Source organism: Rhamphochromis sp. 'chilingali', assembly GCF_963969265.1.
Source record: "Rhamphochromis sp. 'chilingali' genome assembly, chromosome: 19".
NCBI lineage: Eukaryota > Metazoa > Chordata > Actinopteri > Cichliformes > Cichlidae > Rhamphochromis > Rhamphochromis sp. 'chilingali'.
The window spans coordinates 14,481,531-14,621,160 of record NC_137946.1 but is presented as its reverse complement, the minus strand read 5'-3'; the positions used below and the strand labels follow the sequence as shown (position 1 = coordinate 14,621,160).

At 40.5% G+C, this 139,630-nt stretch overlaps 12 protein-coding genes across 20 annotated transcripts in view; 3 read left to right on the top strand and 9 right to left on the bottom strand.

Moving 5' to 3' along the window:
• The window catches only part of sms (spermine synthase), an 8,060-nt gene extending 6,607 nt beyond the window's left edge, over positions 1 to 1,453 (top strand). Inside the window, exon 11 of the mRNA XM_080866209.1 lies at positions 407 to 1,453. Coding sequence (XP_080722335.1) covers positions 407 to 437 — 31 coding nt within the window. The 3' untranslated portion in view covers positions 438 to 1,453. The remainder of the gene's footprint in view (positions 1 to 406) is intronic.
• Positions 1,454 to 3,403: 1,950 nt separating this feature from the next.
• On the bottom strand, positions 3,404 to 18,149 carry LOC308387130 (uncharacterized protein). Its single transcript, XM_080867028.1, has 30 exons — positions 17,971 to 18,149; positions 17,048 to 17,127; positions 16,405 to 16,479; positions 14,089 to 14,159; positions 12,842 to 14,001; positions 11,446 to 11,485; positions 11,326 to 11,363; positions 11,115 to 11,245; positions 10,950 to 11,028; positions 10,752 to 10,810; positions 10,060 to 10,110; positions 9,887 to 9,954; positions 9,725 to 9,768; positions 9,584 to 9,623; positions 9,064 to 9,098; positions 8,815 to 8,942; positions 8,574 to 8,688; positions 8,043 to 8,464; positions 7,751 to 7,955; positions 7,295 to 7,451; positions 6,444 to 6,608; positions 6,179 to 6,301; positions 5,814 to 5,859; positions 5,624 to 5,727; positions 5,402 to 5,526; positions 4,891 to 5,262; positions 4,504 to 4,787; positions 4,148 to 4,249; positions 3,637 to 3,783; positions 3,404 to 3,537 (listed from the first exon to the last, which is right to left on the bottom strand). The coding sequence occupies exons 1-30, from the start codon at positions 18,060 to 18,062 to the stop codon at positions 3,434 to 3,436; spliced, it is 4,662 nt and encodes a 1,553-aa protein (XP_080723154.1). The 5' UTR covers positions 18,063 to 18,149; the 3' UTR covers positions 3,404 to 3,433.
• Positions 18,150 to 23,893: 5,744 nt separating this feature from the next.
• Positions 23,894 to 36,745, bottom strand: gabrr3a (gamma-aminobutyric acid type A receptor subunit rho3a; the record flags this gene model as incomplete). The annotated part of the gene is made up of 9 exons (XM_080867465.1): positions 23,894 to 24,518; positions 24,630 to 24,823; positions 25,996 to 26,148; positions 26,947 to 27,084; positions 27,725 to 27,807; positions 29,027 to 29,250; positions 29,349 to 29,416; positions 35,915 to 36,027; positions 36,603 to 36,745. The coding sequence occupies 9 exons, from the start codon at positions 36,743 to 36,745 to the stop codon at positions 24,222 to 24,224; spliced, it is 1,413 nt and encodes a 470-aa protein (XP_080723591.1). The 3' UTR covers positions 23,894 to 24,221.
• Positions 36,746 to 50,493: 13,748 nt separating this feature from the next.
• On the top strand, positions 50,494 to 66,238 carry phldb2a (pleckstrin homology-like domain, family B, member 2a). Of its 4 annotated transcripts, none has more exons than XM_080867464.1 (17): positions 50,494 to 50,631; positions 53,098 to 53,172; positions 54,016 to 54,965; positions 55,099 to 55,431; positions 59,071 to 59,205; positions 59,830 to 59,967; positions 60,189 to 60,335; positions 61,122 to 61,232; positions 61,312 to 61,401; positions 61,491 to 61,628; positions 62,314 to 62,413; positions 63,355 to 63,550; positions 63,653 to 63,743; positions 63,830 to 63,976; positions 64,097 to 64,316; positions 64,455 to 64,540; positions 64,702 to 66,238. In XM_080867464.1, exons 2-17 carry the CDS (start codon positions 53,118 to 53,120, stop codon positions 64,840 to 64,842), a joined length of 3,078 nt encoding a protein of 1,025 aa, XP_080723590.1. In that variant the 5' UTR covers positions 50,494 to 50,631; positions 53,098 to 53,117; the 3' UTR covers positions 64,843 to 66,238. The 4 variants fall into 4 exon arrangements, with proteins under 4 accessions (XP_080723590.1, XP_080723588.1, XP_080723589.1 ...); XM_080867462.1 differs by having other exon boundaries at positions 63,653 to 63,745; positions 63,826 to 63,976; XM_080867463.1 differs by having other exon boundaries at positions 63,352 to 63,550.
• Positions 66,239 to 66,455: 217 nt separating this feature from the next.
• On the bottom strand, positions 66,456 to 72,886 carry LOC308387400 (uncharacterized protein). The gene has a single exon (XM_080867409.1). It carries the CDS (start codon positions 72,317 to 72,319, stop codon positions 69,188 to 69,190), a length of 3,132 nt encoding a protein of 1,043 aa, XP_080723535.1. The 5' UTR covers positions 72,320 to 72,886; the 3' UTR covers positions 66,456 to 69,187.
• A 987-nt stretch (positions 72,887 to 73,873) lies between these two features.
• Positions 73,874 to 78,092, bottom strand: LOC308387386 (organic solute transporter subunit alpha-like). Its single transcript, XM_080867396.1, has 8 exons — positions 77,915 to 78,092; positions 77,665 to 77,816; positions 77,403 to 77,476; positions 75,980 to 76,138; positions 75,715 to 75,826; positions 75,453 to 75,599; positions 74,816 to 74,921; positions 73,874 to 74,705 (listed from the first exon to the last, which is right to left on the bottom strand). Exons 1-8 carry the CDS (start codon positions 77,985 to 77,987, stop codon positions 74,551 to 74,553), a joined length of 978 nt encoding a protein of 325 aa, XP_080723522.1. The 5' UTR covers positions 77,988 to 78,092; the 3' UTR covers positions 73,874 to 74,550.
• A 6,348-nt stretch (positions 78,093 to 84,440) lies between these two features.
• Positions 84,441 to 91,634, bottom strand: LOC308387210 (palmitoyltransferase ZDHHC20-B-like). The gene is made up of 12 exons (XM_080867121.1): positions 91,432 to 91,634; positions 90,343 to 90,369; positions 90,126 to 90,220; positions 89,920 to 90,040; positions 89,444 to 89,513; positions 89,120 to 89,152; positions 87,328 to 87,448; positions 86,900 to 87,032; positions 86,665 to 86,791; positions 86,247 to 86,333; positions 86,079 to 86,158; positions 84,441 to 85,962 (listed from the first exon to the last, which is right to left on the bottom strand). The coding sequence occupies exons 1-12, from the start codon at positions 91,622 to 91,624 to the stop codon at positions 85,919 to 85,921; spliced, it is 1,131 nt and encodes a 376-aa protein (XP_080723247.1). The 5' UTR covers positions 91,625 to 91,634; the 3' UTR covers positions 84,441 to 85,918.
• Positions 91,635 to 92,966: 1,332 nt separating this feature from the next.
• On the bottom strand, positions 92,967 to 98,855 carry LOC308387211 (choline-phosphate cytidylyltransferase B-like). The gene is made up of 8 exons (XM_080867122.1): positions 98,723 to 98,855; positions 97,545 to 97,644; positions 97,078 to 97,194; positions 94,120 to 94,271; positions 93,935 to 94,013; positions 93,700 to 93,842; positions 93,420 to 93,608; positions 92,967 to 93,213 (listed from the first exon to the last, which is right to left on the bottom strand). Exons 1-8 carry the CDS (start codon positions 98,807 to 98,809, stop codon positions 92,977 to 92,979), a joined length of 1,104 nt encoding a protein of 367 aa, XP_080723248.1. The 5' UTR covers positions 98,810 to 98,855; the 3' UTR covers positions 92,967 to 92,976.
• Positions 98,856 to 100,789: 1,934 nt separating this feature from the next.
• Positions 100,790 to 106,320, top strand: lipia (lipase, member Ia). 2 transcript variants are annotated; one of them, XM_080867119.1, is made up of 11 exons: positions 100,790 to 100,919; positions 101,225 to 101,303; positions 102,494 to 102,864; positions 102,938 to 103,046; positions 103,765 to 103,866; positions 103,971 to 104,060; positions 104,142 to 104,306; positions 104,460 to 104,549; positions 105,678 to 105,786; positions 105,877 to 106,062; positions 106,182 to 106,320. In XM_080867119.1, exons 2-11 carry the CDS (start codon positions 101,246 to 101,248, stop codon positions 106,264 to 106,266), a joined length of 1,365 nt encoding a protein of 454 aa, XP_080723245.1. In that variant the 5' UTR covers positions 100,790 to 100,919; positions 101,225 to 101,245; the 3' UTR covers positions 106,267 to 106,320. The 2 variants fall into 2 exon arrangements, with proteins under 2 accessions (XP_080723245.1, XP_080723246.1); XM_080867120.1 differs by lacking the exon at positions 101,225 to 101,303 and having other exon boundaries at positions 100,827 to 100,919.
• Positions 106,321 to 107,747: 1,427 nt separating this feature from the next.
• On the bottom strand, positions 107,748 to 112,423 carry LOC308387212 (uncharacterized protein). Of its 4 annotated transcripts, XM_080867125.1 has the most exons (7): positions 110,863 to 111,479; positions 110,435 to 110,525; positions 110,141 to 110,240; positions 109,661 to 109,766; positions 108,257 to 108,465; positions 108,009 to 108,072; positions 107,748 to 107,886 (listed from the first exon to the last, which is right to left on the bottom strand). In XM_080867125.1, exons 2-7 carry the CDS (start codon positions 110,463 to 110,465, stop codon positions 107,848 to 107,850), a joined length of 549 nt encoding a protein of 182 aa, XP_080723251.1. In that variant the 5' UTR covers positions 110,466 to 110,525; positions 110,863 to 111,479; the 3' UTR covers positions 107,748 to 107,847. The 4 variants fall into 4 exon arrangements, with proteins under 4 accessions (XP_080723251.1, XP_080723252.1, XP_080723249.1 ...); XM_080867126.1 differs by lacking the exon at positions 110,141 to 110,240 and having other exon boundaries at positions 108,257 to 108,411; positions 109,661 to 109,765; positions 110,863 to 112,423; XM_080867123.1 differs by lacking the exon at positions 110,141 to 110,240 and having other exon boundaries at positions 109,661 to 109,765; positions 110,863 to 111,483.
• A 570-nt stretch (positions 112,424 to 112,993) lies between these two features.
• On the bottom strand, positions 112,994 to 121,600 carry LOC308387062 (uncharacterized protein). 2 transcript variants are annotated; one of them, XM_080866940.1, is made up of 10 exons: positions 121,499 to 121,600; positions 120,214 to 120,275; positions 119,333 to 120,049; positions 118,404 to 119,042; positions 115,257 to 115,369; positions 115,023 to 115,134; positions 114,761 to 114,836; positions 113,807 to 113,878; positions 113,566 to 113,715; positions 112,994 to 113,465 (listed from the first exon to the last, which is right to left on the bottom strand). In XM_080866940.1, the coding sequence occupies exons 2-9, from the start codon at positions 120,252 to 120,254 to the stop codon at positions 113,575 to 113,577; spliced, it is 1,911 nt and encodes a 636-aa protein (XP_080723066.1). In that variant the 5' UTR covers positions 120,255 to 120,275; positions 121,499 to 121,600; the 3' UTR covers positions 112,994 to 113,465; positions 113,566 to 113,574. The 2 variants fall into 2 exon arrangements, with proteins under 2 accessions (XP_080723066.1, XP_080723067.1); XM_080866941.1 differs by having other exon boundaries at positions 119,363 to 120,049.
• Positions 121,601 to 122,417: 817 nt separating this feature from the next.
• map7d2a (MAP7 domain containing 2a) lies at positions 122,418 to 134,334 on the bottom strand. Its single transcript, XM_080866707.1, has 17 exons — positions 133,936 to 134,334; positions 131,615 to 131,707; positions 131,085 to 131,180; positions 130,921 to 130,998; positions 130,334 to 130,497; positions 130,146 to 130,242; positions 129,083 to 129,172; positions 127,528 to 127,634; positions 127,330 to 127,445; positions 126,852 to 127,213; positions 126,617 to 126,761; positions 126,357 to 126,528; positions 126,103 to 126,207; positions 125,934 to 125,984; positions 125,683 to 125,722; positions 123,950 to 124,604; positions 122,418 to 123,836 (listed from the first exon to the last, which is right to left on the bottom strand). The coding sequence occupies exons 1-17, from the start codon at positions 133,970 to 133,972 to the stop codon at positions 123,578 to 123,580; spliced, it is 2,667 nt and encodes an 888-aa protein (XP_080722833.1). The 5' UTR covers positions 133,973 to 134,334; the 3' UTR covers positions 122,418 to 123,577.
• Between the last annotated feature and the right edge of the window lie 5,296 nt (positions 134,335 to 139,630).

The window sequence follows — 139,630 nt, the reverse complement described above, 5'->3', positions numbered from 1 at the left end:
AGAAATTCAAAGTGTCTGCTTTAAAAAAAACAAAAACAACCAAACAAAACCCCAGACATTCAGGCACTGTCAAAGGTCACCTTTGCATATGGACTGATTATTAAAATTGGGATATTTGCTTGCTGTGGTCACCTGATCCTGCCAGTGTAGTTTAGTTAGCAGGCACATTAGGACCATCTGATTTTAATAATCCAGTCTAAGCGTCTGTCTGCAGGTGCCGCTTGCACGCACTGCAGCACTATGCACTCTAAACACCACTGATCTAATTGAAAAACAGTCTACTAACACACCAAAGCCACATGCAGGTGAATAAAGATGGTCTTCCCCATCAATCTAGCTCAGTTTCAATCCAGTCTAACATTTATTTGTTTTTGTGTACATGTGTAGTCCTTAACTCAACTATCAGATGGGTTTTTTACACCGCTTGGAAAAAGTAAACAAGTTATCTCCTGAAATTCTCAGCAGCTGGAATGTGAAGGCTCCTAATTTCTTCTGTACCCCCTCATTTGTACGCAAATTGAATGCAGCCTGAAAATTGGAGGCCACACAAAATTCAGTTTAGTTTTAAATGTTAGGAACTATTCAGATATTTCCAAAGTCTGAATTGTTCACACACCTCTGTGCACATTGGTGAGCTTCTGCTGACTAAGACAAGTAATTTAATTTGCTGTTTTCAGTTAACAAACACTGACTGAAAAACACTCCAGCTTAAACCAGTCAAGTTGGTGTGGTTAAGTTATGAGAGTATATGTGTATATATATTTTTTTCTTTTTCTATAGCTGACTCAGTTCTCCTCGAGGCATAATTGCAGTTTTATCATCCCCATTCTTTTAATTTTACAACTTGTCAGTTGTATTGTTTGTTACTTGAGGTTTTTTTTTTTTTCTCCTTATAAATGTCCACTTGCATGTGCTCTGAAGGAGCTGTTGGAACACTGATTTTTATACACTGATAATGTGGAGTAACTCATTTCCCATACATATGTACTCATTTTCTGTAATCTTGAGTTATGAAGTTGAATGAACGTGCCTCTGCGTGAGCCAGTGCACAGGTGCAGCATACCCAAAGTGTCACTTTTATGCTTCATTTTTGTTGCTGCCTTTCAAATGTGATTTCTTTCAGGTTGTATTAAGGTGGTCACACCCAGCGGGACTGAGGGGCTTAAATCAAAGTGTTTTAAAAGGGAAACTATTTCTCCAAAGTTACTGCCACCTCTGCTTGTGCTGTTTTGTCATGTTTTATCGGCACCTTTTTGTTTTTGCCTGATAAAGTTTTTGTTAAGACTGTATTAGGTGCACGTAAAGGACGGTGAATGTAGCTTGCATATACAGTACAATGCACATTTGATCTACCCTGTGGGACATTTATTTATTCGTTATTTCATTAAATGCTGTCCTTTCCTGCTTGAGATGATTTTGACCATCTATGATTAAACTGTTTTTGGGGGGAACATACCTGTGGTGTTTGACTCATTCCTCTTGATCACTGTTATCTTAAGAAAAATGCAAGAGACGGGAAACGTGACTGTTTTCCTCGTAAGAACTAATATTTGTCCAAAACTTAAAGTACCAGTTTGTCAGCCAAAATCTTAAAGCTTAACTAATCAAATCTAAAAAATAAGGCAGAGGTTAAAAATGTCAAACTGCTGCAGCAGCTTTTGCATTTGCTTAGAATGTATTGGGTTTCTCATTCTGTGACATGTTTACACAGATGCCATACTAGTGACGCTGTGTGGTGTGTTATGAAAACTCTGGTAAACTACCAACTGGTTTAATTTAATTGGTGTACCATTTAACCCAGTAGTTAACTAGTGACGTTTATCAGTTTGACTCCAGAGTACTCTGGTACTGTATACAGAATTGTTATTCCAGAACTCTTATTACTCATTCAAATGCAACTTTGCAAACCTAACATGTGCTGCTATATTCTTTTTACGGAGAAAGTTTTCTGCTAGCAATGTTTCCAAACAAGCCATACTTCAGTCTTTACAGGCCTCAGCCTGTTAAATGCTAGAGTCCGTTTTGTTAAGTTTCTCACAGTTTGAGTATTGCATGGTCTGACATTGGGAGGAATTTGCTGGGAGGTCCCTCCAGGGAACTTTTACTTCTACCATCATCTTTGCTGTTGGTGAATACTTCCTTAGATTAGATTTCAATTCATTATTCTGCTGTATTCTATTGTCCTGAACATATGCAGAGGATATCCTAGTTGATTCAACGGTACTGTGGCTGCAAAACAAGCCCAAATCATCACCCTTCCACCACCGTACTTGACAATGGTATGAGGTATTTGGCCATAACACACGGTGCCATCTCTGGTGAAAACCAAACACGGCGTATTAGCACCAAAGGACATATCTTGTGGGTTTTTTTTTTTTTTTTTCCCCCAGATGCAACTTTGCAAACCTAAGCTGTGTTGCTGTATTCTTTTTCTAGAGATCACACTTCCTCTCAGGAACTCTTCCAAACAAGTCAGAAAAAAGTCTGAACCAGTATGACTGTACTGTCATTACCTGAACATACCAACGCCTGTAGAGTCGAGTGTTTTTGCCCCACCAGCAAAGAGACCTAGCTTCTGCTTTAATGGAGGTGCTCAAACTTTCTGATGACCAGTTAATCAAGTGCATTTGGCTGATATTTGCCCTATTAGTTTCTTTGGAAGCAGTAAGGTTGGACTTTTTACAGCACTGCAATAGAGACCAGTGAAAACTTTAATTTCACTTGAATGTAAAAGACAGTATGTGTGCCACCAAATGTCCGATCAGTGGAGGAATCGAAAGTCTTGTATCAAGGGTAAACGCTCCAATGGCTTTTCCAGACATCCTGCTTAAGTGCATGCTGTTTACATTGTCACGGCTCTCTTGGACACTAACTGGAAATGCAGCATGATTAATACAGCTATGCTTCCCCTGCTGTGACACATCAAAACATCTTACTTTACTTTAGGTACTTTTAAATTTGTTTGTTAGACCATTAGAGCAATTATGTAAGCATGCATACATTTCAACACTGTTTTAAAAGTGAAATCTTTGTTATTAACTTAATTTTTTTTATTAGAAATGTAGGTCTGTGTGAAAGATTTAGTGGGTTACATTAGTGAAATTAATTTACTTTGAATATTAATAATATATAATACTTTAGTGTTCAGAATATCTGTAAGAATACAATAGGGGAAATAAGATGTTAAAACAGTAAGTTTCGTTTATAAAGTCATTTAGCTAATACATATGGCCTGCAGATAGCTTGTACATAAATTACTCTGTTCAGTTACATTATATTATATATATATATAAATATATATATATATATATATATAAAAATAAATATATATATATAAAAAAATATATATATATATATATATATATATATATATATATATATATATAAAAATATATATAAGAGCGCTGAGAGAGGCGGCTTTGTCCCTCCACTATCAAGAAGTTTGTGAGTGTCTGTGCCGCATGTTGATCTCGTTGAGGACCACATCCATATTTGAGTCTTCATCTGCTGTGATTACTCTGTCTGCATATGGGCTACCTGTAAAACAGTGCTACTGTCATTATTTCAAAAAGGGAAATTGATATATTCTAAGAGTTGCAGCAATGACAGAAGAAACGCAAAAATGTCAGTTCGTACCGATCCCATCACTCTGTTCTGAAATGTCACTGTTGAGGAAAGAGGAGCTGGAAGAGTTATTGCCACGTGAGGTACTGGAATGAAGAGATGTGTTGTTGGTCAGCGATGACTTCTTTGCCGTCTTCTGTGTTGCAGTGCGACTCCATTCTGTTAAAAAAAAGACCCACATGATGAAGGTAAACGTGATTGTGAATTGCAATTATCGCACAGTCCATCCATTCTCTTCCGCTGGAGCCTATCCCAGCTGTCTTAGGGCAGGAGGCAGGGTACGGACAGGTCACCAGTCTGTTGCATGACTAACACATAGAGACAGGCAACCATTTGAACTCACATTCACCTATGGACAAGTTAGAATTACCAATTCAGCTAACCCCACTAACTGCATGTCTACGTGTACTCGGATAGAACCCACGCAATCCCACAGTCGATAAACTTATTTCTTAAATGAAACCAAATAAAGGAGTAACCTTCACCAGTTTGAGGCACACAGTATAAAACGAACACCGCTAACCTGAGTTCTCAGATAGTCTCATTTTGCCGCAGCACAGATAGATCCTCCACTGCCTCCTCACGGTTTCCTTCACTGCACAGTGGAACACGAATATAAAGAAACCTACAAAACAAGCGTGTTTGTTAATGCCACGTTTCACAGTGCAGTAGTTACTTAGAGGAGCATTTAAAAACCAATTAGAGAAAAAGATGCGATTGTATTTTTGTTGTTAAAATAAGAGAAGAGGATGACGTCAATAAAAACTGGTTAAAATTGAGGACAAAAGAAAGGAAAACAGCAGAATTACTATGTAAACTGACCAGATTTGAGTGAAATCACCATTATTTCACAAACCAGCTCAGAAAATGTCAGCTCACCTTGCAGGGAGTTACAGATGGCAAAGAGGTACATGAACGCCAGGTTAACGGGCCCCCAGGCAAAAAAGGCAAAGCCCCACGTGAGGCCTAGCAGGATGGTTATCCCCAACACACTGCGCACATCCTGCAGTGTGCTGCGGTGCTGGAGATTTTGAGGGTTTTGTTTTTTTATCCGGCACAGCTGGACCATAACTACAATAAACATGATGAAGTTAAATATAAAAATGACGCAGAAATAGGCCACCACTGCCACGTAGAAGGCGATGTCATTTTTCAGCCAGCAGCTGTGGGAGAGTCGGAGGAGAATTAAAGGTTGTTCTGAGGTTTTATATCATGGATTTTATGTAGGATAATGTGCAATAATGAGATTACAAATAAAGTACTCACAACTCATCAGTAGTGCCATCACTAAACCTTCCATAGGAAACGAGACCGTAGTTGTTTTTGTCAATTGCAATGACAATAATGACCACGATCATCGGGATACCCCATCCAGCCAGCGAGAACTTCAGCATGTAGTGCGATACATTGACGTTGAAGACTTTCACAAGTGCCACGTACATGTGGACGGCCTCGAGACCCATCCATGTGAAGGCAGCTAACAAGAAGTAGTGAAGGAACCAGGCAGTGGAAATGCAAAGGCCCACGGCGTCTGGGTAGAGCGCCAGCCAGGTGTCCACCAGGAAGACCAGATTCAGCAGGAGCAGCGCAAAGCACAGCTGGATCAGGATTTTGGATGGGATGTCTTTGCGCAACTTGCTGTGGAGGTGAAATTATGAAGACAACATGTAAAAAATACCTCAGCGAGCAAAAAAAAAGAAAAAAAATTCATAGAGCTTTAGCAATAAGTAATGAATAACAGATCTAGATCATCTATTTTCTGGATTTCTATACGTACCCAAAGGCCAAGTAGGTGAGGATGGTGACAGCCAGGAAGATAGCAGAGATTCCACAGCCAATGTATGTGATAAAGGTAAGGATGGTGCTCTGGACACGACTGGTTATAGGCTGCCTGGAGAGGTCCTTTATGAAGGAGATGCCCCCCAAAAGTGTTATTATTCTAATGAATAATAACCAAACATGACAACATACATGACAAAATGTATTTTGGTGATCTTACCAGAAGGATGGCAAAACTGGTTAAATGGTTGCAGCCACAAATTGTCTCACTGTCCGTGCTATTTTGGACAGAACAGCCATTTGAGCTCCAGCCACCCGATCCATCTGTGGGCAGAAAACAAACATGACTCGTGTTTTTACACGTCTGTTTGTGTTCACTGAAGCTCTTAACTCATGGCTGGACAACTTACCATTTAATGCAAAGTCCCAGAAAACACACGTTGCCACAAAATTTGCCTGTAATTTGAGAAAAAGAGTTTATCATCTTTAATTGCACATGATAGTTTTCTCTCTATCTCCCTCTCTCTGTTAAGGATGTGTTGCTTTTACAGCATGTTTGTGGCCTATTGCTGCTACATTTAACCACACACACATGTGTAGCTCGGTCGTATAGCTCCGGCATGTGTGCGCTGCTACAAACTGGCTTGGTTTGTCTGGTTATACCTGTAGCCGAAGCCCTTAGGCAATGCTTCCTCCAGAAGTAAATTTCTCTATGAGGACACAACCATTTCCTTTTAATTTGCCTTTAAATGACAGTTGGTGAAACCAGGCTTACCGGAATAGGCTCTTGGTTTTTTAGGGTGATTATAACATTGTCTCGGAGTCCTGTGATTGACAGGTTGGCGACACTTGCTCCTAGGATCCCGCTGTTAAGCCTGCGTACTCCCAGGGATTTGTCCTGTGTAGCCATTTAGAGACAACAAAACAAGTTTGTAAAGAGTGTGTAAGTATCAGATTTAAAACACTACATTAAAAATAATGTAAGTTGGCGTTTTTGTTAGTGGTGAATAAGAAGGGGACTGCTGGTTGAACTGTCAGACCTGGAATACGGTGCTCTTCTGGTAGAAATTGAACTGAACTCTGGAGACCTGCTGCTGTTCCTGAGATGTGAGATTCTGAGTGAGAGAGGCAGGCAGCGTGACGGAGCCCTGAGGGATCGAGGAGTTTGTTGTCACGCTCCTTCTCAGTCTGGGATTCCCACGGACCTGTAACACATATGGGCCTCAAGCTTAACAGACTCGATCATCCGAGAGTTGTTTTTTTTTGTTTGTTTGTTTTTTTTTTTACCCTGTTTTCTATTTGGGGCAACTGGCGTCTCTCTACTAGAGATCACTATTTGGAGGAGCAGCTTTGTTCTTCCAAATAGTGGCAAAATGGCTGCTTATTCGTCAAAACATTTAGTATTACACCCACATTCACAAGTGTAATCCAGGGATTTACTGACAAATCATGTCATGTCATTGTGAGGAAAAGAAACCGTCAGAATTTCTGACCTAGATCACCTGGTTGTGTTTTTAAAAGCAAAAACAAGTCACACGATTAAACCAATTTGTTGTATTTTATGAATTGATCCTGTTTTTGACTGAACCACTTTACTCTGAAAAGCTGAAATAAATAAATGTAGTTTTAAATTTAGTTTAATCTGAACTACACATGCAAATACACAAAATACACAAAATCTGAGTTAGTATATTCTTCTTCTTCTTTTAAATATGCCAATTACAACCTAAAACAATTACTCCAACCTCCCTGTTAAAATAATCATAAAAAATTAAATCGACAGTAAAAAGGCACTAAATATCTTCTACAGGCTTCTCTAGACAAAGCTGGAAATGCTGTGTTATATGAGACACAAAGCACTTGTACAAAAGTGAAAGTTATTCTTCCCTACCTCCACATTGGTGGGGCTTGAGATGGAAAAAGTTGTTTTCTGAAAGTTGGCGCCATCTGCTGGTTTCACTGACAGAGCAACAGCCGGGGACAAAATGGTCTGAGCCGTCCCTCCAACAACCAGCTTGAGCCCCACTGTATCAACGATCCCTATTATCCTGGTGAGAATAAATGAATAAATAATAGTACGTGTCATTTCTTTAATTACAACAAGAAGCAATATTACTGGTTAAAAAAAGATGAAAATAAGAGTTGGAATTGAGGTGTTTTGTCCTCCTATGGATGGAAGAGGAAAACTGGGGTTTTGTTGGTGTTCTTTAGAGCCCATATCTGGTTATTGTTGTGAGTAAAATAAAAATAAAAACAGTATGGGTCAAATGCATTGTCCACCCCATGAAATATTAATGTAAAAAGACCACAATAAATAAATAAATAAATAAATAAATAAATCTGTAACCTGTTGGAGGACTGTGACAGCACAGATGGAGAAGCACCCAGGAGATTGCTGACAATGTTGACTGATGTGTTCCCCAGCCCTATGCTGACATTTGGGCCTGATAACAGAGCCTCCAGCTTAGACACCAGCTGATTCACCTGGCTGGAGTTCAGTTTGGACACGTCTTTCGTCTCGTCAAGCAGTGCGTTGGCTTGGGCCTCAGCTGCTGTCAACACAATTTGACGAGACAGTGACGCTATGATAAGGAAAGCATTGCCACAGAGTTGTGCACGCAACTGAAGTGATCACAAACCTGACGAATTTGTTGTTGTACTTCCAGTTGTCGTCACAGAAGTGTTCGGATTTGTGGTGGCTGTAGTAACGGTGAGTGTAGGAGACTTGGTTGTAGTTGTGTTACCCGTACTTGAGTTATTAGCGGTAGTGATAGCTGTAGTTGTAGTAGTGTTGACTGTTGCTGGCACTGAGACATTAGCAGCACTGGTGGTGGTGGTTAGATTCACTCCTTGTGTTGTATTCAGCGGCATTGAAGTTGCATTTACAGCAATTGTAGTGCTATTAGCAGAGCTGGTGGTAGTGGCAGTGCTGTTGTTGGTGGTGCTGGTGGCAGTGCTGTTTGGTTGCACGGTTGTCACATTTGGGCTGGTTGTGGTGGTAGACACGTTTTGAAGATCACAACTGTCCTGCAGCTGCATAACCACATTGTTTTGTTTTTGACTATTAAAAAGAAATAAAGAAGTAACATTTTACTTTGGATCCTTTTGATCTGTTGCAGCACATTTTGTATAAATGTGGTTAGTGTGCAGGATATTAAGGTCATACAAACCAAGTGAGGCTGCTAGACTTTGCTGCAGCACAGAAATCTGCAGGCTTTATGTCCGTGCTGACCCATGTGAACTCAGACTGCAGGCTGACATTGGCTTGTAAATTTCCACAAATTGCTGTGGAAACACAAAAGCACCAATGAGAAGCTTTGCACAAGCTTTGCACAAGTCGTCACTTATTTTTTGACTGCTTGAGCTGATATTTCAGTCCTCATCTTGTTTTATTTTGGTTAGTATACACACCCGCTCGGATCACATGCCCGCTGAAACTGATTTGTTCCTTAGACTGAAGCAGATACACCACAGCATTTGCTACATCACAGACGGGGACCTCACGGGCAAAGGCCAGAATCACGCTACAGCTTTGAAGGCTATAACGGAAAAAACAAAAAGACAACAACAACAATTTTAGCCTAGTGTTCAAATGCAACAGATGCAGCAGTGAGATTTAATGTGAGTTTTAGACAAATGTTCTAACATAGCTGGACTCACTTTGTTGACGTGCTTGCACATGCCACGTTTGCGTCCTGTGTAGAAATGTCAGTTTTAGAAAAATAACTTTAAATGAACGTAATAAAGGAAACTACTAAAACATTTTTAACGTGTTAATATAATAATAACACATGAAATGCAAATTCCTTTGGACATAAACTATATTTTTCCTGTGAGATTCCATTACATGGTGAGTTTCTTGTCATGTGAAACTGGAGTATTTTTGGGGTAAAAGTCAGTAATGTTCAAAAAGACATTACTGACAAAATGACATCTCTACAGCTGATATCTTCAAAAATGAACAACTCAAAAGATGTTAATCTAGATGAATAGATTGAATCTCCTTTAAGTCAAATAAAGAAATTAAATTCAGTTTAATTGATTTTTTTAAGGTTATCTTTTTCCCTAATGCAACCTAAATGCCTTACTTACATTTTGAAAACTTGCTTTGGCCCTAAATCATCATAACAGAGATAGAAAAACATGAAGGCAATAATATCATAATTTGGTGGTTGAATACCTTGTACTCAGATGCATTAATGGACACTGGACATAGACCTCTGCAAGGGAATATTACAAGATTGTTATTATTTTTTGTATTTTACATGTGATAAAAAGGTATTTATTTATTTAAAAACTGGTGACAAAAAACAAAACTTACTCTACACTTGGAGAGCAAGGTGGAAGCTGTCGCAGCTGAGAAATCTGTTACAGTTGAAGATATTAATGATTCATTGATGCTCCAAGAATTTATTCATATGATTTTTACATTAATGATTTGTTTATTTATATGTATTTGTGTTCTGTGTGAATGGAAGATTACCAGGTTGGTGACATTTAAATAGTTTATATTGGGATCTTGTATGGAAATATTAAAAGTGTAGTATGCATCTAAAAAACAAAGAAACAAAAAAAAGGAAAGATAATCAAGTCACCAAGCTTTCAGACTGTGTGATTTACATCATAATGCAAATGGTTTTGATAGGTGACACTAACCTGATCCACTGCAGTAGTCAGAGCAGTTGCAGTTGCTTGTGGTGATGTTGCCTGAAACAAAGTCAAAGCATGATGGTTTACAGTGTGGATCGAATCAAGGCACCTTCAAGACTCTACTTTTACACTTTAAGGGAAAAATACATTTAGCAAAAATATTTAGAAGAATCTTGTGCATTTTGCTTTTTTACAATCTTATTTGTTCAGTTTTTAATTGTCTGTGTTGCAAGTATGAAGCAACCCCGAGCTGCTGGCTAACCTGGCATGCAATCAAAAGCTTAATGAGTTTCCTTATGTTTCCAGTTATTATGATAAGCTAAATTAACCAGATGCTTTGTACAGAACAGGGTTTTTAACCATTTTCTATTTTTAGGCATCTGCTAAAACACTCACAGAACAATTAATCCTATATAATCCGCAAATGCTCTGTAGCGTGTCCACACGATTTGGTATCCAGGTATAATGTTAACTGTAACTGAGACTTAATTAATATTATTCTTTTGAAATGTGTGTTTCCTGACATGCCCTGAAGTACTTCCTGGTGTCTTTTAACACAAGTGTGTTGCTTCATCAGGTTTCAGTAGCAGTAACAGTCTAATTCATGTATTGATGCAATGATGTTGTTTGTTTGTTTTCATGGTTGGTCCATTTAAACTGAGCTTAACTATGCTTACATTGAATAGTTTGGAGCTCACCTGCACTGCAGTTAGTTGAATTACTTGGTGGAACCACATATGCAGCTGCAGACTCATTACTGTAAAAAACAAACAAACAAACAAACATGGAATTTCACAAAACTAAAGTATGAATTTAAAAAGTATAATTTATCTTTGATTAATCAGTTAACATTTAGCACTTGGGAAAGCACAGACTGCCCGTACTGAGGATCTTACCATGCTGCGTTGTCTTGACCAGTGTAAATGCAGCTGTTTTCTACTGTGCTGCTGTTATTGCACACATTTTGAAGCTGACCTGTTAAGCGACACAGAGGATTTATTACATTGTTACTTTTATAACATCCTGCAAACGTATCAGGTAGGTAACTATGCATCACTCACCCACTCTATCTGCCTTTTTCCCCAGCACGTAAAAATCAGATGAAGTGTTAGTGGCTGCGCAGAGAGTGCGGAGGATACAACATGAAGACACCGCCTGACTCAGCTTCAGCGTCACAGAGCACGTGGTGTTTCTGCAGCATAAGATCAGTGTTAATGTAGGGATCATGAGATAAGCTTATTTCAATGACTTGAATGTCTTTACTTCACTTACCTTATTTCAGTTTTTGTCACGCATGACACTTCCATTCCCTGGTAAAACACAAATCAGGCTAAATTCAAGTGATCTTTTTCATTTACAGAAACCTACAGACACAATTATGTGCTCACTCACTTGAAATAGGCCCGTTGTATTTATGACATTAGTGTTCAAACTGAAAAGTAAATGGAGATAAGGTTAATGGGTGTCAGGACTAACTGATATGATTCGTCATCTCAGTGGAATTAGGACTGATTGTGCAACTGCTCATATGATCTCCAGCTTTATGAAAAAGTCAAACAAGCGTTGCTTATTTTGCTTAATGCTTATTCAAGGGGATACAAGAGGGGGGAAATATTGGAAATTCAGTGTGCAGGCATCTCATTAGCTGCAACTTTTGGCTGCTGTCAGCAAAGGAAATAATCAAAGTTAAAACTAAACTAAAACTAAAGTAAAAGCAGATGTGAAAAAAAACTTTTTGTTAACAATAATAAACTATAACATGACTAGAATAAAAGTAAAAAATGTGAAAAAATGAAAAACTAGCTGAAAAGATTTTGTTAACTTGGAAATCGAACTAAAATTAAAAAAAATTCTTAGTTTGAGCTTTTTTTTAGTTTGGTAAAAATGTTAAACTAAGAATGAAATCAATAAAAACTAAACTAAAACAAAATATTTTTACAAAAACTAAACTGAAATGAAAAAACAAAGAAACTAAGTGAAACTAAACTGATTTAAAACAAAAAGTCGAAAATGAAATAACAAAAAAACCACATTTTAAAAATACAAAACTACAATAACTCTGAATGTGTCACGGCTGCACGGCAGTCGTGTGGTGAATTGAGTAAAGGATCCAAGATGCAGGCACTGACTGGGGTGCGAGTGAATATTTATTTGCAGAGGTGATAAGGGGACAAAAACAGGAGGAGCAGAGCGGGGAGTAAACCAACCTAAACTGGGGAAAACTAAAGAACTCAACTTAAACCAAACACGCACAGGGGGAGGAACAAAATACACAATGAAAGATGGCGGAGAGACGCAGACTAAACACCAGGTTACACAGAATGATGCAGACGGACACGGCGTTAAACAGACGACGCGACAGAGAGCACAGGAAAACACAGGGCTTAAATACACGGGGAGTAATCAGGGAATGGGCCACAGGAGGGAGACACAGCTGGGAGCAATAAGGCTAACGAGACAGGGGAGAGGTAAAACTGAACACACTGACATGAGACATGAACTTTCAGAATAAAACAGGAAACTAACAGACACAGAGAATCAGACAGGACACTGAACATGACAGGCAGACTCATGAGCAGACACAATAACACCATGGACAGACAGAGGGAACACAGAGAAGTGGGAGCAGGCAGGCAAAGAACAGAAACCTAACAAATGGCAAAATCACAACAGAATACACACTCGGAATGAACAAAAGCATAAGGAAACACAAAACACTGAGTCCTCAGACTCAGGACCATGACAGAATGTAATCTCACCTTAAATGATAAACGTAACAAATCTTCACAGTGTGGGTTCGACAACACAGTTGCCACAATATATTACAGAAAGTGCTCCATGAAAATTCATAATCTCATTTTCCATCTGTTCATTTATTTGATAGAAATAGTTGCACTCATACCTGCTTTGTGTCCCATTGCCACTAATGTCCCGAGCTACACGTATCAAGCTTCTTTTCCGTTTTCTTTTTCTTGTTAATGGTGTTGTAGTGGTTGTGAAGTTGCCTCCTGTTGGTGTTGCTGCTGTAGTTGTCCCGTTGCCTTGTAATGTTGTTGCAGTGGTTGTGAAGTTGCCTCCTGTTGGTGTTGCTGTTGTAGTTGTCCCGTTGCCTTGTAATGTTGTTGCAGTGGTTGTGAAGTTGCCTCCTGTTGGTGTTGCTGTTGTAGTTGTCCCGTTGCCTTGTAATGTTGTTGCAGTGGTTGTGAAGTTGCCTCCTGTTGGTGTTGCTGTTGTAGTTGTCCCGTTGCCTTGTAATGTTGTTGCAGTGGTTGTGAAGTTGCCTCCTGTTGGTGTTGCTGTTGTAGTTGTCCCGTTGCCTTGTAATGTTGTTGCAGTGGTTGTGAAGTTGCCTCCTGTTGGTGTTGCTGTTGTAGTTGTCCCGTTGCCTTGTAATGTTGTTGCAGTGGTTGTGAAGTTGCCTCCTGTTGGTGTTGCTGTTGTAGTTGTCCCGTTGCCTTGTAATGTTGTTGCAGTGGTTGTGAAGTTGCCTCCTGTTGGTATTGCTGTTGTAGTTGTCCCGTTGCCTTGTAATGTTGTTGCAGTGGTTGTGAAGTTGCCTCCTGTTGGTGTTGCTGTTGTAGTTGTCCCGTTGCCTTGTAATGTTGTTGCAGTGGTTGTGAAGTTGCCTCCTGTTGGTGTTGCTGTTGTAGTCGTCCCGTTGCCTTGTAATGTTGTTGCAGTGGTTGTGAAGTTGTTGCCTCCCGTGGGTGTTGCTGCTGTAGTGCTGTTGCCTTCTAAGGCCGTGGATGTTGCACCTGTACTATTGCTCTGTAATGTGGTTACTGCAGTTGTTGTGCTGTTGTAAGTGTTCAGTGTTGATGAGGCCACTTGTGTTGTCTTACTGACAGTACTTGCAGGTGTAGTTTGTGGGGAGGTCGGTGTGGCAGTAGTTTCTGGAGGGTTTGGAGGCACGCAGTTCTCCAGCTTGGTGCTGAAAACCTGCTTGAGCTGAGGAAAAGAGCATATGGTTTGCTGACAGGATTTAAGCATTACATCTGGTGTTTTAATAAGCCTGCTGTCGTACATGTTACATACCCAGGCAATGATTTCAGATTCGTTCTTGATCTGTCCAGTGACATCCACCGTAATGTCAACAAAGTAGTATACTGCATTACAAAGCAAAGAGAATCATTGGCAAAAGTTGCTAAACTCTATAACGGAGGACAACATACCAGCTGCTTGTAACAAAGAGGCAATCTAAGGGCTGAGAAAGGGAGCCAAAAATAGAAATACCAAAAATGAAGTGACTCACAGTCACCTGATGTGTTGCAACTGAAGCTGGCTGCTCATTTTAAATGTCAAACTATATTTAATTTCCATGGCAAATATTGTGCTCTGTGGTAATTTTAACAGGGGTGGAGTTTTAGATAGTTAGCTTGTTTGTGTTGTTCTTGCCATTTGGAGCACTTTTGTTCTGTTACATTCCAAATTATATGGCTTTCATGGTGGTTAATGTTAACAGGCCATTCAAAAATGTGCCCCAGTTTTGAGAATTTTTTGTATTTTTATTTAGCCTAATTTACTTAAATACTATTACCTGTACAAGTCAACTACAGTGGGGGAAATAATTATTTGATCCCCTGCTGGAAGTGGAAGTGCTCACTTGCAAAAAAATGAACAGCCTCTAATTTTCAAATAAATAAATACATTTAAAAATAACATAAAAGTTATGAATTCATTTGTATGTCATTTAAAGAAATAAACATTATTTCTACCCAACCAGAAATCCGGCTCCTGCAGACTGACTGCGTTCCCATGTGACACACAGATTTCAATACATCGATCAATCAAGAGCAGATTCACCTGCTCTCAATTCATTATGTGTATAAAGCACACAGAATCAGTTTCTTTCATTTAAACCTCTCCGCCATCATGAGCACAACCAAAGAACGGTCAAAGGATGTCAGGGACAAGATTGTAGACCTACATGATCATCCTGGGGGAGGAGAAGCCTTGGGAGAAAGTGCTGTGGTCAGATGACGCCAAAAGGGAAGAGAAATGCTGAGTATGACCCAAAGAAAATCTCCCCACAGTCAAGCACGGAGGTGGAAACATCATGCTTTGGGCTAGGTACAGGGGACTTCGCTGCATTGAGCGGCTATTGACAGGGTCATGTACCATAAAACCTAGGATGAGAACCTTCTTCCCTGAGCCAGAATACTGAAGACGGGTCATGGATGGAACTTCCAACATGACAGTGGCTTAAAATATGCTGCAGAGGAACAAAGGTGTGGCTAAAGAAGCATATTAAGGTCATGGAGTGGCATAGATGGGCTCCACACCCTCGGGCTGCGCCATCTCCTACACACCTGCATCCCATTCGAGACAATCGCCGGGGGACTACTTCACCCGGCGCAGATGGCTGCTCCTCGCCAGTCCGTTAGTCACCCCTCGGTGGTAACTAGGCTCTTCGTAAGTTCTGTATTTACTGGAGAACTTCGGAATTCATCTTCATCTTGTGTCTATGTACTTAGGGAACGACGTTCGGCGCTGGAATCCTGCCACCTGCCTGTCCCCATGCCTGTTCACCTCCCATCCTCGTTCCTGCCTCCTCAGACTCCCTCCATGGACTCTTCCCCCTCTGAGTTTCATGGTCCGGCTCTAATCATAAGCCCTGACGTTTAACTTTTTCTGGCTGTTACGTGCCATTCCTCAGTACTCTAGTAATTGTGTTTCTCCTCTCTGTTGCAGTTTTCCCTCAGTCCAGATTACGGGCGCTCCAGGGTTTTCTGTTCCCAGTTTTTCCCTGGCTTGAGTTTGTAGTTTTGGTTCCCTTGTTTTCATCAAGTTGCTTTGTTTATTAATAAACCTGTACATAGTTCTGAGTGGCTGCACATTAATCTGCTTCCAGGGTCCTTATCGTAAGTGTACACTGAGGTTCTTGACAGTGTGAGTTTTCCCCTGACCTTTGTCGTCGCGTCTGCTTTACCCCCGTGGCTCTTCTGTGTTCTGTTTCCCCAGTTCAGGCATACCTCTGTTTAGTTGCTTTCCCCCCGTTTGGTGTATCTGCCTTAATAAATGGCACACTTTTAGTTAATTCCCATTTTCGTCTCACTGTGGTCTGCATATGGGTCCTCACATAAAAGAATCCACCCAATCTGCCTCCGCATATCGTGCGGAGTCGCCCCAAATCCTTCCTGAGGTGTGTGCAAACCTTGTGACCAGCTATCAGTAAACTTGTTATCTCTGTGCTTGTTTCTCAACCAAATACTAAGTCAACCAAGTATTAAAGTTTTGCTTGAAGATCAAACACTTATATCACTGAGTGACATACAAATCAGTAACACAGATTAAACAAACGTTTTTCCTACAAAGCCAAGGGGTGAGCAGATTTTATCAGGGTTCATTTACCTGATATTTGTGGAGCTGTAGTAGAAACAGTAAAAGGGGAAGGAGTTGTAGTGGTCTGGTTGCAGGAGGCTTGCCCTGATTGGAAAAGAAAAAAGTTCTCAGTTACCACTGTTGGCAACTTCATGGAGAGTTTTGGGACCAAAAGCCAATCGTGTGTATTGAACACTAGACACCACGTTGATGGACATTAACATGATCCAGTTTCAGTGTACAAAGTTCCTAATGTGGTTTTTAAATCCTACACGCTGGAAAATGGGAATTCTGAATTTTTTCAGCACATAAACTCTGTTTTTAAAAAAACAGAAAGTGCAAATTAATGCACTTTGTGGTAGTTGCACAAAGTCATTGAAATGCATTTCCATTCCCTCACTTCCTGTTCTCTGTGTGGTCTTTTTTAGTCTTCTCCATTTGTGCCTTTCTCAGAATAGCAGTACGACTAATAAACAAAACTAGACTAACTGGTTACAGTATATTATGAAAGAGTTCAAGGTATTTGTGTGCGTACTGTATGTGTGTGCGTGTGCATGCCATGCATTGCAGGTTATAATTAGAGGTTCAAAGCTGTTGGTCCACTAAACAGCCGCCTCCGCTCAATTGTCTTCGTGTTTTTCATCTCTTTTGTGTCACAGCTGATGTCAGATACCTGCTAAGAGGACAACGATGACCACCAGGTGTGTCTGCAGCAAGTGGAAACATCTGATAAGCGAGCCTGGCTTCTTCACCCTGTTAAGTTGAAGAAGTTTAAGTTTAGTAAATAAACACAGGGGGCTAAAGCTTTATTATATTTATTCTGACATATGACAGAAGAAAGAGTCAGACTGAGTCATACTAATCTAGAAAAGCCCTACCATCACACCCATGCTAACAAATGCTGAAAGGCTGTAATTAAAATGTGTCTTAAAGGTTTTATCTCCAGTTCTGGTTGTTAACAGATGAGTAATGCCAAATGAAACACTTGAACGATTTCAGGATAGTGAGCGCGGTCTAATAGAACAAATTCATTACCTTCAAAGTGCACATGATGTATGGAGTACATACACCATGAATCAATAGTTATTTTTTCATGTTCATTTGAATCTCTTATTATTAGGCAGCAAATAATTTGCATGTACAATTCTCCAAACTTTGCCTCCTATTTTTTTTAAATAACAAGCAGAATAACAGTGAGTAAGTGGACTGACTGTATAACTAAATGTCTTCTTTCACATCCATGGAAAGCGTCATTGTTATTGGCACATAGGGTGCATCCTCTCCTATATTCTTATATAACCAGTAACATCAGTCCTTAAAAAATGCGTGACTACTTTGCAAATACAAAATAACAACAAATAAAAAATGTAAATAATTCGATTCTGTGACTTAAAAAATGACTTTAATGTTATTTGATGCCGCATAAGGAAGTGATTTATAGATATGAGCGCATCTGTATGAACCATCTGGATTAATAATCCTGACTGAAAACCGATCCAGCTGCTGTTTCTGAGTTAAGATGTGTTTCCCTCCACATTAAGGAAAAGGAGAGACACCGCCACCAACACCACCTCCACCGCCACCATCTCGCTTTACCTGACTAAAGGAGCAGATATTTGCTGGCAAGGAAGTCTGCCTGAAGAAATCCTTGGATCCTTCATGACTCTGTCTTCATTTTTGTGGAACATAGCTTCCGATGGGCGAAGTAAAACGTTCAACAACAAACATTAACAGTCATAAATCTAGCCAGTGCTCTCGGCTGTGTGCTTTGTCAATTCTCCACCACTTTCTCATGCACAATCAATAGCTGACACATGTGGCACGCCCATGAGACGTCAAGGTGAGCGGGTGGACGTCACATACATTCTCTTCAGCTCTGGCACCTTTGGTTTAACATTTCAACACCACCCAAAGAGGAAGCTGTCTGATTGTAAAACTAGACCCAAAAATAATAACACAGTCCGATCGTCTGCCTTTAAAGTTCCCTGTAGGTTTTTGGAAGGAAGAGATTTGTGTGTTTCTTTTTCTTTTTTGTTTGTCAGTACAGGTGTGCCTCAGGGTGTGTCATAAACCTGTGTTTTCAGTAATAGACACAACTGAAAGTGTTTCCAGGACAACACTGCAGGGCTCTAACATTGTGGCCCGACTGCTACGAAAAAAAAAAGAAGTCACGCACCATTACTCTGTAAGTGCCTGTTTTTCAGGACTGTGAGCAGTCTGTCAGAGTCTGTCTGTCACACACCACCACATGAGCACGCTCTCTTATTTCCTTCTCTGTTCTGCCTCTTATGCTTGTGTTTACAGTTTTTCTCAGTCCCTTTGGTGCTTTTCTCAGATCAGAATAATAATTCTCAAAACCATTAGTGCAACCTCCATAACATTTAGTCATTTCTGCACATTATGGTACCAATTTCTCCTTCCCCTGAACAAATTGCAAATGCTCTTGGACATGTATCAGTTGCTTTCATACAATTCTCTGCGGTCGACAACATTATCATTTTCTTATGTCATGTCAGTCAAAATGAACTATACCTTTGGATGCTGAAAGACTATTAGTTCCCAATAAAACTAATAGTCTTCATTTCATTGCTTGAGTCATTACATACAAAATTGGTGAAATGCTGTCAAGCAAATTTTATACCTTTTTTAAATGATTTTTTCCTGGAAATGTCCCCAAAATTGAACAATTTCTCTCAGGTGAACTTCAGCTTTCACTGATGAGGAGGTGTGTGAAGTATTAGTTGTAACCACTGACAAGCCTCTTGTTCACAGTCACTCATGGATCAATCCCATGAACCCTCAATTGGCAAGCAAATATGAACCGAGCAGGACATAGTTTGTACCATCCATTCACGTCCGCTTATCCTTTTCAGGGTCGCGGGGGGCGCTGGAGCCTATCCCAGCTGTCATGGGGCGAGAGGCGGGGTACACCCTGGACAGGTCGCCCGTCTGTCGCAGGGCCAACACACAGGGACAAACAACCATTTGCACTCACATTCGCTCGCACATTCACACCTATGGGAAATTTGGATTAACCAATTAACCTATCCCCACTAAGTGCATGTCTTTGGACGGTGGGAGGAAGCCGGACTACCCGGAGAGAACCCACGCAAACACGGGGAGAACATGCAAACTCCGTTTGTACCATTTTTTACAATTCTGTGACACAGAAATGGGAGGTCAGCATGGTGGAAGAGGGGTAAGGATGTGTGTGTGTGTGGGGGGGGGGGGGGGGGGGGGGGGGGTTGTCAATCACAGTCTCACAATGGATGAGGGCGGTCGGAAGATGCAACCAAATGTTGGAAGAACCACTGTGAACAACCTCGCAGAGGTGGAAGAAGGCCTGTTTTTACCCAGCAGCAAGAGGAAGCCATTTGTGCAAGGGTGATTGCATACAATGCAATAAAGTTGAAAGAATTCAAAGTGCTGTCATAGAGGATAACGGTGTATTTGGCCACATTGGATCTGTGTCTGACACATGATAGAATGCTGGTTGAATATCTCCCTCCCTACTCCCCATTCCTTAATCCGATAGAGGAGTTTTTCTCTGTCTGGAGGTGGAAGGTTTTTGACCGGCATTCACATGCGCAAATGGCACTGCTAGCAGCCGTGGATGCAGCATGTGACGACATCACAGCAGAGTCATGCAGAGGGTGGATTCGTCACTCCAGGAGATACTTTCCTCATTGCATTGCAAGGGATGATATCCGTTGTGATGTAGATGAGAATATGTGGTCAGACAGACAGGAACGTCTGGATGTGCCAGCAGGATTTACGTATGTTCAGTTACAATATGTACCGTTATATTGTTCACATTTGTGCACAGCTCTACCAAAAGGGTGTTTCTTATGTTTATTCTAAATAGGTGACTGTAGAGTATTTTTCTTTTGCACAGTGTTGTAGAATTACAAACAGCCCACACAGTAAAAATGTGAAACATACATATTCAGTGTCTTGTACTCACTTACTTCCCTAACTACAGGAATGTCTAACTTTTCTGTAGATTTTCCTGTAAATGGCTGTACAAAAAGTGTATAGTGCTGTCTTGAGCATTTTTAGGTAGCGTCACCGAGTTCTGACCTTTTTTGGATTGGAAAACACTGAGAGAATACTGTGAACTGTCATAATGAAAACATGACAAAGCCATTTGACTATCTTGTTCATAAAGATGGTGTCAAGACTTCTCACTTTGATGACACCGGCAGTTTCATTGACATGAATACTTGCTTTTGAGGAATGGATTATCGATTTTGAGCAAGTGACCTGCTTTTGCAGGTTATCCACTAGGTTTTGCAGTTTGCACCAAATGTTTTGAGAAATACACTAACTGCTGTGCAAATGTTAATAGTGATTTGAGAAAAGCACCAAAGCGACTGAGAAAAACTGTAATTAAGGAAATGCACCGCAAAATACAGTTACAACCTCAAAATGTGGGTGAAAGCACTGCACAATATTCATGGTATAGCTTTAAAATGCTGACATTGTCAGAGCTTCTGTTTCTGATCTGAATAACATAAGACATCAAGCAAGAGGGATGAAAAGCTGAGTGATTTTGATATTCATGGAGCTCAGGTGTAGTGTGTTTCAGTAGGTTGTGAGGACTGTAGATAGATAGATAGATAGATAGATAGATAGATAGATAGATAGATAGATAGATAGATAGATAGATAGATAGATAGATAGATAGATAGATGTAAAACTATTGCGGTAAAACTTTGATCAGGAAAGAATTAACTGAGAATGCAACAATGTGTGTATTACCGTAAATGTCGGGCTATAAGCCGCTACTTTTTGCACAAGCTTTGAACCCTGCGGCTTTTAGTCAGGTGCGGCTTTTCTATGGATTGTCCGTGATTTTTGTCATATCGTAAGACGATTTGTTTTGTTTGTTCCGCTGTTGTACGGCACTAAGTTGCCTGGCGGAAGGATCGGGGTTCAAGAGTGGTATGTTAGTCACATGTCCGTCCGCCAGGCAACGTAGTGCCGTACGAAGTAGCGCGAAAAACAAACTTCAAAGTAGCGCTACGCGTTCAGCGGGAGTCGTGGATGATGAGCGGCGATAAACTTGCAAGTTATGCCCAAAAAGCAAGTTATGCCCAACTCCACCGGTGGATTCTGACAGCGTGGAAAAGTGTGAAAACATCCACGATCACCAACGGATTTTGAAGGGCTGGACTGCTGCATGATGGAGAGGAGGACACCGCCACGGCCCTTCTGAGGGTGTTCGACTCTGACACTGACAACGAGGATTTCTTTGGTTTTGAAAGTGACAACGAAGGAGAGAAGAAGAGTGGATGACGAAGCCATCCTGAGCCTGTTTGTATCCGACACTGGAGAAGAGGACTTTGGTGGTTTTAGTGCGCAGGAAGAAGAGAAAGATGGTGGTGAATGACTGACTTTTCTTCTTGTTAAAGCTGTGTCACTGCACCTGAGCCTAAAAGGTAGGCCGAATCTATTGTTCTGGTGTGCTGTAGGTTATTGTTATGTACTACATGTGCAAATATGTACCCATAACTTGTTTTTCAAAATATTAATAAAAGTGATGTCTCCAAACAGCCATCTCTTTCCTGACAATTCCCTTTGTGCATATTCTCTTACATATGATAAGTCAACATTGAAACACCTGCGGCTTTTGGTCAGGTGCGGCTAATGTATGTACAAAACAGGATTTTCCCCTGATTTTAGCTTGTGCGGCTAATATTTAGGTGCGCTTTGTAGTCCGGGAAATACGGTATTTATTAAAGTAGATGCCCAGTGATAATAGTTGGATAACCTTGTAAGAGAGTAGCTATATGATTAGAGATGTTGCTAGCCCGATTTTTTTGTATCCTTTAGCTACTTCCCCTGTTTTTAATGGCTTTGCTTAGCTAGGTAATCATTTCCTAGCTGCGGTATCGTGCTAAAGATATAGAAATGAGCAGTATCTATGTTGCTCCTCACCAAAAGAGGAAATTAGTGCATATTTCTCAAGATGTTCAACTGTAAAAAAACAAAGGGCTTTTTTTTTTTGTAAAGCTTTAATATCTAATGGTCACATTTAGACCTAATTTGAATTAAGATGCCTCCCGCTGAGCTCTTCCATTGCAGGTATTATCAGTCTGGTGTCCTGCTGGCTTTCTGTTCCACAGCACACTGTTATGCAACTGAGTGAACCTTTTCCATTTCCCCCTCACATTCTACATCCACTAATAAATTTAACATATTTCCATGCGATTGCCTTGGAGGCTCAAAGCCCTTTGGGGTTACATCAGGTAGTCAGGTAAAATGCACCAAAATAAACATGCGGCATGGCTTGCTGTTGTGACCCCTTGTGAATAAGGGAGTGGCTGAAAATGTCTTTCTTTTATTTCCATGCAGTTATTGTGCACCGGATATTACCCAAGATATTTCATTTCGTATAGAAAAACCTGTGTTGCTTTCAGGACTGTGTGCAGCCTGCAACTTAGTCCTTATTTGGATGTAAGGTCAGATGTGTCTATTTTATAATTTGTGTCAACCTGTGAAGACCATTAAGTTTCCCATTGTGGTCATGAGAAGGTGTAGGTATGATTGCATGATTTTAATACCGAGTCACTAACACAGGGCACACATTTGACACCTGAAGAGCCAGGAGTTCTGAGGAAAAACAAAAGCTGTGTTCTCCTGAACATGCTTAGTGTTTTTGGTTTGATCTGCAGAGAGTGTTCAAGATATTCACAGAGGTCAGTAAAAGAACACACTACTGTCAAATAGATATGGATCTATAGCAGGATGTCAAATTTATACAGCCCAGTTTGATAAGTGGGGCAGATTGGAAAAACCCAGGTTGGGGTTTAACAACATATTTAATTCTTCAGATATCTTAATATAACAAAAAGAATGCTGCTGTAGTAAATGAAAGAAACCTGTCAGCATGAGTCTTTGGGCTTAAATTTTAGGACGTAATTGTGTAAAATTAAAGAAAACGTTTTTTTAACTCATTGCTAAGACTGTAATTATACAACAGTTAATTCACAGAAAATATCCCTTTTTCCCACTGTGAGTCCACAGAAAAAACAAAGTTCTACAGTAGATACTGCAAAAGGGGAAATTTTCTTTCATTGTACTGTTTATCTATTACTTCATTTCTTTGGTGTGGTATGAATGGCCCTGGGGGAAATGCAATTACAAGTCCAAAATTTATGCCCTTTTTCACATTTTCCCATTGGGTTAGATTGGGGTGTTAGCCAGGCTGATGAAGGCCCCCGAGTCTTATCTTTGAAACCATTTAAATGAAATGTTTTTGAAATTCAACACATTCAGCAAATTTTTTAAGTTTTTGCAAATTTTACACACAATTTTCTGTCTGGTGAGGATGATATTAAACATGAACTTGTTTATAAGTGCTCCACTGGGCCCCTTCAGTTGAAAGTGTGATGCACTAAATATCAATAAAGTTCAAGGCAAAGAGAATGTGAAGCCCGAGTCAGACATTTAAGAGCATACACATATTTATTTTCTATATGTACTGTATTTAATGTACGTATGGATGTATCTGATCCAGCAATAAAACAAAATCCTACAAATGTTTATGCATTTTGGATAAAAACTCTTTCTGTTATAAAATCAAGCATGCCAGAAACACACGTAAACATTCATTAAACTATCAGCCGTTCACTTCCACGGCCGCTCTCAGGTTTTCTTCAAGTTACAGCCGAACACTTTTTCATTAGACATCAAGAAGGACATCTATACTCAGCAGACTTGAATTCATGTCATCAATTAATTATTATTATTATTATCCGTCTGTTTTTGTTCATTTGTGCAGTTGTGACAAGAGTCAAAAAAGGAACAGTTCTTTTGTTTTTTTCAGCTGCTTACTCAATGTGCTATGCATACATGCTCCAGTAAATGATGTTGAAGAGCAGGTAAGCCAGCGGGAATAATACCCTGGAGTATGAGTCGATCATGTAGCTGTTGCTCATGATGAAGCTGAGGTTTCGTTTTAAAGGGTGCTTGCGATGTAGCCTGGTGCCTTCTGTGGGTGCGGAGACAGTCGAGTTTCGAGACTGGATGTTCCTCTCTGTATTTGGGGTGCTGGCAGGGAGGGAGGCCAGGTCAATTTCATTGTCGTGGAAACACCCATCAAAGGCCATAGCCTCAGCAGCATTGTAAGAGGTGGGCATCTGCAGAGAGAGGAGAGCAGATCACTGTTAGTTTCTGGAGATTGCCTTATGGCTGCATACCGTAGCCTAAATAGGACAGGAGATTTGAGAAGATTTTAGAAAGAACTTGACCTTTGCTCTCTTCAGCTTCTTCATCTCCTCCACTGTGGTGAAATAGTTGACCGCAGCGTACTCGATGACTGACAGAAAGACAAACAGGAAGCTCGCCCATAGATAGATGTCTACAGCTTTTACGTAAGACACCTGTGGCATAGAGGCCGACACACCGGTGATGATGGTGGACATTGTCAGTACGGTGGTGATGCCTGAATACAGAAAAACCAGTTGTGACTGTTGCTGCAGAAACATTGCAGAGAATAATGTTATTGTAGCTACAAACAAGTAATAACAAGAAATTATCCTTTGAAGACCTTTTATGTACCAATGTGAATTCAGTGTATGAACAATTGTGCCATAAAAATCACAGCAAATGTGATAATGTAATCGAAATACTTTAGTCGTGGTAAAGGGCAGTGGGCTTGAAAGGGCATATCCTTTATCATCATCCTCAGGGTTTTGACAAGCATATAACCATGCAAGTGTATTTATGTTCATTAATTACAGAAGGCAAAGTCATTATTACATCATTGCTGGATGCAAACTAGCTTAACTCTGATTTAGTGCTCTTTTGCTCGTAAAGCTTTTAGAATTGGAATTTGGAGTCTGTCTGATTCCAAAAATAGCCCAGCCTTAATGATGGCATCTCCTTGCGTAAGCTAACTGTGTAGGAGGGGGAAAACATATATGGTGAACCAGCAGACACCGTTGGATATGCTTATTTGCTTTCTTGCTGAGCGGCAGATTAGAACAGTAACACTCATCTCTCCTGTCCATAAGCCAGGAAATATCTACTATTTGGCTGCTGGGAACTTCACTATCATTGTCATTGTAGGTCATTGCACCTAAGTGAGAACCTATTGTAAAACAATGATGTGAGTTAGTGAGTTTCACTAACTTATAACATAAGAATCTTGTGAACAGGATATTTTAATCCAAACCCCACTACTTTCCTGAACTTTAACCAAATAGCAGTTGGAAAGAGAAAGAAAATAACAAGTGAAATCATAACAAAATGCGCAAAGCACGAAGCTATCAAAATACCAAGCAAACTGGGGTCTCCTGGTTGACAAACTTCCTCCACTCCTTCCTCCTTATGGGGAATTTCTCACAGTTTAAATACGGGCAATTAGATCTCAAAAACAAGGTGTAATTATTTGATGAGACGATGTGCTTCCTGACTGATTTACGCCTAATCTCTCCAGTATTTGGCAAACAAGGGAGTGAAATCAATCTTACCATTTCACTCTCAAAAAGTTAATCAATGGAAAGATGAATTTAAAGTAAAAACTAGGCATGGTGATATTTTTTTATCGGTCCAGATGAAAATACAATTTCGGTAATTATTTATGTTGGTCGTATTGGCTCAACGGCTTAGTACCCAGGGAGACACGGGCAGGTACGGCTCTCCTGTCTATCCAGAAAGACACCCAGGACAGCATCACCATCAGCATGGTGGGAAAGTACGTCTGAAGCATGAAGAAGAAGATATGCCGCCTTAGAATGAAGTTTATGTAGAGCCGATTGTACCAACCTGAAACAGATAAATGGACACAGTGGAGTGCAGGCAGGTGCAAAGCAGGGTGATATCAGTAACTGACAGGAGAAAATAAAGTTGTCCTTATTAAAAATAAAAGTCTAACATGAACCTACGGGGAGAACCTAGAACTCAAATGAGAGAGCAAATCTCTTTAATGCCGGAGTTACATAACATCTTCGTAGATTGGATACTGTAGGTTCCCCCACAAAAAATTTTAAAACTGAGATGAAAATCTCTCTTTCTCCAATTCTAGTGTTTCTTTCTACACAGACAACAATAAAAGGAAACTGGGTTTGAAAAAGTAGACCATACAACTCTAAAACACCTTGCATAATCAATACCCTTCTGCTTTGCAGAGAGGGATTGATTCCCATGTCATCATTTTGGAAAATGTGGTTATTTTCTTTCTCACAGAGAACCTAAACAATCAATAGCACTCAGTCATGTCTGTGTACATATAAAAGCTTTCGCCCATACACAGTTACTGTAGCAAAGCATTATGACTGGAAATGGGAATAATGTGTTCATTGGTAAACTGTACAGATGCTGGTTATTGGATTTTGTAGCCTTTGCCGGTTAAGCTGTTTTCACAAGCTTGGACAAGTTAATCAACTGCTGGCTGCATCTCCATAGAAAACGATTGTAAGAGTGGTGTCAAATCTTTTTATGTAATGCGTATTTTCCAAAATGTTAAACTGTTCCTATTTAGAAAAACTGTAGGGGTCTGGAGCACTCTGGCTGTTTTCAAAATGAATACATCTCAGAGTGTCCCCAGACTCCTGCCGGACATACCAGTGCTGCTGTAGAAGGCTAGCCCAAAGGAAGGCTGGAAGTCTTCAATAAAAAACTGAGAGAGCACAATCTCGTCAGTCCTTAATGAATCGTTCCCGTTCTTCCAGTAGAGCATTAGGTCGTTCTCATTGTAAGCATCTTCAAGAGAGGAGAGAAAGAGGGTGGGCGTTTGGGGTTGGACACCTTCGCGTATTGCCTCTCTTAGAAGTTTCATGGATGTTTCTCTCAGAGGAGAGGAGAGAGCTGCCAAAAATGGGACTACCAACTCTCCCCTGAGATCAGGATCCATGATTGAGACACACAGAGTGAGAGAGAGCGGTAAAGACCAAAGAATTCACAAACATTGCAGTAAATCCTGCATCATGAGGATAGACAAGCATAATGCACAGAGGCTGACTTGAATGACCCGAGGATTATAAATAATTTGTGCAAAAGGGGGATGGTGATGCTTACTACTGTGAGTATGAAGTAAGGTAATGCACTCTGAGCTGTCTCTGTCCCAACTGTATAACATTCAAGCATATCCAATTGCGTTTTTGTGCAGAAAATAGATAGTGTTTGAAAATTTAACAAGCTCAAAGCTTTCTCTAGCCCAAATTTTTTAAATTACATAATAGTGCATCAAATGTTGTGTAACATGTTTACCAGCAAAACATGTCAGCACAAGAACAAGTACATTTAATGTAGGAATTAACATTATTACTCTGCAAACAACACTGGATATCCTATTAGGTATTTGCAAGCAACCACGATGTCCCGACTGCAGCTTAATACTCACAGCTCTCCAGCTCCAGAGAGCAGTTCTGTGTGTCCAGAGGGAAACTGCTGAAGTCCATTGAGCAAAGAGCCGTCACAGTGATCCTGAAACACAGCTTTCAGTTAAATAAATACCTACATAAATATTGCAGTAATCTCAGTGAAACAGTGTAAAATAAAACTACTGGACTGAATTGATTCATTCAGTAACAGCATCTGTGCCTGACACAGTTTGTGGCTGCTGTTGGCCATTTGGGAATTTGTGCCATATTGTCATCGTCTGTGACTGAAATGGATATGTTGAATGCCGTCTGGGAGCTTACGTTCCACCTTCTCATATTCACTTCATACCCTGCCCACTAAACTGGGCTGTGGTGATGTTCATGCTCATCAAACAGTCTTAGTAAAATTTAAGCCATAACTCATTGTATCAGGACATGTAAGCTTAAAATTTGATGGTTTAACAACCCTTGCTAATTTGTATATACTGTACAAGGGGTTTTGGTGCAAATGCCTTCATTGGTCTGATTTTTGGCAAACCGCACCTCAGGGCTGAAAACTGAAACCAGCTGGAGCAAACACCAATACAGTTTCTCTAATGGCCATTTGAGCCTGGCCCCGAAAGTAAATCGATAACACAGGCTGTGCGTAAAACACAGATGTAGCCACTGTGACGTCACCGATTGGTGGTCTCATTTTGAAACTGTGTTTGTGTCGTGTTTTGAAGCCTGATGCTTCAGTTTGACAGAGAAATCAATACACTGTGCTCACAAGGTAACAATATGCCAATCACAACCCCACCCTAAAACATAAGTTCATCCTCCTTTTTGACTTCAGACCATAATTCACAAAGGCAATATTTAGAGGAAGCAGTAGGCTCCTTTTCCTATAGACTTCACACGAATTCATTAAAGAGTTGCCCCCTGCTGGCCACTAGTAAGAAAGCTGAATTAATGCATGTCTGCATTATCTATATTGGCTCATCTTCATGTGCAGGTAATTGTCCTAACACTTATCCAAAAAAGAATGAAATCCTTTAAAAATGAATGTTAATGTTAATCAGTGTTAATGTTAACATTTTTTATTTTAATGTTGACACTATTTATCAGAGCCTGGAGTCTGTAGATCCACCTTACCAGATAGTGTTAGCTAATACTTTAGCATCCCAATCAATTTCATCAAATTTAGGCCCTTCTAATTTCAAAAAGACAAGATAATGACAGCCAGTATTAGCCATTATTTTGGCTACTGGTTAATGACAGAAAATGCAATTATAGTGATCTCTCTATGAATACAATGAGACATATATCATTATTTTTTTTACCTAACACTGTAGAGAATATTTCCATCAGGATAAACCCTCAGCATGATGTTCTCCATGGTTGTATCATGGATAAAAGAACGCTTAGAGTGGACAAAAAACACATCTGGAACCCAGATTTTCTTCACCAGACGTGCATCGAAGGTCCGACTCTTGTTGCTGCTGGAGGGGAAGGCCAGGCGATCATCTTGCCAGTAATGCCGCAGGTAGAGAGTCATGGTGAAGTCCTGCAAAAAAAACCAAAAAAAACCCAGTCATTTTCAACAGAGAAAGCAAGTCAGTTTCTTTTGATTAGATTAACTACTGAAATCTAAAAGGTGCGTACCATGTTTACTTCAGAAATGCTGTCAATGCTCTCCACCTGGACATCGATACCAACAGGCAGGGCTGAACCTGGACAGATGTTGCAATGGATCAGTTGGATAACATCTGCTTGCACATCTGTCAGAGATTACCAATGTGTAAATCCCACTTCTGAGCTATATGCAGAGACAACCCTAGTTTATACAGTCATGATACACAGTACAGTATAAACATCTGTGACTGAAGCAAAAAATCTTATGTTCACATTCTACATTTTTGAATGTCAAAGGAACCATTACCTTACACTGGAAATCTTTGTAAATGCACAACCTCACCTTTTATTTATTTATTTTTTTGGTTCACAGTAAAAATCAACTCCTCAAAATGTCGCTTTACTTGAAATGCATGTTTCAGTGACCTTTCTTTACAGTATTTGATTTAGACAAATGAACGCTGCTGCTCAGTTAAGAAGATAAATGTAAAAAAAAATTGTTTAATTATTTATATATCTTCACTACTTTCTTGGTTAAGCTGTTAATACTGTAACAGAAATATGTAATACTTAGCTCTCTACTGATTCTGAGAAATTACATCAACTACATCAACTCGTGTGACCTCATACGTTACATTTAGTACTGGGAAAATAAGCGAATCCTTTCTAATCTAATCTGGCCTATGGGAGAGGTAGCTCACTACCTACATGCCTATAAATTTCCCTGAGGTTACACAGTCAACATGCATGTGTGGACATTCAACAACACTCACTAATTCATTATGTTATCTTAAAGGATCCATTAATTGAAAATCTGCCACATTGTATTATTACATAAATATCCAGGGTAGTGTATAGTAAGAAGAATGGTTCTTGTCATTATCCAGCGGCACAATACGGTTAATGTTTGATTTGAACTGTAAACACCGACTGATGTTGTTGGAGTTTTTTTCTGTGCCATTGTTTAATGAAGGTAAGCACTCAAAAGCATGTGTTTGCAATCACAATGGAGTAATGAAGGTGGAGGGATTTTACTGGGATGCTGACATCCTGGAATAGGGTCAAACAGAGTTAGCTCACTTAAACTCGTTAATGAGCTTCAAAACTCTCTATTACCAACAAAAAAAAAATAAGGAAAGGAGGAAAAAAATGAAGAAAAAATCTTCGCGGGCCACAGGACACCACACATAGCAGACAAATGTAACAATCCAGCAAATGTGTTTGGAGCTAACAGAGTTAACTCACACTATCAGCTCAGTGATAATGTCAAGTTTAGGAAGAAAAGGTTTGAAGTAAATAAGAAACAAAAAAATGGGTCTCGAACTCAACTCTATTTTAAATAAATATGTTTTATTAGTATCATAGTCACAAAGTGAATTAACGAAACAGAACAAAGAAACAGAAAACAGAAAGATAAAGTGTTTTCCAATTCGTAACCACCACCGATTTGCTTGACCCAGTAGCTGAATAACAATGATTTAATGACAATGTTCCAGTCGTGCAAACTGATCAAGTGACGGGTAATCTTACTTTTAATACTAATTTGTTACATAACAAGATTCTTGCTATTAAAAAAATAACCTGTCACACTACCCAGGGAGAAAAGTAACTCATCAGACAACCAAAATCCCCTCTGCAGTTAGCTTTGTGGTTATACATTCAGAAATTCTACATCCTAATATGTTTACTATAGTCAGTTGATTTTACCTCAGCAGGTTAGCACTGGCAGAATACCCTCAACCATCTCACCAGCAATCGGCTTGTTAGTTTCCTACAGAGTGGCAGCTTTAGTTGTGGCAGACATTCATTATCACCTGACAACAAATGATACAACTACTTAATGCCCTCTTTGCCTGAATGCTTTATGACCTGACTGACTTGGATACAGTCTTTGAAAATATTTTTTATTGAAAAAAAGAACAGTACTTGCAGTTACCAAAATACAATCAACCTTTCTTCATTTTCCTAAGTAAATAAACACACATATATATGAAAAAAAAAAAACACAACACCCCCCCCTCCCCCCAGTCCCACACAGATCAACACAACCATCAAACATATTAGAGGAATATAACAGTAACAAAAGTAGATTTAAACAGGCAATACCTCTAGACTAGCAAAATAAGAGATAAAGGGTTGCCACTTGTGAAAAAATTTGGCTGTGCAACCTCTCAACGTATATTTAATTTTTTCAAGTTTTAAAAAAAACATGACATCTTTAAGCCACCGGGAAATAGTAGGACACCTAACAGACTTCCAATGCAACAATATTAGACGTCTCGCTAGTAGGGATGTGAAGGCTATAATGTCCTTTTGTGTGGAATCAAGTGTAAGTGAGCGAACAGGAATCCCAAATACAGCAATCAGAGGACAAGGATGAAGAGTTACCCCAAGAACAGTTGACATAATAGCAAAATACCCTGTCCAGAAACCTTGTAGCTCAGGACACAGAAAAAACATGTGGCCGAGGTGACAAGGAGAACCGTGGCATTTATCACATTTATTTTCCACTTCTGGATACAATTCAGAAAGTCTAGATTTAGAAAAATGCACCCTGTGTATGACCTTAAATTGAATAAGTCCAAGACGAGCACAGGAGGTGGAAGATCGTACTCTCGCTATAGCCTGTTCCCAAGACTCCTCATGTATTCGAATTCCCAATTCTTCTTCCCATGTACACTTAAGCTTAACATTAGAGTGGTTACTAAAAGACAGAATAGCATCATAGAGTTTCGAAATGGTTCCTCTGTGATGAGGAATAAATGATAACGTAGTTTCCCACTGCTGTTCTGGAGGTAAAGAGGGGAAATTTGGGAAACACTTGGCAACAAAATTTCGAATTTGAAAATAGCGAAACAAATGGGTAATAGGGAGATTATAACGAGAAGACAAGTTGGGAAAACTATCGAAAACACCATCCACATATAAATGTTTGAACTGTTTTATACCCTTGTCACACCACACTGAAAATGTCGAGTCCAAAAGTGAAGGGGGAAACAAATGGTTGTCGCTTAGAGGACCCGAGGAAGACGGCATTACAAAATTAAAGTGACGTCTAAACTGAAACCAGATTTTGAGTGTGTTAAGAACCACTTGATTATCAGTGTACAGAGAGGGTCTCACAGGTAAAGAGGAATAGAGCAAAGCCGGTAAAGAAGAGCCCTTACATGATGATAGCTCCAATTTACACCACGAAGAACCAGAAGATTTTAGCCAGTAGCAAAGTTTATGGATGTGAGCGGCCCAGTAGTAGACTAAAAAATTAGGTAATGCAAGTCCTCCACTAAATCTGCATCGCTGCAGCAAAGTTTTAGAGACCCTAGGTGGCTTCCCTCCCCAAATGAAAGAACCAATAATCTTGTCCAGTGAAACAAAAAAGTGTTTCGGCAAAAATAAGGGAATTGACTGAAATAAAAATAAAAGTTTTGGTAAGATGTTCATTTTAACAACATTAATCTTACCGATTAAAGAAAGGGGGAGATTACCCCATCTTTGAATATCAGATGTGATCCTTGATATAAGAGGAGACAAATTTGCTGATTTAAGGCCAGCTAAAGAGCGAGTCACGTTAATCCCTAAGTACTTAAACCCAGATGGACTGAGACGAAAGGGCAGATCAGACTGTTGAAGTTGACGTGCTGCCGTATTAACAGGAAAACACTCACTTTTCCCCAAATTTAATTTATAACCTGAAAACGAACTGAAGTTCTCCAGAATACTTAAAACAGCAGGGATGGAGCATGCCGGGTCAGTCATATATAATAACAAGTCATCCGCATACAATGATACTTTATGTGTAATTCCATTATGGAGGATTCCCCTGAATACAGAAGAAGATCTCAATGTAATAGACAGAGGCTCGATGGCAATGGCAAAGAGTAAGGGAAACAAAGGGCAACCTTGACGACAACCACCACCCAGCGCAAAATAATCAGAGTAAACATCATTAGTATGAACACTGGCTTTAGGGGACAAATAAAGAAGCCGAATCCAGGAAATAAATTTATAGCCAAAACCAAATTTCTCTAAAACAGCAAACAAGTACTCCCACTCCACCCTATCGAAAGCCTTTTCAGCATCTAAAGAGATCACAAGTTCAGGAAGTTCAGATAGACGCTTTGAGTAAATAACATTGAAGAGTGTACGGGTATTAAAAAACAATTGCCGTCCCTTTATAAAGCCATTCTGCTCTTCAGATATAATTCGAGGAAGCACATCCTCAAGGCGACTTGGATACAGTCTTGAAATATGCAGCTGATTTCCTGTCAGAGGAACATCAGTAGTGATCTAATCACTCTGACACTCAACAAACCCATGGTGCATGCCTGCAGATGCCTTAGGGAATGGCATTGCTGTTCAGAGGCTCTCTATCACCAGATAAAATCTTCCAAGAACTCTTATTAGGCCGACGTAAACATCTGTGTAATCATCCACTGAAAAGACTGAGACAGACACTAAGCAACTTGTTTTGCCTTCTGACTGGAAAGAAAATGAATTCAGACATTACAAAAGAGGATGACCACTGTGAACATGCAGTAGAGAAAGTGATTACTGTGCAGGGTTTCTTTAAGGTAATGACAAAAAAGATGCAAAAGATAAAAAAATCCAGACCTGTGATTGGAAGCACACACACACACACACACACACACACACACACACACACACACACACACACACAGGGAGAATTAGGAACACAGTTCAGATTATTTTATCCGTGCTACCGCAGTCATTGTCTCTCAAAGCAGACAATCTAGGTCACAAAGGGCTTTTTGGGCAGCATAATACCAAAAACAGCACAGTAACCTAAATCAACCTGCTGTGTTACCATTAAAGCACACTTAAAAAAATACTAGGAAAAATATTTGGAGTGAGAAAAAGTTAAAATAAATGTATAATAAATACAAATTTATTAACCTTTATTTAACCAGGAAGATCCCATTGAGATTAAAAACCTCTTTTTCAAGGGAGACTTGGCCAAGATAGGCAGCAGCAGATGTCTCACAGTTACAGAAATTACTCAAACACAGGCAGCAACAACCCACATGCAGCAATAAGTGAAAGAATACAAATAAAATAAAAAATAAAATTCAATAAAATTCAAATAAAATAAAAAAGTCAGTTAAAATGATAATCAATCTAATTGAAACAGTTGCATGTTATGGACTTGACCTCAAGGATTCGTAGTTTAGATTTAAAATCACTTAATGAAATGAATTCAGTCATTTTCCATTCCTTCTGCAGTTTGTTCCAGGCCAAGGGTGCTAAATGGACAAAAGCTCTTTTACCAAGTTCAGTTCGGGCAAATGGAACAGAAAGCAACAAGTAACCATGCGGACGAAGAGAATACCGACCAGCATGTTTCATTACAAGCAGGGAACATATATAAGAAGGGAGCAACCCAAGTATCGCCTTATATATAAAACTGTATAAATGACAGTTCCTCCGACTTACCAAAGCAGGCCATCCGGCTGAGAGTATAACTCACAGTGGTGAGTCTGAAATTTACGGTTAGTGATGAACCTCAGAGAAGCATGATACACAGAATCAACCATTCGAAGACATTGAGCAGAAGCATTCATGTATAGAATATCACCATAATCCAGCACAGGCAAGAATGTTGCAGCAACAAGCCGCTTCTTTGTATTAAAAGAGAAACACAACTTATTTTGAAAATAAAATCTCAGTTTTAACTTCAGGTTTTTCACAAGATTCTCTACATGTGGTTTGAAGGTAAGCGAGTCATCAATTAAGATTCCCAGATATTTATAGGTGTGAACCAACTCTATTTTATGACCTTCAAGAGTGGTTACTGATGGGATTGTTTGGGCTCGTCTCCTTGATTTAGAAAACAACATGAGCTTTGTTTTGTCTGCGCTGAGAACAAGTTTAAGCTGATGTAATGAGTGCTGGACAGCAGAAAAGGCTTTCTGCAAGGAGTCGATGGCTTGGACAAGAGTTGAACCACAGCTGTAAATAACTGTATCATCAGCATAGAAGTGCAAGTTTGAATCTGGCACATGTAGACTAAGATTGTTTACGTAAATGATAAATAGAAGGGGACCTAATACAGAACCCTGTGGCACTCCGTTGTGCACTGTAACAAAGTCAGAACATAGACCGTCAGATTTAATGCACTGAGTCCTGTTACTGAGGTAGTTTGAGAACCATGCCACTGCTCTCTCAGAGAGTCCTGACTGGAAGAGTCTAAGTTTTAAAATACAATGATCAACAGTGTCAAATGCTTTTGACAAATCAATAAAAAGGGATGCACAGTGTTGTTTTTTATCAAGTGCAATAGTAATATCATTTACCACTCTAATTGCAGCTGTGATAGTACTGTGATTCTTCCTAAAGCCTGATTGATATTCAGATAAAATGGCATTGGTGTGCAAAAACTCCTTTAACTGCTCACACACAAGAGCTTCAAGAACTTTGGCCAGCACAGATAGATTAGATATTGGTCTGTAATTAGTTAACACTGCTGGGTCGCCCCCTTTTAATAGAGGAACAACAAAAGCTGATTTCCATACTGAGGAAATAAATAAATCCATAATAAATACAATGACCAAGTGTGTGCGTGTGTGTGTGTGTGTTACCTCCAAAGCCAGGGCGCATTGCAAAGTCATGGTCTTCAATCCGAAGCAGCTGCTCAGACTTAATTAGCAGAGACTTGGTGCTGTCCAACTTCTTCATCTTAAGATCCACCCGTCTGGAACGCAAAGAGAAGACATAACAGCTTAAGTAAAATCGTTCTCTCTGTCTAGATTTCTTTCTAACAAACACTTAAAACAGCACTGACAGATGGTGTTAGTGATGGCTAAATGGACTCTAGCACTCTGATTAAAAGCAAAGGCCGTAGCCAAAGGGAGATGAGTACTTTTGCTTTCCACTGCATTCTAGCACATGTGTAACTCAGCTTGATATTGTGGAGCCTCTTTCATTTATATCTGACTCCTGAATGACTTTAGTCACTGAGAGGATGTCATAGTTATCCTAAAACCAAACCAAAGTTCACATCGTTTTATGTTTTAGATTCAGCAACAATCAACACTAATTTTCTGAGCAATGCACATAATCTATGACCTTTCTCTGACACTGATCTACCATCAGTGGACGTAAACGCAAAAAGATGTAGTTATTCATATTTACATGTGAAAGCTCTACAAAGTAGGACATGGAAATGATGTCCATAAAATCACCCATGAAGGTTAGTTTCCACATAAGAAGAAGCTCTACAATTATAGTAAATCAAAGATTCATCTAAGAAACGCCACTTTTGCTCACCCTCCGTGCTTTTGTCTAGCGTTCTCTCCGACGTACAGCTCCTTGTTTCTTCTCTTGTTCGGGAAGTGGCTGCTGTTGAGCTGAGTGACAGGCCACAACCAGGCCAAGCACATCAGTCTTAAGGCCAGGAAGGCCACTCTCATGGTTAAGCAGGGGCTTCAAAGACAAGAGGAACCCAGATGTCCCTCCCACTTCGTCAGGGTCTCTCCCAGTCAATGTCACAGTTGTCCCCGTCCTCTACTGACGCCGTCCATGTCCCAGCAGCTCTCATTCTGTCCCGTCACGCGTGCGCCCGGCTGCTTCTGCGTTATCCCGCTCTCTCATCTCCTGTAACATGGTGAACATCAGTTGAGATATCCAGCAGACTGGCATCCCCCTGGCTCTGAGTTTGTTTGTCACTGTGCCATCCCTCTGCTTACGTCTCCTGACACATCATGTTGCTCCAACTCCAGACTGTCCCCACCCCCGTCAAATATCAATTTGTTCCTATAATGACAAAGGAATACCATTAATTCCTCTCTAATCTTCTTTTCTGTGGTTGGTGAAATCTTTCAGTAACCTACAAACTGGAGGAAGCAGAGGGCGGGGATGGGGGGATAATACCAACAACAGTTTCATCATCATTTCTGACCAGATAAAAATAAAAAGGCTGCAGCCTACTTTTATACATTGTAGGATTCTCCTCCTCCCCCCCCACACACACACACACACACACACACACAATTCTCAACCCAGTAGCACTCCTGGGTGGTGGGAGGACGCAAGTGAGCCCATCAAGAGCAGACAGATTCAAACATATGTCAGGAGTGACGTCTGCAAACATGACGTGTGTTACTTATGGCTTCTGAGTGTGTCGCATTCAAGGCACATGATGACTCCTTTAATCCTCTCAAATACTTAATAAATTGAGTACAGTTAATACTACTACTGACATTAGACATTTCAGACAAAGGCTTCTGGCAAAAGCAGAACCCTCCCTGCCAGCAAACATACCTTTGGAATCCAATGCAAGTGAAAAAACATGACAATGCACTAAAAAGGAAAAAAATATAGAGCAAGAATAAAATTAATTGCAGCTTTCAATTTCTTAAACATGACATCTAAACAAAGACAGTGTAGACCAGCACAGTGCTGTGGATGCATTTTTGAACAGGACATGTCCTTTAACATGCACATTAAACAAATATGGAAGATAAAATGACAAAAATCCGTGTCTCAGAGGGATGCTGAAAAACTAGTTCATGCATTGATTATTTCTAGGTTGGATTGTTGTAATTCATTATTATTAGTCTGTGGTAAAAGTTCCCCCCGAAAAGCCCTGATTTAATCCAGAATGCTGCAGCAAGAGTACAAAAGCGACTAAAAAAACAAGAGATTATATTTCACCCATGTTAGCTTCTCTTCTTTTTCTCCCTGTTAAATCTAGAATTTAAAATAGTTCTTATCACATAGAAGGTCTTGAATATTTATCATATCTTAAAGACGTCAGCACTGTTATTACTGGCGCAGCTGGCAGCCAAAGACAACATACCTGCAATGACTCACTCTTCAGTATAAGACCGACCTTTGACCAAAGCCTGCAGTAGTCTTGTAACAATAAGATCACTACAGACTTCAGTCAAAGGCCTTAAATTAATCACACATCAGTTATAAAGGTTAAGGCCTAATAATGCACATTTAACCCTACTGTATGGTGCCCAAGCATGTAAATCTAATTACCTAATTCTTGTAGTCCAAATGAGATATAGCTTGATGTTGTCATCTCGCTTGCTGTCAAGCATTTGAGCTTCTCAGTTGTTTATTGTGACTATGTGCTTATGTTTCATCTTTCTGATGTATTATTAATTCTCTTCTGCAAATGTATTTTCATGTCTTGCTGTGGCCTACTGAAAAAGCCTGGCGAGCACACTGTGGTCAGAGATGTGGCTCACCCTGAGCAACAATCACTACCGAGTGCTTAATTAAATGGAAGCGTCATTACAATGTGAAAAAAATCATTTATATTTAGTCATTTTTATACAGTATTTGTACTTTCACATGCAAGTCACCTATGATCCACCAGGAGGTGCTGTAGCACTCAAATCAACCCAACCCGTGCCTATTTATTCCAGGAAGACCGAAAGGTGTATCATAGTTCAAGTAAGCATGACACACCCTTTTGTGTAAACTATGTCCCAAACTGAGAAATACATTATACTCCCTGAAGTCACCTGAGAGTAGTGATTACGGACATGGAAGTGGTCCAAGTTTCACTGTAGAAGCCCCAGATTTATCATCTTAATGAGCCACAGGTCAACGTTGATTCTCAAAAGAGGGTTAGTATTAGCAATATCTCAATCACAAAAGTCAGCCAGTCCATGAATATAGTTTTGTGGTCGACGAGGGATTTTCACACTAGTGATGGGATTTCCGGCTCTTTTTAGAGAACCGGCTCTTTCGGCTTGGCTCACTAAAAAGAGCTCTTTCGGCTCCGAACCGGCCCTTCAGGTTGTTTTGTTGCTTTAATTAATTTATTATTAACAATAATATAAAATTAAGCACAAAAGGAATTACTAATGTAAAAACAGTGGTTTTATTTATATATGTTTATATATAAATATATGCAGTGGCCCCTAGAGACAAAACACATACAAACTCCAAAACACATTTCTAGCGTTAACTGAACTTCCTTAACAGAGCTACCTAGATCACTTAAATTACACAATTGAAAGCATATGTGTATTGTTTGTGTATTTATACACAAGCACTCATATATATTCAAATAATTAAAAAAAAAAGTTCATTTACCTGTTACTACCACACACCAAATCCGGTCGTTGGTACTTGCTAGCTTGCGTAGCCACCAGAGACGGGCAGTAACGCGTTACTTGTGATTGTGATTGTTGCTTAGAGTGAGCCACATCTCTGACCACAGTGTGCTCGCCAGGTTTTTTCAGTAGGCCACAGCAAGACATGAAAATACATTTGCAGAAGAGAATTAATAATACATCAGAAAGATGAAACATAAGCACATAGTCACAATAAACAACTGAGAAGCTCAAATGCTTGACAGCAAGCGAGATGACAACATCAAGCTATATCTCATTTGGACTACAAGAATTAGGTAATTAGATTTACATGCTTGGGCACCATACAGTAGCGTTACTTGTAACGCGTTACTGTAATCTGATTACTTTTTTAGGGTAACGAGTAAAGTAAGGGATTACTATCGCAAAAACGGTAATTAGATTACCGTTACTTTCCTGTAGGAACACTGCCTTACTGCCGTACTAAAACCGTGATTTTTTTGCAAGAATGTCTCATGACAGTGAGGTAAGCAAGCGCAACTTTCCTGACAACAGCTGTGTGCAGATCAACAATGGATAATATATCAAGTATGGGAGAGAGTATGAGCGTGCAGCGTTTAAAGCGTGGAAGTACTGACCTTACTTTGAGTTTGATTCCATAAAAAGTGACAAAAACATTAGTGTCCGTTGTGCGTGGGAAGAAAACTTCTTTTTACAGCGAAAAAAAACAACAACCCCTAAACAAGCTCTGAGTGCGTAACAATGTAATGGGAAATTCACAGAGAAACTTGCGGATTCTTCCACTGACCGCTGCAGCACACCTGCACCAGGGTAAACCTCCGCCTATGCTTTACAGGTGAAAATAGAGCAAAAGGACTGCTAGTCTTTGACTTCTTTATTTTCTGCTGTGTTTTACTTGCATCTATTTGAAAGACTGAGTGTAAACACAAAGAATATTTTATTTTATGTGCTGGAATGTGTAGAAAATAGGTTTAAATGTTAAACTAATTTCTTCAAGTCAGAGAATGTTGCATATAATTAAATCTTTACTTGATGCATAAAGTTAAAAGATTAAAACTGATAAAACAAGTTAAAAAAAAGAGACTTTTCCATTTGATTACATTTTGTATGATAGATTATGCAGAAAAAGTAGAATTGGGCTGAAAGATCTATCGCTTTATCACCTATTCAGGTTGTAAATCGTGTTTTTAAAAACAAAAATTAACTAAGTAATCAATTACTTTTGAAAATAAGTAATCAGTAAAGTAACGGGATTACTTTTTGGGGGAAGTAATCAGTAATTAGTTACTGATTACTTTTTTCAAGTAACTTGACCAACACTGGTAGCCACTAGGTAACAAAAGCTCAACACTGTGCCTAGCATCCTGGAGCACTTCTGTTGTCTTTTGTACGTGATTTGTCTCTATGGGCCACCGTAAATATACTTTTATTTATTCACGCCACATGAAATGTAATAAATAAATCATATAATACTAAAACCAACTATTCACATTTCAACTTTTAACTATTTAATTTTTTTTTTTAATTTTAAATTGAAGCGGAAAAAAAGTGCGAGAGAGAGGGCGAGAGAAAGGTAAAGAAAACCCAATGGCTCCCGTCGTTCACGTCAAAGTCCCGGCTCTAAGAGCCATTTCGTTCGCGACCGACACATCACTACTGCACACATATGAAAATTAGACCACTGAGAAGCCACACAATGACTTTCTGTTGTATGGGTGTTTCTTTCTCAGTCTGTTTTGCAGTGGTGATTATGTGGAACACACACGAAACACTGAAGTGAGGAGGGTTTTTTTTCTCTCATTTTCATTGGTCAGAATACTTTTTATAAAATAAAAGTAATAGCTTTGATTTAAGTCAGTTTTTCATTAGAAGGCTAAAGCCATGTGGTAGCTAGCTTAAAATGCTTGTCAAGTGGTTAGTTGGATGCTTGTCTCACTGGTCCCGGATAAGAAAAGGAGAAAATGGGTCGCTGATGCTAAAAAGACAATTCAGGATACCACAGATTTTTCCCAAGGAAGGAACAAGGAAGGAAGACTAAGAAGACGAGAGAGAACAGTCCTCTGATGATGAGGAGTGTTTTTGCCTGGTTTGTGTTGGGCTATACACCAACAGCTGGCCCAAGGAGGCATTGCTTCCATGTGTTGTCTGCCAAAACTGGGCTTGTGAAGATTCATGTTTTTGTCACTGGTTATATTAACTATGACAGTTTTATCACTTTATGATGATGACAAGCTTGAACTTATTCCTGTACACCTAGGTTTTTAAGTTGGGACTTTCTTTATTAAAGATTTTTTGGTTTGCTTCTTTTTTATTTTTGTGTTTTGTGTCTTCACTTTACTGGGACAGCTTCTGTTTCTACTTGTGACTCTAATTATACATCAGGGTTTTGATTTCTTTTTAATGTTCCTGTCCCTTCTATCCCTTTCCCCCTGATTTGCCTTAGTGTTAAATAGCCCAGTCTCTCTTTATCCTTTGTTGTGGTGTCTGCGTTTGTGCCTTGCTCCTGGTTATGTTCCTTTTATCACCCTGGTGCGCTCCATGCCACTTTGTTGTTTACTTGTTGTATTTTTGGATACCTCTTCATCCTGCAATAAAGCTTTGCTATATTTTATTTCTGCACATTGGAGTCTGTGGAGTCTGTGTTTAGGTCCTCAACCTGCAAAATATGACGACTTTTCCTCAGCCTGTGATTTTGAGACTCAGCTACATCACTAGCATTTCAGTCCTTACCACTCTCAAGACTGTACATTGAAACTTTGTATTTTGAACAACCAGACTGAACATTGAATATTTATCATGTCCGTTCATTGGTCCAGCCCACCTAAGGTCAAAGTGGGCAGTATTTGGCCCACACACAGTAAAATGAGTTTGACATCCCTGTTTTATAAATTGAAAACAATTGGCAACATTTTTGCTGTTTCAAATATGTATTTGTGTCTCCACATGAGATTAAATTTGCTGAAGGTGCTTTTAATCAAGAAATTAAGGCCTGGGATTGAGAAGTAGAAACTAAGACAAAATTAATAATATAATCAAAACATGGACAGCATGGCCCTAGTAGCATGCTTCCTTTAATCTGGGATTAAAGTTGATTTAGGGCAGACATGAGCAATGACATCTTAAAGAATCGTGCACGTGCAGCTCGGTTCACTCACATGTGATCCCACAGCTGTTAGACAGCTGGGCAGAAACATCTCGCCTGTGCCCTCTAGAGGTCATCATCTTCCAAAATATGAGAAAAGCCAGCAAGTGAGCTATCTGCAACTGTTTATGTTGGATATTTTGCATTTATGGAAAAGCAACAAAATAACATTAATATACTTTGAACCTTAGACTTATCCTGTTTGGGATAAGGTGCATAAAAACCTTCTGCATGCGACACGGCTGAGTTGCTTGACAAAAGTATGTGGAAAAACATGCTGACAGTATAATTATTATGTGTGATTTCATGATTCTCATTATGTTTGAAGAAAAAGACAGCCATGCTTTAAGGTTAAAAAAGTGTTGTCTCAATTTATTCACACTCCATCACACACAAAACATGTTTCCCCTTCCTTTTTACCTTTATACCTACACATCCTTACATAAAATCATGTTGATATATGTATTTGTGTGTGTGTGTGTGTGTGTGTGTGTGTGTGTTTAGACTACATGGAGTTATTTGTTAGGATGGAAAGAGAGAGAGCTGTTTGATGTGAGGTGTTCAGATTAAGGTGTTGTGTTGTGGAGCATTCACGGGGAGGCTGGTTAAACTTTTACCTGCACGGTTAACTAATCAGAGTTTCATTTGTGTCAGGTCAGGAAGGGTGTAAAGTGGAGTCACACAGAAACAGCTCACCGCACACCAATGTGCTTTCATGCGCACGCAAGTCAAATAGTGTTACAGGTTCACCATCCTGACGCAGGTCATCTGACATGGCGGTCACGAGTGGACTTGTGTTTATGCTGATCATGTTTTTGGATAAGCTGCCATCGACAAACTCAAAAGGTACTGTGATATTTGACGTCTCTTTATACAACATATGCTTATGTGTAATTTATTCTAATAATTGAAAAATAAGAAAGTCAAAGCCACAGGAAGAGCAGTGTGTGAATTTAACGTGAGGTTAATGTAATTTAAAGGTGACTCTGCAGTGTGTTGGTAATCAGTGCGAAGGAAATAAGCAATGCACTGTAGCGGCCGACTTGTTAAAATTATACCACTACGTCATGTGTCACTGGTGTTGTGTTTGTGCAGCAACAGTGCTTTGAACAATGGGCAGCTTTTGCAGATAGCATCATTTTTGCCTTTAAGTTTCCACAGCAGCTGTAAACACAGCTGTGTGCGTCCCTGATACCCTGAAAGTGTTACTGTGACAGCTGCACACATCTCAGGGTTACTCATTAGGCAGAGGGGATGTGAAAATGTTAGCAAAAAAATCTTGATTCCAGTCAAACACACAGCTTACATGTTATCAGTAATAAAAGAGATAAGGTTAGAAATCGTTTCAGTTGTTCTGATAGAAAATTGGATTTTATTAACCCAGATTCATGTTGTGAAAAATAGAATCGCATCAGTCAATGGGTGTAAAAGTGAAGGATTTCTAATTGTGACATACAATCATTTTTTAACGTCCATCATCAAATGATTCATCCAAACAAAGCAATACAAATGTGGTGGGGAGATCAGTGAGAATCAAGAACAGAAAACTAAGTTTAATCCAGTGGGCCATTATTTATAAATAAAGTTTAGTGTTAATTGCTGATTCATTCGTGACAATAACTTTGCTTTTTTACAGTCTTACTACCAGATGCCAATGTCACTTGCATCTTCCACGATGACTGCATCCTGCCCTGTAGCTTCAGACCCACAGGCACAGTGGTCATCCACTGGTACAAGCAGCAAATCCCTGTCCACAGTTACTACTACAACAAGGACCAGTTTGGACTCCAGAACAAGCACTTCAGTGGAAGGACAGCCTTGTTCAACTCCCACATCCCTCACGGCAATGCCTCTCTGCTCCTCAGAAGGGTCAAAGTTCAAGACAAAGGCAGATACAAATGCTACACGAGCACACGAAAGGGCAACCAGGAGTTGTTTGTCAACCTGGAGGTGAAAGGTCAGTCCAGTATGATGCATTTGTAACATTTATAATACAGAATATCAGACATTTAACCCAACTGTTTATGATTTTTTTGTGTGTGTGGCTTTTTTTTTTTTTTTTTTACTAATAAAGCTTTGAGCAGTAAAGTGGCAATGAGTGCATCCATTCATGAATTGCCCTCAGGCTCCTGACAACAAGGTGGAACATTTGTTCTACTTTTTTCCACTACAGTCCAGCAGACTGGCTTTTACATGTCCTAATGGAAAAGCATTCAGAAAGCAAACACCTAAACTGTTAGAAGCTGATATCTTGCGCTTCAGCTGTTGTCACAGTGATCATTTCACTAATCATTTCAGAAAATAGTTAGAAAAGGTGTTTTTACACAATACACATATTGTATGAATGTTTTTACGTTTTAATTTTAACCTGTATAAAAATACATAAGAATTAGTTACCAAATTTCAAGCATATGCAGCACATGCGATCTTATTTAACTCATTATGTGTTGTTATTTTTTAACACATCTATTCTCAGTGTTGCACCTTTCTAGTAAGCTGAGCACTCAAGACTAATTCAGCCAATCACACACACACACGCACACATACAGCACTTTTATCTATGCCTAAGTGCTTTTTCTAACATTCACACACATTTTGATGGATGCATCCAGGGTAGCTGGGGTTCAGTATCTTGCACAAGGATATTTCTGCATGCAAACTGGAGGATTCAGAGATCGAGATACTGGCTTACCGTCTGGTAGACCCTGTGCTCAAAAACCTGTGCTCTGAAGTGACATATTGTCTTTTTTTGTCACTGAAATATTGAATTTTTCTGGCATGAGGATAAGAAAAACAGTCTCCACCCAATGAGTAGATTTGTAAGATTGTTGCATTTTAACAGCATTTCTAGCGAATCCTCACAGCACCCTGATGCCAAAAATATAATGTAAAATTTGTGTGCTATTATATCTCTTGAGTACCAACATGTTCATTAAATACAGCATATTCTAGCTGCTCCATAGGCTGTACATAAAATTGACTTTATACAAAGTATACCAAGTATAGACTGCCCACAGGAGAAATAGTGAACCACAGAATTGAAATGCAGCAGAAAAGCACCACTTTCAAGATTTGCTTGAAAGAGAATCTCTCCTAAATGCCAGCACTGGTGTGGAGAAAGTGCACATTACTAAGTGTGAACATGAAAAACACTAGTTTTACTGTTGACAATACTGAACTGTAAAATGGAACTTTCTTGTTGCACAAACTGAATCAGGCTGCCATTAAAGCCACACTTTTATCTTTTCTGCTTTCCTTCCAGCACTGATCCAGTCTGTGATCGTGGAGATAACCGACGAGATGGTCACTTGCTCCTCTCAGAATATCTACCCCATTCCTCAGGTAGCGTGGGCCACAGATCCCCCTTCTGCACAAGAAGCTCTCGAAAATTCCACAACCAAAACCACAGACCACAAGGGTCTGTTCACTGTGGAAAGCATGCTAAGGATTCTGGGTAATGTCTCCAATTACACTTACTTTTGCTCAGTCATATCAGCTGACAAAACCCAGATTTGGACTGCCTCTCGGAAAAACCAAGGTGCAGTTTGGTTCCATACTAATACAGATTTCATGAACAGGATTATTTATGACTTAAATGTGCTAAAAAAAAATGTGTGCAAACTATTTTTCAGAGGATATAACACAGGAAGAGGGTTACGCTCTGTCCATCCCATGCATCGCTCCTCACAGTCTCCAGAATTTTTCCCTCACCTGGACCTTTGACTCATCCAACGACCCCATAGTTATCTTGAGATATGACCACAGAACCAGACACAGCTTTAACCTGTGGGAAGGCGAAGCAGAGCTGGACCAGGACCTACTTCTTCTTGGGGATGGATCTCTTGTGCTTTTCAAACCACAAAGTGAAGAACACTCTGGGACTTACACCTGCAGCTTCTCAGGCCTGCAGAGCAGACACATCATTCAGACCAGAGTAAACATCACTGTAGCATCAATAAGTGAGTTTTCTTTTATATTATTTCTCAATTAAAGAAAAAAAATTGTTCTCTAAAAGAAATGTGCATTGCAGGTTTGGATGAACACAGTGTGCAGAGGTCCTGGTGGTGCACAGTGGCTTCTGCAGCTTTTGTCCTGATCACTGTTATTGTAGCTCTCCCTCAGTGTGTAAGGCAAAAAGGTACGTGAGTTATGCAATTATTAAAATTCGTATGTGCAACACTGCCATAATTCTGTTAAGCCTGTTAATTATTTTTATTTCTCATGGTTGTTTGTTTACATTAGGGGAAAAAAGCTAAATGCTTTTTATCGGTAAAAGCTGTTTACAAGTAAAACTTCACTGGATTTTCATCTCAGTTTTTATGTGAATGATTCCACTGACAGTATGAGAGTGATACAAAACGAACAAATGAAGATAAAGAGAAAAGATGGTGGTAGAATTACGACTTCCAGGGAGAAAGAAAAGTATTCAAAAACTGCTCTTTGATCGCTGATCTCTGATCTTTATGTCTGTTGGTTAAATTCTACACAATATTACACAAAACAACACAAAAAAGGTTTGATATAGCTTATCAACTAACATTAGAAATTGGTAGCGGTCAAGCGTGTCTGATGCATTATTTCCCGTTCCTGATACAGCAATGGAGAGCAGAACAGACTCACATAGGTGTAATGGAACAGACCCTGTTGAAGCTGCACATCACAAAGGTCTGAACACTGCTGCTTCATGCATAATCCGACACGATGGCGCTGATCGTAACAGAGAACCAGCGCAATCGGATGCGCAGGATGAACTTTTAAGGAGTGTGCCAAATGTAGATGAAGACTCTAGTGTGACTTCACTGCCAGACACTAAAGAAGAAGAAGATGAAGAAGAAACACCTTTGGACGGGAGTGATGGGCTACAACCCAGTAACCTGCAGAGGGATGGATTTGAAAATACTAAGCCTGTACTTTCTATACCATAAAAATCAAGTGCATTTACCAACTGTGATCCATGTTAGTGTTTGGAAATCAATGAGCATCAAGTGGTGGAGCAACACACACACACACGCACACGCACACACACACACACACACACACACACAGAAAGGTGATCCAGATCAAACTGGTAAAATTCAGCATGTGTCTGGTCATATTATCATCTTCATATAGTACCTGAATCATGCTGTCTAAACTATGATTGAACTTTGAGTTTGTGCTTTTTTCCCCTTTGGCTTTAAAATAAAACAAAGTGCCTATACTGGGCTCACCTTTGTCTGGCTTTTGATTTATTCTACATATCATCACCAAAACATACAAGCTCCATGTCCAAAAAAGTTGGGATGCTGTGTAAACACAGTTTACCATGCCATCCACAAATGCAGGAAAAAGCTCTAGCATGCAAATATGTGAACTCGGTCAAAGCTCAACTAAAATAGACTAAGGTGGAGAGCTGGTCGGTGGTCAGCTGAAAACGAAAATTTAAATTCACTTGCAAACATGGACGCAGTGTTCTCTGGGCTAAGACGAGAGACAATCTGTCTTGCGATCAGTATTCAGTTCCTGCATCTGTGACCTATGGAGGCAGATTAATGCCTGTGAAACTGGCAGCTGCTGGAAAGCCATCATCAATGCCGAAAGGTATGTACAGGTTTTAGAAAATATGCTCCCGTCCAGATGATTTCTGGTGCTGAACTGGCATACAAGCAGTCATAATCTTTCACCAGCTGGAAACATTTAGCATTGACTAAAATACAACATAGAAGACCCAAGGCTGTTGATAAAAGAAGAGTGGATGCTTTTCAAAATAACATTGTTTCTTAAAATGGTGCATTTCCTAAGTTTAAACATTTAATGTTTTCTATGTTTGATTGGGACTCAAATACAGTTTTGTGAGTTTTGAAAATCATCCTGAAGTTGGGACTCAGGGTTGTATACAAGTATTAAATATACTGGTTATTTACGAGACCAACAGAATTCTGTGTCTGTGCAGACGGTGGACTTGAGCTTGATTTGTGTTATGGTCGTATTGCAATATAAACATGGACATGATTTAATTGTTTGCATTGTACAAATGTCACACTGCCTAAAGACGTCTGGACAACCCGCCTTCATTACACCACAGCCACTTAATTATAAGCTTGGTGGCACAACAAAGACAAGCGTCTTGTTTTGCGGTTTCAATCGGACCTTAAACCAATTTTCGAATTAAATGGACGTTTTCCATCTAGATAAGCAACCCAAACAGCTGTGATGTGGGTCACTTTAGGGCCCACATCCTGCTGCTCAGATTAACTTTACTCGGGTCACTCCACAGAGTGGTTGTGGGAGGGTTTCATTTTTTCATTAGCGGTTGCACAAACTCCTCTGAGTAAATCTACATTGTGCAGTTTTAGCATGTCAAAGTGTGTGATGGTTGAGATGGCAGGCTGGGGGTTTGCCAGCAGGCCAAATGACAGATTTATTTATTTACTACAGCATTAGATATCCAAGATATGGGGTTTGTAGAGAATAGGCAACTAGAATGAACTTTTCTATAAACATTTGTTGTTGGTTTCTTTATATATTTGTGAAATTGGAACAAAATAAAAGATCAATAGGGCTGATTGATATTTCCTAAGAAACCAAGCTTAAGTGAATCAAATCGCTGCTTCTTATTCGCCGAAACATGTGAGACTTTTTCACGTTATGACTCAGACCTCCCAAAAATTACCAGAGATGATCATACACCCACTCCCACAATCTGACACCAACTTCTTCCCTACTTTTTCCACAGCTTAGACTCCACAGAATGCCTTCATGCATGAGTTCAGTCTATAGTAAAAAAGAAAAAATGCTTACGCACACACACGTATACACACAGAGCCTGATGGAAATCTTTGTATGGTTACTTTAAATCATACCTTTCTTTTGGACAGGAAGTGCCTTGTCATTCCACTGCTCTATGACAATAACATTTCTTTGCTAGTAATAAACTTGAAAGTTGTTTTTTTGTTTTTGTTTTTAATGAGGCCCCTTTAAAGATTTACATGTGTCATTGCACTTTCCTGAAACTTTAAAGAATGCACGAGAGAGGGAGAGAGAAAGAGGCAGACAGACTTGCGAGTGTGCATGTGCACTTTTAAGACAAAGACCCCGCCACAGTATCTGGAAGTAATCATCTCGTCCCGGCTGCGCTACACTCACAACCCCCTCCCTATGATGTAACCGGAGTTTTTATGCATGATGGTTCGGGATGGTTTTCAGTGAGTTTTAGGGGATTTCTTTTGGAAAAAAAACAACGACCATTTCATTCATTCGGGTCCCTGAAACTGCTGCTTCACTCTGTAGCCCACATTTTCTCATTGAATACCAAGATAAAATGTATGGAAGTGTTTCCCACCACCAGGAATGAGATTATACAAACAGCAATTAAATCAGTAGGTATGCTCTGTGTTGCAGAATGGGTTTTTCACCCTTTGCCTGCACAGTTAGTTGGGGAGGGGGAGTGAGGTTGGCCCCGTTTCAAGCATAGCAATGGGGCCTCCTCCCGCCTCCACATACTGCTGAAACAACAATCTAGGAGTCAACATTTTTTTTCTTTGTAACTCTTTTCTTTTTTGGAAAACGCACACTATGAAAAACCTCCTCTGTCTGAAAACCTAATGTCTAATTTTCTGTAAGCAGAAGGCCAGAGACCACTGGCAGGACATTTAATTAGTTTTACTTTGAAAGTGGAGAATCAGCACCACCACGTGACAAACGCAGCCTTGCAGTAATTCACTCAGAGTCCACGATGGAATAATGAAAACATGATATTAATAATCACTGTGAGGTCAGAGGTCAGAAACAGCTAGAGTCACTTCTGTCATCCCTCCTTGCTCATCAGCAATTCTCTATCTAACCAGAGAGGGGCAGCAACCGCGTCTGATGCTCGAAAGTAAACACACACTCCCCCCCCCTCCCCCCCACCTCTCCCTCTCTCCTGTGGAGGAGGATTTCAGCGGAGAGTTGAGGGTGGGAGGGGAGAGGGTCTCCAGCCTGGTCCTTTGTCATGGAAAGACTTTAGTGTGCTGTTTTAGAGAGAGAGAGAGGGATTGAGTGGACTTCAGCTTCATCACTAAAAGATCCTATAAGTATGTAACGGGGACAGAAAGCAAAGGTCAGTCGCTTTTCTTTTCTTTTCCTTCAAATTTCGCTTCAGCAGATGCCAAACTGGCTGGTCGGTACAAAGAGTGATGCTCCTGGAAAGTCAGGCGGCTGTGTCAGACTTAAGGTTGCGCGTTGTTTCTGTTTGTTGTACATCTGTCTGCGTCTGTGCTTTTACATGCTTGGAATAAATAAACGTGTAAAGAAAAATAACTCTTGTAGGCTAAAAAAAAGTTTATCTTTATTAACTTAACGTTGCCAGAAAATGCTGCCGCTATTCAAAGAAAGTAGATGACAAAAACAGCAGTGGTTATCAGCAAGTTTCCAGACTACTCACCACAATCCCTGTAGGTACAGTGCGCTGTGAAATCAGGACATTTTAATGATTTTTTTTTTTATCATAGCAAAAAATAAAAAATACAATCAAATCTTCTTTTTATATTACCTTAACCTCAAAGTTAATGCTTTGGTTTGCTGGTCAGAAAACTTTGAAGATTTCCTATATGTTAAAACACGTATTCTACGTTATATTCTGGCTCTTTGTAGACCCTCTAATTAGATGAAAATTAAACTAATTGTTAACTGCATGGGATTTCCCTTCACTTTTTTCCCTTGCATGGGAATAAAAATGACTGAGGCATAAGGCGACGGCAATTTCAGCACGTTAGGGCCTTAAAAAGCAGTGTGAAAGTATTCCTTTCCTTGTTGCCACACATTAGATGAAAGCCAGCTTATCAGTGGTCATTCCTCAAACTGTTTACATCTCCTTGTGTGTTTATGATCTGCACCTCCCTGCTGGCCTGCAGCCCGAGTAATGCAGTAAAAACTCATGCTCTTGACACGAGACAGTTTTTCTTTTAGGTCTGGAGAATGAACTCATACTGATTGATTGTGTCACTGTGTAAAAGGATACCCTGTTTCCTGTAGGCTCACTCTCCCTCTTCCTCCAGACAGCAGGAGCAGAAAATCTTGGATCAGCCATCTCTGTCTCACTCTGTGTCTGTGCGTGTGGATACAGGAAACGTCTGACTCTTTAAAATCCCTCGATAGTATCACCAGAACCAATAACATCCTTACTTTTCTGTGATCTTTGTGAGTTATGACCTGGAGCTAGGGGATTTGAAGATGGATTTCTTTCTTTTATTTAACATATTTTATTTTTGCCTTCCTTTTTCTTTTCCTCAGAGGAGAGCGCACATCTTTATCCCCCACTCCACCCCACTGGAAAAGCATGAGATTGAGGGCTGTGTGATTATGTTTATATAATTATCCAATCTACTCATTAATTAGCCAATTAAATGTTTTTTCAAAGACATGTCAAAACCTATAATCCATCAAATTTTTTACTTCTTTTTTTTTTTTTTTTTTTTGATTTTGTGCATTCAGCATGAAGTGAGTCTGGACTTCAAACTGTGTGTGAATGACTGGTCATGAGTCTGTGGCTGAAACACTGATTAAGACGCAGGGCACTGCTTTTCAGATTTGGTTTTTATTGGTGACAGAGGGCCAGACATAAAAACTTTCCTCTAGACCTGTTTTAATACTCAAGTCTTTAGGAAAGTTTTTATACGTCCTTATTTTCTGGCATTTTGAAGGATAAGTTAGCAGAGTGGTGACTTATTCTGTGGAATTTGTATTTTTTACGTGAAATATTAAAGATACAGTCCCTCCAACCTTAAAAAATGTAAATAATTTCAACCTGTGGAGCTCAGTTATTGCTTTAGCTGGTTAATTTTGGAGTTATCAGTTGCTATCAGGCCAAGGGGGGGAAAAAATTAAATAAATAAATAATTCACACACATTTTGCAAGCAGGAACTATTTTCTCTTTTACCAAAATACAGCCACCGTCCATATTATTCAGCAGAAGAAAGCACGTTGAGAGTGATAAGGTGTCGTGTTGCACATTAGCCATTCAGCCAAGCTTTCCTTTTAATGGATAGATGTGGGTGGCAGAAAGAAAAAAAAAAGAAAGTCTCCATGATTTAGTAGCTCATCCGGTTCATGCTCGGTGGAAAGTCACAGGTTAAGTAATTTAAGAAGTCCATAAAGAAAGTGGTAAGTTTTGTTGTCATTGGTTACCCAAACCCTCATATCAGGACAAATAAATCATCATTAAAGTTTGACCAATTTTCTAGGAGGACTGACCGATGGATGATGGACACCTCGCTCTCATTTAAGCCTGATAGTAACAATCTGATATTGTTTACATGATATTGTTTACAGTAAAGTTTCTTGAGCTTTTTGAGTAGCTGGGTCCTGATTTCTTATGTGAACACCAAAAGACATTTCTATAGCCAACATCTCCAAAACTGGAAACTTACTCAAAAACAATTTAGATAAATAAACAGCAGTAAAAGCCATAGAAAAATATGCAAAGTATCTAACACAAGGAAGAATCTGGTTTATAGTAAATTCCTGTTTTTTATTTTTTTAGGTTTTTCATTGATGTATATTGATTGCCTCTCCTTTCATGCACAGGACAAAGCTAAATCAATGTGATGAAGAGCATGCTTCCCCAAAGGAGTGCTGTCGCCACACTGGGCTACAGCTCAGGTAAAACAACAACTGTATCATATTACTGATTACTACAATTACATTATTCAGAAGCGACACTAACAGGAAATGACATCATACAATTACATTTAATATTTATTACATGCCATTTGAATGGAATATGTTTCCACCTTTACGGAGAGAACAGAGTCGGCTGAATCACAATAAAGTGGACTATGAGTATTTGGTTAGCTTTCCTGGAGCAGCTCCGTGTCTTTCCAGTCCATCCTCAAAGCTTCTGGGTTTCACTTAAAATGATATCTGAGTAAATGTGCATTGTGGAGCAGACGTCTGGACTATAATTTAGACACTGATCTACTGGAAAAAATGCTGAGAATTTTATTTGAGTCTAAAGAGCGCAGTCATACTGCAGCTATTCATGCAGGGAGAGCTCACACGAGAAGCAGTGCACTTCACTATTTATTTCATTTTGCAGGAGTTATGAACATTCTTTCATCTCAAACAAACTCCCTAATATTTTGTATATTCAACGTCCGGTCACCCATGACTCAAGAACCACCCCCCTGGCACAGATATTTTGGGTGTCCTCTTGCTGCCGAGACTATGATGTATTCTGGCTGGTCTTGGTCCACCAGCATTCTTCCATTTTTAGAAGAAACTTAACCACTGATTGAGCCAGTGTTTGTATTGGGCTCAGAACTGTATGAGAGTACATTCTTTGCTGGTTTCTCTACCCCCCACTTACTCAGCACATATGTGATAGCCCTTCTTTTAAGCTGAGCTGCTGTTTATTGTATTGAAGTACTTAAACTAACTTGACTGCCTTATGTAGGCCAAAAATAGACTGGCTTTCATGGTCTCTCAATTTTCACTTTTTTGCAGACTGTGTGAAGATTGAGCACAGCAGTGGCGGCTCAGTGGCTGGCACGATGCTGAGGGGCTCCCGCTCGAAAGCCGAGCTACAGGAACTCATGGAGACGCTGCAGCGCAGGAAGAGCGCTCTGGAGGCTAGTCTGAGGGCAGCAGAGTGCAGCCGCAAGTACTTGAGTACATCTGTAGGAACCCAGCCCACCAGGCCGCTGTCGATCCTCAGTAACACAGATCGTCCCCCTTCTGCCGCTAGAAACATCTCTTACATGACCAGCAACAGCGTGCCGCCGTCACCTCGCCAAGGTGATCGCCAGCTAAGCTCTAATGGCTTGCTCCGTCACTCCCAGGCTCGCCACCAATCCCAAGACAGCTTGCTTCTCTCAAATGGAAGCTCTATGGTCTCCCCTTATGGGGAGTCCATACCACGTTCTCCCAGGGTCAAAAGCGGAGCAGCCAGTATGCCATCCAGCCCCAGAATGACCCGCAGGCTCTACTCACAGGGCAAAGCTTCAGGAGACTCCCGTCAGAGGAAGTACTCCACGGGCTCCCTCAACAGCCTGGGTATGCACAGCCGTTCTCTGCCACGGCTTCACAATGCAGCAGATCCACCTGCGCTGTCACTGCCGTTACGCCACTCAGTAGGTTCCCACCGAGTGGTCTCTGCAGGAAACCGGCGCAGTCTCTCCTCTCTGGAGCAGCCTCCAGATGTGACAGTACCAGCCAGCATGCCCAGCACACCCAGGAGGGCTAGCCTGGCCTCTCTGAGCTCTATGGGAGTAGAGATTGATGGGACGGGGTTAGATCTGGGCATCGGAGAGAGGAGGTTGTCCTTTGGGAAGAGTGGTTTGAGTCCGGGACAACGGGTGGGCAGCATCACCTCTCTGAATGGCAAAGAGGAGCTCAAAGACTACCACCAGCATCAGAGAGATGAGCGACTCAGGGAGCAGAAAGTGCAGAGATTAGTGAGTTCTTTTTACCCAAATTTGTGCACTTTTATTTCACTTTAACAATTTATTCATACACCTGTCTGAAAATGTAATCAGTTCAATATTTTCCTAGAATAATTTTAACCAAATATCAATCAATTATCTGCAGGAATGCCAGCGTCTAGAGACCATCTTAAACCTGTGCACTGAGTTGGGACAGGTAGCGAGAGAGCCAGCGGGATCAGCTGTTTCTGACCTGCAGAAGATCAATAAGGAGCTGGAGAAGCTGCAGGTGTCGGACGATGACTCAGTGTTCTCCGACTCTCCGAGCAGCACAGCTCAAGAGAGCTGCTTTGGAGCCAAAGCCAGAGACTTCCAACTCTCTGAGGAGCAGCAGGCCAGCCAGCGTCAGCAGAGCGGCTATAGAGAGGCCAGATCCCACTCACCTGCTATCAGTCTCAACAGCAGTGCACCCTCGCCTTCTATGCATCACAGAGCCAAAGTAAGTCCAAAGAACCCGTTCTCTTTTATAAGCACAAGTTTAGGAAAAAGAAATAATATAATCTAGAAAATGATGGTATCAACTGAAGTATTCAGAAAGAATAAATCTACTTGTTGTTGTGCAGTTTTCATTATTATTCTTGAAGTATCTTGTAGTTTGTAACATGTATGATGGAGTTCAGTGGTACAGTTTTGTCCTTCTAGTAGTCAGGAGGTCGGAAGAGTCTGAGAGAAAAACTACTGGAATTTTCTAAGGAGAAATTTACATAAATAAGAAAAGACTTCCTTTGTTTTTTGGTTGTATGGAGTCATACAAACTGTGGGGGTTACCCCACAATGATATAAAGTTAATGTCACATTGCCTACAGTGGATGAACATCCAAAGTCTAATTTGCAGTCAGCATCATATCCACACTTTAATGAGACGCTGCATGAATATTCTGAAAAACTATATTGATTCAGGTGTAGTTATAGCTTTTGTCTACTTCTGCTACACTTACACACTAAGTGTAAGCAGATTTCACTGTTTCCCAGTGGTAAATATTAATGAGGTTGTGAAGCAGGGCTGGGAACTTGTATTTTCCCATCGGGCCTCATGAGAAACTGAGAGTCTTGTGGCTGCCGCACCAATAAGCTGGACTCAGTTCTGCTAAGTATTAATTTGATCTCTTTATAAGTTTATTGATGTAGCCCCCCACAGCAATCCCAGTTTGGGAAAATTAATTTCCCACCTTGGCAGTAAGGTAATTTATTTTTCTCATAAATCTAGGACTTGAATGTCAGGGAGATGTTTCTTGCAAATTTACTGCTGTAATTTGGTAAATTTGGTAAGTTTTTTTCTTTGAATCTCCATTACTTTTAAGCGTGCTTCCTGGTGTTACTCCACAACTAGCCTTTGGAGTTAAGGCTTTTAGCTAACAAGTTAGCAAACAGTTATCTATCAAGCATAGAGGGAGCTAAATTTAGGGTATTTTTCTGGTCTCTTGAATTTTTAAGTTTAAAAGTGCATCTTTTTTGGCATCTCATCTCCTAAATATGTGAATATTTATATTGAACTACATGTTTATCTGTTACTTGCTAACGCTACTTCTTTGCTAACTTTGTTGCTAAGCCTATAGCTTACTGAAGGTCTATTAGAAATAGCTTCAGAACCTAAAGTAGCACTGTTGGTTGGCAAAAGGCCTTTTTAACCAGTTGGAAGACTCGTTCATGCCCCTGGTACATTTGAACTTAAAAGCTCATCTTCTCAGTAACTGTAACCACACAATGAAAGGTGAGAGAGCTCTCCCTCCCTCATCTTCCTTCGGCTTAATTTTAAAGCACACTGGGTGGCTGTAGCTCAGGCGGTAGAGCAGGTCATCTACTGACCGGAAGGTTGGTGGTTCGATTCCTGGCTTACCCCTAGTCTGCATGCCAAATATCCTTGGGCAAGATATTAACCCCAAATTGCTCTCCGATGCATCCATCGGAGTGTGAATGTTACTTAGAACAATGTGCTTGGATGAATGCACAAGTTGTGTAAAGTGCTTTGAGTGCTGAAGAGTAGAAAAGCGCTATATAAGAACCAGTCCATTCACTATATTTACCTGTTATCAAAATTGATCACTTGCTTTAAAAATTTGTCACTTGGTGAAAAGAGAAAAATTGTATTACTTTATACTAACAGAATAAACTAACAAGTTCTTGCAGGTTGTTGATGTAATAATGAGTGATACATTTGGACAAGGATCCTAAAGCTATTTATCTTTACCCTGGTTACTTCCTAGATGACTTTCACAGTGACTGAGGAGCGAACACACACTTCTGTGGAATGCAGTTAATCTGACTCCTGATTGCTTGTTTATCTTTGTCCGTTTATATATCAGAGTGCTTTTTTTTTCAATCCAAGTTTTCCCATCCCACATTTCCTCCAAACTTCAGTTAAAACCTTGTTTTAAAGTTTTCTAGAGAGACCAAATATTTGTATTTGAACTCTGTTGAAAGAGTACATAAAGAAATGAGGGGTGGGTCAAAGTTTTGAGCTGCCACCCATTTCTTTATGTTTTGCTTCCACAGAGCCAGACTCGCTTGTAATATTTAAAGTTGTCTCGAGCTGTTTTGAATAGTTCTCCAGGGTTTCTCAACTTTGAACACTGAACTCTGAGCTTTGAATGTCCTTCAAGAAGCGTGGAGAACTTTTCCTCTGTTTTTGCCTTATGTCTGTACTATATTTCTATATGCCATATGTTTGCAGACATTTCTGCACCTATTTCCCATTTTACTAGCAACGTATATAGAAATAGGTAAGTGGATCAAGACCAACATGCACAGTACTGCATGACAAAATTGTGTCAGAGCTTTAAAAAATGATGTGTGCAGTCCCCCAAACTTTAAGGAAGGATAATTATAACAACTATTAGGCATTCTATTATAACTACTGTAAGTGTGTGCTGATAGTTTCAGTTTATGTTTATGTGGGTTGTTCAGACATAAACAGAGAAATCACAGTTACGCACAATCTTCTCACAGCTTTGATTTTTTCTCTCACTACTATTTTATAAATGTGTTGCAAACTAATAACCAGATGAACATGTTTAAGGTACAAATATAAAAGAAATCAAATATATCAAATACTGGAGTTTAGGCTCCCAGCCAGACCACTAGGCCAGTTTCTTTTCCACTCTCGAGCAGCAACAACCTAGGGTTGTGTCTGGTTTTAATGAAGAAGTCCTAGTTTTGTTTCAGTCATTCAAATTGTTGGGGGGGAGAGACAGGAAATGACTTTATCCCACAGAGCATTAGCATGCGCATATGTGTGTGTGTGAGTGTGTGTGCGCAGCTCTGTGCAGTTGTGTGATTGGAAGAATGCTAGTGTATATGTGTGGCAGAGCCATGCGTTTTTCCAGATGTTTTGAACTTTCTGCTGAGGATAAATGGATGGAAGATGTTCCAAAAAAATGTAATTATAATTAACCCAGGTAATGTAGCAGATCCAGCTGTCATGTAAACACACGGTTATAAAATTAGGTTTCCAAGTTGATGCTATTATTTTCTGCTATGTATCAGTCGTGACAGAGGTTTACAGACTCCAAATACCCTCTCTGCCATCTCCTGCATTCCTCAGAGCTTTGTGTGCAGTGAAAAGAGAGCACTCACAACCCATCTGGAAAACTAGAGCTGTTGTTCACATGAGCATCTGTCCAGAGAAAAAAATCAACATAGGTCCTTAAGGGAAGAATACCTGATATTACTGATATTACAGGATGTCTCGAATACACCTACATATGACTGTGAATGAGTGTTTGCAGGGTGGTGGTCGATGGTGCAGTATGTGGGAGTGCTTTAGCATGAGTGGTGGTGAAGTGCACTGATAGAGATTTCCATTACGGCCAGCGGAAAAGAATCCCTGCTGTCACTGATCCAGCTTGGATGAGTTAAAACAGCAGCTGCTGTCGTCTAATTCAATAAAACCTGATTCTGCACGGAGGCAAAGTATATCAGCATAATTTACACAGCAAAAAGAGAGCTGTTGTTTTTTGTGTAATTGCATAAAGTCTCTTTTTCCATTTGATCGGGGACCTTTGTTTGTATATTTGTACTTACACAATGCGCAGCCTCCTGGAGAGCCGAGCATTTATCTGCGTTCCTGATGTCGTTACAGGCTTTGGAGAGCGTGCAGCTGAAACAGGAAGTAACGCACATAGAGGAAGAAAGAATCCAAGTTTTGAATAACATAGAAGAGCTCGAGCAGAAGATCAAAGACCTGGACAACCAGATGGAGGAGTCTCTTCGAGAGGTAGACGGCACAGTGCAGCACAAACACGAATAGTTTGTTCTTCATTTTAAAATATTTAGCTAATCCGCTTTTCTGGAGATGAAAGAACCTTTCAGACGAAGACATGTGCACATATAATACTCCTTTTGATTGCTCTATACACATATAATACTCTATTTAATTGCTGGAGTGTTGATGGAGCAGCATGACAATACGGGATATATCCATGGAGGTCGACTGCAGGGTACTTTTAGTTGGGAGGACACATGTTTTAATTCTATACAAGCAGGTAAATGAATCTTAAATAAAAGTGTTAGGTGTTTGTGAGACTCAGTGAGAATTAAAAACTGGTGACTTTATAACTGCTGGATGGTCAGGGTCACAGATAAAGATGGAAAACACCCTGCTGTGGGCTTTCTACATTTAAAACTAGGTGTTATTAAGAAAAGCTCATTGGAAAGTATCAATGGAAGAGTAATCATTGCTGATTAGAAATAATAAAGTTGTAAGTTAACTCAGGCTCCACAGATTAAAAACTGATGAAGCGAGCATCATGCTGAAATCCTGCGAATGTCCTATTCGGTGCACTAGTCCAAAAATGAGTCCAAAGGGATATTGTCACCCTTGCGTTGCTACTTCTTGCAGATGGAGGTGGAGTGTGCTCTGCTGGAAGGAGAACAAGAGTCGGAGATGGCCCAGCTGCAGAGGGATAAGGAGCTTCTGGAGCAGCTCAAGGGAAAAATTCACAATGTTGAGAAAATGAACCACACTGAGAAGTCACAGGTAAAAATGACAAGAAATGCAGTGAATTATTTCCTAGGGTTAGGTTTGTTATGAAATCTGAGAAGTATTTTTCTAGTATTCCACTAATTAGGATTTCAGTATACTGAGCTAAAAAACAACAACTATACTTTGTATATTCATAGATTTCTGTTAAGGCAGTTTACCCAAAGTTTTACTCTTTCACATGGTTTGAATTTTTATGTTTCCTGGTTGCTCCTCAGGAGACTGAGGAGCAGTCAAAAAGTTTGGAGGACTTGGAGTTTCAGAAGCTGGAGAGAGAAATTAAGCAGGACGAGGAAAAAGAGAATCAGGGCCAAGAGCTGCTGCGAGAGATCGCAGACTGTCAGCGCCTTACTGTCACCCGCAAGGTACAACATGTGAAGTTATAGAAGTGTGCATGCTGCATGTGGTGCATGTATAACTCACCCAACATCGTAACACCCTAACCTGTATTTTTCTTCAGTAACTTTAATAACTGGAGCACTGTGGCAGAATTAATCCTAACAAGATGTTAAACTTAACTCAGATCTTTAGGGTGTGCAATTTTTAAGTCTGGCCTACACAGGAATATGGACACTATCAAATAGCACGGCTTCTTTAAAAAAAAACATTTTATATAATTTTTCTAGAGGGACTCTGTTACAGATATTATATACACATAATGAATAGTGACTTTAAAAAGTGCATTTTTACACAATGGAAGGTAAAAAGCAAACATGTTTTTTAGTGATGATTGTAAATTTGCTTTTTTTTCTGTATTTTTGTTGAATTTACTACACTGTGGTCTGTTGTCATTAATCTTACTGCAGGTTTTGCATGAAAATAAAGCTTCAAAATTATGAGATTTGCAGCACAAAGCATGAACTAATTGCAGGAAACCATCAATGGTAAGCATGCAATGCTTAAGGCCAACTGAACACTTTTTTTTATTGAGTATCAAAACCCAGAAAGGGCACAGGAACTGGGTAAAGATATTTGCTTATAAAGAGGGTGTAGTATATCCCAGAAACTGAACTGCCTTTATTAGAATTTTCTGCCTTACTTTCTCAATATCTCTGCATTGCTTTTTATTTTTACCGCGTTGTTCTGCCTCGCGCTTTGTGAACGCTGACATATGTAATGTGTACTAATGCTGCGCTCCTTATTTCTCACAGGAAAGACTCATGACGCTCAAGAAACAGTCATCTCAGATTACTTTACAGGCTCAGCAGGAACGGGAGAATTTCCAGAGAGAGAAGAACAATTTGCTCGTCATGCTTCAGAAGGTTTGAAAATTCTCTGAATGTTACAATTGTAAACACAGCCTTCGGTTTTATTTACTTAAAGAGTGCCTCATGTCTGCAGGAGAGAGAGAAATTGGTGTCTTTGGAAGGAAAGTATGCAGAGCTGTCTGAGGGGCAGACCTTCGCTAACAATCCTGTGGCCTTCAAAGAGGTAGGAGTCAGTGGCACAAACAGTGCAGCTTTAGGTTTTTAATATTAAAAATCCTATTTCTCCTTTTCATTGCTCTGATTTCTGTGCAGCACTTGCACACTCTGAAGGAAAGACGGAGAAGCAGCAAGGAAAATTCATCACATCCAAATGACAGTCAACCTCATAAAAGGAGCCAGCAGCTGCTCACCACTTATGGCAGATCCCTCGGACGCACGCTTCCTCCAAAGGTCTTTAGGTTTTTTCAGAAAATCTGAGCAGACGGAAAAGGTTGGCTCAAACTGGAAGTTAATGCTTGCTCCCTCAGTCTGCTATGTTAAAGAGCACTTAGCATGTCGACTTTTTAAAACATTTGCAGTGGTACTTTCAAAATGATTGTGCTCATGGAGATTCTGGCCTGCAGATGCTTTGCCCTAGTTATTTGTTTATCCCTTGAGAATGATCCACCCAAACAGGAATTCTCAGTTTCAGTCTGGGTTGCAACATCCATCCAGCTCATGAAGTTTGCATTTCTGTAAATGTTGAAGAATGAATAGAATAGAATTCAACTTTATTGTCATTGCACATGCACAGGTACAGGGCAACGAAATGCAGTTTGCATCCATCCAGAAGTGCTTTAGTGATATAGATATATTACAATATATATTAGCAATAATATAGATATGTAAGTATATTACAGAAATGGGTCTATTATGGTATGTTATAATGTACACGGTATGAAGTATGTTGTAAATATTCTATAACTATAGGTATGTACAGGCTGTAGTGAGTACAAGCTATGTACAGGATATGAACAGGAAATAAAAATATGAAAAACTATACAGAATATGAAATAAATAACTTTACAGAAATCTGAGATATACAGCTATACAATGCAGTCCTAAACAGCACGTGTGCTCTTGTTTCCCCTCTCAGCCTCACCTTCCTTTGTCCCAAAGCTCAAGCTGTGGCAGTGTCATCCCACAAGGCTTCTGCTTCTCCCCTCGGGAGGTGAACCTTCGCCGCTTGCCCAAGAGTGAGTCACACTGTCCCGTCTCATCTGTGTCAACCTCTTGGTAGTAGTTGTAGTAGTAGATCGGCTCTGCTCCTGGGGCTGTATGACTGTGAGGTCAGGAAATGCTGTGGTCCTTTGAAAATCTGTGTCACTGCACAAAGCAAGATACATTTAGTCTAAAACTGATGTTAAAAAAAAACACAGAACAGAAACGCTACATTATACAAGAAAGAAAATTGGGATTTTTAGCTTTGCTTGTTTCAAATCAAGAAACAAATGCAAATCTCTTTAATGAAAAAACCGAAATTACAGCATTTTTGCAATTTTTTGCATCAAGACAGTGATAAAATAATCATAAGATGCAGTCTGTCTGCTCTCAGTTTGCCTTTGAATGGGGTCGAGTTGGCAGTTATGGCACATCAAAAATTGTAAATATGTTACACTTACTACCTACATTCTGCCAGAACCTCATAGATTTGAAAAAGAAATTCATCTACAAGTAGTGATGGGGACAGGTTAACTATAAAAGGACTCAGGAGCTCAGCAAGCTTGCTTTTATATAGGAATATAACCAGAATACAACGAGTTGAGCCAAGTGCAATACTGCAACGATACGTCACAGACAAGCTGCACTCATCAGCACAGACTGACTTAGATTGATTGCAACGTGCTGGCAATCTGTCTGCATTTACAAATTAGACAGCAATTATTTGCAAGCCTTTGCCAAACTGTCTGAGAATGATTACAGGCAGTCTGAGTCAGACCACATTTGTTAGGTTACCACCAGGTAACCTGTGCAATTGCCTATTTTTACTCTGATTACTCTGTTTTTATAAGACCTAATCCTGTTTGGCCATGTAGTTAATGCATTGCAGCTCTTTGGATGTGATTTTGTCTGTTAACAAACATGTGTCCTGATGGTATTTTCAGTTTGTTATTTTAATATTTTCTTCTGTCAGCAGGCAACAGCCACGCACAAGTAAATGAAGACAGGCAAAGACAGAGTGATTTTTGCAACAGGTTGGTCTCTGAGCCCAACGTCTTCCTGGACTCTTTCTCTTACCCGGACAACAGCCAGACGTCAGACACCATCAGCGTGGACAGCTCTGACAGCCTGGAAACCAGCTTCTCTGCCTGCTCCCCAGACAACATCTCAAGGTTAGAGACAGGAAACACGATGAGCTACACATCAAAGGAAGTTTCTTCTTTCTTTGATAGTCTATTTGTTACTGACAGCTTGTATTTTCCATTTATTATCAGTGCCAGTACCTCCAATATGGCAAAGATTGAAGAGATGGAGCGTTTGCTCCGCGAGGCCCAGGCCGAGAAGCTGAGACTCCTCGAGCATCGAGTACTGAGCCAAATCTAACCTAAATTGTAACCTTGCATGTCGGATGTGTGCATTTTATTATAAATGTAATTTACTTACATGTGCAGGAGCGGGAGATGGAGATACGCAGGCAGGCTCTGGAGGAGGAGAGGAGAAGAAGAGAGGAACTGGAGAAACGGCTGCAAGAGGAAACAAGCAGGAGACAGAAGCTTGTGGAGAGAGAGGTGAAGCTCAGAGAGAAGCAGAGATCACAGGTATTCATAAAAACTCACGAGAAGATGTTGAAATCCAATCTGTAGTTCACATTAGCTTTGTGTAACTACATTTCAGATAAAGACGAGTAAAATGTCTACTTTCATCTAATTTTATCGCAGTCCCGACTGTTGACAAGATACCACCCAGTAAGAAAAGACGACTTTGATCTTCACGGCCACATTGAAGCAGCCGGACACAACCCAGACGCCTGCTTCCATCTGGCCATCACTGACAAAACCTGTCGCGGGTTCCTCGTCAAAATGGGAGGAAAGATCAAGACGTGGAAGAAGCGCTGGTTTGTCTTTGACCACAATCGCAGGACACTCACTTACTATGCAGGTGAGTATCTTTCTTTTACGTCTCTACTTTGATGTGCAGCTTTTTTGGTGCGACAAAGTTGCTGCAGCAATGGCTGCTAACTTTGAGCTACGCTAGGATACTTTGACACAGCAGTTCTGTTTATACTCCCGGCTGCAGACAAACACGAGACCAAGATGAAAGGCGTCATTTACTTCCAAGCCATAGAGGAGGTGTACTATGACCATTTAAAGAATGCACACAAAGTGAGTCCGTTTACATGCGTGTGTTTGTGTATCCGTGGCATTTTACCACGTGGCATTGTATAGTATTGACACCTGTTTGTCCTTTTTTTCTCCTCCCCCTCTCCTTTACTCTATATTATTTGACTTTTTTCTCAAAAATGACATTCACTTACACACACAAGAGCCCCAACCCCTCGCTGACCTTCAGTGTGAAGACCCACGATCGGGTGTACTACATGGTGGCTCCGTCCCCTGAAGCCATGCGTATCTGGATGGATGTTATTGTAACCGGTGCTGAAGGACACATGCACTTCATGGTCTAACAGAGCTACAATTATTGTTTGCTAGGTTACCTAAAAAAATTTAAGCTTCAGTTTACACTTGAAGTTGTCTACAAATGAGCTTGAGCATAACTTCTGCTCAAATACAGACTTTGTAATGTAATCTTGTATAAGTAGATCAAAAGAAGTGGCATGATAGTTTCATAATCAAGCTGTTTACTTCTTTCAGCACTTAAAACTGTAGCTGTTGCATTTTCCAGTTTTTCTTTCCGCAGTACGCTCTTCCTGTTTAATCAGCTACCCTTCTAAACTGCGGTACACCCTAATGCTGCTTCACTACAGATGTATGGCTGTCCAACAGCTTCCTGTAAACTGTGGCCACCTCTTGCTTTCTTCCACCTGCAGTCTGGTTGCACTCGCCTTTAGTCAGACTGAAATTTTTTTCCTCTGAATGTCGACTCTGATGTATTACTTCGATATCGTCACTAATATTCAATTATTAGCATACTGCATTTTAAAGCCAGTCACTTTGAATGCTGCTGCCAGCGTAAGCTCACTTATGCTTACGTGTGGGTCACTTCCATTTAAACGAACAAACCATTTTTCTTCACACATGCAAATTAAATTTGTGAAGGATTATCGTACGCACTTTGTGACTTTATTGTTTTAAGTTATTAGCAGTTTTAGGCAAATATTTGACTCCTAGAGGCAGAAAATGACCACAGTGCAGTTAGATTCCTCTGTCTGTAGCTGTGGCTGCAGGCCTGACGTGAATGAAGCCATGTCGTGCAGCAGTGATGCTGTATGTGCTGCATCACCCACGTTCCTCACACCTTTCATATCTGCATTTTCACCAGCAGAGGTCCTCAGCGAGCCCTCAGACTGGAATGACGTAATCTGCTCTGGCCAAAGTCACTTAGTATATATGAGTAATTATTGAAAGCTTTAATAATCTACATGTTCAATCTAATCTGTTTACTTGTAAAGCCTAGTTTATCGTGCTAAAACAAATGACAGAGGTTGTCATCTAGAAAGCAAAACGATTTTTTTAATGTGTTTAATATTTGACGTATTCTCTGGCTGTGTTTGATAATCAAAGATCACTGTCACACCAGGTGACGAGCTGTCGGGTTACAGACTGCAGGGCTCACTGTAGAGTGCAGATCAGGCTGCAGAGCTGACAGTGTTGCAGGTGAAGTTGTTGCTTTTTTGGTTGATGTCTCTCTGTGACCAGAGGCGTTTGCCAGGTAAACATCTCATCCTTGTGCTGTTGTGCACTGTGTGAAACATAAGCCTTGAAACCCCCGAAATTACTGCATTTATATATACATATATACATCTATATTTTTGAATACACTTCATATTTTATATTTTGTTTATTAACAGTAACTCTATGCTACAGATTTTTATACTCAACGTGTGTGATAAATAAATAATTCTGATCATCAGTCGTATTGTTAAAGGTATATCATTTCTTGCGTCGCTACAGTACATGCAGCTTACACAGTAATGAGCATGTGAACCAAACTGATAAGAAACCAAAAAAGTGAATGGTTTTCAAATACAAAGGAGATTTAGAAAAGGCAAACAAATGAAACGTGTGTATTGCAATTAGCACCTGTAAATAAATACATAAAGGAACAAATATGAGAAGATAATATTGGAACACAACACAGCTGTTGCAGATATACTGCTAATGCCTCCAGAATGTCACTTAAAGTTCAGAAATTGTGCCATAAATTTTTTTTGGTGCTAAAAAAAATAATTATATAGGATATAATATATTATATTCCACTAAATAACTTAGTGTAATTCAATTTTAAACCTTATAGCATCTAATAACTGGTCTTATGTGCTGTTCATGTGCTCATTAACGCACTCATGTTTGAAACCCCGCCTTCCAATACCACAGCCTTTTATTGGTTGACCTAGTGGGGTTGGCATGGAAACAAAGAATGAAGCATGCTAAATTAGGTTCTAAAGAGGCACGTAGCCTCTCCAGAGGCAGAAACAGACACACAAACACAGACACGCCACAGAAAGCCAGGTTGGCCTCGGTGCATTATGGCTGCTGTAGTTTGTGTTAAATAATTGGGGCGGGGGGGCCTGTCTTCAGAGATAGCGAGACTGTGTGCACGGAAACAGACAAAACAATCTGTATAAACACTGCGGAGACAGATCATACAACATAGCATAAAAGTATTTTCCACTAACACACACGCACACCGTTGTTGCGCGGTGCTCTCGGCTGTTATCTTTCTCACTTACAGTATGAAATCCAGACTGCTGGATAATCATGTGAATGGATGCTGACACAAAGCAGCATTCACGTACACAGGATCTCACCAGTGTTTTCCAGTGATGGAGAGCATAATGTCGTTATTACCTTGTGGCACAGTGCGAGCCTGCAACTCAATACCTCCTCAGACAGACGTGATTATAAATCTACAGACATTTATTTGAGTGTTTACATCTCAGTGTGCAGGTGTTATGCCAGGAAGCAAACATGTGTTGGCTCAGGGCCTTAGGGAGCAACTGTTCCTTTCTCAGGGAGACGTGTTGCCCTGGATAGCCTGCATCGACACCTGATGTGGTGCAATCCTCGTGTTTTTCTCTTCTCGGCCTGCGCCCTCTGGCTTTCAAAATCAAACAGAGGTCTTTTTGTGTCACCTCTGCAATCCTCATTTTGTAAATCAAAAGAACATTCAGGCTTTGCTCCCTCTTCGTAACGCAACAGTCCTCTTAACATCATCCCATGACTCAGATCAGTTTCCCATCCTTAACCTGGGGTTTTAACTTCATCTGCTATTAACCAGTCAAATTTTTCTTGCATTTTCTGTCTCCGTGCAACATTAATAAATGATCTTTGTTGCTCATTCCTCCTTTTTGTTTGGTAATAAAATTATCAGCAGTGATATTAAACTCCAAAGCAAATCATCGACTCAGTCAGAGTGGAATCATTCAGCATGTCCATTAGGTATGTTTTTACACTAAGAATAGCAATGACACACATTCCCAGACCCTTTTCCCTTTGATAATAAGGTAGGCTATGCATGTTAAGCGTTTTCCCTCGCAGCTGATTGGCCTGGCTCAGCTGGCATTCATGTGCTCACTATTCAGGTCAGTGAGCTTGGAGTGTGGATGACGCTGGAATGATGTGTCTGTGAGGACAAGCTGAGACTTGGCTGCATGTAAGATGGTGAAGATCAGTCAGGGAAAATATATAATATTACTCCTTCTCTTTGCTCTGATTCTTAGCCTTTACTTATATTTCAGATTTACATGTTCCTTCCATATAATCCGAGTTATTTGCAGGCATGTGTTCGTATCTCCCCATGTTAAAACTACAACAGTATGAAAAACGGTGTGCAGTTCACAACTTAGACAGATCCCACATGTTAGGTACTCATATTGTTTTATTGATTAAATAGGAAACAGGACAACATAGATGAGTCTCTACACAGAGATGCTGTTCTCATCCGAGTATAACTGGGACATGAATAAAGATGTGCCAGTTCATGAGCTGGAGATCTCATCCCACCATCCTTTCTGTCCACAATGCCATTTTTAATGGCTGCTCTCCACTGTCAATTTCATTGCGAGGAGTAATTTCCACTCTTTCAAACCACAGCCCCTCCCATAGTTCACAGTGAGATCTGAGTATGTTACATATGAGCAGGTGGACACACGGGCGCTGTACAGTTCAACATATTGTGCAAAAACTTCATGGCATGTTTTTTTTCTGCTACATACATCCAGAGAAAGGTGTGGAATGTAAAATTTGGTTGTTGCATTTATCTATAGAGCTCCTGCGGTTCATCTCCTGGCATAAATAAAAGGTAAAGGGATTGGTTATTATCAAAGAGACTTGCTGAAAAGAAAGACAAAAAAGACTTGAAGGTTCCTACAAAAAGTGGGAGTAACAAAAGTTAAAAGTACTGTAGAAAAGACTGAAAAAATTCTGACAGTCTGTAGGAAAAGCACCCTCAAAAAGGCACTCGCCCATGTTGAAAGGGTGTGTGTGTGTGTGTGTGAGAGAGAGAGAGACAGACTGTGTTCCTATGACCTTTTATCTCGCTCATCCTTTGTTACCGATGCTGCTTTGTGTTCAGGTGTGACCCCGAACCTTTCCTGAGTGCATGTCTAGGGTGGCTCAGCACCAAAGAGCCGGGCTTGTTGCTTCAGCTGCCCACGGGGATGTTTTGTGCTTGAGTGCTGTCAGTTTCCTTGACTCTGTTCTTGTTGCTTATGAAGTAGTGAAGCCAAGAGATGACAGAAAGACCAGCCAGGGTTTACAGTATAGAATGCAAAGTTTAAAAAATCGTGATGTTGGAAAAAAGTTGCAGTCAGAGCAGTAATCTGCAGTCGACTGATTCAATCCACTGTCTTATTTCCTTATCTGGGCGCTGCCACCTGTGGCTGCAGGTTTAGTACCAGCTCTGCGGACAGGAACCTTGGACACGGGTATCTTAGTGCGAGGGGGTTCTTTAGTCTGAGGGACTTGGGAGGCAGAGTGAGTCTGTGCACCGTGCTTCACGGGGATCTTTGAATCACGCGCTGAACTGGTGAGAACTTTCTGGTGTTGGGGGTGCTGACTGTCCTCCTGGGTGTGTTTTGAGGTGGCTTCTGCAGCACTGATTTTATCTTTGTTTCCTGCATCATGTGAGTTAAAATGGGGTCTTTCTTCTTCTAGCACGGGTGTGGGCGGATTTCTGTTTGATTCCTCATCAGCATGTTGCTGGCTGTCCCGGACAGGTAGCCTGCCCACTCTGCTTCCTCCCACGACAGGGATTTTGCTCAGCCCTGATGCTTTGGCTTGTGTTCTCTTTTCTCTGGGGGGCTCTTGGAGGCTTGTTCGCGACTCCTTATGTGGTTCTTCGGTTTTACACGGTGCAGTCTTCACACCCTCCCCATTTGTGCCATTTGGACTAGCCAATTGGCTATCCACTGTTGCTAGTCCACTTCCACTAGACTTAGCAGAGGCTGCAGCTTCACTTGGCTGAGGTTTAGGGGTAGGAGGAAGAGAAGTGACAGGGCAAGGAGCACCAGGAGGTACAGGGTGGGCTTTTGGCTGAGAAACTGGAATCTGACCAGAAGTAGAAAGTGGTTTGGCTACAGAAATTGGGGCAGGAGAGTCAGAAGATACAGAAACTGGGATTTTAGCCAGGGCAGGTGGGGGTTTTGATTGAAAAACCTCCTGTTGGGCTGGAGCAGATGGATCTTTACATGCAGATGCTGGGATTTGAACAGGGGTGGGAGGGGGTTTGGATTGAGGGACTTCTTTTTGAGCTGGAGCGGCCAGATCTTTATATACAGTAACTGGGGGCTGAGCTGGGGCAGGAGGGGTTTTAGATTGAGGACCCTCCATCTGAGCTGGAGCAGGCTGATCTTTACAGACAGAAAGTGGGACTTGAACAGGGGCAGGAGGGGTTTTAGATTGGGAAATTTGCGGTTGAGCAGGAGCAGGTTGATCTTTAGATAAAGAAACTGGAATATGACCCAGAGCAGTAGATGCTGTAGAAACTGCTGCATGAGTAGCAAGTGCTGGAATTGGTGCGAGAGTAGGGGGCGTTTTATCTAACAAGACCGAGGCAGAGGTGGGTTTAGTCGCAGGAGGAAGCTTAGCTGAAGAAACTGAAGCTGGAGTTGTTATAGATGCAGGGCTGGGTTGGGTTTTAGCTGTGGGAGGACAGATATCAGGAGCAGTTACATGTGAGGGAGGGCTTTTATTTTGTTCTGTGAGGGTGGAGGTGAGTGTAGGCTTGAAAAGGGCCCCAGATGCAGAGGCTGAGGTTGCAGCTGATGTGGGAGCTGCTGTTTTAGAGAGAGTACCCGGGTCAGGAGAAGATGGTTTTGTTGTAACTGTGCAGGCTGGTGATGCTGTCACTGGGGTTTTAGAGTCTACTGTAACTGAGATTAGAGAAGGTTTGCAGGAAGTGCTAATTGAATTTGACTTAGCAGGGGGAGGCTGGGAGATAGCAACAGGGATGGGTGGGCTGTGGGTTATTGATGAGGGTTTGGTGGAGACGGGGGGTGAAGTAGCTACAAGACTGGGTTTACTTACAGAAGTAGTAGTTTGAGGAGGCAGTACAGTCTGTGAAGCCAGTTTGCTAGCTGTAGAGGTAAGAACTGGACTAAATGAGGGAGCCTTTACTACAGAGGCTGGGGTGTTTGGAGGAGCTGTGGTTGCTGTAGAGATGGACATCACTGTAGATTTACTTGTAATCACAAAGGAAGACGTTGGAGCTGAAAGGTTTGTTGAAGTTACAGGAAACGCTAAGGGTTTTGTTGTAGTTGGCGCCAGAGCTGTGATGGTTTTAGCGCTGACAGAAGGCTCAGAGGCTGGAGTAGAGTCTGAGCTCAGTTTGACTGAGGGAGTTGTCAGAGTGGAAGATTTGGTGAAAGTTGTGGGGGTGGTGCTTGGCTTGGAAATGGGAGAAGAGGTTGTAGTTGCCTTCGACAGTGCAGTAAAGGGTTGGGGTGAAGTGGCAGTGGGGACGGCTACATGAGAAGGTTTTGCTGTGGAAGCAGTGCTGACTTTTGTGGGACTCAGCGGAGAGGAGATAGTGGGTTTGGAGAAGGGAGATGTGGATGTTGGCGTGACCTCAGTCACCACAGCGCTGATAGCACTGCTCGCTTTCCCCCACTCTGCTTCCACATCAGCCATGATGTCCCCACCCCCTGTGATGGAGTCAAAAGTCAGGAGAGACGAGATGTCCGCAAGCAACGAGCTCAGGCTGGTGTCCCCGGGCACCAGTGGTGGCTCATGGGTGGGCGACGGCGCTACATTTTCATGAGTTTTACTCACATTGCTTGTTGTTACCTGGGAAGTTGCAGTCTCTGGTGGGGATGGGGTTGCACTGTCCAGAGTTGTTGCACTCTTGACGTGCTCACGCCTCTCTGTTTCAGGGCTGTCCAGAGAGCGAGGCTGGGATTTGGGTGTGAGGGTGAGGTCCTCTTTGATGATTTCAACACTGTTGGCACGGGATGACATGAGGAGCGGACTAGGAGGGAGTTCCTCCTTCTCCTCTTTATCTTTCGATTTGAACTTAACATTTCCAAAGAGACCCTTCAGCCCACGACGCTGGCGACCCACTGGCTGGGACACGGTGTGGACTCGGCGGTCCCCCACTCCCCTCCTGCCACCCCTCAGCAGTGACAGGAAGCTGAGAGACTTGGCTGAGCTGGCTGAAGAAACCGAGTTGCGAGCAGGGGCGGCAGCCAGAACACCATCTTCGCCGAGTTGCTCCTCCTCTGCCTGCTCCTTCTCTGCCTCGCTCACCTCCTGTCCCTTTTCCTTGTCCGGCTCCTGCTCAGAATCTGGCGCAGGACTCTCTGATAATCCATCTAGTGTTTTGCTCCTGTGAACAGGTGACTTGTTGTTTCCATCTCCTTTGCTTCGAATAGAAAAGATGTTACCTGGCTTGCGTTTGCCAAACAGCTTGAATCCTTTTCTGATTTTTCCACTTGGCTGCGATTCACAAGGTGGGGGGTCCATGTTCTCCGTTTGTACGTCCATCTTCTCTCTGCGTCCCCCTTTTTGTTTTTAAATCCTCCTGTCAGCTGCTGCAGATTTTATTCCCCAGCCAGTGATGGAGCATTTATATCCAGACCTTTTTCTCCGTGTGTAGCCTTGCGCTACCTCCTCTGCTCTCAGTGTTTCTTTATCACTTGTCCGTATCCCTCCCTCCGTCTTTCTTTCCCATCCAGCCCTTTCTCCTCTATTTCTCCCTCAAAAGCCCCTCCCCTTTGGCTCATTTTTGTCTGGCTGCCCTCCCTGGTTGCCATAGCAACTGAGGGGCTAAGCAGCTTTCGTCAGCAATGCAGAGCCAGGGGCTGTCATCAACCCACCCTGAACATAGCTTTCTCTTCCTCTCTTCCTGTCTGATGACTCTGTTTATATAAACAGCAAAGACAAATGCTCCATTAATAGGGCCACATTTTCAATTCTCAATGATCTGGCTTTATATAAAACGTCTCATCCAGATTAGGGCAGCGCTACCTCTACATGCAGCCTAATAATTGGTTTGTGCTGTGGATTTGCCTTAATTCTAAATAAACTGGCCTCATTTCAATCATCTGCATCACCGCAACTCTCACCAGTCTGTTAAATGTGTCATGAAGCTGTGATTTATGAATAGAAATTGACGTCTATTAATAATAATAAAGAGCAATAATCTTAGAATATAATTAGCATATTATTTGCCTTTCTTTTTCTTTTCATCTAATGTGTTGGATATGTGTTCAAAAAGCATATTTGTAACACCTTTTAGAAAACATTGAACCAACTGTAATCCTTTTTTATTTTATTCATATTTTTTAGTGGTGGCTAATTTTTTAAGTTTTTTAAAATCCCACTGAAAACTCGGGCTTGTTGGTATGACCTTTTGAGCGTCTTGACAGAGTCACCACCAGATTTTTGAGATAGCGAGAAAAAGGGGGGCATTAAACTCTGTGAAGCAACTGCTAATTCAACATTTAAATCTGTGTGATGGCCCTGAGTTATATAGACCTGCATGCCTTTTCTAATTTGCAAATGATGTATATTTATGAGGGGGAACTTGTTATGTTTTAATTATCACCGGGTTAATGAATTTAGTTTGGGCGGGCAGAACTAGGGCGGCTCCTTGTGGCTGCTCGAGAAACAGCAGTAGAACGTACAGCAGCAAGTCTGAAAATAAAGCTGCTGTCTCATCCACATGCATTCTCTGGCCCGGATAAGTCTGTGTAAGTGGGTCAGCCTTCTTTGAAAAAATCTGGCTATTCTGAGCTGTGTTAAGATTCAGTGGGACGCTTAAAGATATATTCACTCAGGCTCACTCACTCAAAGGGAAGTATCTTAAATGCAGTGTTTGAAAAATTGTCATCGTCGTGAAAATGTCACTTAAATAGAGATGGTGTGACATCTGTTTTGCTCACAAGTACCTCTTTTCAAAGACAGTTTCATTAAAGTCTCTATTTTCTGCCTTAAGTCCTCAGTTTAGGTCTACGCAGACAGAAATGCAGAAATGAACTGAGTAATGCTTCAGCATTTATCTCCTTTGTTAAGCTAAAGGGGGAAAATAAACAAAAACATATGTCACTGTACACATCAAACACACGCAAACATTAGTTAACAAAATGAAAAAGTTGTTTTTATTCACTTCTCTCGAGGCCAATGTAAAACTCCCACCCTGTGCATTTGCCCCAGTGTGACAAAAAGCTCCAGCATTGTCTAAAAAAATGGTAAAACTTCTTTAAAAAAGAAACTGCATACAAAGATACACTGCATACATGTTTGCAGAGACTGATGACAAGAGAAGATTGATACTACTGACATTTCTTTATCATAAATGCGATATGAGGTGCATCTAATGGCCAAGAAAATGTCCTGCACAGCACTGTTTACATCTAATCATCTGCAAGAAACAACAATTCTACTATAAGTAATGTAAGTCAGTCAAATTAAGAGATTTTCCTTGTTGGTATTTCTGTCAGCATAACTTAAAACTTTCAGTACCCAGAATCTATCTATCTATTATCATGCATAAACATCAGAACTCAGAAAGAGATTGTACTTTTTCCATGGATATATGTCAAAGACAGGGCTGAAAGCAATGCAAAGGGTGCTTATGAATCCAGTAAAACGGAGGCATTTCTCTCTCCTTTCCTTAAATGAGGTAAAATGTTAGACTACTTTATGATCTCTTAACTTACATAATCATTTACATAGTTAAAGAGCAGTGATACACAGTGATTCACTGTCCTTTTTTAGACATCATGCTCCATGAGAGTAGCCTCTGGCAGCGCTGTGGTGTTCTCTTCACTGTCATGTGTCTCAACTGCCTCATATGTGCGGCGGTACAAAAACCGATTGACCAGGGTGATGATGAACATCTCCATGATCAGTATCTGCTGATTAAGCACTGCGGGACACACACACACACACACACAAAAACAACAATAAATCAGTGTTGGGTAGTTTCATTTCACATCAGTTGTGCATATCTGAAAGGCGTTTAGAAATGTTTCTTACTGGTTCCACGGGCTTGAGAACTTAATGGAGGAGCACAGGCGATGTTTCCGTACAAGGCCACGATGTTAACGATCGATGTCTGCAGCTGGCTCAACACAAGTGTTAACTAAGGATAAAAACAATGGTTATGAGTTCAAGGGACGTTTAGGGAGCTGTTACACCATTTTCTGGAGAATGGATTGGTCATCAGGCAGTGATTTCATACCTGTTGATAGCTAATCTAGGACCTAAGCTGCTCTGAAGCCTTTTAGGTTCACGAGGTTGAGGTGATATACACAGGTAAGAAGTGAACCACCTTTGGAGTACGGAAAATCGAGGATTAACTCTGAAGTTATCCGAATAAGACAAACTCCCGCTTTGTAGTGCTGGTCTCTGGAGTTCAGTCAAATTTGTTGGTCACTTATGGGTTTTCTATGTTTTCACATTTTCAGCCTATCTGAGTTTTCACAATGTCAAAAGCATCCATGCTGGCATGGTATCCCTGTTCTCTGATAGAGGAAATTACCTTTTGATTTCTCTTCACAAATTGAGCGGATTAACTCATCACAAGAAAATTAGCTGTGTTAAGTCAGCTTCAGGAGTTACCCCCAACACATGTGAAGCACCTTAGCATCTGGTATTACAGCTGTTGACTCACTTGGTACATTGCATACTTTGGTATAATCCTGAGTGGGCGTAGATAGCGGTTCATGTTCATGAAGACAATGGCAACAGGCCAAAGGGAGATGATGGTTAGAACACCAACAAATAGGCTAATCCAAAGGGTTATACCATAGATTCCTAGCTGAAAAAAAAGAAACACACACACATTTATATGAATCTTATAGAAATATGTTTTAATTTAACGCACATCTATTTTAGTCCACTCAGATATGTAGAGAACCATTTCAAATACTTACATTAGTAGGATCATAGTTGCCATTGGTCCACAGTACTATAGACAGGACAGTGAACACCGTTTTCAGGATTGCATACTGAAGAGAGCCTAACTTCAGCAGGAATAACATTCGCCTGAACAAACCCAGTCCAGAGACAGACTAACATTACACATGTGTACCATGATAAGGTAATGTGCAGTCAATGCAGAATGACAGAATATATGATATGGAAATCTGACACAGGCTTGAGCTAGAGCCAGCGCAGTGATATGCAGACTCTCTTTACCTTGACATGGGGACGTCGGGTAAACATGGACAACAGCAGCAGCAGGGTCCTGTGCTGATCCAAAAGGGTTTACCAGAGAACTTCTCCAAAAAGGCATTGCTGCCACCCAACTCCTCAATCAACAGAAGCAAGATCTTGTAAATCACAACTGCAAAATAACTGTAAGGAAAGAGGTAACTCAACACACGTCTAAGATGTGCTGTTATGTATTGTTAATTATGCAAATCTCATAAAATATCAAACGAACGTAACCATCACAGGTAGAAAAATTCAAAAATGTATTTATAGTAGTGTGAAATGTGTGCCTGATCTAACCTGCTATGTTTGTGCAGGCAGCTAAAAATTCACAGTGGACAACTTGACTGAGACAAAGACCAGCTGTTAGAGCCACCAGCTTATAAGCTGCAAGTTGGTGGTTTGAGTCCCTGTTCAGATGTTGGCATCTGCTGACTGTTTTTGTACAGAATGCCTCACCAAAGTAAGCATTAGAAACAACTTGCATGATGGTAAATATAGATATAGATATATATGTTGATGCCAGGTTAATGCAAAGTATCCAAAAGTTCCATGCATCCAAATCCAGAAATTGAAGAAATCTGACCTGCATGGGAGGCCAAGCTTTTAATGTCCCAAACAAACATTAGCTACGTTTTTTCAATTAGCATAAATGCAACCACCAAGCCCTTTTGAAATAAGTAATAACTCAGCCACAGTAAAACAAACAAACAAAAAAGGATTAGGCTAATGGCTGTTTCTCAAGAGCAGGCTCACATCAGAAATGTGACGTATGGTGCTGCATGTTCATCTGGTCTGGATTTGTCCTGTTGCCTCAGGGACAGGACAGCTGGCTGTTTTTAATGCATTTATAAATTCTGCATTATATCAAAGATTCTTTCAAGCTAATGTGAGGCAATCTGAAATTTAAACTAAAAGCTGGTCTTTCAACAGGATAAAAATCTTTGCACACTAATACATCGACTAGGGAACAGATTAAAAACCCCAAAAGAAAGCAAGTGGGGAAGCCAAGTCGCAGCTCAGATTTCAATCTAACTTCCATGGAAGAAAAAGTCTGATGGAGACTAATTATGCCAAACACTATCAACAAGTTTCCAGTAAAGAGTTTACTTACTTTTCCCAAGGATCACATTAGATCAGCAGATACTTTTGTTGAACTAATGCTTGAAAAAAGTGTTTTAAAATGTTCAATTTTTCATATTTATCTGTTGGTGCCATTTCAGAGTGGATCAAATGGCTCAATGGCGTTTTCTTTTTCTCTGTTATTTTGTGCAAAGTGTGAGTTTTGACCCGTCATGTGTAATAATTCATTAAACTGTTAAACTGTAACAAAAAAAAAACAAAAACAAAAAAAAAACACTGACTACACTGGGAAATGTTTTGCAAGTGTAGTTAAAGGAAAACTCACCTGTTAGATGTCAGGTCTGTAATCATAAATGCCCTCGGGATCCACATAGCTAAGCATGACATGGTGGAAATGACCTGAAACGGTAAAATTGTTGTGTTTAAAAACATGCAGCTGCAACGCTTATAACGTTTGAAGACGTCTGTTAATGTACTGTGGCTTACTTTCTCCATTAACAAGTTGTTGAAACTTGTTAATGGTTGCAATCATATTTGTTTTACAATCAGTGGCATGTTATAAAACTTAAGCAGGCCTGAATACTCACTGGTGCTGCACCGTTTACCCAAATGACCAAGGTCTTCTTGGGGTAGGGTAGTTTTTTGTAAATATAGGCACACTGTTCCAGGTACACAAGCAGGGAGACACAGGACATCAAGGTGAGCATGAAGTACAGGCAATAGCCAAATGTATCTAGCTCTGATTAAAAAAGAACAATAGGAGACACATAGAAACAGCATGAATCAGACTTTCTTCAGGTTAAAATCTAAATGAATATAGTAGTGTGTATAACTTACGGTTGAGCATGTCAATAGCCAGCGGTCGACCCTTCAGACAAGCTGGATCAATGGTTCCATTTAGAGCTTCCATGGTAGGCAGACGCTTGTCTTAAAAAATAGACTAAAAATAGACTAACAAATATTAACAAGAGTAAAATTAAAAAAATATAAATAGTGTTGCAGTCATAAAAGTAAAACCTGCTTCCCCTTTACATTCCAGAGTCTTCAACACAGAGCTGAGTACCTAGCACTTAAGGGATTCTGAAGAAGTGAAGGTGGGATAAGAAGTGGCAGGCAACTTTATGAGAACGCATGAGCAACTGGTGATGCATTTATTCACAGGTTTAAGTGACTGTAATTAAAAAACACAAAGGTCAGAGTTTTAGTGAAAGGCTAAGATTCATTGTGCGTCAGGAAAAGTGAACTTTGGCAGGGTGTGTTATTTCCTTCTCAGTGCATAACGTGAGCTGTGAGCTATAGTTTTTGATTCTCGGCTAATTTACAGTATTTCGACGTTAAACTATTGCTTTAAAGGTTAGCTTTCATTACTTCAGTCTCAGTTTGGCTTTCTGGTGTGAAAGTTTAGGCTCAGCTATGGTCAGGTATGTTACGCAGAAATCTATGAAGCCATAGGAACATTTTATCTGAGCTTCTATCCAGTGCTCCAAAATGCAAAGTGATTCTTTTTTAACCTTTTCCACAGTACTATATATAATACTACTAAAGAAAGCCAGTACGGCATGAATGGGAGCAGAGAAAAACTAATGAGAAACGTTTAAAGTTGAAAATCCTACATAGGCTTTTCAAATCTATTACCTAGAAAAATTCCAGAGGGTTCAAATGTTGAGTTGTGAGACTATTTAACTTTATCTGTTATTCTGTTACAGAGAGGTGAATGGCACTGTGGTCGCTCAACTGTCTCTGGCTAATAATTGTCTAGTTTTTTTTCACCATGTCATCATATTTCTTTTGCAAGAAGGAAAAAAATGATGCTCACAATCTTGATTCATCTCGAATACACACATGCACACTTAAAGAGTAAAATTGGGCTGGGTACGCATGAGCCAAGTGAGGAAACACTATAACAGGGAGCCGTCTGCACCGGGAGCCGGTCACAGACCTCCAGGCTGGGCACACAGCAGGAGGGAGGCAAAGAAGCCCCCCAGCCAGGCTGAGAGGACCCCCAGAGCCCCAGCAGCCATGGTCAATCACAGCCCCGGTGCAGAGAGCGCCCTCTGAGGAAACACTGAAGATATGACACAATAGGATATATACAGGGTAAAATAAATAAGAACGGGATACAATATAAATATAAATAGAGTAAGAAGATTAAAAAATGAATAAGAATAAAATCAATAAATATTAGGTAAAGCCTAAATTAATAATAGAATAACAGGATAGAATAAATAAGCATAAAATAAATAAATGTTAAGTAAAAGCTAAATTAAAAAGGTGGGTCTTACAGTAATCAATGCGACTGGTAATAAAAGCATGCATCAGCATCTCCGTGTTTGCCCGAGAGAGAATAGGGCGGACTCTGGCTATATTTTTTAGATGATAAAATCCAATTTTGGTTACATGTTTAATATGTGGGATAAAACCAAGCTCAGAGTCAAAAATAACACCCAGGTTTTTCACTTGTAGCGAAGGACATAGTGAAAATGCCTCTAATTTAGACAAGAGTTTCTCTCTCTGAGCCTCAGGACCGACGATTAAAACTTCAGTTTTGTCCTGGTTAAGCTGTAAAAAGTTTTCTGACATCCAAGATCTTATATCTAAAATACAGTTAAAAAGGGCATCCATTGGTCTGGTGTCATCAGGAGACACGGAGATGTACAGCTGCGTGTCATCAGCGTAACTGTGGAAGTTCACTCCATGCCTCTTGATGACACTGCCGAGAGGGAGCATATACAAATTAAAAAGTACAGGGCCTAGAACCGACCCTTGAGGCACACCACATGTCATTTCATGGATCTTAGAGGAGCATGTATCCATACTCACCATAAAAGTTCTGTCTGAGAGATAGGAAGTGAACCAGTTGTGTACAGCACCAGAGAGGCCCACCATGTGTTTCAGTCTGTTTAAAAGAATAGCGTGGTCTACTGTATCAAAGGCTGCGCTTAGATCCAGTAGCACCAGGACTGAGAGCTTTTGGGAGTCCCAGTTACATCTAAGATCATTTAAAACCTTTAGGAGAGCCGTCTCTGTGCTGTGGTTCACCCTAAATCCAGACTGGAATATCTCCAGGATCTGTCTATCATTCAAAAAATCATTAATCTGAGTAAAAACAAGTTTTTCTAAGATTTTACTTAAAAATGGTAAGTTGGATACAGGTCTGTGGTTATTAAAATCATTACAATCCAAATTGCTCTTCTTCAGAAGGGGCCTCACCACCGCCGTTTTAAAGGCAACAGGGAAGACGCTCGACTGAAGAGAGCAATTCATCATGTATAAAAGCTCAGCTTCAAAAAATCCATAAAGTGTTTTAAGGAGTGAAGAGGGGATTGGATCTAAAAGACATGTGGTGGGTCTCACTGTGGAGAAAACTTTCTTAAGGTTCTCAGCATTAACAAGGACAAAGCTGTCCAGTGTCTCCTCAGGTACAATCGAGCCCTCAGATGTGTTTAAAATCATATCGCGATTAGATAAAATATCAGATCTGATGGCGCTGATTTTTCCCCTGAAGGGGTCTGCAAACTGCTCACAGAGTGAGTCTGTGGGGGTTCTTTGCTGTTAAAATCAGGGTTAAATAAATGATCTATGGTGGAAAAGAGGACCTTGGGATTATTTTTGTTATTGTTGGTTATTTTGGCGAAGTATGAATTTCTTGAATTCCTTAATGTATTATTGTACATTTTAAGTTGCTCGCAAAATATTTGATGGTTGATAGTATTTTTATTTTTCCTCCACCTCCTTTCTGCTGCCCTGCAATTTCTTTTGAGTTTTTTGACTTCTTCGTTTCTCCAGGGTGATACGTGTTTTACGTTAATCTTTTTGGTGGTGAGTGGAGCAACGGAGTCAAGGCTTTTCTTCAGTTTGCTGTTAAAATGATTAAAAATCAAATTGCAGGGTGCAGGTAAAATCACAGGGGGGCATTCGTCTAAAACCCTGGTAAAATTTGCAGCCACTTCAGAGGTTAGATAGCGCCTCCTCACAGTTTGCACCGAGGTCTCCCGCTGAATAAAACCGGTGATGTTAAAAAACACACAGTAGTGGTCAGAGACAGCCAAGTCAACAACAGAGGACACACTGGTGGACAGCCCATGGGTGATGACCAGGTCCAGAGTGTGTCCTCTGTTGTGAGTCGGCTGCATGACGTGCTGGGTAAAATCCAAACAGTGAAGAATGTTTAAGAATTCTTTTGATGCAGGGTCAGAAGGATTATCTATGTGCAGGTTAAAATCACCGGTTAAAATGATCATATTATATTTTGAATGTATGTTTGTTAAAAATTCTGAGAATTCCTTGATAAAAGCAGCACTGTCTTTAGGTGGTCTATAAATTGTGACAGATAAAACTGGAGGGCTGCTGAAAACAATAGCATGGAATTCAAAAGTGGTAAAATGATCAAATAAAATTTGTTTGGTGGTGAGTGTGTTGTTGGCTAAAGATGCAGTCCCACCACCTCTCTTACCACTTCTAATAGAAAAAGAGAAATTAAAATTTGGTGGGAACAACTGGTGCATCCAAACCCAGCCATGTTTCAGTTAAAAATAAACAGTCAAGTTTATTATTTAAAATTAAATCATTAATAATAAAAGACTTGTTCAACAGAGAGCGGACATTTAAAAGTGCCATACTGATTGAGACTGGTGGATTTTTGACAAGCTTATGCTGTGTTTGTTGGTCTGTGATTGGTATTGTAATTGTGAATCTACATACATTTGTTTTGGACTCTTTATTGAGTTTAGTTGATATTTTGGAGCATTAAGTGATAGTTGGTTTTTTTTGCCTGTCCCATTTGGTTCTTTAGCCGTCAGAATTGTTGTCTGAAGACCAACAAGGATACCCAATGGATTTACTTTGCCAAATGGATCATCACGACCTTGCCGTATTGGTCCATTTGATCAACCTTTGTTGTTATTATTTATTTTATTTTATTTTCAGTTGTTACAGACGGGACAGACATGACTGAGGGATAGGAAAGGGAGAAAGAAAGATGAAGGAAAAGAAAAACAGAAGGGAAGAGGGACAGTGAGAAAGGGCACTTAAAAAGAGAAAGACCAGAAAGAAAAACCTCCTGGATCACCTGTTGAGAGAAAAAGAAGAGAAAACAAGCAAAAAAAACAGAGCAACATACTAAACACAACAGCATCACGTTAATCTAGCTAAGTGTAAACAGCAGTAAATACTAAATATTGAATGTTGTTGTGTAGCAAGCAGGACCTACAGCGCACAATGTGCTTGGAAATAGCAGCCAATAAAGGTGTAGTTTATGTCTATGAACACTGAACACCCGTGTGCACACCTGTGTGGATCAGCGCGCTTGTATTCAAAAGGTTTCCCCATGTAATGGTCTGCTAGAGGGTGTAGAGAGCCATAGCCCTGTCCCCCAGGGCATGAAGCAGGCATGGAGGAGATCCAGGCTCCAGACATCCAGAGGCCCCAGAGTCCGAGAGCCCAAGGAGGACCACCGGAGGGGCATTAAGTGATAGTTTGTGGAAGGTGAGAAAGCAGAAGGGAACTGGCCACACTACCTGTGTAGAAAACCTTAGAACTGTTCACAGCTTACAGTGGGGTAAATGATTACTTCATTCCCTGCTGAAGTTGTAAGGTTGTTCAGTTATAAAAAAAAACCCGAACAGTCTGTAATTTTTATGGTGAGAAACAGAATATCAAATATAAAATGTTCAGAAAAAACACATTACATGAAAGTTTTAAATTGGTTTGCTTGCCACTGAGCTGTGCAAGCGTAACTTGTCTTAGTACATGGTGGAGAAACCCTTTTTGGCAAGCACAGAGGCAAGTTGATGTCAGAGCGTAACTATTTAAAGCGCATTTGTTATTAAATTATTTATAGGGCTTTGTAGAGATTTAGATACGTATTATGTGTCACACTTTTCATTTAGTCTTTTCTTATATGGTCCTGTAAATGCATAAAGGTTAACCTCAGGTCATCGTGAATGTCATGATGTCTGATTTTGATGAAACCTTCAGAGGCCTAAGATGTGTCTGTTTGCCAAATTTGGTTTCTCAACTCTTCGTGGTCTACGAGCTGTTTTCCAGCAAAGAAAAAAAAAAACAGGTAGAAAGGTATTTTTTACATTATACTCGTAGTAAGGGGTACTATCAAGCATTGAATTGCTGGTTTCTGTGCTTGTAGATTGCTAGCATTAATTGATAACTTTCATCCAAGTATGCTCACTTCTGGCTTTAAAAAACACGGCCTTGGCCAACATGCTAATGCAGAGTCTTAAAAAACTGGTGGCAGTGGGCAGTACCACTCAGCCTCCTAGTAGATGTACCTATGGCAGGGGTGTCCAACTCCAGGCCTCAAGGGCTGGTGCCCTGCAAATATCACCCTGGGTCAACACACCTGAATCAAATGATTAGTTAATTACCAGGCCTCTGGAGAAATTCAGGACATGTTGAGGAGGTCATTTAGCCATTTAAGTCAGCTGTGTTGGATCAATAATACATCTAAAATCTGCTGGACACCGGCCCTTGAGGCCTGGAGTTGGACGCCCCTGACCTATGGCTTGAGTTTCGAAATCTTACGTTACCTTGTTCACAAGTTATCGCATTCACAAGATTTTTAGAAAACTTGACCTCTGACCTTAATGGTCAAGGTCACTGAGATTAGAATTCATCCGAGAATTTAAGTAAAATAAATAAAAAATAAAATTGTTATTTATATAGCACCTTTCAAGACAGAATCAGAAAGTGCTGCACATAAGATTACAAGTCATAAGAAGATTTAAAAAAGACAAAATAAAACAGGCAAAAAATTAACCAAAAGCAGTTTTAAAAAGGTGAGTTTTGAGTTGTTTTTTAAAAACAGCTACCGAGTCCACAGTTCCTAATGTTTGGGGGAGAGAGTTCCACAGTCTCAGGGCCACAGTGGCAAAAGCTCTGTCACCCTTATTTCTCCTCTTAGTCTGTTTTATAGCAAGTAAGCCCTGATCAGATGACCTCAGGGACCTGCTGGGGACATAGGGCTGTAGCAGATCAAAGATGTAGGCTGGTGCCAGTCCATGCACAGCTCTGTAAGTCAAGACCAGGATCTTAAAATTGACTGTAAATTCAACAGGAAGCCAGTGTAACTGAGATAACAACGGTGTCACATGTGAGTACTTGGAGGATTTTGTCAAGATACATATATTTATCGACAGATAAGCTAACAGCAAAATGATCACTAAGTCTTTTTTTTTTTTTTTTGTTCATATTTCTGGTACAAATATGACAGCCCCCCCATATAAAGGCACTGCTCTGGTATAGATTTCAATGCAAAGCTATTAAATTCTAAGTTTCATCACATAGACTTCACTGGAATCCAGTTAAAGCTTAACTGGTCATGACTAACATCTTGTAAGCACTTAAGGTCCACAAGTTCAGTCATCTGCAGAGTTGTTCCTCAGTCAAGGGAACATTTTAAAATCACATTTTTGACAAAAACAAATCACACATTTGTTAAATAGGGATGTATAGTTGTATTACATTTATTGTTACATAGCAATCATTAAGCAGCATGAACAATTTCGTAATAAAATAAAAAGCATCTTTTTTTCAAACAGGCAGCAACTCCAGGTGCCTGTTGTTAAGTTAACTGACATCGGTCATTGAACTTCTGTGAGTCACTAATCATGTAGGCTAAAAGTAAAATCAGTCAATCATGTTTTATTGTGCTACACATCACATACTCCAAAAGGAAGGTAATATAAGGAAACAATGGCGGGCAGTAAAGAGTGAAGAAAGGTTGTGACACCTTTGGATCACTGGTATAAACTCCACTTCTATCGAGCTTTAGGCTCAAGGACATAATTGCCTGTTCTTTATGACTTTTTTTTTTTTTATTGTGGTGTTTTTTTTTTATGTTCTGTGCTTTTGAAACTTAAATTTCTTTGAAAGTGGTGGACACAAACAGAAGACACTTCAAATAGATTCGTGTTAATATAGAAATACAAAGGATGTTAGTTCTGTAGATGAAGGAAATCACTTGTATTAATGTCTTTTTGAAAATAAATAAAATGTGATTTACAAATAAATACATAGAAAGACAAAGCAATTAATTTATAAAACAGGACAAATTACAGATAATTATAGTGCAATGAAAAATCTACCTGATCATCTTGGAATTATGGGAGACCTGTTGGCTTTCAAGTATCCGGATTGAGATTAAACCATTTCAACAAGCATTAAACTGGATTTGGTCATTTAAGTTTTAGCATTTATCATCTTTATGTTTTTCCTATCAAATATATTATGAAATGAAAAATAAATATTTTAAAGTGTAAACAGAAAGACCTTCAAATATTTACAAATATGTAAACTAAATTTGAGACCATCTGATAACAGACTGCTGCTAATTGCATTGTGCTTGAAGTTCACCTTATGACACACACACACACACACACACACACACACACACACTATTTCGGATGAAAATCAACGTACAAACCTTTTGCTCTGCAATTAGTGATTAAGAGGTTGATTAATACTGATAAAGGATGACTCTCTAGATGAAATCTTAAACATAAAACAGACAAAGACAAACATTGGCTCCCGCATTTTGGGGATTATTTGAATGTCTTTGGTTTATCTTAAAGACATCTCCTTCCCTGAATCTCTTCTGCTTCAGACTGGTGCAGTCTATGAGGTCGCTGTAGAGGCTCTTTCTACATGATAGCAATATTGTTGCTGTGCTCTTTAAAAGCACGCTGGATGAGGAATGGTCCATGTAATAAAAACAAATACAAAACATGTGGTTTGAGGCTGGATCAAAGCTTAAAATGAAGGTCTAGGATGACTCCCGTTGAGGTGATGATACTCCTGGTTTAAGGCATCGTAGTTGAGATATGTTGTCTACTGCTCCTTCTCTATTGTCACAGAGACAGTCTGTCCGCCATCTAAAAGGAAACAGTGTGCACAAAAGATGTCTCAGGATGGGTTGTTTATTGAGCACAAACAAAAGCAATTAGGACACAAAAGCATGAAATTGTGAGAAAGGGCATTAGTAACATACTCATTTTCTCTTTGCTGCCATCTTCTGTGTGCTGAACATTATTGCTAAGGACATGCGGGTTAGCTTCTCCATCAGCAGGACTACAATTAAAGTTAAACAGAAATTAATTCAAAGTAAATAAAATTGAAGCCTCTGATATTAAAGATTTGAAAGAAATAGAAAACTTACCCTTTGCCATTCTGCTGGAGGACACTGTTTGCTTGCTCAGGATCTATCTGTACCAATCTGGTGACAAAGGAATGCCCATCTCCCTGACTGAAAATACAGAGAAAAAAAATAAATAAAAATCTTCATTGTTTTTAAATATATTTCTGACACTCCATGAAAGTAACTTTAATTAAAAAAGCTGGATAGGTCTGTTAGTACAAAACCAATTACCCTCCCATACTGAGTAGGCATGCACTAACACCATCTGAATGCGTACATCATTTATTCTGACTGATATTAAGTGGGTGAAAGTTTGGGCGTGCATCAGCTTTTGCCCCCTCACTTTGACTCTGTGATCCATTTTGTTAGTGACCATTTATGGAACTTATCGGACGATCCATTTTTAGTGACAAAGCATATCACATGAGAGTAGACTCACCTTGAGAAAACAGGGAAAAACCAGTACTTTGCCTGGTCTCCAAACACCTCAGCTACATTTCTGCTAAATCCCAGAGAAAACCCATTTTTATCCGGCCCATTTGTGAAAAAAGGAGCCCTAAAAGCCTCTAAAAATGGAGGGAAAAACAAACAAACAAAAAACGACAAGAGTTAGCCAGTGGTGTTTTTTGTAGAAGTGGAATTAAACAAAGTATGTATTTATAGTATTAATTTACCTATAGTGGTCCTGTTCTTTCCCACGAGCCACAGATGGTATCCGAGAAGTGACACGATGCTGATGAAGAACAAGGCCGCCACAAAGAACAGAAACAAGATATGGAATTTGGCGTGGGTGTCAGGCAGCTGTTTCTTTAGAATGAAGGGAAAAAACAAAACACACTTTTAGCTGATTAATCGTGACAGTCCTGAGTCCAATTATGTGGAAAATGAAACAAATTGATACTACTTTGTTTCCTCAGTACAACAAAGTCTTGCATGGAAATAAAATACTGTTTCACTGCTGGACTATGTGACAGGACCCACTGTCTTGTGTAAAGTGTGCTGCAGAGAATCCCCTAAAAATAGCAACAGGTTGATACTGATACACGTGGTGTTCACACCACTAAATGTCATGCAAACACCACGAGGAGGTTCATGTACTTACGGTCCAGAATTTGATGAAATACTGGATGACTGTTGCACAAATCACTACACAGTAGAGTGACGCATAGGACAAAAACAGGACAAAGTACTTGTAGTTTGAGAATCCAACACAGTTATTCACCCTGAAAGAAGATGACACCACAACAACAGGAAGGAGAAAAAAAAAAAAAAAAGAAAGAAAAGAAAAAAAAAAAAAAGAAAGGGGGTGCTGAATAACATTATGACAATAGCCATGGAAAATATAGCTGAGATTATGTATGTATGTATGTATGTATGTATGTATGTATGTATGTATGTATGTCCGTCCATCTTTTTTCCCCTCCCCCAATTTCTCCTAGTGGACCCAACCTTTGCATAAACATTGTGATGTACCAACATCTATATGAGTTATACAAATACTTTATACAAACCCAGTAATCATATATATTTGCAAATTTGACTGTTTTATTGAGCACCAAATCTCAAATTAGACTGTTTGTATCACAATACAACATATCATAGTGTCATACCATAATGATCATAGAGTATGTATATTCAGTGTTGGGGAGTAACGGAATACATGTACCACTGTTACGCATTTAAAATACAAAATATGAGTAACTGTATTCCATTACAGTTACCGTTTAATAGGTGATATTCAGAATACAGTTACTTTGTTGAAATGAATGGATTACGCGGCGGTATTTTCCTGTTTCATAAGGCTATGCCCTCTCCACTTTTGGTTTCCACGCTGGTGGAAACCCAAAATAAAACACACATTAAGAGGCTCTAATGTCTGTGTCTCAATCTCGCGGCCCATGTCACCCCTACTTGCAGCCCGCATAATGACGTGAAGAATTTATTATTTTTTTTTAATTATTCACAAAATTTATTTAATATGAAGGCAATAGGCAGAGTGTTACAGGCATTGCCCTAAAGAATGTAGCCTCATGGACAGTGTAGTCCGTGCTGCAGGAAGAATGGCCTGCCATACCAGTTATGTGTCTGGGAGCGCGAGGAGAGAGAAAAAGAGTTGAAAAGTACGAGCTGTCACCGACCAGAAACGAGAGATGGAAGCGTGTAAATATAATAATAACCACTGCAGCCAAAAAGAGTGGGTGACAAGCCCAGTTGTAAGTAAGCCATTAAGACTCGACTGTACACTGTGTTCGTGTTTTCCTCTCAAACAATAAGTTGGAGCAGCCTTTCAACGCCTCTCTGTCTCTTGCTAGCAAAGGTGACCCAGACAACAAAGTAAAGCTAGTTTTCGGCTACGAGCCCGACATATTAGCCAGAGGTCCCTTTACGGTTTTACACCTTTACGGTTCGGAGCCGCGGACCCGTTTTATATACGCGCGGAATAGTTTCTATACGAGATCGCTGCAAAAAGTGCAGCCTTACATGTCCACCCTACTGTTACTCATTTTTTTATATTAAGATTTAAAAATCTAGTTGGTATTGGAATTGGTATGGCGAATAACCTTCAGTAAAAGTAATAAATCACACAGCAATAGCACATTCATGTAGTTGTAAAAAGCACGATAATATATTAAGTAATCCAAAGTGTTCAGAATACGTTACACTCACTGAGTAACGGAATACGTTACAAAATACATTTTGGGGCATGTATTCTGTAGTGGAATACATTTTAAAAGTAACCTTCCCAACACTGTGTATATTCCCAATCTCCCACTATGCACTGCAAAGTGGGGTTTGATAGTAATATTAACAACAGTAATAAGACTAATGTTCAATTAATGTTCAAGAATTTAAACAAAGAAGTTTAATCGCAAAGTAAAAACAGAATATCATACCAGGGGCAGTGATGGTCCATTTTCAGCACACACCTTGAAAAAAAAGCAAGAAGAACAATGTGCAGTACCATCCAGTATATACCAACATATTGATCTTTTCACTGACCCAGTAAACAAAAACAACACATTTGATAAACCCTTATTAAGATATTAGTTTTCCATATTATCACTTTCCTAAAAAAAAAAAAAAAAAGCACATTTAAAAGTATTCTGTAACGTTTCCTGAATTTCTATTGCCAGAAGAAACTACTTTAGGGTGGATGTTTTAAAAAGATCTTATTCAGGAATGTGTTGATAAAGTGTGGACACTTAGAGAGGACTCACATTTCACAGGTTGAACAGTGATGGCAGCGATCAGGCTTGATTACCTGACAGAAGTCGCAGTATCTGATGGCTAGAGAGAGAGAGAGAAAAAAAAAAATTAACTGTATACGTGCTGGATATTCTTAAAGCATATTCGTTAAATCCCCCTGTGAATCCAAGCGGGTCACATCCTGACTTTTAATTAGCAGGGGAGCCAGAAGAGAAAGCAAGGTGCACCTGAGTCTAATTAACCCTCCTAACACAGGCTTTTCCGTAAACACAGCACAGACAAGCCTAGTATGTATTAAACTGAGAAACAACCAGAGAAGACATGTGATTGTCATTTGTAATGCTTTTGCAATGTTGATGGCTGATGATGAAAACTTTTGTGCACTTCCTCTTTTGTCAGAGCAACATTTTGCTAACAGAGTTTTCCCTGATGGTGTGTAAAACAAAACAAAGCACAGTCACTTACTACACTGTATCTAAAGCCATACCTCCTCCAGTTGTGCGTGTGTACACGGGTAAATTCCTCGCCACTTTCTTCAGAATCTCTTGTTGGGCCTCAGCTCGCTCTTCTCTCTCATACAGCTCCTTCTCTGCCCTGGGTAGACTGAACTGACAACAGAAAAAGAAAAGTGTTCAGTGTTTTGTTTATTTCCTCTCTTCCGCTAAGCGAGGAGTGTGACAGAAGCAAACTTACTGCTTTTGAGGGATTGGCTGGTTTGGACCAGATAGTTTTCCAGTAAGCCCATATGAACATGGCGAGGAAAATGTGAAAGATAACCAAGTAGCTGACTGTTGTAGAAAAAAAGAAAAGAAGGATCCTTAGCGGGAGAGAAATAACAGCATCAAATATGAGTGTGTGTGTGTGTGTGTGTGTGTGTGTGTGTGTGTGTGTGTGTGTGGGCAATACTTACTTCGTTCAGCATTATTTGGGATTGTATCTATAGGAAGAAGGTAAAGTATATGTGTATATATTAGTTAGGAGTAATACATGACTACACATCCCCCACTTCTCTTTCTCACACCATGTTGCAGCAGCCTGGCACGGCCAGCAGTGACCCACCCACAACAGAGAGCTTTGTTTAAGCATCAGCAGGGATGTCCCTGTCCTGACCACAGCCGCAACACAGAGACATGCTGATACTGGTCTCATCAGCTCCCGCCTGAATCAAACTATTTAACTTAGCGTCTGTGTGTGGGAGCAGCACAAATCACACGACACACAACTTATTAAAAACTGCTGAAAAAAAATAGCATAAACACTTAGGACTTACTCAGGAACGCGCCAAATAAATTATGTTTACTAGAATTCAAGTTACAATTACAGAATCCACTCCTGGAAGTTAAATATGTAAAACGGGTACAAACAAATACAAATCAAATTCCCTTTTTTTTTTCTCCTGAAACGACAAGTTGTTAAAATTTAATATTGAAAAATCATTTTTAAACTGCTCAAAATATGTTTAATTACAGATAAATACACACTAATAGCATCAAAAAGTCACGGACTAGATTTTAAAGCTGGCTCGGAAGCACCTCATTTATTGACACCCCAAAACTATATAAAATAACAATAACAACAACAGCAGCAGCTAGTAAATATATCTAGTAAACTCAGAAAGTTTTAACATGATTAAGCAACACACAAACGACAAACCCTTTCACAGTCAATCCACTTTTCTATTTTTATGATATCCGTTATTTGACCCATTACGTCTGCCCTAATGGAGTGATTAATTATTAACGGAGAAAAGTAGTTCCTCTCACTGGAGGGGAAGAAAAAAGTAGACAAACGAAGCTGTCATGAAGAAAAATAACAATTTATGTAAAATATTTCCATGAAAAGGAGAGACAGAAATATGTGTTAATATTCGCCAAACGTTTCATCGCATTACGGAGTGTGAAGCCAGATTTTAAATCTTCAACTAGCTTATCAAAGTTTCAAACCCTGTCACTGTCAACGCACGCGGCCGCTAAAGGTTTATAAAGGTGAGCGCACTTACAGACACACAGCTCGACAACGTAGGCGTAATAGGACCAGCCGACGACCAGGTTAATAAACAGGACAGGTACCCAATTCAGAGCCCGTTTACAGCACCTGAGTGCGTGAGAGGGCGCCATCTTTAATCCGTGTTTGACATTAGCTGACGGTGACGTCACAACCACGGCTTTTAAATGGTCCAGCCAAAGATGCATTAGGCTCAAGATACTTCACCGCAGTGCAGGCGACGAGGAACGGAACGTGGATGTTTTAGTTGTTCAAAAAGTGAAATTTAAGTATATTTTTAACGCACCGTTCGTAATCATTCCTCTCAGCAGAGAAACAGTCATAATAAAACACAGTGGCAGCTAAAGTTGAGGTCTTCTTAGGGCGTATTGAAGCATGTCAGCCTGTTAACCCACAACATTGAAATCATGACTCTCACAATCTTTGGCTAGTTAGTTTCCTCGTGATATGCTCAGACTTTTGTATTTATGAGTAAGAATATGTTGAAAATAAACAAAAAACAAGCAATTTTAGGCCACTCATTAGGTTTAGTAAACCAGAAAAAAAGTCAAACAGAATAGGTCAAAGGTTTCATTTGTTTGTTCATTTATTATTTTGTCCAGCTGGGGGCAGAGAAACACAATGCTGTGTGAAGTTGTGGAGCACAGTTAACCATTGTTTTGGAGCTCGGTGTCTGTCCACCTGTTTGCAATTAAGTAATTTTAGTCTCCACTCCTAATTTGCTAGATGCCTTAATTGTCTTTCTCTTTTTTATTGATTCTTTTTTTCGCTTGGTGCTAGCTGGGCAAGACGGGTGTGTGAATAAGAGGGAGGCGGGAGTTTAAATACCTGGGGTTAGCCATTTAAAGCAATGGACAGTGCACAAAAGAACTGAAGAAGCGAATGTTGGTGAATGCAATTATCCTGTCTTATTCCCCCCCAGGGTGCCCCTCCCTGATCGTTTTTCTACCGGAGGTTTCTTCCTGTTAAGAGGGTTTTTCCTTCGTAATGTTGCCAAATGCTCGCTCATAGAGGCTTATTTGATTATTAAGGTTTTTTACTTCTTATTTACTTCTTTCTACTTTGGGAGAGTGATAAGAAGGAAATTGTTAAATAAATACATTCTGTGACTGACCTCTTTTATTTCTATAAAACTGCTTAAACCTTTATTTATTAAGTCTTCCTTACACCATCATGAAATTGCCTTAGTTTGCCAATACAAAGCAAAAGTTTCAGTGTAGTACATTACAGTTTTAGGTGGAGAACCTCACCGACACTCAAGATTTTTATTGTTTTGAAGATGAGCATGTGCTCCATTACATTTAGTGTTGTATGAAAGAAACACAAATGATAATACAAGATGACATCCAAACAAAATTTTAATGTTGTTTTTCTTTTCTTTTCTGTACACACACATTATGTACATGACGTTGGACTTAAATACACCCCTAATAAATTAAATATTTTCATTTTTAGTTGCTAGTTATAATTAATAGCCTCCTTTCAGAACATTTTCTTCCAAATGAATGGCAAATAGACTGCAAGAGGACAAATGAGGAGCTCATTGTGCATGCTTGCTGTTTATAGAGGCAACTTTCGGTGACGAGCGTGAACGTCTCCCCTTTTTAGTTGAAGAGTGGGAAGATGGAGAGGAAGGTGGGGAGGCAGTTGCAGAAGAGGGGGTGGAGTCAGAAGAAACTGAGCGTCTTCTGGTGGGACTGCTGCTTGGTGAGCCATGGGGCGAAGAGTAGGGTGACAGGGCCTGGAGCATACGGCCACTTCTCTCCTGAATTGCATGCTAAACAAGGGCAGACACAGATCAGATTTTCACTGTGTGTAATGCTATGTTCTGTTGCAGTGATTTAAAGAATGCCTCTTGTGATTCAGTTTATGAAGACGTGCTTGTTTTTGCTCACACACAGACTTTTTTCTAGTTAAGAAGACTGAAATTAAATCTTGTGCTACAGTTAGTGTGTGACGTTTTTATGGTGAAAGTGAACATACCCATGCTCCATCTGGTCCGAAAAGCTCCAGAAAGTTGCCAATGAATTCCCGTGACTTCTCTTCCCATTTGTGGATGAGGTCCTGGCTCTTCTCTTCCACCCTGTAGACAAAATGTTTCGACTTTTCCTCCACCGTACGGACTGTCTCTTTCATCTTGTCCACCTGGTTCTGGAGCCGGTACTTTTTCTCCTGAAATAAAGTAAGGTGCATTTGTGTCTAATTTTGTATTTACAGCCTTTTTTTCCTTTTAAGTTTGATTAAAAATGAAATATTTTCTTACATTAATGAAGCCAACATTTAGCTCACGGGCTGTGTACCCTCTTTGCAGGTTGCGTCTGACATACATGTCGTAATTACGAACGATACGAGTGATCAGATCGGATGTGGAGATGCCCTCCGTCCTCTGAGTGGCCACAAACATTCCTGACATGAACACACAAATACTTTAAATATGTGTAATTAATTATGAGAAAGAAGACAACTAGAATTTATTTTAACGTTGCATGAATCTTCACCTGCTTCCTTGATGTGTTTGTAGACGTCCTCTGATCCAGCGGAGGTGTAAGGTATATCATCATGGGCCACAAAGTCAATCTATGAATGCAACAGAACGGTCTACAGACAGTTTGGACACCGTATAGCTTTAACACTTTATGACATTATAGGAAGCTGTGTTTAAAGTTACTGTGTGACCTTTGACCTTATGTTTCTTGAGGAATTCTGGTGTAAGACTCCAGGGTGCATCCCGCACTACCTCGTCAACGTAACGGCAGTGCCTGAGGGCTTCGTAGCGTTCGTCCTCTGTCATCACCGTATAGCCCTTAAACTTGTGAGTGAGTTCATCGCTGCACACTAGGAACACAGAGATTTTCAGTGCTTGCCTCCTTCCTGATTTAATTTTTTTTTTTTTTTCCCATATTTGCCACACTGACATGTTTCAGATCATCAAACTAATTTTAATACTGGACAAGTTAACCTGAGTAAATACATAATGCAGTTTTTAAATGATGTTTTCGTTTATTAATGGTAAAAAGCTATCCGACCTTACCTGGCCCTGTGTGAAGAAGTAATTTTTCCATAAACAATGAAGCATTAAGATCAGTCTTTCGCTATGGAGGAATTTGGGTCCACTCTTCTTTGCAGAATTGTTTGAATTTGGCCACACTGGAGGATTTTCTACCATGAATGGCCCGTTAAACGTTACGCCACGGCAGATTGTTTCGGATCACTGTCCTACTGCATAACCTAAGTGAGCTTTGGGAAACAAACTACAGGGAGTGCAGAATTATTAGGCAAGTTGTATTTTTGAGGAATAATGTTATTATTGAACAACAACCATGTTCTCAATGAACCCAAAAAACTCATTAATATCAAAGCTGAATGTTTTTGGAAGTAGTTTTTAGTTTTAGCTATTTTAGGGGGATATCTGTGTGTGCAGGTGACTATTACTGTGCATAATTATTAGGCAACTTAACAAAAAACAAATATATACCCATTTCAATTATTTATTTTTACCAGTGACACCAATATAACATCTCCACATTCACAAATATACATTTCTGACATTCAAAAACAAAACAAAAACAAATCAGCGACCAATATAGCCACCTTTCAAAAGCCTGCCATCCATGCCATCCATGGATTCTGTCAGTGTTTTGATCTGTTCACCATCAACATTGCGTGCAGCAGCAACCACAGCCTCCCAGACACTGTTCAGAGAGGTGTACTGTTTTCCCTCCTTGTAAATCTCACATTTGATGATGGACCACAGGTTCTCAATGAGGTTCAGATCAGGTGAACAAGGAGGCCATGTCATTAGTTTTTCTTCTTTTATACCCTTTCTTGCCAGCCTCGCTGTGGAGTACTTGGACGCGTGTGATGGAGCATTGTCCTGCATGAAAATCATGTTTTTCTTGAAGGATGCAGACTTCTTCCTGTAACACTGCTTGAAGAAGGTGTCTTCCAGAAACTGGCAGTAGGACTGGGAGTTGAGCTTGACTCCATCCTCAACCCGAAAAGGCCCCACAAGCTCATCTTTGATGATACCAGTCCAAACCAGTACTCCACCTTGCTGGCGTCTGAGTTGGACTGGAGCTCTCTGCCCTTTACCAATCCAGCCATGGGCCCATCCATCTGGCCCATCAAGACTCACTCTCATTTCATCAGTCCATAAAACCTTAGAAAAACCAGTCTTGAGATATTTCTTGGCCCAGTCTTGACGTTTCAGCTTGTGTGTCTTGTTCAGTGGTGGTCGTCTTTCAGCCTTTCTTACCTTGGCCATGTCTCTGAGTATTGCACACCTTGTGCTTTTGGGCACTCCAGTGATGTTGCAGCTCTGAAATATGGCCAAACTGGTGGCAAGTGGCATCTTGGCAGCTGCACGCTTGACTTTTCTCAGTTCATGGGCAGTTATTTTGCGCCTTGGTTTTTCCACACGCTTCTTGCGACCCTGTTGACTATTTTGAATGAAACGCTTGATTGTTCGATGATCACGCTTCAGAAGCTTTGCAATTTTGAGACTGCTGCATCCCTCTGCAAGATATCTCACTATTTTTGACTTTTCTGAGCCCGTCAAGTCCTTCTTTTGACCCATTTTGCCAAAGGAAAGGACGTTGCCTAATAATTATGCACACCTGATATAGGGTGTTGATGTCATTAGACCACACCCCTTCTCATTACAGAGATGCACATCACCTAATATGCTTAATTGGTAGTAGGCTTTCGAGCCTATACAGCTTGGAGTAAGACAACATGCATGAAGAGGATGATGTGGACAAAATACTCATTTGCCTAATAATTCTGCACTCCCTGTAATAGATGGACATTCTCCTTCAGATAGCTGAAGAAGAAACTGATAGCAGAGAGCAGAATTCAGGGTTCCTTCAAGTCTTCCAGGTAGGTCTTGAAGCAGCAAAGCAGCCCTAGACCATCACACTACCACTACCATGTGTTGATGTTCTTTTTATGAAATTGTTAGTTTCATGTCCGATGTAACAAGACTCAAACCTTCCAAAAAGTTCAAGATTTCCTTTGTCAGTGCACAGAATATTTCTCCAAAGGTTTTGGGGGGGTCATCACAATGTGAGATGAAACTTTGTTTGATTAAAACCTTGACCCTGCACTTCCCCAGATGTTGTTCTGGAGTAATTTTGGTATGCTGGACACTCCTAAGAAGGGCAACTGCTTTTCCGAGTTTTCTGTATTTTTGTATAATGGCTCTCACAGTGGTTCACTGAAGTCCCAAAGCTTTAGAAATGGCTTTGTAAATCTTTCCATACTGATACTTCAGTTTTTCACTAGTTAGTCACACTTACTTTAAGATTTAACAATGGAAGTATTTTCACACACAATCAGGAAGGTTTGGAGAATGTTCTTCACTTACTGAATGAAATCATCATTTAATAACTGCATTTATATTTATTCGAGTTGTCTTTGTTTAATATTAAAATTACTTTGATGACCTGAAACATGTGAGTGTGACAAATATGCAAAAAAAAAAAAAAAAAAAAGATATCGGGAAGGAGGCAAATGCTTTTTCACTGCTGTGTACACGTGACTCTTTGGAGGCCTTCTCTGTCTATTTTCATGACCCTGAAGGTTAAAGAGTGTTACTTTGTGCATGCGTTACTGTGGCGAGTGAATGAAAGGCATACTTTACCTCCTACTATAAGATGAGTGTTTGGGAACACATTCTTTGCCTGCATCAGAGCTCGAGCATGTCCCGAATGGAAAAGATCAAAGATTCCATCAGCGTAGACTCTCACGGGGCGGTTAGCTAAACATGAAGGATGGTCTTTAAATGTAGTCATGTCATGACATAAAACTGGAGCAGTTTATATTTTTGCTGTTACAAATATGGAATTCTAATGACACAGTGATGCTTTTAATTGTTAGTTAATCATTATTTTGCTGATTTGTCACTCAGTCAGATTCACAGCTGTGATCAAACCCTGAATCATCAAAATAACTGGCAGTTATGTAACAATGCTGATAATGAAATCACTTTTTTATAACTGATATCAGACAATTACAGCACAGCAAAACATCTTGGGTTAACTTTTCTTTTCCGAATTATCTTCCCTGTGTATTCAGAGTTTTTTTTAAAAAGGTGGTGATAAGTGCAACCTGGTGTCCCCCTCCGTGCTTGAGCAATGGTGAGCTTGTCATGTGGGATATCAGATTCAAAACCTGTAGACTTGGCAAAATCTGCTGGCTCCCGTGGAGTCTGAACACAAAGACCAGATGGAGACATTCAGATACAGTTGGTGCAAAAAGTCATCTGTTCTCAAAATCATTTCAATTTTACAGGTCGCCAGAATACATTATATGACACAAAACTATGTGTAATTACTGACGAAACATGTTCCCTCTTGCTTCATTCCTAACTGCTCGTGTTTCAAGTTTATCCAATCTCTTGCACGTGTTCAGACTTCTGCCCAGAAGTGGATGTTATTGGTATAGTCATGTTGCATTTGATAAACACCGGGGTTCATAAAAACAGAAACTGTAAGACAGTATACAGGAACACTTTAGAAAATTAAAGCATTTAAGTGAATTACTTATAATAGAAATATATGAGATGTGGTAAGTTTGCAGGTTGTGCCTCCTCTCTGTATGATAATAACTTAAAGGTAGTTTTTTTTTAACCAATTTTAGCACATGGATGTTCAAAGATGCTATAGACTTTGTGTTGCATGCATGTCCACCTTTATCCTTTGGTGTGCTGAAAGATATACTTTAAACTCTTGATCTCTTTTTAAGTGTCTTTTGCTCCCTGAGTTGTGTTCAAATATATGATTGGTTAGTATACCAGTGCAAAATATTAATTTGACCTTGTAAACATTAGCAACATGCTCCTATGCTTCTTAATTTTTGTCTTGTATTCTGATCTCAGCCTTCATGGCTTATACACATACTGACGCACAAGCCAGCATATTTCCACATCGGACATAAATGTAAGAATTAAAATTCGAATAAATAATTATTGTTTTCGTGTTAAGTCTTTAATTCCTTTTGACATTAATTATTGCTACTGCAGACATGAGTCATGCTGTTCCACGGAGTTAATCGGTTAACTTATCCCAGTCATATAACCACAGTGGAAAAGATTACCTCAGTAATATTCAAAGCATGTTAAATAATAATGCAGTATAAGGCAGAGATATACCTCACTTCATTATAGTGTCCTCTAAATATATTCACAAAAACAAAATAAGAGGGGATCTCGTGGGGCTCCCTGTTGTTTATTATTTGAAAAACAGTGTGCAGTTGGTTCTCTTTGCTAATGACAGAAGCAGGCTTACCCTGCGAGGGCCTCCTCTTTGATTGTGCGCGGCAGCCTGTTGATGGTGCTGTCCATTGCCGCCACGGCCTCGTCTCCTGCGAGCCATCTGGGATGTTCTTTTTTCAGCCAACAATAACACTGCACAAGCCTGGTGCTCCTCTCTGTCAGCCCTACTACTGCAAGGGAAGGATCTCTAAAGCTGTGTGTCTGTTGAAGTATACATCCTATCACCCTGCCTGACCCTGATGACAGGATAACATAGCGGGCAAAGTTCAGGCCACAGTGGTAAAGGCTTTCAGAAATGTAGATTGCATTTGCAATCAATGCTGAGCTTGGAAAGACTTTCCCTTTATTTGTGCGGTGGCAGCAGCAGCATGATCCAGCGAGTGTTGATCCACTGAAAGTCCAGCTCTTTAACATTTTAGTACACATCTGTAAAAATATGCTTGCTTTTTTTTTTTTTTTTTTACCATTTTTCAAAATTTTATTCCTTACGTTTTAACATAAAGAATAGCGGCTGCATACGTAACACTGTAATTTTTTCTGAGAAAGCCATTCAAGATAAACTATGAAGCTGTAATGGGAGGTCAGACACTACCAGCCTTTGGAACCAAACACAGGGGACAGTGAGTCCCGGCATTTCTCAGAGTTGTTAAAAGTTAGCCACAGTGGCAGAAATCTGTGTATATCTTAAAATCAATAATATCCTGTCTTTCTTGTGCATTATAGCACACAATGCACATCCTGGTTTTGACATCAACTCATGCAGCTTTTTGGTGCTGAAGTGTTTCCCTATGTAACACACACAAACACGACCGTGGCTCAGGGGGTTGGGAAGCGTATCTGTAACCGGAAGGTCGCCGGTTTGATCCCCGGGCTCTCTGTCCTGGTCGTTGTGTCCTTGGGCAAGACACTTTACCGTACTGGTGTTGGCCAGAGGGGCCGATGGCGCGATGTGGCAGCCTTGCTTCTGTCAGTCTGCCCCAGGGCAGCTGTGGCTACAACCGTAGCTTGCCTCCACACCAGTGTGTGAATGCGAGAGTGAATGAATAGTGGCATTGTAAAGCGCTTTGGGTGCCTTGAAAAGCGCTACATAAATCCAATCCATTATTATTATTATTAAAGCTGCACACGAAACATTATTTTCTACACAAAAATAAATAAAACTAAGACTTTTCAGGGAGGCTAGCTGCTAAAAAATGTTTTAGCCAGTCAGTGACTCTGTCTACTCTGTTTCAGTTCAAGTATATGAAAAACACTGACTAGTGTGATTACATAACTTTTCATTTAGTGCTAACATCTGGTCAAAGTTTCAGTTTGTCTAGCAGGCTACTTTTATGACTAATATTCCCATCAGACATCTGCCTTTTTTCTTTAACTCTGCTCTCTTTAGTTTCACTTTAACTTTGAGCTGAGCTGTTTTTGAGTAAATCCAATGATTTTGTACAAAACACATTTTAAAAGTAATGCACCTAGCGCTAAGCACTGGTGACAAGGCTGAGATAACAAGGCTGAAAGTCTCTTTGGGTGTGTGGCATGTTCAGGAGATACCAAAGATATGCAGTGATCTATATCTTTGTAATATTTGTAAGGTATTTAAGACTTTATCAAAAGGTCCAAATTATTTATTGTAGAACTATTTTTCTAAAGAGGAAACTTTGAGTCAGATAGTCGGTCACACAGTGGAAATTTAAGAAATGTTTCACCAAACCACAGATTGGATGATCAGCTCATACATATGTCTGCTTTTACGAATTACTGTACTGTAATCCGCAATAAAGTGTTGGGAAATCTTTAACTGCTTTATGGAGGTGAGCTCATAATGAACAACTGGCCTTGGTTTTCCAGAAGTGACTTATGGAAAATCCCTTGAACATGTTTCACTTTCATTGTTATTCCTCCCTGATAAATCGCAGCACTTTGAAAAACAAATGCTAGATTTTTGGTTCCAGATCAGAATAATCTCAGTCAGCAACAAGCATAACCGGTGTGATCACACAGGAAGGGGGAGCGATTTCATGGGAATTTCTCACCTGTGAACACAATGACATGGGGTAAGGGGGTGTGGTTATCTATGCGAAAGCATGCTGGGCGGGAGCATTGCTGTGCTGTTCCTCTCACTTCCTGAACTGAAGGCCTCCAAATATGTGGAGGTACAAACGCAGGATAACCTAACATTCAGGAGCTTTGACACACCACGTTACCCTGCATTGAAGGTAAGACTCTGATTACAATAAAAACATTTCATATTCTTACATTCTTTGGAGAAAGGCAGAACCTGTACTATACAAAAGGCGTGCTCTATAAATCACCAGTCTCAGGGTGTTCAAGGAGCAAACACATATTTTTCTGCTCTTTTCTGACTCCTGTTTGGTAGATGAGTAACCAATTAAGGATACAGTGTAAAGTATTCGAGAAAGAGAACCGTCTGTTTTGTTTGTGTGGTTATATTATGAACAGGATAATGTTTGAAATGTCTTTTTATGTAATAGTCTGATCTAGACTGATTAATCTATTTCAGTTTAAAGTGCCCGTGTAAAGCATGCTCCTGTGGCAGTATCTGATAACCTTTCTGCTGGTTACTGTTCAAATATGCAAAGGTAGGAAACAAATCATGAAAATGTAAATGGCTTTCTTTACATATCAGCGGTGTGTGTGTGTGTGTGTGTGTGTGTGTGTGTGTGTGTGTGTGTGTGTGTGTGTGTGTGTGTGTGTATACAGTGTTTGCACACACGTACAGCTGTGGTCACAAAACATATGACAAAAATGTATCACAAGTTTTCAGTCAAGCAGCATTTGAGGAAATGCTGTTTCTTGGAATTAGTTAAGGGTCCTCTTCTAATTTGACTGTAAGTGGAGTCACTGCTGATGTGCAACTGTTACTGAAAAACACATTTCTGTACTTTTCTTTTCATCTTAGTAAATAACCATCTTGTCAGTGATAAAATCTTTAAACAATCGAATAATCTAGATATCATTTCAAGTTCTTACAAAGTCCGTGTCTAAAATATGCATTTGCTTAGCAGTAGATAGTTATATGTACAGAGGTGTGTCCTGAGCTTGGGTGCAGTAAGTTTCAGTGAGTCAGTGCGACATGAAAACTTGTAATGAGGAACAATGAACTACACACTGAAACCAGTAGTACTGATGTCACAAGATGACATCAGCACAATGTTGGTTTGAGATATTATACAAACACGCTTTCGGCACTAAGTGATCACAAAAATAGGGTTTGCATGCTTTAGTCACACTGATGTTAAATCTCTTATGAGAAACATGTGGCCAAGGTAGCAGCGATACAAATTCAAAACCCGTTAAAAATGCAGTATTAAAAGACAAGATCTACAACAGCAACAATATCTATGCTGGTCAGATCCATAAAGGTCCCACAAATTACATGAGACACACACTGGATATGAGGAATGGAAGTAGTCACTGTGATGTCAGGTTTGAGGCCTTGATTTTGGGGTTCTGCCCTGTTTTAAATCATTTGTAGAATTCACAATGAAGCAAGCAGCAGTATTTAACAAGTAACTCCTCCAAAAGGCTCCAACACTGAGTCAATGAATTGGAGATGTCCAATTCATTGACTCAGTGTATATGTGTGTATATATATATATATATATATATATATATATATGACACATGCCTCTCAAGATGGCGCAAAGTTTAGACGTATAGTATTTAGATGTTGTGCAATCTTTCCCATGCAATGTCTGCAGAGATCAATTACATAATATCTTAATTACCTGAATGCATCTGTCTTGTTTTGTTTTTTATCTCTCACCAGCTGAGAAATGCGATGAATTTACCGATCTGAATCTTGGTCACTCAATCATTGGTACCAGCCTCAAAGTTCGGTTGTTGCTATACACTAGATTAAATGGGACATGTGGTACCCTTATGTCCCACACCAACCTGTCTGCCTACCCCCAATTTAATGCGTCAAAACCGACCACCTTCATCATTCATGGGTATCGGCCCACTGGATCTCCACCGGAATGGCTCGATAAGCTCACTGAGCGTCTGCTGGTCAGGAAAGACATAAACGTTATAGTGGTAGACTGGAACTACGGTGCTGCGACTCTGAAATATTGGGAAGCAGTGAAGAACACACGCAAAGTAGCATCCAACATCACAGCTTTGATTAATATGTTGCAGGTATGGCAAGTTGTCTGATTTCAAATGTCAGAGTGTGTAGTGTCTAGCGATTCTAAAACTGATATTTTTTCAGGAGCACGGAGCCGATCTGAGCTCCATCCACATGATTGGTGTCAGTCTAGGAGCTCACATATCAGGCTTTACGGGCGCTAACTTGAAGGGAGAAATTGGAAGAATAACAGGTAAGAGTGGCACTTACATTGACGTCACTTCCACTTCCTGATATAGAATTAAAACCTGAAGTGGTATTTTTACTTGTTTTAAATCCCTCTAAAACAGGCCAATAGTAAAGCGAGCCTAATTTATGTTTCAGGTCTTAAGAACAATCTTATTTGACTCAATCTAAAGGAGAAGAAAACTTCTTAAGAACTTGTCCCATTGAGAAGTTTGCATGACGTTTGGAAGCTGACGTGCTTAAGGGTGACATTTTGTAGTGGCTCTTGACTGAGCTTTTAATTCCTAGATTTCCAACTTTAGAAGTCACTAATAGCAAAAGGAGATAAAGCCACTGGTGCTGAAGGGTTTAATAAAAGTTGCAGAGTGTATGAACAATGTGTTATTTGTCATGGTTGAGTTGTGGACTCAAAGGAACATACCGTGCTTCGGGTTTTGCCTGGGTTGGAGTCGCCATGAAAAAAGCGGCACAGTTTTGGTAAAATTCCCTGAGGAGAGATGACGTTCAAAGATCACGCTAATTCTCTGGAGGCTCACTGAGAATATCTGGTTTAAAACAGCAGGGAAAAACTGTCACATGAAAAAAAAGATACGTAGAAAAAAATGAGAAAAGGAGACAGCTATGAAGGTCAGCTGGGATAAGCGCTCGTCCTAGGTGTTGTCGGAATATTTAAGTGAGGTCAACATTCTGTTTTCGACTGATGTTTTCTACTGTGATGTTTGCAGCACTGGATCCTGCTGGGCCAGGGTTCAAAGGCAAAAACCCAGAGGACCGACTGGACTCTTCAGATGCACAGTTTGTGGATGCCTTGCACACAGACATGGATTGTCAGTCAATCACCTTATTTATTATTATGAAGAATTTCTTTTCTTTACACAAAACAGGCATACACGTTGTGTATATGTGTCAATTTGTTATTGTTATATTACAGTGCTGGGTTTCAGGGAACCTTTAGGTCACATTGATTTCTACGCCAATGGAGGAGCAGACCAACCCGGCTGCCCAAAGACTATTTTCTCAGGTAAGATCAGTAAGTTTAAGAAACTTTTGGTATAAAGAACTGAACTTTATGTTAACAATTTACTTTCTCATCCCTGAAAAGGACAGTATCTTAAATGTGACCACCGGAGATCGGTGTTCCTCTTCATTGACTCTATAAATGCCACATGTACCAGCAGGACCTACCCCTGCTCGTCCTATAAAGACTTTCTGGATGGCAAATGCTTAACCTGCAGTCAGTTTGGTAATGCTGGATGTCCTATTTTAGGTTGGTGATGAAAAACACACAAATTAAATTTTCTGTCAACTAACAGGCAGTTACGAAAATCCAAATATGCACATTTTGCCAGTTTGTATTTTATTTCTTTAGATTTTACAGTGTATTATTCAGCACTGACACAGGTGTTTTAACCTAACCCAGGTTATGACGTCATAAAATGGAAAGACATCCTGCTGGAACAGAACCAAACAAAGGCCTACTTCAGAACAAACGAAAAATCTCCATACTGCAGTGAGTAACAGTTTACTAATGATCAGTAAGCTATAAAAAAAATCCTTAATTTCAATACAGCATACAATCTGATTGTCAGCCTGCACTGCCACCTAGTGGTAGAACTATACTTTTCTCAATGGTTTAACACATTTTAATGTGCCACTTTATTAGGTACACCTGTTCAACTTGTTATTAAAGCAAATATTTAATTAGTCAATCACATGACAGCATCTCGGTGCATTTATTACATTTGCCAGAGGTCAGAGTAGAATGACCAGGCTGATTTGAGCTGTTAGGAAAGCAACAGTAACCACTCTTTACGAATAAAGGTATGCAGAAAAGCATCTCTGAATTCGCAACATGTCAGACCAAATGGGCCACAGCAACAGAATCAGAAAGTCTTGCTCCTATCAGCTAAGAAAAGGGAACTGTGTTTAAAGTGTGCACAGGTCCACCAAAATTAGACAAATGAAGATTGGAAACACATTACCAGGTCTCAGGAGTGTCGCTGTCTGCTGTGAGATTTGGCATAAACAACATGATAATATTGATCTTTCCTGCCTTATTTTTGAGATATCCCAGATTGTGCTGGTGTAATGGTGTGTGGGATATCTTCTTGGCACACTTTGGAGCCCATATTATGAACTAAGCATCGTTTGAGTGTCACAGTCTACCTGATTATTGTTGCTGACCATGTCCATCCCTTTATGACCACTGCTTCCAGCAAGATAACACGCTGTGTCAAAAAGCTCAAATCATCACAAACTGGTTTCTTGAGCATGACATTTAGTCCACTCTTCTCAAAGGGCCTCCACAGTCACCAGATCTCAATCCAACAAAGCACCTTTGGGATGTGGTGGAACGAAAGTTTTATATCCTTAATGTGCAGTTGACAAATCTGCTGTAACTGTGTTTTGCTGTGATGTTAATGCGGACCAAAATCTCAGAGGAATGTTTCCAGCACCTTGTTGATTCTATGCCATGAGGAATTTATTTGTTTATTTATTTTTTTATAAAAAATCTAAATGAACAGTTATGTTTATAACCCTTGAAATGGGGAATGAGCCAGAGAAGCAAGACAGGTTAAGTGTGTTTTATAGTTCAAAACAAAAGACTTGAATTAAAAAATGTCATGTCTTTGCTCAGTGACAAACTACAGGATAGATGTGGTGATATGGAACAAGGATGTGCAGTGGGGATACTTGACTGTTAAACTTCATGGCAATGGTAAACAAGCACAGGCAACCATTGACCAGTAAGTCTCCTCTGCATATATAGCCAAGATTTGTCTTTATCTCCATGTTACTACCTTCTCTAACTAATGTATTTTTCCCCCTCATATTAGTAAATCCTTAAATTTCAAGAAGTTCACAGACACCGAGCTGTTGGCTGCGTTTGACAAAGACATTCAGTGGGTGGAAAAGGTGTCTGTTAAATTCTCCACTGGGAATGTATTGCAGCCCAAACGTAAGCTCAGAATTCTCCGAATCCGTCTCAAAAACCTGGAACCTAAAGGGAATAAAGCACAGGGGTATGCTAAAATTTTACCTTTAAGAAATGACACGCAGCATCAGCTGGTTTCTTTGTTGAAGCACTTCTTATATCTCCCAGCTGTAGATTTACCGACGTGTCTGGTTTTTCCCCTCACAGGCCTCTGTGTCGATATGACGTCCTTCTCGAGGAGAACAAAGAGGTCACCTTCAGGCCAATTCCCTGTGAAGAATCAAACTTCTAAAGGGGAGAAAAATTGCATAACATTTCACTGCATGTATGGAGAGAGATTCGGCTGATTCTACAGTTCTTCCAGAATTGTTCATGAAAAGACCAGCACTGCTAAAACAAAACAAAATAACACAATGTTGCCTCACAGTAAGAAGGTCTATGTTTGAGCCAACTGGCTCGCTGGGACTTTTATGTGCAGTTTGCACTGTCCCACAGTTATTTGGGGGTTGGGTTAACTGGTGATTGAGTCTAAGTTGGCTGTCGGTGTAACTTTGAGTGTGGACTGTTGTCCGTCCCTGTTGTTAATGCGATAGACTGGTTGGCCCCCTGCACCTCTGAACTGGATAAGTGGAAGATGGATGACTAGACCAGTAATGTGAATTAGACAGATTATCTGTCACAAATGAGTGAAAAAATACTAACATATTTACCTTTTTTGATAGAAAAGTAGGGCTGTCAACGTTAACGTGGCGTCACGATTAACGCGATTAACGCTCCAGATGGGTGAATTGCGTTAAAATGGGTGTAGCTCAGGTGGCAGAGCAGGTCAGCCACTAATCAGGAGGCCGGTGGTTCGATCCCAGGCTGCCTCCTGGCTGGGCAAGATACTAACCCCATGTTTGCCTACTGGTGGTGGTCAGAGGGCCCGGTGGCGCCAGTGTCCGGCAGCCTCGCCTCTGTCAGTGCGCCCCAGGGCAGCTGTGGCTACAATGTAGCTTGCCATTGCCAGTGTGTGAATGTGTGTGTGAATGGGTGAATGACTGAATGTAGTGTAAAGCGCTTTGGGGTCCTTAGGGACTGCGTAAAGCGCTATACAAATGCAGGCCATTTACCAAATTTTTTTAATTGTGTTAATTGTGTTAACCCGTTAACGTTGACAGCCCCTGTCGAACACATAATGTACGACTGATAGATTTTATTCCCTTTAGGCCTTTTGTTTTTGTTTTTTGTTGCTTGTCTTTGCTTTTATTTCTGTTTACTTTTTTATGCCAATATAAATTTTCAACATACATATATCAGTAGTAACTATATTTATTTTTAATAAACACACAATGCACATCAGCACCCAGTAAATTTACATTCTTTGTGCAATCAGAAAGAAAACAAGTGCTATTTTTTTTTCTTTTTACAAGCCTAAAATCTGTGTGCTCATCCATATTACATTATTATAAACAAACTCTTGAGTTTCTGTAAATGAACTGCTGCTTGTCATTTCTCATCCTTCTCTCTCTCTGAGTCACTGTCACAATGGATAAAAATGCAGTTCAATTATGCCGTAGTACATATTGCCACCAATCATTGTCTTAATGGACGGTGATGAGTGAAATCTCCTGGAAAACTCAAAATGTGAGATTACAGTTCCCCGGTAAGAATGTTTATGAATGCCTTTGGTGACGTGACGAGAAAAAAACAAGATGTTTGATGTGTAACTGCGCCGGTCATCTCCAGAAGGAAAGGACAGTTTGCTGCAGCCTCCGTCTTTGCACTTTCACCAGTGACTCAGTAAAAATATTAAGCCCTCTGGGTCAGCCCACTCAGCAGTCCAAAAAGAAACGGTAAATCAGAAATCTGATGAAAGAATAGTCGTCTTTGCTCATTTAGACATGTGCTTCTTCATTCGCTGAATTTCCATCTAAAACGGAAAAAAAATTGGATTTTGAAAAAAATCAAATCATGATAAATCTTCCCACCTTGAAGTGTTTACGCCCATTGAAATACGATGTTACTAAATTTTATTATCCTCGGCCACTTTACCTGTAACGTTAAGCGAATCCTTTTCTCCTCATCCAGCTCATTCATCAGCAGTTTGATTTCTTTGCTGGAATAACACAATGTTGTTAAATTAGCACAGCAAAAACCTGACTGAAACTACAGTTGGTTGGTACTGATGCTGGGCTGGGAGTGTCAAATGCCCTCCAGAGTGAGGATGAGCAGGTAAACAGAAAACTGTGCAGATGTCTACAACTTATAGCTAATGTGCAATTAGGGAAAGACAGCCATACTTGTGCTGAGTCTTCATCTGTTCAAACTGGCCCTTCAGGTCTCTCAGCTCTGTCTGCAGTTGTTCCAGGTTTGGCGAGGCGTGCCCTTCTGGATTTCTGCTGGGCTGTGAGTTGATGCCTGCAGGCGGAGCTGGGTGCAGCACAGCAGAGATAGCCTTTGGCAGGAGAGAGGAGAAAGACTCTGTGGGCATAGTTTTGGTTTCTAATGCCTGTGGAAAACACAAAAGAAATATAAGAAGTTGTCATTTACTGCAGTTTAACAGCTGTGGATTGTACGACCTTTAGCATTTTATTTTATACACTGCTCGAAAAAATAAATAAAAATGAAAGGAACACTTTGAAAACACATCAGATCTCAATGGGAGGGAAAAAACTGTGCTGATATTTCTACTGATAAAGACTGCATGATGAATGATGATGCCACATTGTGAAATAGAAATAAAAATGATCAACCTACAAAGGGCCGAATTCAAAGACACTCATCACCCATCAAAGTGTAGTGTGCTGTGGGATCTTCCCTGGAGGAGGAACTGTCTGCATTTTCTCAACACATTGTGAAACACCACGAGGAACCCACAGGAACACTGCACCAACATAGGGTCTGACAATCCAAGGACTTGATAACTAACGGCTGTCAGGGTACTGCCTTTTAGCCTGAAGAGGTCTGTGTGCCCCTCCATGGATATGCCTCCCCAGGCCTCCTTGACCCACCACCAAACCAGTCATGTTAAACTACAGGCAGAATAGCATTCTCCACAGCTTCTCCAGGGCCTTTCACATCTTTCTCACACTCAGGGTGAGCCTGCTCTCATCTGTGAAAAGCACAAGGGGTCAGCGATGGACCTGCCAATTGTGGTATTCTAAGGCAAATACCAGTTGGCTCCATGGAGGACGTTGGGCCCTCAGGCCAGCCTCATGAATCAGTTTAATTGTTTGCTCAGAGACATTCACACCAGTGGCCTGCTGGAGGTCATGTTGTAGCGCTGGCAGTGCTCATCCTGTTCCTCTTTGCACAGATGATCAGAAGGTTAAGGACCTTCTATGCTCCTTTCCAGGAGTAACTGCCTGTTTGATGTGCTTTCCTGGAGCAGTTAGACTACCTGTGCAACCTATGTAGTGTCCAGGTGTCGTCTCATGCTACTGGTAGTGACAGTGACCCTAGGCAAATGCAAAACTAGTGAAAAAACACTCAGGAAAAATGTCAGTGTCCTCCACCATGTAAAACCATTCCTGGTGTCTCATTGTTGGCCCTCAGTGCACCTGTTGTTAATTTTATTAACAGCAAAACAGCTGAAACTGATTAACAACCTCCCTCTGGTCAATATTCTAGAAGTTTAATTATCTTGATGCTATGCTCTGATTAAAAAGTGTTAATTTCATTCAGTTTTTGAGCAGTGCACTTACAGGCGGGATGGATCCATTCTGAGTTGTTTGTTGAGTTCCTTCTGGCAGCGAATTCTTTACTTCACTCTGGGTTTTCTTTCGTTCCTCCTCCATCATGAGTGTTACCTGTAAAATAAAGTCTAGTTTGAGACGTCTGATGAGTAAAATACATTAAATGGTGACATGTCGTTCTAGCTTTTGGTGTTTCTTAGTCCCAGAAGATGATTTTCAAAAAGGGGACCGATTCACTACAGGGCAAGTACCTTTTAACTTTGTTTTAAGTAAGGAGTCAAAGTAGATATCTTCTGCGTCTCTACTTGTCTCTCTGTGTGTGTATGGGGCAGCTCAGAAAAGTTAAATTTATCCCAAGGACAGAGTGACACAAGCAGACCACACCACACACTCTTTTCAAACACAGCACCAAGCTATAAACAAACTGGACGATTAAGAAATGGAATGGCTTGGCTTGTAGATGGCTTTCATTAAAAATGTATACTTCCCAGAGTCCGAAGCTCTGACTGTAACCTCTCATCTACAGCATGAGCTGCGTGTGCATTCAGCTTCTCCGTGATAGACACAACTGACACAAACTCCTCAGTGTCTTTGAGAGAAATGGAGATTACATGTTAAAACACACCTCACAGAGCTTGGAAGTCACTGAATGGTCATTCTTAGACATCTCGCTCCTTCTTTTGCACATTTTCAAAGTCTAGATTAACATTCTGCCTCAGACATGCAGCATCCGAGCACAGTAGCATTTCAATATATGTAACAAACAATAGTTGCAAGGCTTACCGGGAATGAGGGCTGAACTATAGCTGCCCATCGTGACAGAGAAGAATACAGTGAAAGACAGAAAAACCCTGCAGTGCCCTTAAGTCTACATCTACAAATGACAAATGGGAGCAAGTCAGTGGGACACAAATCAACAGAAACCTGTCAGCTCAGTGCAGTCTCACACCGTGCTGCTTCTTTAAAAGATCTGTGCTCTTTGTCATGAATCAGCCCAGCAGCAGAAGTATTTCTTTATCAGTGAGTGTGAGAGAGAGACTAAATGTGTAAGAGCAGAGGCAGCTGTTTCTCTCATGCCACAGCAGTGAACTAATGGGCAACACATGCTGGAGCCAGTGCAGAGTAGGGAGCACAGTGACAGATTAGTAAACGTACTAAACCAATTACCAGATTATTGTCAGTTAAAGCCACGATCCGGAGCGCACGCTCACCTTGTTTTTCCAGCTTCGCCGCTGAGATAAAGCAGCATCTGCGGTAACTCGACACCACCCATTGTAATCCACAGTGGTCTGCAGAGTATGCTGCGATGAAGAGTGGTGCTGTCCGGTCTAAGTTTAGAGCAGAGCCCCCCCCATTCTGCTCCCAAATATCAGCGGCGTCACAGACTGACGGCTGACAGTTGTTTAAACGCACAAACGATGCAAAAAAACAAAAAATCTAGAAGGTTGACGACTTCAGTTTAATTCTCACAAGCTGTTTCAAAACAGACGTCAAAGGGTGAGCACGCTAGAGAGGCATATCCACGTAAGGTTTGCAATAATGTCTTCATAAAAGGACATTCTTGTGAATGAGTTTGTAAAATGGGCAGCACGGTGGTTAGCACTGTTGCCGCACAGCAAGAAGGTCCTGAGTTCAATTCCACCATCAGGCCGGTGTCTTTCTGTGTGGAGTTTGCATGTTCTCCCCGTGTTTGCGTGGGTTCCCTCCGGGTACTCCGGCTTCCTCCCACCGTCCAAAGACATGCAGCTTGTGAGGATAGGTTAATTGGATAATCCAAATTGCCACTAGGTGTGAATGTGCGAGTGAATGTGAGTGCGACTGGCTGTTTGTCCCTGTGTGTTGGCCCTGCGACAGACTGGCGACCTGTCCAGGGTGTACCCCGCCTCTCGCCCTATGACAGCTGGGATAGGCTCCAGCGCCCCCCGCGACCCTGAAAAGGATAAGCGGAAGCGAATGGATGGATGGATGGAGTTAGTAAAATGGTGAGTAAAAAAAAAGAAAGAGGAAACAGAAGAGTTTCCAAACTCGCATAACACAACAACAGACTGTCCTCCTGTCACAGCTCCAGAGATCAGCTGTTGTCGAATGCTTGAAGAAAAAGATATTTCTTCAGCTTAGGTTTAAAAAGTGACCTCAGGCAAGCATCAAGCTGTCTGGGGTCACTTTGGAGGTCATTCCAAAGTGTCAGTGCCACAAGATGAAAGCCAGGACCCCCTTTTTGTATACCTTTCAGCTGTAGGATGGGTCAGGAATGATTAGGTTAGAATCTTGAGGGAGTATATGTACATATGCATTTCTACCAAGACCATTTAAAGCTTGAAACACAAGTACTATCACTTTACTTTGTAAGGGACGGAGCCGGTGCAGGACTGCTAACACTGGAGTAATGTGATCTCGGGTTTTTTTGTTGCAGTTAGTAGTCTGGCTGCAGCATTTTTAGAATAGTTGTAAGAGATGATTCACTAGTTGTTTACAATGCTGTAGTCTAAGGTTAACAAAGGCACACATGGCTTTCTCTAGATCTGATGGACCTCTGGAAAAATTAGTATGAAAATTGTTCTGAGGTGGAAAAAACTGCTTCAGGACATGGCATTTGTCATAATACCTAATGACTGTAATTTCACAGTGCCCCAACTTTAAAAGATGTACAATATTTAGCAGCTAATATCAGTAATATTTAACCATTTACATTAACATTTTAAGTGAAAATAAAGCCTATCAAATGTACAGCTTTAGGAAATGTGAAGATTTTGAACTTTTTACTGTATTTTCATTAGCTTTTCCTATCAATAAAGACCCCCAACCCCCATTGCCACTCAAACTTCACCAAGGTACAAGAACACTTTCTGTGAATTACTAAAATAAACCTCAGAGAAAATAACTTTCTCAGTGTGATTGTTTTTAATGTTGCTCTTAATTTGTTCTGTTATTGTGTATTCTTTACGTTTGTACGGGATATTGTATGTTTTAAATGTTATATACTTATGTGGTACGTGTATTTTGACTTTTGTTGCCAGGTCTCTCTTGGAAATCAGTTTTTTAATATCAGATTTTTTACCTAGATAAATAAAGGACTAATACAAGAAAAAACCCCACTTATTTTCTAAATGTATAATTACAGGATAGTCTGTATTTTTGTAGGAAACTGGAGGAAAAAAAACAAAACAAACAAAAACAGGAAATCTACAGCATCTGATTTAAACATTTGTGGCATCGATTCCCAAAACCTGTATCCACCGAGGTCTTTGCACTCATTAAAGGGTTACACAGTATGAAAATCATTGTATTATTTTTAAATGTTGTACACTGTTAATGTTGTTTGGGAAAAAGGCTGAGACTGAGTGCTTAATCTCATTTTATTGAAAGTGTTTAAACACATTTTACAAGTAGTACCCAAGTGTCCACTGAGACTGTTTTCTAATCAAAGACATCTTATCGTGGGTCTTTATGGACAGTAAAAGTCAGATACTAAAGAGATTTTTTTTTTGTACTTAAATCTGAAATGTGACGCTGTTGGTATTTAAAAAACAAACAAAAAACCCCAAACAAGGACTCCCATAATCACAAGCAGCAATTACCAAATCATCTGAAGAGAGGAAAAAGCAGGGCTGTATAATACAATGGCCTATGTTACAGACAATGTCAACCAAAATACTGCAGTACTTTTACAAAGAATAAAGTAAAACACCAAAATAAATTGAATAAAAAGCTTTCACGATGCAGGATGGGATTGTAGTGAAGCTTTCTGCAGTCCCCCTGACAGCAAAGAGCTTGATGAGAATTTTTCTCCATCCATGTTAGCTGAACGTAGGACCTATACAAGAAAAAGAAAAAAAAAAAATCTTTAGAATCTTCTTACGTGTTGCATCTGAAGCACGTATCAAACTTGAAGCCGCTGATGCTTCCCAACTCACTAGTGGTCATCACCACCGTTGCTGGTTGGGTCCTCGGTTGTACGGTGCGCGCTGACGCATCACTCTCATGTTACGGTATTTGGACACGATACTGTAACTCTTTCTGAACACTGGTCTCTGATTCGGGAAAGGACGCGGCACCAAGCTCTCCTTTTTCAAAAACAAACAAACATGTAATGAAGAATTCGTTTTAAAGAACGAATGCTTCTTTTCCAACAAGAGAGATGATCTCTCTACTTACCATGAGTGGTCTTCTAAAATTCCCAGACAGTTCAGGGCCCATCCTCCGTGGACCACCAGTGAACTTTGTTCTCTGTAAAAGCACAATGGTAAAAGCTGAGTATATACAACATTTGTGTGATTGTACTGTAATCACAATACAAATTAGTTTTACATTTTCCAAAACATTACTGCTGTTTTTTTAAACTAGTTTCAATGTCAGGATGCTATAAAGTGTTAATAATAGTTTATCTTCATACCTCTGCAAGCTCAATATAGTCAGAGTTGGTTGATATGGACAAAACTTTTATCACAAAAGAGAAATCGGTCTGCATTACTAGCTGCAATAACCAGTCTATTCACCAACTCTTAAACTTATCAAAAATAAATGTTAAAATAAAATGTCCTTGAAAATTGGGAAACTTATGATTTTTGTTTTAAATTTGAGAACAAATTAAATATCTAGCATTATTAATCATGTCTTGAAAATCTGAGAACAGCAGCTAACATCATTTAGGCTTTCTATCAGTCACCGCACACATTTACTTTTTCTACAATACAAGTATTTGGATAAGAATACTTAGCTTCAGGTTTAGCACATGTCCTTTTGCAGATAACAGAAACATGTCCATTATGATTGGCTGATGTGGTGGCGTAACGACACCCTTAAGTAATGTCTGACATGTCTGAATTTAAAAGCCTACAATTTTCAACACTGACATTCTTTCCCTTTAATAAAGTACTCTGTTTTATAGCCCAGCATTAAATTTTATGATTTCACTGAAAACATCTACATTAACATGCAGACTATATAGTTTCTTTCATATTTGATCTTGCAAATATATTTAATTATAATTACTTTAAGTTATTAATGCAGACTGACATTGTTTTACACAAGTTTCTGATTATTACTGTACATTTAGAGCAGTCTGTCTTTATGGATGATCTTTTCTTCAGCACTGTTTCTTTCACTCACTTGCATGGGTCCGGGTCCGGGTCCTTTCCTTAAGGGTCTCCCAGGTCTGTAGCTGTCATGCATCATATTAACAGGCCTACAAAAAACAAATAGCCATCAGAAACCTGAAGAATACCTTATTTTTATGCTTCTGTGAAATCATACATTTTTCCCATACAACTAAAAGAGCATGAGGCTGTTACAGCAGTCTTTGAAAAAGACTGAACCTCCCAGTAAAGCAAGAACACCGCCTCGAACACTGGCATAGTTCTTTCCAATGTACCTAAAGACCCTCTTGTCCAAATATTCCTGTTTTCTGTCTTCAGGAGAAGATCTGGTATCACTTGACTTAGAGAGGCGTCTGTTTGGTGTGGTATCGGCATCTGAACTGTGATCTAAAACAAACAAAAAACATTTGAAGACACTACTTAAAACAGTTGACACCTTCAACAGATTATCAGATGAAAATTAAAATAAAAAATTAGAAATAAGACAAGTACACAAAAACCTGACTTACCACTCTTTGACTTTGGGCTACGGCCCTTTGGAGGCGAGCAGTCCTTGGAGGAGCTCGGTCCTGGTGGCCAGTGCGACAAAACGACAAGATCACGTTTCTCTATGGGAGAAGATCTGAGGAGAAAGTCACAGAGGTGGTGTTGAGAACACCAGTTCTGAACATAAATAACTTGAAATCTCTGAATAAAAACAGACCTCTAGTACAAACTAAAAGAAAGCCTGGCGGCTCTTAAGTAATGCAATTTAAACCAGTAATGAACAAAACTGTTTTGTATGCTGACAATTCAAAAAGCCACGCATCGCTTGGGTACTTACAAAAAACCCATGGAATGTCCATGCTCCTTTACTCCTATTTTTGTACCCTGAATCAATCAGTGCTCTCTTCATTTACTCAGTGATTGACAGAGGAGCCAAATGTTGGACGACGTTAAGAGATCAGATCAAGTCTTCTATCATCCCTCTTTCACAAGTGCAGGAAGGCAATGCATTTTTCCCCCCCCCAATGTCAGAATGAATTTCTGAAGGCTTTATAATCAGACCACACCATGTTGTTCCTTTAGTCATCTTCAGTTTTCATCATCCAAAGGGCTTCCCCATGCTTTAAAGGTGAGATTGGAGTCACCAAGTGATCTATAGTTCTGAAGGTAGAGGCACAGCTTGTTTTTTTCTTAGTTTCAAGAGATGATCTAAAGGTTGTCTGTTCACAAACAAGTCCAGGTTTAGAGAGGACTTGAGGCTTTTTAGTGCCAACAAAGGAGGCTTCCATCCAATCATACTCTTCTTAAATGTAGGGATGTTAGGTATATTGGAAGAAAAGGCTGGGATCAGTTTGCCAGTTCTGCCATCGATGGGCTACAATGGCACTCAGTTTTCCTCTTCCATTGTAGTTTAAACTTACATTTGGGTAGATCAGGGATATTCGACGGAGAATGTTGGTTTGGGGGGGGGGGGGGTTGGTTCCTGAAACTGACAAGGTAGTGTCTTTACAGGTTGGCATTCACAAGTTTGGGTTAGAGACTTTCGTTGCAGTTGCCTCGTAAAATGGCTCAAATGTTTTACTGTCCATGAGGCTTGTGATCCACACATTTATTATTTGATTTGGGTCAGACATCAGACGGGACAGGTAACCTGATAGTCCAGCTCACGTTCACGCTGATTTAAATAAAAATAAATAACAAGATGTGACGCAGATGCAAAGAGAAAGCTGATCTTGTATCTGTTCTCTTTTAGTATCCCATTAGGATTGAGGAGTCTTGTAATATCTTTCCATTCTTTTGCATCCATTGGTGTCATATCTATGGGCCTCACTGATATTGCGTACCTTTGTGATCTCAGTGCTTTTTCCAAAAAATTTAAGGTGTCATATCAAGACATTTCATATAAGGAAGGGTGATCTGATGTGATTTGTCCATGGCGTAGCTCTACAGTTGCCGATTTAACTTGTTGATGTGATTATCCCTCATGCATTTCATTAGAAAATTTTCAAATAATTCTCCAGAACTGACATGATAGTTATGTGGGGTATGTCAGAAAAGATGGGGTGCTATGAGACCGTTTCTTATGAAGTTGTGGTGACTGCAGAGCAACAGTTCCAGCGCTTAGATCCACTGCATGAAGTGCAAGTAGCAGTTTGGCTCCTCTTCATTGTGCTGATTGGCAATGATGTAGCACCACTGAGCTTCATGGTTACGTTTGTCCAAACCATTTGATTCTGATAAGCTGATCCAGTCCTTCTGCTGAAAATGAATTTGCTTCACTTCTGTCTGACACAGAGTGGCTAAAATGCCTGGAAGTTCCACAGTGTCTGCATACTGGACGCACACATCTGATGAAAGCTCAAGGAGAAAAAGTCCCGACTGTGGTAAGTGCTAGATTTTCGGAGGCTTTTTTGGTTGTTTTTAAAATTTTTGCTCAATTCCTTGTCTCTGGTTTTAAATATTTTATGTTTTCCAGACTCAAGCATTAGTTTGTTTACTGGATTATTTGAAGGGAACAAATTAAGGGTTATGGCTTAGCTAATTAATCACTGCAAATAAATGCTACTATGAACAGCAGCCATGTTAACCAGTGTCCCAGTTTATTTGAGATTTACTGGCTTTTTGGTCTCTGCAATCATCCTCCGTCTTGAAATTATGACTGTATGTGCAGCTTTCTTCTTGCCTCGTCTTACGATTTTTCTGTCTCATATCCTAACACCCTGAACAGCAATTAGTCATAAAACAATGTAAAGCTTTCAGATTTCTTTTTCTGCAAGGAAATACGCATTTTAAGGCAACAATCGCCGTACTTAGTGACAATCGCACCATTTTCAGGAGGCTGTGATAAAATTTCAGCCCAATGGAGCCTTCAGCAGCACAGTGACCTCGTCTTCTGATTTGCGCCATTTGTTTTGAGGTTATGGTGGGCTGCTTAACTGCTTCTTGATAGAGCATAGACATAATGTGTTTCCTTATCTGGAGAGCCGAGTTAGGAGCAGGGAGGTTGGATAGGAAGCTCTGTGCAAGATCAGAACTTGACAACGCGATGACCACGACTGCTGTGGTATGTATATTCGCCTGTTCTCCTTCATATATATATTAGTATTATATATTGTTCACCGGGATCTCTCGTGAACACACTTCTGAACACCATGTTTCCACTAAGGTGAAGCATGTAATTACAGTTTAGGCGATGCCAAATGCGGTCCTCTTCACGCCCATCATTTATCTTGTTTTGCATACAGCGACATATTGTTTTACATGAGAGCTGTTAACATCAATTTGCGGATGAAAAGGGCTTCAGAATATGCTGACGAGCACTTCTTTTGAGATCAAGTCAGCAAGTGCTGACAGAAGAATCCTTTGACAGCAAAGCTCAAACTCTTCATCAAGGGGGTTATTAAATCTTTTGGCGAAGATTTAAATTAGATCCTGTGTAACAGACGCATAAAACTTCTCTCCATCCCACTTGACAGGTAGATACTCTGATACATATGTGGTGGTATGTGAAAACATTTGTGGATTTTCATCAACCGAACCACTGCTGCACATTTAGCTCATCATGACATCTCCTTTTTCCACAGTTGGGACCCCCTTTCACATAGAGACATTCTTGACCTCCTAATCATCATCAAGCCCCTGCGAACAGTGCAACAAGGAAAATACCGTACCTGTGCGCGTTCATGGACCGACGAGACTCCACCTGCTCTTTTCCTGTATCAGAGTCTCTGGAAGACTTGTTGGCACTGCTTTCTTCTCTGGGGAGTGACTGTGGGGGTTTTCCCCTTCTTGTCTCCACTTTTCTCAGGGGTACTGCATTTAATTGGAAACGTTTCTTCCTGAGAGCAAGAACAGAGCTGGCATTTCCTTGTAAAGCAGAATCACCCAGGCGAAACCTCGGTCGCACATATGGGGGTATTCTGAGCCTCATGAGTGACTCTGCTTTGACTTGTCGGCTCTTAACCAGGAAACTTCTATCCCTAAGAGACAAGGGTTTTCCACCAAATGGCCTGGGAATGCTGAGCAGTTGGGGTCTCACTCTCCGGATCTGTTTTGCATTGCCATGCTCCAGTGCTGCGTCCGAGGAGGACATGCTGATGTCTGATATCCTCCTCTTGCGGGGTCCTGCCATTTGCCTCTCCTGAGGGCCCCTGTGGTAGGAGGATGAAGGTGATGGGCCTCCTTTCCATGAAGGGGATCTGTAAGGAGGTGGGTGAGGCACATCTTGTGCCCTCTCTCTACTGTGGGATCGGCTACCCTGCCTCTCCATGGGACCACGCTGGCGCCTGGAGTCTTGCTCAGATGACCACCTGCATATCCATCAAACAATAGAGAAATCATTATAATGACAGATCCATTGCCATTTTAAGTTGGAGACGGAACTTAACTCTTAAATGACAGAAGTAAACAGGTAGGAGTACGTTTTCAAAGAGTATTTACAGGTGTGATACTCCTCAATGGCAGGTATAACCACATTTACACAGGTCCCCCCATTAACCCCCTCTAATAACTATGAGCTGGGACATAGTAGAAGTAATCATTACAGCCCCTTTGACTGGGAGGACTGGCCACCTTCAGGCCTCTGCTTTAATAATTTTACCCAGCTGGGCTTGCTGCTTCACGGCTGTACCTCTCTGTACACGAGCCTCTCGCATGCATCTCTCTGGGGTTCCTCTGTGACCCCGAGGGCCCATGTTGCCCATTATGTGAGAATGATCCAGCCTCGTGCCAGCGCTTCACGTTGTGACCCGAGTGTTCCTGAGTGGGCCTTTCTCTTGGACTGTAATTCCCTCGAGGGTCTCGACTCCGCTGCTCCTGATGAGGAAAGCCTGACTGCCTTTTGGGGCCTTTGAAAGATCCCTGGTAGCCTGGTGCAGAGCCTGGCCTCCTATCAGCTGGGTGGCCACGAAAATGCCTTGGGGAAGATGATCTGTGACCAGAGGGGTGACCATGAAAAGATGGACCTCTCTGACTATGATGTCCTTGCGCAGGACCATGAGATGATGACTGATGCTGGACTTGAGGGGAGCGGGTTGGCCTAGATGGAGGCAGCCGTCTCTGGCTATGGTGTGGTTCCATTTTAGGATGGTACGGTTGAAAGGAATCCTGATTTTGGGACCTCCAATTATTAAAACGTGGCTCCCTTTGCTCTCCCATCAGAGGAACTCTTCTGACAGGTGGGGGTCGTCCTCTACCTCTGGATTCCCTCCAGTTAAGTGGAGGCTTTGCTGGGTAGGCCTGGGCATCTCTTCGACTTCTAGAACTGGGGTTGTAATTGCCTTCATTGTGTCCAGTAGCATGACTATCTCCATAAGGTCTAACAGGACACAAGAAGCAAAAACTGGTAAGTTCCACCAAACACTTTAAATCATTTTTAAAAATGAAGTCCAGAGTTCACGTTAAGTCATTAACTTATAAACTTTATGATGAACATAACACCAGGTGATGCTAATGCAACTAGATACAACTGAAAGACATTACCTGGGCTTTAAGCGTGGTGGTCCAAAATGCGTTCGGACCATCTTTGGTAGACAGTGAATAATCTATGGACAAAAAGAAATTGAAATCATTGATCCTAATGAGATGTAATGCTAGACTCTCAAAGAGGCCTATCCTGACTTCTCGGCCATCCACATCTTGGTTATGCACTTGATGGGATTTAATAGGTAACTTTACTACTACTACTACTACCCCCCCCCCCCCCCCCCCCCCAATACAAAGACAAGCAGACATGTGCAACATCTAAGATTGACAGATATATAGTTCCATTTACTTCCAGTTAAAAATGTAGTTTAATTATAATGGGACAAGTTGCCTTTTTAGGCTTGAAGTCCGGTTTTCATTGAAATCAATTGCAATTTACATATTCCTTCAAAACAACTACCCAAGATGGCTGCGCAGTGTCCATACTTGCTTCTAAAGAGGTTTTCACAAAAACTTAGAATCACACTTTCTAAAGGAATAAACACTAAATAGGATGTTACGAAGATATATAAAATAAAATAAAAACCCTGCAAAATAAAAAAGAGCGAGACAGGAAACGGAGAGGGTTTTCTTTTAGCGCCGACTGCTTGTCGTTTCTAACGAACATGTTTATATTCGCCTCAATTCCTCATGTTTAGAGCATCCCAGTCGTGAGAATGAGCAAGAAATTGCGATAACACCGCTATGAAAGGACCACATTTCCCACACCTCCTTTTACCAGAGCCTCTTGGCTCATTGTGGCGACCCTAATTAAACTCGACGGCTAAACAGTTTGCTACGAAAAGACAAAAACCAGGTGACCTCCATTGATACAGGCTTGATTGTATCACCGTAAATTCTAACTTAAAAACAGTACGCGTAGATAGGCTGGGTGGGTGGGTTTACCATGGTGGGCGCCGTTTTAGTTTCGTCTAAAGCTGACCGTGCTTCCATTTTTGGCATCAGCTCGCTTCAGCTGTTGGTGAAAATAACACCAGACAAGCACGAGTGAAAACCACCCCACGCCAGGCCCGAGTACATCGCCTCAATGTTTTGACTAGGTCAACATTTGGTTTTTTTGTTTGTTTTTTGAAAAAAAGAATAAACTAAAAGCGCATCTAATTGCAAAGTTAGCTGAGCATAGCTAGCTACTTGGGATATTTCGTTAGTTGGTAACGTCCCTACGCTAACCTTCCAAAATGACATTCACCCGAATCCTTTCATAGGAGTAACAACACGTTACACAAAATAAAACAAAAGGTTCACCAATGCGTGCAATTCGGCCATTTCGAGAGGTACTTACCTAAACGCAACGGAAGAGTGAAAGACGAACGTTGAGCACGACACAGCACTCGTCGTCTCACGGCCTTCTTCTTCTTCTTCTACTGCTTCTCCTTGTATTTTACTCGGCAGTTAGCGAAAAGCGTAAAGGCGCATTAGCGCCACCTTCTGTGTCATGACTCTATCGTAGCAATCATTTTAGTTTAAATAATATAGCATAAACTGAAGGATATCCTACCCACCGCAAGAAGTCAGTAAATAAATAACGCGAAACAGGCAAAAAAAAAAAAACTGTTATCAACATGGTGCAAGTAAATAATCACAGTCATTGTTCATTTCAGGGTTTTGCAGACTGCTGAGTGCTTATGATCCTCAGCACCCGTGCTTCATATAATAGGCACACATGACCACAGAGCCAAAAAAGTCGAAATTCTCAGTTTTGCGCTTTATTGTTTCAGATATCCATGCTAATCATGCACAATGTCTACAGTAATTACATACGCTAGGTGACTGACACTGGTTTCATGTATGGCAATGAGCAAGCGTGAATACTTCTTTGATGTGGCATTGTGTATTATTAATTCATAACCATTTCCAGTCCTCCAGCTGTTTGAATATGCAAAATATATATAGATGTGTATATCAAACCATAACTCAGATATATGATTTATATTTCAATGTGGCTACTTTGCATAAGACTGTTATATGGCCATTGATTTGGGTTGTTTGACAACAAAAACTAAATGTCACTTCTTAACTGCACTGAATGTCGACATTACTGTCTACACCATGGCAGACATGATGCATTTCAAACCAAGTTTCAAGTATTACAGGTCACAGACACACAACTATCCCAGTGATCAAGTTAAGATAAACACAAAATAAGCACTGAAGTAAAACAGCTGCTCAGTCCCAGATAAGGCATCTCTACTGAAAATACAGAAAGTGAATGTCACTGAATTGTTGAAGAAGTGTTCATGATCTCAGATGTAAGGGGGGGGGGTCAGCAGTAAACAGTATCTTTGAAGCTACAGGCCAGATCATTTGCAAGTCGCTCAGCAAAGATTCCTGTCCCTGCGCCCTTCAGTCCTTCAGTCCAGTTCAGTATCCAGACATAGAGGGAAATTTCTGTTTCACAGATAAGTTAGCACTGGGTCCAACACAGCAAGGCACTCCTACCGATATCTTTTTAAATAACAAGAAGTTTAAGGCTGCCTTGCTTTCTTGATTTCTGTATATTTGTAGAAGACTGGTTCTGCTCTGCAACATACTGGTACTTTCTTTGCATTGGTGACATGACTTGTTTTTAGTTTGCTGCAACATTCAAGTTTACTTGGAATTTTTTAAGGTCATTTCCCTCCTCATTTGCATGCAGTTAGAAAGATTTGAAAAGGGAATAAAGGGAAAATATCAAGATTATAGTTTGCTGGGACAGAAAGTAAATAATACATAGTTGGAGTAGTCTGCCTGGATTTTAGTTTGTTACATAAATCCAATATCAATACACACACCAGTAACATTGCTAGCATTAAAAATAAACCTGTCATGAACATTAAATAGTCTTGCCTTCCCAGCAACACTTTGAATATCGTTTAAAGGCTTAGGAGGGTGTTTGGAAAGGCTACAGTCATCAGTGCTCTGAGCAGGCTTTAATACAACATGAAAATGAACTGGGAGCCAGTAAGGAATCTGTGCAGGGCAAGCTCTTCTCTAGCTAATGTATTTAAGTAATAGTATGTTTTTGAAATTTTTCTAGTATTCAAATCCCTGATATTTTTTTCCTCCATCGGGTCACACATCTACTGACTGTCTGTCATATGTGGATACTTGTCCTCAGAACAAGTACTGCAGATTCACAACAGCTGTAATACAGTCATTTGCTATGTTATTACTAAATAGGAGATGTTTTGTTTATATTGAAGGTCATATTGTACATTTTTAGGTCAATCTCTATGGCTCTATTCCCATTATTTTAATGACACAAGAGCACATATCCAAAATGTGACATCCTTGTGAGCGTATGTGTGCTTGTGTGTGAGAGACAGAGATGGAGAGGACAGAGACAAGGCAAGCAAGAGAGGAAGAGAAAGGAATTAATCAGCTACTTGATGCTTAGTTTATTCGAGGACGGAGGTGCCATCCCAATGAGCTTTGAGTCTGAGACGGGACTGACGACACCCTCAATGAGGTTCTTGTTGCAGTCACCGATGCTGCTTTCAGAGGACAGTTTAGCATAGGTGATGCTCCCTGTCAGGTCCATCAGCTCTTCGAGGGCCCGGGTGTTACTCATGCCGCTGCTCTGGATTTCATTGACAGGTGAGAACTCTGGGATCGAAATGAGTTCTTCCTTTGAGGCCGGGCTGAAATATGACAATGTGAGAAATCATATATATTACATATTTACACAGCCCCCCCCCCCCCCCCCCCCCCCCACGCTCACATTTTAGTAATAAAGTGTTACCTAATGACTCACCTGACCTCCATTGACTGCACCTCATTGCAAGACCCTGTGTGCTTCACATCGAGTGGCTCCAGCTTGATGACTGGTGGTGATAGGTTTCCCATTGGAAGGGGTTTTACGGGAGGTCTACCAACCCCAAGCTGGGACCCTCCTTTATCCTTTCCCCCAGCTTTGTCAGCTGATGGCACATCCACGCTCTGCTCTTTGCTTGCTTCAGCTGTTGGAGCACTCCTCTTCAAGGCACTTCCTCCAACCTTTCCTCCACTATTCATCATAACACCCTCTCCCCTCAGCTTTGTGGGGTCTTTCATGATTTGGTCTGTGACATTAACACTTGCTCTGTGCTGCTGGTTTACATTCATTTCCATCTCTCCCCTCTCTTGCTGGAGTACACAGGCTTTGGCTACTTTAAGGTGGCTGCTAATCTCTTCCCTGGTTTGTCTTGTCTCAGATTTCTTGTCAGGAACACTGTGCGTCACGAGATGAGTGTTGTTTTTTACTTGCTTATGATTGTCCATCTGTGCTGCTGCTGTGACTGTGTCTGTCTTACTGAGAGCAGTGTCCTTTATTTTGACCTGAACTATGACCTGCTCTTTAACCTGAAAGTCAACCTTTTTGGTTGCTGGCTCTTTAACGTGAGCATTGCTTTGAATAGTCTTTATATTACCTGTGAAGAATTAAAAGATTTATCTTTTACAGTGGGCTTTCCTTTGTGTCGACTGTCCAGTTCAACATTAACATTTAATTTAAGTTTTAACAGAAGATATCACAGATGTCATTACCCACAGCATCGGCTTAGCAGGTAAAAAAAACAAAAGGACAGCTCAAATAAAGCATAAGCTCAGATTGTGCAGAGCAGCCCGCTAGAGACAGAGCTGAATAAATCTTCCAAGGGCATTTTCAAGAGCGGCTAATTTTACAGTCAGCTCCCTTGGCACTTCACTGAAAGGTGCCCTTTCAGCACCAGGAAGGAAGTCCGTGTCTCCTCATACGCCACCAAACGTTGCAGAAACACCATGAAAGATTTTAAATGCTTAGAAATGTGGCTTCATCAGCTGAGGGTCACACTCATTCTTCTGAATAATCAAAGCCAAAGCACCAGAACAAGCCAAATCATAAAAATGTAGATGCTGTGGCACATGCTCAAAATTAGCTACTGCAAATTCATTCAAGCTAAATCAGTGGTTCTCAAAGTGGGGTCCGGGGGAATATCCATAGCCATCGGGGTGACATTCAGGGTGCAACAAACCCTTCTCACTGCTGCATAGCTTGGTTGAGTTGGCTGACATGCTGAGTTTGGTTTTCTTGAGAGCTGAAACGGGATGGCCAGTATGCACTACGTCTCGTCAGATGTAAATGAAGTCAGACAGGAAGACAATTTTGTATTTGGATCCTAGTCACATTAAGGGTATGCTGAAAATATACAACTGTTTTGCACCTAAACCAACTGAAATGCGTTGGTGTTTAATACCAGGACACAGGCGTGGAAACACACAGTTGCAATGACACTCTGAATGGGACTGTTAGAAGCTTGTGGCTTATTGGTGCTGGGACTACGAGGGGACCCTTAGAAAATGTGCTCCCTTGTAAGGAGCAGCTGCCCTGGCACCCAAAAGTTTGAGAACCCTTGAATTAAATCATAAACCTTGCATGCCCTGATTGCTTCTTTACAGCAGAGCACAGTAAGCAGGACCAGCAAGCAAAACTTAGCAGATCAGCAGGGGGGGACTGAATAACACACTAACCTGGTGGCGAGACGCGCTTTGTCTCCACCTGTTCCTCCATCTGATTCAGCGCAGAACAGAGACGATCAAGTAAACATTTAAGGCAATCAGGACACTCAACCAAAGTATCACCAATGATAGAATTTAATAAAGATAACAACATGAGAAAGTTGTAATAAATTAAAGTCAAAAGAAAAAAATATCAAACAGTCAGCGGGTGCTTAAAGGCAGCAGGTCTACTGTATGAGGACAGAAGCTGTCTCTTACAGTACCTTCGACTCAGCTTCACCCTTCCTAGTTCTCTTCATAATCTCCTCAATTCTCTGGAAAAGAATATCAATATTCAATCACTCTGGGAACTTTCCAGATATTCAAACAGATATTTCAAGAGAAGAAATGCAATCTGAATACAGCAGTTGACTTGTCTGTGTCTACAGTAACCTTTTTTCTTTGTTGCCGCTCCTCTTCCTCTTGCTGTGTCTGCAGTTCTCTGTCTTGCCGTTGACGCTCCACATCCTCTTGAGCCAGGACTTTGGCTTTTTCTCTCTGTTGAGAGCAAGAAGATCCATACATAGCCAAAGACTGCAATGATTTATACAGTAATCCAAAATTTTTAAAGACAAGAAAGCTACAAAAATCTAAATGCAGAATAATTAGCAATAATAACAGACCAGCACTTTATAAAGACCACTGACCTCTCTGTCCATCTGGGCCTGTAGCTCCTTCTCCTGCTGTTCCTTCTTCCGTTTTTCTTCTTCTTGTTTCAAATGAGCGTCTGCCTCACGCCTTCCTCTCTCTTTCACTTGCTGATTCACTGGCTCCTGCCGTTGCTGCTCCTGTGCAAGTTGCTTCCGTTCCTCTGGTAACCTGATCCACATGCATATGAATTTGTCATCAACATGTTTTACGTGTATTCCAGACCTTATTTAAGGTCATTCCAGATCAATCAACTCACCTTCCTTCTTCTTCTTGCTGCTCCCGTTTTTTCTCCTCCAGTTCTTTCTGAGCCCGAGCCTGGCGCCTACGCTCAGCCAGCAACCTGCTAGCCTCCTCTGCATTTGATGTGCCAGCAGCCACCTTGCCTGTGCATGGTGCTGCTTCTATCACACAAACAAACATGGAGTAAGACTCTTCCATATGTAGTAAAACTGAATGTAAAGGGGGGAAAAAAAGGAACTTATAGAATCCACCTTTTTTCTTGTCTCCATCGAGAAAATTGCTCTGTGTCATCATCTCTAAGGGATCTCCTTTGGAAGTCAGCTGGTTTCCTCTTTCAGGCGACTGACATTTTTCAATAGTGTCTCCTTTGAGGTACTTATCGGAGGATTTGGTTTTAGCGATTTCACTACTGGCCATATTCTTCTGAGCTGGTGGAGATGAAATTAAGCTGTTGATGTCAGCGCTCTTTTTCACTGCAGTGTCAGCTTTGGTGCGCTCGCCCTTTTTTCCCACCTTGTCATTTTCTGCTTTTCTATTATTACTCGGGTTGGGGCGCTGTCTTGTCGGTGAGTAATGGTACTGATGTGCATTGCTAGGAGACTGGGCGCGAATCCTAGGCACACAGAAGGAGATGTCCAGCTTAAGAATATAGTTTTATAACAAACTGAACAAAGTACTGCTCATGCTCAGAGATACATTTGCCCACCTTTTACCAACAGTTTAGCTTACTTGGAAGGGGTGGGAGGGGAAGCCAAATGTTTGGTGAAACTGGCAGGAGATTCAGATCTTCTCACAGGGGACCCACAACCTGGGGATGCAGTTCTCTCTCTGCGCAGCCGCTCTTTCTGTAAGAAGTGTTAGCTTCATTTAAATCATAGCCTGTATCCACTAATGTCTCGTTCTTAAAGATGTTGTCCAAGGTCTAACCTTTGGGGTGTTGGGAGTGGACTGAGAGCCTCCCTGAAGTCCAGCTCTGTTGTGATCTACACGGTTCACCGAGGTGTGGAAAGGTGATCTGTGAGGGCTGCAGGGTGCTGCATGATGACAGAAATAAATCTTGGTGAATGATACTCACTGATAGAGAGATAAAGACACAGCAGTAGCAGTAAAAGTACTGGACAGCACGTGCTGCATACAACTAAAGCTTACACCCTTATTTTTACAGCAGAAAATAAGCTACAGGAGGCCTTCATTTTTTTTTTTAAAACACTGCATTTCCTCTCTCTGATTAAAAGGAAGGCATCGAGCTTTCAGCTTAGGATAAGCAAAGTCTAATGTAGAAAACATTTCACTGCATCTGCATTTTTGTGATTCAGCCATCAGTCAGACATAATAAGGTATTAACACTTTCATTTTAGCAATTAACCCATGCACTACAGTGCACTACAGTGCAGCATGATGCAACCACACATGTGGCAATACAGTGGCTGTGAAAAACAGTGCAGAAACCCACTCCCAACATTTGGTTTGTGACTGCAAATGAAAACAGACAGATTTTGTGCAAACTCAAATTACAAAAGCAAAGGCCCTAAACACTGACCACCTTGCAACACCCACGTCATATTTTTTTTTGCCATCTTTGCACCTTGTCATCAAGCTGAACAGTCTCTAAGGAGTGCAGTCATCTCAGTGTGGCTGTATCTGTGTCTATTTTTGTGCACATATTTTTATTCTAGGTCACTTACGATTAATCTCTGAAACCGCCTGCTCCAGGGACCCAAAGGCAGCACCACTTAGCTGCTCTTACTCTGAAAACCTAATTTCAGGTTATCACAATAAAACACCCCGACCCATCTACAAACTCTGAAACACCCTCCAGCATTTCAGACCCAGAATCCAGAGTTTAACTACAGAATTTAAATACTAATCCAGAAGTTGTTTTCTGGATTACAGGAATGTCCCTGCCACAGTGAAACACAGCAAAAAAAAATACAAAGGCTTGATGATGATGAATTTATGGAGGAAACAAGTTTAAACTAACAAGATTCAGTCTGTGAAAAAGCTGACACTGTGCACTTTTATTTTCCTCTTTCTCCTGCATGGTGGTCTACTCGCAGATGTGCTGCAGAGTTGGCAAAGAAAAGCAAACTGAAATACTTCTGCGTGCTTTTATGTGAAAATTACGTTACATCAGATTAAGACAAGTATTTTAGGATAAAAGTTTAGAAACATGACAGCAAAACCTCTTTTTCTGATAACATCTTTGTCTTGATTTCAATCCCTGAAGGCATAGTACTGTGTTCACAGTGCTGTGCCTCTATGCTGTCTTTGCAAATAACTCAAATGTAAAAGCCACTGCAAAAACATACACAACGAGGCCTGCAAAACATACAAAAGCAAAGAAGCTATAAAACTGAGCAAAAGAGTAACTTAACAGGCGTGCGTTACAGAAAGAAAAAGTTGCCGGACACAAAGCACACGGTAACTCTTGGATGAATAGGTGGGGTAATGGATTTGGGAGGCAAGGGGGGCTAAACTTTACCAGATTCGCTGACAGCAGGAATGGGGGAGGCAATGCCATGGGAAAAGGCGGAGGCAGCAGAGAGAGGGAGTGGGGCATTCTCACAGTCACCTATAGGCAGCGGGCGGAGCAGAGCAAACAGAGCATTTGTGAACAGTTTATCTGAGCAATTCCTCATCCAGTTGTAGAGACCAGCAGGGATGCTGTGAAGCCATGTAACAGAAACATTTTTTTCTTTAATTTAAAGCTTCAATTTGTAGTTTTTGCATATTTTTGAGTGTATAAACATGGAGTTAGTGTATCAACTACTTTGCTTCATTCATTTGCAGACGTTTGAACAGACAGTTCTCTCCAAAATCAAACTGACATGTTTTTATTCTGGCCCATATTATCCATTGTCTTCCCTTGTGTAGTGCCAAAAGACACACACATAAAAGTGAGGTGTGTCTTTCCAGAAATCATGTTCCTGATACTCAGTAGAAATCCACAAACTTTGTTGCATGCAATTTATTTTCTGTCTATCAACCCACACCTGCCTACTGTATAGAAGGGTGTGTGTATCTACCTATGACGACAGACTTGCGTCAGTGTGACAGGATGCAAACATTAGCCCCCTCAGCTGAGCTCTAATATCAGCTATACTGTATGCATGCTTCTTTTGGTTGGCAGGTGTAGTTTAGTAGAAAGAAAATAGTTCCTACATGAAACAAGGTTTGGATTTTTTCCTGGAAAGAGACAAAGTTGCATACGAATGAGGATGGGGGGACATTTGTCACTACCGAGCGGAGGAACTGTCCTTCAAAAAGATGCTGATTAGCGATACACCCGTGCTGTGTAATTCCACCATGTCTTTGCAGAAAAACAGGAAAACATCTCTGTTCACGCGCATTTCAGAAGCAAGGCTGTCAGCCATGATCAACCCTCTTTAACACACACATAGTGTTTGTCTGTGTTATGTTATCTAACAGAAATACAGCAAAATGTAGCTGCAGTGTCTTTTCAGTATTCTGCTATTTCAGACCATCCCACAATATGCTTCCATGCTTCTTTGTTCTCAGGAAAAAAAAACCCAGACTATTCTTACCTGCTCCTTGATGGTAGCCTCTGCTGCAGCGTTTTGTCCTCTGCTCCAGCTGGAGGCTGCGCTCCAGAGAGCGTTTCATCAGGGCCTCGAGACGCTCCTGAATGCAGCACAGCAGAGGTGACTTTTACACAAACATTACAACTTCACCATACTCACCGATCACAAACACACAACAACAAAATGCTGACCCGCTCCTCCTCGAGCTGCTGCCTCCTCTTTTCCTCCACTGCAGCTCTGCGGAGATCCTCTTTCTGCCTCTGCTCCTCCAGCCGCCTCCAGCGTTCCTCCACTGTGCGTTCATACTGCAGCCGAGCTCTGCGCTCCTTCTCCCTGATTAGCTGTTCCCGGGCCGCTGAGAGAGACAGAGTGTCTTTTTGCTCTTTGCTTGTTCATGCATCACACATACCATGACTTTTCTTCTCTTTAGTAAATTGGTTTGGTTCAATTTAATTTGGTTAAGTTGAGTTTGTGTCTCTATCCACGCCTAAGATGAAATCATGAAGTGAGAAAACCCGGTCATCATGAGGTCACCGCTGGCGCTGCGGGATTATCTGCGAGTAGGAGACCTACTTTTGCGGACTTTTCTACCTTAAACTCTCTAAAGTGACACAGCACATCGTATCAAAAACCCAGTGAACTCAAAGTGCATCCTCTAGCCCTTCTATAACCAATTAGACTGCAGAAGAAGGGGGGAAAAAACGAGTGACTGAAACTGGAAAGGAACAAAAAGCCAGAGGCCAATAGAAAACAAAACAAAAACCAGGACATCACCTACCCAGGCTTCTCTCCCTCTCCTCTCGCCGCTCCTTGGCTAAACGCATCCTGTCGTCTGTCCTCAAGTAACCCTCCAGAACTGAAAGAGGAAAGATATTAGAGAGCAAAAACAGGGCAGTGGCAATAAAAGAGAAAAATAAAACAAAAACAAAAGTTGAAACTTACTTGGTTTACCTCCATGGTTGCTGCTGACATTAGCAGGTAGGTGGGAAGGGGAAGCGTGCCCATTCATGTGTAGCTTCTTCTCTGTGTTAGATGGGGCTGGTTGGAGGGATGGAGGGAAAGGACACTCAGCTTTGCATAAAGTGGGGTGACATCAGTGCACTGCTACTTTCTCATCAGCAGAGGGAAACATTCATTCAGCTTGATTAGGGGCTTCTGTGTGGCAAAATGCTCAGTCAAGAAGTGCCAATACAAGCAAGACGGGAGGAAACTATCCTCCATGTGGGAGTCAGTCCACATATGCTGACTGTCGCTTTTTGTTATTGTTGTTGAGCGTTCACAAGCCGCTCCTCCATTCACCGATAACAGCAAGGCCCTCAAGCACGCTGCCCTAATATTCGCAGGCTTGCAGTCTATAAGCAATTGTGCAAAAGTCCAAATGATTGGAGAGTAAGTGAATTTAATCCAGATTAAACAGATTAATGGAAGGAAAAGTGTGATTTATGTGACAGAAGCCAGAAAGGATTACTCACTGTTTTTTCCAGTCCGGGCTGGAGAGCTGTGACTGTTTGTTGGAGATTTCTTGTCAGGAAGTAGAGTGATGGATGGCGGTGCCATCTTTTCACCTAAAGCACAAAACAAAGCAACACTTGGTGTGTTCATCTAAACGATACGGTCATTTTACTACATCAATGTCACAAAATCACTGTGTGAACGGAAAAGCTTGCCTGTGTACTTATATTGGTAAATACACTGGAGTGAACAGGATTTATGAAGAGGTTTTCTATCTATCTATCTATCTATCTATCTATCTATCTATATCGATCGATCGATCGATCGATAGATAGATGATAGATAGATCCATTTGGTCCATGAAAGTATGTTTATGGAACTGTGATGTCATATTTGTGACATATTTCTGCTGCTCTCTTGGCCAGATTTATCTTGAAAAACATATTTTTTTATTCTCACTAACACTTTCCACCCAAATAAACAAAGGAAATGTAACAGTCACTTTACCAAAAACTGATTGGAGCTTCTAACATGTGACAGTGATATTCCTTTTTCGTTCAAAGTAACTTCATGAGACATATGTTTGGGATATTTTTCACACATTATAGGCCAAAAACTCATTTATAACACTTTAAATTCCCACATTCTATTTTTGCACAACACTTGTGCACAGCAAAATAAACCACAGTCACATGATGTGTTCTCATTTTAAGTCTTTTCCCTTAATAAATAGATTGACACCCATAAATTACAGTAATAAGTCAGAATATAAACCCTTTTGGATTTTAAGATTTAGAACAAACACATTTTCTAAATGCTCAAGAGTCAAAACAAACACATTAAGAAAGAGTACTTTATTGAGCCCCGTGGGGAAATTCCTCTCTGCATTTAAACCATTCACTCAGTGAAGCAGTGGGCAGCCATTGGGCGCCCGGGGAGCAGTGTGTGGGGATGGTACCTTGCTCAGGGGTACCTCAGGGTAGCTGTTCAGGGGAATCGAACCCCCGACCTTCCGATCATGGGGCCACCACTCTACCTAGCTATCCCTGCCCCTTGATTAATGATCAAATATTATACTGTGAGATGACTATTGTCCTGAAATGAATCCTGAAATAAGTCAGTAGCACATCATCAGTGTAAAGCCCAGCCATGAAAATTTTTAATTCCACAGATTCACTCAATCGATCTGTGCGTCGCTGGCTGAACTGTCCTCACACAGCCAGTCGCTTCACTTCATCAAGTGAATTACTTCCTTTCCAGTCAGGGCTTTTATTGCCTGCTGAAATCTGGCAGACAACACAGACTCCTTTTTCTGCATGATCTGACTGACATCAGACACGAGAGCTAAACGTTAATGCTCAGCTGACTTCATTAAACATATTCCTGTGCTCACTCATCGATTTGTAACATTTCCATGATGACATGAGCTCTTTTATAGGTCACAGGTAAGTCTACCTCTGAGTAAGGTGGTTGCAATTATTGACTGTAGCTTTTATGGCTTTGAGGGTAATAAAGACCAGGTTGTCTCTGTTTTATAGAGGAGCCTGTCAGATTACTCTTAAACATTAAAAATAAATTTGTGTGTATCTATCTATCTATATGTGTGTGTGTGTGGGTGGAAGCTGAAGAGCTCATGGAGATGAAGTTGCTTTAAAAGCATTTAGAGGTGTAAATATTCAGTCCTTTTCTCTTTCTCCTGTATGAAGCAGTGACACGGGCAAATCTTTCGTCATGATAGTTAATTTGATTATTGTGCATCAGGGATATTTCTCCTCTTTCACGGTGTACAGGGTGGAAGCTAAACAAAGTGAAAGCTTATTATTCAGCTTATTGCTATTTTTATTGCACAAAGTCTGAACAGAAATGACTTCTTGTAAAATCACCCACGGGCCTCTCTTGTACCTCCACCCATTTGGACCTTTTTTGAGCGTCGTCACAGCAAACAAAACAAAAATAATGGTAATAATAATAAAGAGCAACATGGGCTCAGCATGGGAGCCCCTATCAAAGCCCTAGCATTGATATCTACCCCCACACAGCTCACACAACGACAGAAACACACAAAGAAACAACGCATTTCTCTTGCTCGCGTTTACTCTGGATTAGTGATTTAGCTTTTTTTTTTCAATGAAAGTGAGGTCGGGCATGCACTTTACAGACATTACCGCCATCCCCACAGTGGCTATTAAGTGAGAGAGAGAAAAAAGACGCTGGAGCTGGATCATCACCGCACAGCGTCAGGCAGATAAAGCAGCAGCGCTAATATGAGTTGCGTCATGGATGAGTCTGCTTTAAATCCACGACGAGGAGTGTAAACAAACCCCACATACACCAGGCTTACCTGTGACTGCGCCGGATAAGGCGACTGTTTTCGCCATGGTAGCTATTACAGTCAGAACAGCCTACACCCAAATGTCATCCAAAGCGGGCTACAGTGATGCAGCACGGCGATCCGTTTCCCTCCAGCAGCAGTGATAATCGCAGCCACGGCGGACCAACACGAACACACAGCATTCAGCGAGGTGCCCTGAAGGTCGCTATGCGGCTGTGGTGAAACGTGGATGGAGGAGAGAGAAATGCTGCTGGGCATGAAGCGGCAATGATAAAGCGTATACAACCCCGTGTGCTCGCCAAACCACAGAGTGCGTCTGCACGGCGTGAGCGCGCACTCAGACACGGGCCGTCACACATTACCGGCAGATGGAGATTTCCACTCAGTGCAAACAGCAGGCGGGCCCAGAGTGAGCACACTTTGACGCAGCGACAGATTGCGGGGAGACTATGTGTAAGCAATGTGTTGTTGTTGTTGTTGTTGTTGTTGTTGTTGTTAATTGTAATAGCCTCGTTTCAGCAAAGATCATTTATATTAAGCTAAAACTGCGTGTCACACAACTCAAGAAAAGGCTCGTTATTGTGACAGTGATGTTTATACAGAAGTTTGTTTTGTACGAAAGACATGCAGGACACAATATCATCAATCTGATAAATACAGTGGCCGAAAACAGGTGGGTATGCAGTAGAGGTGGGAATGACCAGACACACAATACGTCACTCATGCTACAACTTTAATTTATATTATTTTTCAGCATTATGCAATATGATGAGCATTGCAATTTATCAACTTTCTTTTTTAGTTAAATTCTATCAACATCTGTTTAATCCCATAACAAAACTATCTCACTTGTATTGTTTTTGTTGCAAAATTACATTGTCAAGTGCACCATCGCTAAAACCTGCCATAAATGTTGTCATAAGACAGAGCCAGTCTGCTACCAGTCTGAGACTGAATGTGGTGAAGTTGGCAATTCCATGCAATCTGTTTCTGATAATACAGCAATAAACTGTGTCAAACTGTTAAAAATCACACATCTGTCTCTGTCTGGATACAGAAATTCACATTTATCTATTACAGTTCTTCTCAGCACCCTTCCTGCTCTATTGGAATAGAACAGCCAGTTGAGTCGGATCTCCTCACTTGGTGCTCACTGACAGGTTCATTCAGACTGATGGCAACATGTTGGCAACCTGTCTGCATTTATAAATCTGATAGATAGTATTTGCAAACCTTTGACAATTCTCTGGAGTGAGTGCAGAGAGGTCCCCCATATCAGGAAGATTGTTGTCGTGTCAAAAGTGGCCATGAGGGCATAACATCTCCAAGTTTTGGGAAACCATTTAGTCACCACAAGTTGCAACCAGTCAAAAAATGTGAAAAAAATCAATACAATCGCCATGCATTCACCAGTTCTTTTATAGATGTTGTCCTAGTGATTAAACTGTTAACTTCCTCTGAATCAAGAGATAGCTTTTTCACATTAAGTGTTGAATGGCTTATCTCTGGAAAGTGGAGCATCAGATGAGTTCTTTTGTTCAATAAAGGGCTATTCCTTTCTTTTCTATTCAGTCTGCTATTTTCTTTCAGTTATTGGTTCCTATGCATAGGAATCAAGAGGAAGACAACAAGGGTTGACTTCACAAGCCTTTCCTGTCCTGTGCGAAGCTGATCCAGCTCATAGATCAGGCCCCAATTGGTAAATACACTGGAGTGAACAGGATTTATGAAGAGGTTTTCTTTCTATCTATCTATCTATCTATCTATCTATCTATCTATCTATCTATCTATCTATCTATCTATCTATATCGATCGATCGATAGATAGATGATAGATAGATCCATTTGGTCCATGAAAGTATGTTTATGGAACTGTGATGTCATATTTGTGACATATTTCTGCTGCTCTCTTGGCCAGATTTATCTTGAAAAACATATTTTTTTATTCTCACTAACACTTTCCACCCAAATAAACAAAGGAAATGTAACAGTCACTTTACCAAAAACTGATTGGAGCTTCTAACATGTGACAGTGATATTCCTTTTTCGTTCAAAGTAACTTCATGAGACATATGTTTGGGATATTTTTCACACATTATAGGCCAAAAACTCATTTATAACACTTTAAATTCCCACATGTCCATCAATGCCTCATCAGAAAAGTTCTAATATATTTTTTCTTTCTTTCTTATTCTTAAGTATCTGTAAAAGATACTTAAACTGAGATTTTTTTACTCAAGGACCCCATCACTGCAACGAGAGCAATAAACATGGTGTCATTGTGTAGATAGATATATTTAAGCCCATGTAGCAATTTTCGTAATAATTTAACACACTGTACTCAATAAAACACACCCCAGCTATCAGGGCACACAGATCAACTGAGGATATCAGGGTATCAGATTTACTTCGATGGAACCTGAGTTTCTCCTTCTTCGTCTTCTTCTTCTTCTTCTTTGGTTCTTGATGGCAGCTGGGTGGGTGCATTACTGCCTCCTGTAGGATTCTGTAGTCATTTAATGTCACTAACCATTCAACGAGCCCTCGGATGCTCTTATTTAGCCCTGCCTCTTTAAAATAGCTTGATACTGTTGCTCTCCCTGCATCACTGTCTGCCCACTTCAGTATGCTTTCTAAATGAGGTGTAACGCGGTAAAGGACCAGGGTGCCTGACAGCAGCTTGATGGTTAATGAGCTAATCAGAAGTAGCTTCGACTACAGAGCCTGAGTGTGTGAGTAAAACACAGACAACAGAAATAGAAGTCTCCATCATTTCAAGTGAAATTTCCTTCCTTTTGGTCAAAATTCACTCCTATGAAATGCAAACTTTCAACACTCTCCAGTTCATTCATGATTTCAGTCTGCACTCCCTTATTTTGTTTCTTGTCAAGATGGTCTTTGTCTTTTCTACTGACAATTTGAATCCCCATTGGTATTCAAAAATATATCATCTATGATAATAGAAAACAAGGTCGGACTTAATCCACTCCCCTGAGGAATCCCATTTCCCACTATACATTGAACTGATAGGTCAGTACCCTTTTTTTATTGTTCTTCCATCTAGTCCTTGGTCCAGTTAAACATCTTTCCTCCAATATTCAGCAAACACATCTTGATTAGAAGTCCCTCTTTCCATAGCATGTCATAAGCTTTCTTAATATCAAAGAATTCTGCAGCGACTGTCTCTGGATTCACTTGAGCCTTCCTTACATCATGCTCAAGGCAAACTACTGGATCCATTGTGCTCCTTTCTACCCTGAATCCACTCTGATACATTTCCATCATACATTTCATTTACTTTTAGGAATAAAGCTTTTTGTTGTATTTTATTTAGTCCAGAGTTTCCACATTTAGTTCATTATTAACCTGTGCCAAGTACTTATCACTTGTTTTCAGAAATTTCTTTCAATTGGCTTTGCAAAAATCCATTGTTATATTGCTGTCACATATTCTTTCCTTTTATCCCAACTTTTAACAACAATATACAACTGTTCACTTCCCACTCATAGTTCTATATTAACTATATTGTTGAACAAAGGGGACACATCTTCCCCTTCATCCCTCTTCTCTGTGTCTACAGAGACTGCCACATAGTCATATAAAGTAAAAAAAGAATCAAATTTTGATTTAAGCCAGAATTACTGGACACAAATTAAATCCTGATATGATTTTCTTTCTTATCTCCATTAAATTTCTTGAATTCCTGGCATGAATTGTCCATCAAACTTCTGGCATTACATTGGGGAATGAGTATAATTAACAGAAATATCCTATACATATGCACTGCAGCTTTTGCTATTATTTATATTTTTGCATTTCCTTCTTTTGATCCAGCCATTTTCTTGCCTTCGCTTGCTCTTTGCTCCATACAGCCTGATGGATGGAGCATTTTTTAAACTCCCTTTTCACCACTTCATAACCCCAAAAAGCTACACTGTGGTTCCCTCTGCAGTTGCAGCATTTCCAATTAACTCCAACGATACATTTGCCAAACTCAAGAACCCCTCCAAAACAATAACACCTGCAACTCTTCTTACATATAACTGCCATGTGTCCAAAGTCTTGACATTTAAAGTATCTCATGGGCTTTGGCGCATATTCTCTGATCCCTTAGGCAATAACCCCAAAACATACTTCAGCATGGAGCTCTTGCTGCTGGAAATGAATTAGAATAGTTTCTGCCTCTTAAAAAAATAAAAATAAAAAAATAAAAAAATAAATATATACATATATATATATATATATATATATATATATATATATATATATATATATATATATATATATATATATATATATATATATATATATATATATATATATTGTCCGTAGTGCTGCATTAACATCATCTAGCAGACCTTCTGAGGGTACTTCACGTAATCTTGGTAACCGGCTACGGGGGATCCAGGTTTCAAGCTTGGCCATGATCCTATTTTTCAGGTCAGTTCCTCTCGCACTCAACGGTCCTTCTCCTATCGCACTTGGGGCTATGTACCCAATCTCGGGTGGGGGTGATGATATCTCCCCCTGAATGGTAAGAACAAGATCCGGGCCATCAACACGTACGCCCTGCCCGTGATCAGGTACCCTGCTGGGGTAATAGGCTGGCCAAAGGAGGAGATAGAAGCCACTGACATAAAGACAAGAAAGCTCCTTACCATGCATGGAGGGTTTCACCCCAAGTCCAGCACCCTGAGGCTGTACGCTAAGCGGAAGGAAGGGGGCCGGGGACTGGTGAGTGTCAGCACCACAGTCCAGGATGAGACAAGGAACATCCAAGAATACATTGGGAAGATGGCCCCAACTGACCAAGTGCTCAGTGAATACCTCAGGCAGCAGAAACCCAAGAAAGAGGAGGGAGACGAGGAACCATCATGGAAGGACAGGCCCCTGCACGGTATGTACCACCGGCAGATAGAGGAGGTGGCTGATATCCAGAAATCCTACCAGTGGCTGGACAAAGCTGGACTGAAAGACAGCACAGAGGCACTAATCATGGCAGCACAAGAACAAGCTCTGAGCACAAGATCCATAGAGGCTGGGGTCTATCACACCAGGCAAGACCCCAGGTGCAGGCTGTGTAAAGATGCCCCAGAGACAATCCAGCACATACAGTGGGGCAAAAAAGTATTTAGTCAGCCACCGATTGTGCAAGTTCCCCCACCTAAAATGATGACAGAGGTCAGTAATTTGCACCAGAGGTACACTTCAACTGTGAGAGACAGAATGTGAAAAAAAATCCATGAATCCACATGGTAGGATTTGTAAAGAATTTATTTGTGAATTAGGGTGGAAAATAAGTATTTGGTCACCTCAGACATGGAAAATCTCTGGCTCTCACAGACCTGTAACGTCTTCTGTAAGAAGCTTTTCTGTCCCCCACTCGTTACCTGTATGAATGGCACCTGTTTGAACTCATCATCTGTATAAAAGACACCTGTCCACAGCCTCAAACAGTCAGACTCCAAACTCCGCCATGGCCAAGACCAAAGAGCTTTCGAAGGACACCAGGAAAAGTATTGTAGACCTGCACCAGACTGGGAAGAGTGAATCTACAATAGGCAAGCAGCTTGGTGTGAAAAAAATCAACTGTGGGAGCAATCATCAGAAAATGGAAGACATACAAGACCACTGATAATCTCCCTCGATCTGGGGTTCCACGCAAGATCTCATCCCGTGGGGTCAAAATGATCATGAGAACGGTG

What these genes read in the sequence shown, in the direction of transcription:
- LOC308387210 (XM_080867121.1), bottom strand. Translation starts at nt 91,624, where the DNA reads ATGCATCTTTGGCTGGACCATTTAAAAGCCGTGGTTGTGACGTCACCG. An exon ending in CGTTGTCGAGCTGTGTGTCT is followed by an intron (nt 90,370 to 91,431) that starts GTAAGTGCGCTC and finishes TTCTTCCTATAG; the next exon opens with ATACAATCCCAAATAATGCT. An exon ending in CACACGCACAACTGGAGGAG is followed by an intron (nt 89,514 to 89,919) that starts GTATGGCTTTAG and finishes CTCTCTCTCTAG; the next exon opens with CCATCAGATACTGCGACTTC.
- LOC308387212 (XM_080867123.1), bottom strand. Translation starts at nt 110,924, where the DNA reads ATGGGTGGTGTCGAGTTACCGCAGATGCTGCTTTATCTCAGCGGCGAA. An exon ending in AGAATGGATCCATCCCGCCT is followed by an intron (nt 108,466 to 109,660) that starts GTAAGTGCACTG and finishes TGTTTTCCACAG; the next exon opens with GCATTAGAAACCAAAACTAT. An exon ending in GGATTCGCTTAACGTTACAG is followed by an intron (nt 107,887 to 108,008) that starts GTAAAGTGGCCG and finishes TTTCCGTTTTAG; the next exon opens with ATGGAAATTCAGCGAATGAA.
- LOC308387130 (XM_080867028.1), bottom strand. Translation starts at nt 18,062, where the DNA reads ATGTTCCACAAAAATGAAGACAGAGTCATGAAGGATCCAAGGATTTCT. An exon ending in AAGTCTAGCAGCCTCACTTG is followed by an intron (nt 8,465 to 8,573) that starts GTTTGTATGACC and finishes TCTTTTTAATAG; the next exon opens with TCAAAAACAAAACAATGTGG. An exon ending in GAGACTATCTGAGAACTCAG is followed by an intron (nt 3,784 to 4,147) that starts GTTAGCGGTGTT and finishes TTTTTTTAACAG; the next exon opens with AATGGAGTCGCACTGCAACA.
- LOC308387211 (XM_080867122.1), bottom strand. Translation starts at nt 98,809, where the DNA reads ATGGCTCGCAGGAGACGAGGCCGTGGCGGCAATGGACAGCACCATCAA. An exon ending in AATTCCTCAAGAAACATAAG is followed by an intron (nt 94,014 to 94,119) that starts GTCAAAGGTCAC and finishes TTGCATTCATAG; the next exon opens with ATTGACTTTGTGGCCCATGA. An exon ending in TCGGACCAGATGGAGCATGG is followed by an intron (nt 93,214 to 93,419) that starts GTATGTTCACTT and finishes GCCCTTGTTTAG; the next exon opens with CATGCAATTCAGGAGAGAAG.
- lipia (XM_080867119.1), top strand. Translation starts at nt 101,246, where the DNA reads ATGCTCCTGTGGCAGTATCTGATAACCTTTCTGCTGGTTACTGTTCAA. An exon ending in AGAAATTGGAAGAATAACAG is followed by an intron (nt 103,047 to 103,764) that starts GTAAGAGTGGCA and finishes TGATGTTTGCAG; the next exon opens with CACTGGATCCTGCTGGGCCA. An exon ending in CTTGCACACAGACATGGATT is followed by an intron (nt 103,867 to 103,970) that starts GTCAGTCAATCA and finishes GTTATATTACAG; the next exon opens with TGCTGGGTTTCAGGGAACCT.
- map7d2a (XM_080866707.1), bottom strand. Translation starts at nt 133,972, where the DNA reads ATGGCGAAAACAGTCGCCTTATCCGGCGCAGTCACAG. An exon ending in CCACTCCCAACACCCCAAAG is followed by an intron (nt 127,446 to 127,527) that starts GTTAGACCTTGG and finishes CACTTCTTACAG; the next exon opens with AAAGAGCGGCTGCGCAGAGA. An exon ending in AGCGGCAACAAAGAAAAAAG is followed by an intron (nt 125,985 to 126,102) that starts GTTACTGTAGAC and finishes ATTCTTTTCCAG; the next exon opens with AGAATTGAGGAGATTATGAA.
- LOC308387386 (XM_080867396.1), bottom strand. Translation starts at nt 77,987, where the DNA reads ATGGAAGCTCTAAATGGAACCATTGATCCAGCTTGTCTGAAGGGTCGA. An exon ending in GGGTAAACGGTGCAGCACCA is followed by an intron (nt 77,477 to 77,664) that starts GTGAGTATTCAG and finishes TTACCGTTTCAG; the next exon opens with GTCATTTCCACCATGTCATG. An exon ending in CAAAGTATGCAATGTACCAA is followed by an intron (nt 74,922 to 75,452) that starts GTGAGTCAACAG and finishes TTTTATCCTTAG; the next exon opens with TTAACACTTGTGTTGAGCCA.
- LOC308387400 (XM_080867409.1), bottom strand. Translation starts at nt 72,319, where the DNA reads ATGGACGTACAAACGGAGAACATGGACCCCCCACCTTGTGAATCGCAG.
- phldb2a (XM_080867461.1), top strand. Translation starts at nt 53,118, where the DNA reads ATGAAGAGCATGCTTCCCCAAAGGAGTGCTGTCGCCACACTGGGCTAC. An exon ending in TGGAGGAGTCTCTTCGAGAG is followed by an intron (nt 59,206 to 59,829) that starts GTAGACGGCACA and finishes TACTTCTTGCAG; the next exon opens with ATGGAGGTGGAGTGTGCTCT. An exon ending in ACCACACTGAGAAGTCACAG is followed by an intron (nt 59,968 to 60,188) that starts GTAAAAATGACA and finishes GTTGCTCCTCAG; the next exon opens with GAGACTGAGGAGCAGTCAAA.
- LOC308387062 (XM_080866940.1), bottom strand. Translation starts at nt 120,254, where the DNA reads ATGGTCCGAACGCATTTTGGACCACCACGCTTAAAGCCCAG. An exon ending in TAGCCCAAAGTCAAAGAGTG is followed by an intron (nt 115,135 to 115,256) that starts GTAAGTCAGGTT and finishes TGTTTGTTTTAG; the next exon opens with ATCACAGTTCAGATGCCGAT. An exon ending in CCGGACCCGGACCCATGCAA is followed by an intron (nt 113,879 to 114,760) that starts GTGAGTGAAAGA and finishes GTGCTTTTACAG; the next exon opens with AGAACAAAGTTCACTGGTGG.